Below are 106,358 nucleotides of genomic sequence, written 5' to 3'. Positions count from 1 at the left end.
TTACTCCTGGTTTTTGTTTGTTTGTTTTTCCCTCTCTGGTTGATTTTCATTAAGTCTTCCCTAATTAAAATGACCTCAACTATGTATCTGAGTGTGCTGTCTGACTTCTACCAGGATGCTCGCCAACGCCAGTTTTTCTCTCACCTTTGTGGCCACGGTGGCAATCTAACTAAAATATTCATTAACGGACTGTACAGCTAATGATAATGTATGTTACACTGACGGTGTCAGCAATACTTTGCCAAAGATTTGTGAGTGTGTGGAGGTGGAGAGATGGCTCTGTGGTTAAGAGCATATTCTGCATTCAGTTCCCAGTGGCCCTCAACTCTGAGAGAATCAACGCCCTCTTCTGGCTTATGCAGGAACTTCACACACACAATTAAAAAAAAAAACGGGAAATAAAAATTGCAATTGAGTGTCAAATTCCCAGTTCGGATTGCAGAGAATTCTGCTTGCCCAATGAATTTGAGAACTCAGTAATATATAAAAATGTGGCTCATCTGTTTGCGGAAGCTGCCAGCCACTCTTTAAAAATTGGGAGGCCTATGTTAATTATTATGAGAGTGGAAGCCACAAGAGTTTCGGTTTGCCTACCTCCAGTTCTTCTTTTTCGGGGAAGCTGTAGTTCCCACTCCTTTTTTTTTTTTTTTTTTCCATTTTTTATTAGGTATTTAGCTCATTTACATTTCCAATGCTATACCAAAAGTCCCCCTTACCCACCCAGTTCCCACTCCTGAGATGAGGAAGAAACAAAAGACCAAGTGCAAAGGAGAAAATCAGGACAAGAGAAAGGGTCTGGAGCCAGCTAGCTGCAGGAGTCCCCAGCCCCGGATTCGGCAGAGGAAGCAGAGAGGCTAGGTAGTGGTCTGGTTCTAGTGATCTGGTTCTGTCTGGGTCAGTGTGGGAGGCTGGTGTTGGGTTTGTCAGGGTGCCCTGGCCTGGTGTGGTGGGAGAGGATGGGGGGCTGCTCTCGGGAGGGAGAGGGAGAACAGGAAGGGACTAGAGGGCTTTAGGCTTCAGCTGTAGGCAGGTAGAGGTCTCTGCCAATCAAAGACCCAAGGAAAGCCACCCAGCTAGGCTGGTTGTCTAAAGGTCCTGGGAAGGTACAGCATGTGTGTGTGTGTGTGTGTGTGTGTGTGTGTGTGTGTGTGTGTGTGTGTGTGTGTATTCTTGAGGGCAAGACTGTGCCTTCAGCCCCAAACACACAATGAGACTGGCACATAGTGGCAACTGACTGCACTAACAGATCGAAGGCGTTTCGAACACTGTGGAATCTCAGTGGAGACGGGAAGGTGGCACTGACAGCTTAACAAACGTGGAAAGAGCAGAGGCAGGCAGAGTAGGTGGCAGGAGGCTGGCAACCGGGAAGACAGCAAGCTAGCCCCGTGGAAGTTCTTCAGCCACCCATGTCTGGGCTTTTAGTATTTCATGGTAAGACATAGTCAAAGTTCATTTACATGAAAAATGAGCTAGCTAAGTCCAGGGTAAAAATACCGGGGCTTATATGGGGCTGTCAGGCAACAATGTATGATGCTCTGCAGACAGGTGCTAATGGCTGTAAAGGCATTGGCAACTGTGGAATTCATTTTGGCAAACGAGCTTCTGTTCTTGCTCAGAGTCCCTGAGCTGTGAACGTGAGTCCTAGTTTGTTCTCTTTCCTTGGGATAAACAAAAGCAAGGGAAAGGTTTGCTGTGGCCCACGATTTGAGGGTGTATTTCACCATGATGGGATAGGGGGTGAGTGTGTCTCCGTGATGGGAAAGGGGGCAGCTGGCGAGTGTGTCTCCAGGTGGGAGAGGAGAGCCATAAGTACACAAGAGCTGATGTGGGCTTTGCTCTCTCCTTCTCCTCACCAAACCAAACCAAACCAAACCAAACCAAACCAAACCTAACCAAACGTTTATTGACTGCTGATTGCGTCTGTGTGAGTCTGTATGAGTGTGTATGTGTCTGCATGTTGTCTATGTGAGTCGCTGAGAATGAAAACTTTGGGTCTGCCATTTGTAGAGAATCTCCATATTTGGTGCCTCTGGGAGAGGTTCTATAGACCCAAGCTACTGATGCCTCTGGAATTTGGTCACAATGAGATGACGCACGTAAGACCCTTTTTGTATGTTTTAAATCATATTTGCCTTTGCCAGCTCCTGTTCCCTTTATTCCTATTTATTTATTGCTTTTTTGGAGACAGGGTTTTGCTCTGTACCTTAAGTTGGCCCTTATTTCACGTCCATAGCCCAGGCTAACCTTGAATTTACAACAATCTTCCTATCCCCACCTTGGGAATGCTGGGATTACAGGCATGCACCACCATGACTAGCTTCCACTTTAGTTTTGTTTGTTTGTTTTTGCCTTAAGACTGCTTGGTTTTGTTTTCAATTCCTTATTTATTCTTTGAGAGTTTCAGAAATTTATGTGTACTCGTGTATTATGTGTATTAATTTAAACAAACAACTCTAGAGAGAAGATTTGGCATGGAAGAGCACACACCTGCACACACACACAAACACACACAAACACACACACACACACACACACACACAGAGTCAAATGGAAAGCATTTGTTCTTTTTTGTTTGTTTTTAAACATTCATTTGTTTTTATTCATGTGTATGAGCGGTTTGCCTCAAGGTATATATGTGCATTCTATTCATGCTGGGACCCAGAGAGGCCAGAAGCCCTTGGAACTGAATTATGGGCTGCCCTGTGGGGCTGGGAACTGTGTCCTTGTCCTCTGGAAGAGCAACAACTGCTCTTAGTTGCTGAGGACTTTCTCGTCCCTGGCTTGACTTTCTGGTTGCAAAGACCTGAAGTCTCCCAGCTGTCTAGTTCCAAGGAGTCCACTGACCTCTTCAGGCACCAGGCTTGCATGTAGTGCACAGACAAGAATTCAGGTAGACACTTCCACACGTCAAAATAAAAAAGGAATAAACCCCCTAAAAAGAGAATTATCATTATTCATTTGTAAGAGTGAAGTTGTCTGTGTCCGTGCCCATGCCCATGTAGGCAACTGTAAATGAGTCTGGACAAATAAAATAGGGGCGGGGTGTGACCTGTTGAGAAGAAAAAATGGATTTAGTGGGAGTGGGAAGAGGTAGAGAGAGGATAATACAAGTGAAAATAAAATGCAGCACATACAGGAGAAATTGCCAAAGAATAATAAATAATAAGCAACACCGTCAACAAAAGATTGTCCTGATTATTCTGCTCCACAGATGAAGGAACTGGAGCGAAGAAAGATTTCCCAACATGTTCCAGGGCTCACTGTCAGCTTATGATGGAAATGGGTGAGGGCTGGCTCAATGGTTAAAGGAGCTTGCTGCCAAGCTTGACAACCCGAGTTTGATCCTCCAGCCCTATATGGTAGAAGGAGAGACCTGATCCCTACAAGTTGTCCTCCAATGTCCCCACAAGCACCTTGGCTTGTGTGTACACAACACAGTGGATACACAGATAATGTTGCAAATAGATAGTAACGGGTTTGAGTTCCATGACCCTGGAATCTACACCTTGGATGGTGACCTTGACTCTGAAGGAAAACAACACCAGTTGATTACTGGGTAGAGCTTGACCACAGGAAGTTAATCGCTGAGTCTGGAGGGATGTTGGGACACTGGGTTGCAAGAGGGGTCTTGCAGCAGACCCTCTGGGTCCCTGTGTCTGCGTGGAATGGGTCTCTCGGGCAGGTGGGCAAAGCGTCGGATGAATAGACAAACAGATGCACACAGGAGAGATTGTGTTGGATCTGAATGTATTGTCAGGTCGAGCATCAGACTTTTTTATATTACAGAGAATACCAGGGGTTGCAAGTCACATCAGGCAAGGTACATTGAAATTTACCAGATACAAGGGAATGACTGCGAAAGGAATTGCAGGAACCAAATAAATGTTTACAATAGAGATTAGCAGCCCTGCCTAGGTGACAGGCAAGAATTTCACACTTTAGTGTTAATAGCACCAGGGGTTTTTTACTCTTGGCAGGCCTCAAGAATAATGTAGTGTCACGGACCCCTAAATTCCTAGGCCTTGCTAATTCTTATCTTGTCTGGAGAATCTCCATTTGTCAGGAGAGTAAATCAACTTGCTATAGGTATGGAATGTAGCCTGTACTAAAGATTTCTATCTCAGTGAGATTCCCAGGCTCTTTCTGTGACCAGTTGAGCCACTGGCTCTGTCTTATTGTAATGCTTAATTAGTTACTGAATAGGTTAAACTTCCTTGCTGCTTTCTGGGATGTTGGAACACTGGGTTTAGCTATGTCAGAATTCAATCTTAAAAGGCACTTATAATAGGGTAATACTAACAGAGAGCACGTGGATCCATACACTAGACTAACGCGGGAATGGAATATTAATGTATTCTTGCGTGCACCCAACTGGCCACGAAGAACAACGCTGCCACAGGATCCTTCTGCACACGTTTATTCAGTCCCGTTTCTTCTTGTTTATATCTCCCTTTGTTTATATCTCCCTTGTTTATATCTCCCTTGTTTATATCTCCCTTGTTTATATCTCCCTTGTTTATATCTCCCTTGTTTATATCTCCCTTGAACTCTGGGTCTCTCACTCTTTTATACTCTCAGTTCCCATCCACGCACAGCAGGCCACGCCACCTCACCAGGCACGCAGCTTCAGCTAATCAGGGCAGCAGGGGCATATCTCCATCAAAATGGATTCACCAGTATCCTGGTACACCTGCGCAGCTCTCAAGATGTTTGTGGCTTATATGAGGAAGTCAGGTGCAAGTCATACGACTTAGCTGCAGTCCCTGGCGCCTTTGGGACTGCCGCCACACCCGCTCCTCACAATGTATGGGTTAGAGAGGTTAGAGAGAACGCCAGACTCCAGGAGGAGAGCTTCCTTGAAACTCTTTTTTCCTCATGAGCAGCTTTTAGGCATCCCTGCCTGACAGGCTGACTCCACCGGAGTGCCGTGGCAGAGTCCTGAGATCAACTGGGCAGAAACAATGGTTGAGAAAGACAAAGAGGACCCCCTCATCTCTGCTCTTTGAATGGGGGGCACTTATGATCCCAAAGTCAGTAGCCATAGCAGAGGGAAGCAGTGGGGATCAGGCAGGTGTACTAGACAGGAAAGGGAGCTGGAGAAACAAGGGCTGAAGCTATTGCACACAGCAACTGGCTTTCCTGAAGCGTCAGGCTGTGACAAACGTGCTTTTATTGAGTGCAGGCCCGTGCAATGGATCTGCTCCGTTCATTCTCTGAAGCGATTCTCACTCATCTTCCTTTTTTTTTTGTTAAAGTAGGAAGTAGCTCAGAGTGCAAAGGAAGCAGATAAGAAAAAACACATGGAGAGAACTTGAACAAGAAGGTGGTTGCCTGGGCTCTGTTACACACATCTGGATTCCAGCAGCGACCTGGAGTTTTCTGGAGACAGCACCCAGTGAGGCAGGAGGATGAGGCTATGTGCAGGTCTGCTCCTTCTCTGCTTCCAAGGTGAGTAGGGAGGTGGATCTGTAAACCTAATTTTGCAGGGGGGAGGGGGGTAGAGTCGGAGTCCTGGGTTCAAGCCAGAATCCAGATGTCAGAAGTGGGGGTGGGGCCTAGGGGCAGGGGGAACATACATGCATTCACCCATCTCTTTATCTATCAGTGTAGTCCAGCATCCATCTATGGGTCCTACAAACCATTACTAAGCACCAACTGCAACCCTGGACTGTTCTAAATGTTGTAACTATAAAGTAACTTCCCCCAGTCAAGGGGAATCCTATTTGAATGAGGGAGTCAAATGATTATGCTACAGGATAAGTCTTGTTACAATACAGACCGATCCTGTAGATATCAACTACAGCAGGGGCTCCTCGCTCTGCCCTCAGAGGGATGGAGGCTTCATCGAGTCTTCACAGAAGTCAGTCTTGAAGGATGGACCAGCCAGTGGAGCAGAAAAGCAATGATTTATGCTAAAGTGTAGATAGAGATCTTAAAGACCGTGGAGCGTGCAGAAGTCAGCAGTGACCTTGTTTTTGCTGAAGTTTAAAGAGGTTAGAAGTGTTTGTAAGGAATAAAGAGTAGCCAGTTGTGACAGTGGGTGCCTGTAACCACAGCATGCAGGAGGCTGAGGCAGGAGGTTGTAGGCTTGCCTCAGCTACATAGTGAGATCTTGCCAAAAAAAAAATCTGTAAAAGATACTTCGGCCAAGTATGGTCGTGCATGACTTTAATCCCAGTACTTGGGAGATAGATGCAGGTGGATCTCTGTGAGTTCGAGGCCAGCCTGGTCTATATAATGAGACCCCTGTCTCAAAAAAAAAAAAAAAAAAGGGAGAACACATTTTCTTTCCAGGAACTGTTTAGGATGAAAATTCGAGGGTATTTCTTTGCAGGTGACTTTTTATGTTTTTGTTGTTGTTGTTGTTGCTGTTGCTGTTGCTGTTGCTGTTGCTGTTGCTGTTGCTGCTGGACCCTCATAGAACATAAAAGCTACCCCATGTCTACCTGCATTTTTTTCTTCAGTGGTGGTTAGGGCTTAAAGGAAGAGGCCAGCTGAGTGACTCTGTCCACACGTAGTTTTCTTTTTCCTTTTTATGATGTAAGCGTGTGGTATGTGTGGTGGTGGGTGGTGATGTGAGGTCAGAGGCCAGTTTTGTAGAGTCAGCTCTCTTCTTCCACCTTTAGGGTGAGTCTAGGGACCTAACTATGACAACCGGGTTTGCGCAGCAAGCGCCCACTGAGCCATCTTGATGGCCCCCAAACAGCTTTCTTCTGAGTGAAGTGAGAGGAGCCTGGAGCATCTCCCAGCAGCCCCCTCAGCGCCTTCATGATCTAGGTCATCATAGGAAGCTGAAGGGCTCTCAGCAAAATAGCTAAATAGTTCCAAGCCAGCTTTGGCTACATGAGAGCCTGGCTCAAAACAACAAACAAACAAAAACAAGATAAAATCTAGATCTTTAGGCATTCATTGTATTATACTTAGAGGCTTGAGTTGCCTTGACTAAAGGTGATGATGAGGATGATGACGACGACGATGACCATGATGATGATGTAGTGATGGTGAAGACGATGGTGGTAGTAGCGATGGTAATGATGTTAGCGGTAAAGATGGTGAAGATGATGATGTGATGATTACAATGATGATGATAGAATCTTCAGGCAGTCTGGAGAGTAGGGTTAAAATGCTGTAATGACTGACATAGGTTCCAGACACAATGATGGTTGGACCTGCCTTGTCCCAGTTCACGGGAGTTGTCTATGGGCTTTTCCTCTTCTCTACAGTAAATGAGAGCTTCAGATCAGATATGATGAGAATATTGACACCCCAGTAATCAGCAAACACCATGAAGCAGGACCACTCCCAGCATACAACTACTTCTTCAAATCAGCTTGCTTACATCTGACTAAATTGCCCAAGTGCTGTAGTTCAGTGCAGTTCAGTGCAGTGAAACTCTAGAGGAAGACCTCTCTTTACACATCCTTCCGGAGTGGGCCTCCCCATCTTGACCTGTTCATCTTTATGCTAAGGACAGAGTGCTTGTGCCCCGATTTAAACTGTGATGTAATTTGTACTGACATACAGTGCACTTCTCCTTCTGTATCTCAGCCCTCTCTTCTTTCATAACATCCCCTCTGCCCACTGCATCTACCTAAGGTTCTAAACACAGTTTGGGAAAAGGCAGTCATCTTGTATTTATAGAGGAGACCCACAGTGGGTTCTATAGTGAGCTTGAGAGGGAGGAACGAGGAAGGGATAGGTGAGAAGGCAGAAGGGACAATCACAGAGCAAGCGAGGGAAAGGCAAAGGGAAGGAACTGCTTTCTGATATTAAATGAACAGAAATAGCCAGGCAGGGTGGCACACATAACTCCTAGCACTCAAAGGACTGAGGTAAGAGGACTGTGAGGTCAGCTTTGGCTTACCAGGGGGATCTTGTCTAAAGAAAAAGAAAAAGAAAAAGAAAAAGAAGGAGGAGGGGGAGGAGGAGGAGGAGGAGGAGGAGGAGGAGGAGGAGGAGGAGGAGGAGAAAAAAAAAAACAACAAACAAAATAAAATGAACAAAACTTGGGCCAGAGAGCTGGCTCGTGGGTGAAGTGCTTGCCGCTCAATCTTGGCAAGCTGAACCTCATCCCTAGAACCCACAACGTGAATGGAGAGAGCTGACTCCCTAAAGTTGTGCTCCAATCTCTACAAACACCATGCCCACCACCATCCAATAAACAAGAAACTTCAATGAGAAACTAGAATTTCTATTCATTACGAATTTTACAGCCCACACGGTTCATGCTTGTAAAGGGTCATTAGAATTTTATTTCATTGAAATGATGATTGCACACACTCATGAGGTACACTACGTTATTTTTGGTGGATATACACAACTTGCAGTGGTCAAATTAGTCCTGACATTCATTAAAACATGAGAGAATCTGAGGACGTTATATTGAATAAAATAACCTGCTGGGTGTGGTGTCTCACGCTGGTAACTTCATCCAGCTCCCACGAGACCAGACGGCCAGGGAAGAAGCTGTGGAGTTCAAGGCTGATTTGGCTACATTGTGAAACCTTGTCTCAAAACCAAAACCACAATAGGCATTTGTGTCATGGGTCTGGTGCTATGTAGGGAGAGGCAGGTTCCCTCCTGCAAATTCTGGAAGGTTCTTAGGTTTGATTAAATCAATGTCCACCACTGGCTTCAGGGTCCCCACTAGCTGCACAGAGGAGCTGAGGACACCACCATCTCTGGTTTCCTGGTAGTGGGGAGCCTGGAGAGGGAAGTAAATCCCAGTCTGGAGGCATGAATATTGTACAAAGTCTGGAATTGGAACTTGGGTGGAATTGTTAGACAGTCTGGTTCCACAGACTTCTGTAGTCAGTACTGCCCTGCCCTTAGCTGATTTGCTCTCTCACTCCCCATGAGGTGCACAGAGGGCTTGCTTCTACACTCTCCTGCAGAAGTCCCCCCTCCTTCTAGGATCTCTCTCTCCCACAGCAAGCTCAGTAGGGCTTGCTTCTGTGCTTTGCCTCTGCATTGCCCCTCAGAATCCCTGCTCCCCCTCCCCCTTGCAGCAAACTCAGGGGTTCATCCCACCTCCCTAGCTCCTCTGAGAGGACTCCTAGTGCCAGCCCGAGTAAGACAAATGAGAAAAACTCCTAAGCTTCGGTGGCACTGGGGCCAGCACTCTCCTAGATAACCAGGTGCAGCTGGTGCCTATCCTTGAAGAAAGGAAATTAGGGTCCATCCCATGTTAACACTCCAGAAGAGGGAGTCAGATCTTGTTGCGGATGGTTGTGAGCCACCATGTGGTTGCTGGGATTTGAACTCTGGACCTTCGGAAGAGCAGTCGGGTGCTCTTACCCACTGAGCCATCTCACCAGCCCCCCATCCCATGTTTAAATCATAGAAAACAGGTAATCAGAGGTCACAGACAGTTATGGCCAGCCATAAAACTAGTTCCTGATAGTCCCATAAAAGACACTCGTTAGTCCCCCTCCCAGCCTCACAGTTGTGCTCTACCAAATGGTATCGTGTCTGAATTATGACATACCTAACCCGCCTCCCCTCCCCTTCACCCTAAGCAGTCAAAGAATTTCTAACTGCTCTGTATATAAGTGTTAAAGCACCCAAGCCAAACCTATTTTGTAGGGGGTTTGCCATCCGAGTCAAGAGACTCTTGCAAATTGCAGCAGACTTCGCAGTTATTGATCTCTCCTGGGTTTCTCGAGGAGCTGGGGCATAACACCCACAAAAGATGCTGCTTAAGATTCACCTTTGCCCCATCATTTACTGTCCACCTTTCCAGTCGACATGACACCAAGCCCAACTAAAATACTCAGTCTAGAAAATGTGGTTTTCAAACAGCACAACGTCTTCCAAAGGTCACTCACATGGGGCCTTCTCTTTTAGAAATCATAATTTGAATAAAGTAATTTTAATGGAAAAATAATAAAAGAAGAAATGATTGAAGCACAGAGTGGTGAGGGCCATGGACTCTTAGCAGTGAGTGAAGCCTGCAGTAGCTGGTCTCATAGGTACTATTAATGCCATTTAAGCCCATGAACCATTTGTGACCTAGACAGAGAAGGCAGCATTGTCCCAGTTTTACAGACACACAGTAAGAGAGAGCTACAAGGAAGAACTGAAAATGAGACCACCATCCATCCATCTCTTCCACCTGGCAATGGAAGTGTCAAGGAACAAGTTAAGCTTGTTTGTTCAAGAAAGAGCTCAGGATGCTTGCGGCTGGTCTCAGCTGCTACAATGTATTCGTTTTCTTGATGCTGTAACAAAACACTCAGCAAAAAGCAACTTAAGGGAGGAAGGGTTTATTTGGACTTGCAGTTCAAGGGAATAGGTTTATGAAAACAATTAATAGTCCTAAAGATACCCCCCTCCTTTATTTCTATTGTTATATTTTTCTTTCTTTGTTTCTTCCTTTGTTTTCTTCTTTCTTCTTTCCTTTTTTTACATTCATTAATTTTTTTTTTTAAAGATTTATTTATTACATGTAAGTACACTGTAGCTGTCTTCAGACACACCAGAAGAGGGCGTCAGATCTCGTTACAGATGGTTGTGAGCCACCATGTGGTTGCTGGGATTTGAACTCTGGACCTTCGGAAGAGCAGTCGGGTGCTCTTACCCACTGAGCCATCTCACCAGCCCCATTAATTTTTTTCAAGACAGGGATTCTCTAAGAACCACTTTCTTTGGCAATGGCAGTAAAGGAATGAAGCCATGACCAAGGGCATGTATATCCAAGCCTAAAGTCTGGAGCTTTCCTTCTTTAACATTAACTATCTATATATGAAACGGATCTCAACTCTATGAGAGCAGCCTTTACAGCAAATACTTATAGTTCTCATCTGCTGGAGACAGGTTTTAATAAGATTCTAGAACAAGAGGGCTCCACTCCCTTCTCATGACCCCATAATTTCCCTTCCTTTCTATGTTGCCCACGTACCCCCTACAGCCTCTGTTCACCCCACTGCATTTTAGGGTGGCCCCTTTCTACTGCCAGGAATAAGTAACCTATCAGCCCGAGTCCTGTGTGTGGTGCTGGATACTGGTGTTCATGTTTCCACCCAGGTGTATGCAGTGTCCCTCCATCCTTCATATGGAGTCAAAAGCTGCTTGCCAAGTGCAGCCTCTCAGGACTAAAAAGATGACTCCGGTTAAGAGCACTTGTCACTCTCACAGAGGACCAAGATTTGTTTCCTAGAGCCCACATGGAGGATCACAGCTATCTGTAACTGTAAATACCAGGGGTCCTCTCTGACCTCTGTGGGTATGCATATGACATACATCAAATAATATGCAGAAGATTTTTAAAAAAATAGTCTTTTATGCAAGACACAATCTTGAAAACTATGTTTGCACAACATGAAGTAACTCATGGCGGGGCACACACAGCCTGGTCACAACATCTGCTATATAGCTCAGGTTGGCTCAAAACTCCCAATTAGATGAAGCTCACCTTAAACTCAAACTCAAAATTCTCCTCTCTTAGCCTCCCAAGTACTAGGAAGTCTCTGCTAAATGCAATTTAGAAGTTGAATTTTTAAAGAGCAAGTCTGACTTGCAGAAGATTCCCGGAAGCTGAGGTTTAGTGCAAAGGGAGTGATTTGTATACAACCTCCTAACCTTAAGCCAGCTGTGGCCATGTCTTCACTTAACCAAACTGTAAAGGCAGGGTCTATATGTAGTCAGTGAGTTGGTGCCTTGTCTCCACAGGGGACAGATTGCTACTTGTCTCTCTGTCACAGCCTCCAGTCCACTTGGCTTGCATCCCAAGTACAAATGTCTCTCCTGATACTCTCCCTGGGTCTCCACAGGCTTCAGGAAAACAGCTACTTCTCAGGCCCCCAAGAAGGAGGCCTATATTCTGGTTTATGTCTTCCAGGTTGTTTGTCTCTGACGGGCCCTGGCTCTGTGTCTGGCTACGTAGGAGGCTCTCTCCGTGTGCAGTGTCAATATAGTCCATCATATAAGGGCTATATGAAATACTGGTGCCGAGGACCGCATGACACGACATGTAAAACTATTGTAGAAACCGACGGAAGTGAGAAAGAAAAGAGGAGTGGCCCGGTGTCCATCAGAGACCATGCTTCGAACTCCACCATCACAGTGATCATGGAGGACCTCAGCGAAGACAATGCTGGGTCTTACTGGTGCAAGATTCAGACTTCCTTTATCTGGGATTCGTGGTCACGTGATCCATCGGTCAGTGTAAGGGTGAATGTTTTTCCAGGTAAGACTAAGGAGTATCTGCCTGCATTTGGGACATGTGTGGACATTTGTCTTGAAATGTGACTCTGAGTGTTGTGGTCATCTCAGCCAAGTTGGGGAAAAAAGTGTGTGATAGGCATGAAGAAAGATGGCTGACCTTTCAGCCATGGCTTGTGGGGAGAGGCGAGGTATAGGTCACAGTGATCACACAAATAGCCTGACATCTGCTGTCTCTAGGAGGAGCTGAGAAACAACCTACATCTCCTTCCCCACAAGTTAAAGTGATCTTCAATTGTTCTCATATGAAGGATGCTTGGCAACCCTACACGGCCTCTGGGAAGGTCCTTGGGCCATAGGCTGAGCTGTGTTCCTTCACACTCTCTTACAGGTTTCTCACCAGTCTGGGGTGGTGGTGAACCCCTGAGAGATCTCTCTACCCTCCCTCAGGCAGAGTCAGACAGGGCTGGGGAGAAAGTCTGACACTGCACAGATGGCCAGTCTTTGAGCAAGGAGCCTCCTGATTCAGCCTTTGAGAGCCCCACCCAGGATGTGGCTGAGATTTGGCTTACAGCACTTCTCAAAACCTCTACTGTGAATATATGATTTTGTGTGACATCAGATCCACACAGATACTCAGTACAGGCTGGGGAACCAAGTAGTGACCTGGTGTGTATCTTTGTCTCCAATAGCCACAACTCCTACACTCCCAGCCACAACTGCTATCCTCCCACTAGTGAATTCTGGGCAGAACCTGAGGATTAGTACTAATGTGATGTTCATCTTCCAACTGTGGTAAGGACCCAAGGCCTGGGGAGAGTCAGTAGCAGTAGGATTGTGGGAGTCAGCAGTGGTACCTCATATTGGGGAAACCTTATGATTGAGTGACATCCCCCCCCACCCCGATCTCAGTTTTCACATCCTGCAAGCCTCCCTGTGGATGCCAAGGATGGAGGAGGGGCTCAAGGAACACAGACTCGGGGTGGACTCTGTGTTTAACAGATTCACATCGCCTTCCCATTTCCCCATCTCTGTCCTTCCCCACCAGACTACAGACTTGGAGTCCTAGCTTTGTGTCTCTTTCAAAAGTCACTGTTGAGGGTCAGGGCGGTGGCTCAGTGAGTAAAGTTGCTTGCTACCAAGTCTAAGAACCTTAGTTCAATCTCTGAACCCCATAATAAATAAATAAATAAATAAATAAATAAATAAATAAATAAATAAATGGAAAGGTCACTGTTCAGCTGGGGTTCTTGCTCCAGGGAGCTGCTCATGAAGGAATACTTAATAGAATACTTAAAGGAATAGGCTCAGCTCCGGGCTGAAGTTTACATTTGTTCTTCCTTCTTAGAGATACTCAGAGAGGACCAGGATGTCTCTAGGCCCCGAGGAAAGGAAATTCAGAACTAGTTTCAGGAAGTCAACTAAAGGCTAGGGATGTATCTTAGTTACTAGGGTGCCTGGCTAACGTGCACAATGCCCAGAGTTTGATAGCCAGAAATGCATAGATTGGGTGCTGTGGTACACATCTGTAATTACCAGCACTACGGAATCAACAGTAAAATAAACAGAAGTTCAAATTCATAAGTACATCATAAAACCAGCTTGTGTTACGTGAACTCTGCCTCATCACCAAGAAAGTCATTTAATAATGGAGAGACAGTAGGTAGGTCTGGGCCATGCTTTTAAAAAAACATGCCTAGCTAGAACCCTTTCCTCTCTTCACCCATCACCTCTCCATAACAACAGACCGGGGAGCGGAGGGGGCACAAGGGAAGATCTCCTTGAGTCAGTCCCTCGTCTGATTCTGGATCATTTGGGTCTTGGAGGCAAGGCATTAGGAAATGTGGAAAGAGACAGGTTGGTTCTGGATCCTCTCCTTGAACTTATCTTCCATCTTCATTTGCCCGCAGGTCCCTGCTCAGCAGCATCCAGTTCCAGGTCCTGGTCTTCCTGAAGCTGCCTCTGTTTCTGAGCATGCTCTGTGCTATCTTCTGGGTGAACAGACTTTAGGGGGTTCCTGGGGGCAATGTAGAGTGACCCATCCAAGAACTATGAAGTGAAGCATCCCAGGAATGCCCTGGGAGGAACTCAGCCCTGCATGCAGACTGGACTTCATTGTTCTGTGTCTCAAAGGTGGGGAGGGGGTGGGGGCTGATTATCAGAGTCTTGGATTTCAGACTCCTGTGGTGTCCTCAGCATAACAGAGAGAACAAGACTGGGAGTAAAGGCACTGGGAGTTAATCCCAGCACTGGAGAGGAAGAACCTAGTAAGTCTCTGAGTTAAAGGCCAGCCTAGTCTATATACTGAGTTCCTGGACAGCCAGGGATAAATAATAGACTCTGTCTCAAAGACACCCACAAAAGCGGGAACAAGACTCTCCCGGGGCCCTCTGTTAGAGGTCTGCCTTTCCCTTCTCCAAATTTCCTGGATTCTGCTCTCATGTCAGCTCCAAAGGATAAGAATCTTCTAGAAGTTTCTTGAACAGAAGTCTAGCTCCTTGATCTTCTCAGTGCCATAAAAACATCCCAGGACATTGTCTCCGATGGCAACAATCATCTCCTTACTACAGAGACGAGTTTCCTGAGAAACATGTCCCTCACACACTTGGCTTGCAGGCTGTTGCCCCCTTTCTAGAACAATCCTAAAGGATTTGGCTTCTGGTAGAGCATTTCAACTGCCAACTCTCCCAAGCACACAGAGAGGTCAACTAGGAGTCTAGAGGTGTGGGCTCGCAGAATAAATGTTTAGGGTTGGGGAGAAAGGCACAGGGAGAGGGATTATCAGGTTCCTAGAGGTAGGTGAAATTACCAGGTGAGTGCTCAGCACCAAGGACAGAGCTCACAAGGCGCGGGAAGACTGCTAAGCTAAGCGTTCAGAACCACGGACAGAGACCTAAGAAGCTCTTAGACCACCAACTATGCCCGTTTCAGCAGCACAGCAGCCACTGCTGTTCTCAGCGTTTTTCACACGAATTCATTTACATGTGTGTTTAGCTATGCAGCTTTATCCTACACATGCATCCAGGTAACGACCATCACAGTCAAAACAGAGGATTGTTCCACCATCACAAGTCCTCCTTCATGCCAGTCTGCCTCATTACTGCCCACTAGAGAACACTGATCTCTGGCTGACTCTGGCTCTGTCACTTTGAGAATGTTCTAGAAAGAGAAGCATTTCAGTGGTATGTCAAGTACAAGGCCTCTGGGATCCACACAAGCAGATGTTCTTGGAAATCATCCATTCCTCTTTATTACTGAGCATTATTCATTGTATACATTCATTACAGTTTGTTTAACTCCTTATTCAGTTAACTATTTGGGTCATTTCCATTACAAATAAAACTATTATCCACATTTTGTCTGTTTTTTTTTATACGATTCTGCATTTTTATGTCTCCAGGGTGTATGCTTGCACAAAGATTAAGTTATATAGTAAGTATATGTTTAGTTTTCTAAGAAATAATCCAATTATTTCTGTTGTGGTGACGTCATATTTTTTCCATCAGCTAAGGATGGAAGAACTGGGTTTTTGTGGTTTTGTTTATTTGCTTGCTTTTTGAGTTTTTTTTTCTCCATTGTCATTATTTCTTTAAAGGAATTTAGATTTCTTTGAAAGAAATCTAAATTCAGAAGTGCTTTGTCTGCACCTGTGTCTGCACACCATATGTATGCATGCATGCCTGGTGCCTTGGAGGTCAGAAGAGAGCATTGGATTCCTGGAACTGGAGTTAGGGGTGGTCTTGAGCCTCCATGTGAGTGCTGGGAACTGAGTCTGGATCCTGTCTGAGAGCATCAAGCACTCTTCTCTATGGAGGCCTGTCTCATTCTGATAGGCACGTGGTCCTGAGTTTCCCAAGTGACTGATGAGATTGCAAATATTTCTGGTGTGTTTCACTTCTGCCCACACATCATCCTTGACGGCATATCTGTTTTGTGTCTTCTATTTATTTCTGAACTGAAGCCATTTTTGAAAATTTGTTACATTTTTTTAACTTAGTGTGTATACATGAACACACGTGTGCCACAGTGCAAGCATAGAGCTCAGAGGATAACTCGTGGGAGTTGGTTCTCTTCTTCTACCAAGTGGGTCCTGGGACTTGAACTCAGATCTTCAGAATTTGAGGCAGGTGCCTTTACCTGCTAAGCCATCCTGACACACTTCTGCTTCAGCTACCCTAGTTGTGTACTGCAGATATGCACTGCCATGCCTAGACTAAATAAATGAATGTTTCTTATGTCTTTCTTTTTAGAGTTCTCTGCATACTATACACAGAAGTCTTTGTCCATATCTTATCTAAATCTCTGGCTTGTGTTTTTATCCTCCTCATAAGATAGTTTACTGTGAACAAAATTAGTCTTTGTGTGTTTCTATGTGTATAGTGCACAGGTGTGTTTGTGTGCACATGTATGTGTGGGCACACTTGCCTGCCCATGCATGTGTGGAGGCCAGAGCTGACCTTGATTGTTTTCCTATATTACTTTGTAACTTATCCTCTCACAGAATCTGGAGCTTGCTGTCTGAGCTTGACTGCCTGGCCAGCAAGTGCCCAGAAATGCCCAGGAGTCCCCTGTCACACTCAGTGCAGAGATTACAGATGCATGTCACTGTACCCAGGTTTTATGTAAGTACTCGGGACCTGAACTCAGGTCCTCATGGTTAAAGGACAAGCGCTTTACCCATGAGCCATCTACCTGGTCAAAACGTTTTAAACTTTAATGGCACACAATTCATCAAATTTTCTTTTAAAGGTTATGATTTTGGTGCCACTTATAAGAAATTATGAGTTGCCTCATATTTGTTCCAACTTTTAAAAAGTTTTAGAGTATCTATCCTCTCCCCCCTCTCTCGTGTGTGTGTGTGTGTGTGTGTGTGTCTGTCTGTCTGTCTCTCTCTCTCTCTTTCTCTGTGTGTGTGTGTGTGTGTGTGTGAGAGAGAGAGAGAGAGAGAGAGAGAGAGAGAGAGAGAGAGAGAGAGAGCAAGAGAGCATACAGAGGCTACGGAGGGTGTGAGCCGCCCTGCTCCATGGCTCTCTGTTTTATTCCCTTGAGACATATTTTCTCCATGAACTGGAGCTCACTGCTTTTTGGCTTTTTTGGCTAGGCTGATAGCTAACATGCCTGAGTTTGGTAGTTGTTTAATTTAACATTTCAGCTCATGAATCATGATTTATTTGGGGTTTCTTGTTCGGCACAGGAGGAAGGACATTCTAGGCATTTAGTTTTCTAGCGTGTGGATATCTGATTGTTTCAACGGTGTGTGTTAAACTCACAATCTTCCACTTTTTTGTCAAACACAAGTCAAGCACATTTGAATGGGAGATGAATTACATTATCCAGAGCCCAGGGAGAAATGAAGCCACAAAAAGATGAGATCTGAACTAAAGACAGAGCCCTACAGTGAAACTTACACAGACAATTGCCCTTAAAAATACTATGAGCAAAACAGAATGCGCCTGACAGTTCATGAAGAATCTCGGGCAACAGTCTGCAACCCTGACTAGAGAATGGAAACTGCAGAGCTGTGGGAGTGTGCCTAGAGCCATATGGTGCTCCCAGCAGGCCTGGGGACTGACCTTCTAAGGTGCACAGATGGACCTGCAGGGATGAGGTGGGGACCAGTCAGCAGGGCAGATTCAGCTCTTTCCCTGGGTGGTGTCACATCTTCTAGTCTTGTTCTTATAATAATCAATGAGATAGGCTAAGACCCTTCTCTATGGCCCTTTATGTTCTGGCTGTAAAGTCTTTAAAATGTCCTTCCCCAAAGTCCGGGTGTTCTGGGATGGCTTCAGCCAGTAGATGGCAGTGTGGTTCTTGATTTTTTTTTTTTTTTTTTTCTTCAATAAGCATCTTACAGACCTCATCCTAGAGCTTATATATGTGGTTGGTTGTACCTCCTAATTCAAACTTCTCTGTGCACACCCTCAAAGTCATATCTACAGGTGAGTCTCCTGGGTGACTTCAGGTCCAGTCAAGTTGACAATGAAGATTAGAGATCATAAGCATTCCGTGTGTGTGTGCACGTGTGCACTTATGTATGCATGTGTGTGTATGTGTGTGTGTGCATTTATAAATTTCTTCCCATGAAATTTTGATACCAAAGATACAGCATACCTATATTTTTCTACACTTGCAAGCTTATGTTCTACAGCAAAACTCTGTCTTATAGAAACAGAAGCAGGGTTTGTGGATTCAGGTCAGTGGGTACAGTGCTTGCCCAGCACTCTTGAAACCACAATTTGAGTCTTCAGCCCCTCATAAAACCGAGCATGCTGGGGAATGCCTGTAGCCCCAGGACTTTGATGTTGGAAAAAGGAAAATGAGAAGTTCAAGGCCAGCTTGGGCTCCATGAGACGTCTCCTCAAGCCCACACTCTCTCTCTCTTTCTCTCAGCCAATGCCTGAGGCCCTAGTAGCCATTGTGGTAGATGCCCCTGGCCTGCTCTGAGGCCCATATCTAGATAAATCCCTGCTGCCCCAGGCTGAGCCTTCAGCAATGCCCTCTGCCAACCAGGGCTTAGCCTAGGCTACTGCCATGGGCTTAGCCTGTGCTGCCTTGTGCTCCCTTGTTACTGCAGCCAACCTGCCTTTGGTTGCTCTCCTCTGCTAGGATCCCCTGCAGCTCAGTTACCTCCCAGGTAAGGGGTTTGCTGTATCCCATCCTTTGTGTCTGTCTCTGCCGATCTGTGTGTCTGCATCTCTCCTCGTGATTCCCATCTGTCTTTCAAGTTTATGTCTCACTTTGCATTTTTCAGTAGAGGAAGTTCCCTGTTTACCCAGCTGTCCCTCACATGTCCTGACTTGGTCATCTCAAAGATTGGCATCATCTTTCTTCCTGTATGCAAAATTGAGAAGTTTTGTCAAGGAAGTTACTGAGAGAAGTGAATGAGAGAGACCTAAAAGAAACTCAAGCTGAGTTGCAAGTCCTCACAGGGTGCTGTCCTCTGTTGCCACCAAGGACAGGAGAGGAGACAAGACCATGTGGCAGTTCCCAGCTCTGCTCTTCCTTTTCCTCCCAGGTAAGTAGCAGGGGCTTTAGACACTTCCATGTCAGTGGTGAGGGCAACAGAGACCGTCTGCTCTGGCTTAGGGAAACCTGGCTGATCCATTCACCAGCTGCTTACCCCCAAAATAAAAGGCAAGGTTTTTTGACATCTGATGGATTCTGTGGGTATTGCAGAAAAACCAAAACCAAAATCAATTTAAAAATAAAACAAATAAAAGCCAAAAACAAACCTTCCAATGTGTTTCTCAACCCTAGCTGCTCCATGAAAGCTGATGAGTGAGTGGATGAACTAATTCTTACAAAATGTATTTTGGGTTTCATGTTTGGCACATGCAGCCTAGGATGCCCCTGAACTTGTGATCCTCCGGACTCCACCCTCTGAGTGCTGGGATTTCTAGCATGCAGCTCCATCTCCCATTCCATTGTGAGCTTTAGTTGACACAGTAATGAATACTTACAGGGGCTGGACGTGGTGGTGATTGCCTTTAATGCCTTTAATCTCCATGGGGTGTTTTGAAATAGTCAGTTGTCAGACATGTTTTTCATCCTTCTCATACAACACTAAAAGTTGTCATTCCCATCAAATGACAGACACCCCTGTGTCCCAACAGCTCTCCTCTATGCTACAAGCACTCTCCTGTCTTCCCTAATACCCTTCCCAGCCTGATAACCTCTCTTGTTTTCTACTCCTTTGAGGTTTACTTTTGTTCTTTTGAGAAGAAAAAGTGCCTCTGTGGTGTATGTATGTCTAAAGGGTTGTGTGTATGTCTCTCCGTGTGTGTGCACACACGTGCACGTGCTCTCAGGTGCACACATACATGTGGAGATTGACATTGGGTCGTTTTCTCTATCACTCTCCACCTTGTTTGTTCAGACATGGTCTCCCGCTGCTCCTGAGCTCACAGATTCAGCCCATCTGGCCTGTGACCTCCAGGATCCCCCTGTCATTGGGGTTACAGGCACCCCCACCTCACCTGGCTTTTCTTCCACCTGTTCTGGGGATCCAAACTCAGATTACACAGAAACGCTTTCCAGACAGGTCTGTCTCCCTGGCTCCCTAGCCACAGAGAGTAACTTTTTAGCTTTCACACATCAATAGGAATGTGTGGCAGCATCTTCCTGTATCTGATTTATTTCAGTTCCTCAAGTCTCTCCCGTGGGCTGCAAATGGCAGAACTCAATCCCTTCACGATGATTCTCCATTACATTCATGCACCACGATCTGCTATCTGTTCACTTGTATCTACGTGACTCTGTGCCATGGCTACTGTGAACACTGCCATAGTAAACACAAGGGGAGATGTCTCTTCCACATACTCGCTTCATGTCTCTAGGCTGCGTGTTTGCTTTCTGTTACTGTGATAAAGACATCGACCAACAAAAAAAAACCTTGGAGAGTAAAAGGCTTATTTGGCTTAAAGATCCAGATCACACTCCATCATGGAGGGAAGCCAGAGAGGGAGCCCAAGCAGGGCAGAAACCTGGAGTTAGGAACTGAAGCTGAGAGCATGGGAGAGTGTTGCTTGCTGGCTTACTGCTCATGGCTTATTCAGCATGTTCTCTTATATTGTGTTACCACCCACAGAGGACTGGACCTTCCTATGTCAAGAAAATGTCCCCCAGACTTGCCTAGACCTGATGCAGACGGTTTCTCAGTTGATGTTCTTTCTTTTTGTATGTTTCTGTATGGAGTTGGTGTCAGGTTTATAAAAACCCAACCAGTCCAGACTATGTCCCCTGTGGGACTGCTGAGTTATGTGACAGTCTTATGCTAGTTTTCTGAGAAACTCCACACCATTTCCCATAAAGTCTAATATCCAATCCAACACACAGTGTGTGCGACATCCTCTGTCCCACATACACCAACAATTGTTCTATTTTGTCTTTTTTGGTAATAACCATTCAAACTGAGGTATGATGCTATTAGTGATTCTGATTTGTATCAATCTCCCTACCAATTAGTGAAATTGAAAATTCATCTGTATATTTCTTTCTTATTTTTTTCTTTTGAGGCTTCAACATATAGGATAACGATGCTGATCTGCCTTGGGAAAAGGGAAGCCCTTCACTGGTTTTTATTCAGCTCATGAACTCTACTTGGCACAGTAGAGTTTCCCCCTTGGAGGAGGAGATCAGTGGTCCGTGTGTTTGTGTTTTCCAGGCTGCTGCACGGCTCAGGATCCAGTCACAGGTCCAGAGGAGGTGAGCGGTCAGGAGCAGGGCTCCTTGACAGTGCAGTGCAGATATGACTCAGGCTGGAAGGATTACAAGAAGTACTGGTGCCGAGGAGCTTATTGGAAATCATGTGAGATTCTCGTTGAAACCGATGCATCAGAGCAGTTGGTGAAGGAAAACCGTGTGTCCATCAGGGACGACCAGACAGACTTCATCTTCACAGTGACCATGGAAGACCTGAGGATGAGCGATGCTGACATTTACTGGTGTGGAATTACGAAAGCTGGAACTGATCCCATGTTTAAAGTTAACGTGAACATTGACCCAGGTAAGAAAAATTCCGAAAAATCCTGGTGAAGGATCAAGGATCCTTGTAAAAGTCTTACTAGAAAAAAAAAAAAGTCTACTGTATTTGTCCTGCCAAGAAAGAGGGTAAGGTGGGGGACCCTTGTCTCCTTGTATGCCTGTCTTAGATATTCTCAGTCCTACAGATCTGAGAATTGAACTCAGAATCTCACCTGTGCTAGCCAAGCGCTTTGCCACTGAGCTAAAGTCTCTTCCTGAGACCCCGCTGCCCCCTTTAACATAACATAAAGGAAGCTGCAGAACCTTTAATTCTGGGCAAGATTGAGTAACAAAGATGAGGTTTACATCTTGCTTTAAACAACTACAACAAAGAAAACAGACAAAATTGGAGCTGGAAAGACGGCTCAGAGATCAAGAGCTCTGGTTGCTGTTCCAGAGGACTTAATTTCCTTCCCAGCATCTACATGGTAGCTTGCAGTCATCTGTAATTCAGTTTCAATGGATCTGACAGCCTCTTCTGGCCTTCATGGGCACTGCAAGCACAGGATGCTCTTAGAAGATACAAGGCAGCACCCATATACATACATATACATGAATTAAAAAAAATAGACAAAATATACAAAATCGAAGTGTTTCTGCATATTGTGCATCAGAGAGTAATGAGACAGTACACTCTGAAGGAATCGAGTATTAAAGGGGAGCTGTTTCTTTTCTCTGCATATCATTTTTCTTTAAAAAGAATGAATCTTGTGCGCGCTCGACTGGCCAGGAAGAACGAAGCTGCAACAGGATCCTTCTGCACACGTTTATTGGGAGAGCTTGATTGTAGAGGCGAAAAGACCTCGAGCCCAGAACTGGTGCTGCTTTTATAGGCTTGGAGGGGCGTGTCTCACATCCGGATTGGTTATGCACTAAGCCTCATTTGCATGTTCCTCATCTGATTGGCTACTCTCTCTCAGTACCTTACAGAACCTCATTATCATACCTCATTTGCATGTCTCACATCTGATTGGTTATACTCTCAGTACCTTACAGAACCTCATTATCATACCTCATTTGCATGTCTCACATCTGATTGGTTATACTCTCAGTACCTTACAGAACCTCATTATCATGCCCAGGCCAGGCAGTGTCTTTGCAAAAAACTTTACTGCATATGTACAAATTGGTTGTTTGTCCAAACTTATGCGTGGTGGCCAGCAGTAGTCAGTGCCACTCTGCAACGGCACATGTGGCTTCCCACAAATGAAAGTGTTAGGCATGGTAGTACACACCTTTAATACCAGCACTAGGAAGGCAGATCTCTGAGTTTGAGGCCAGCCTGGTCCATGGAGTGAGTCCCAAATGATCTGGGGCTACACAGAGAAACCCTGTATCAAAGATTAATTAATTAATTAATTAATTAATTAATAAAGTAAGTTCTGGATGGTGCCTGGAAGTTGAGCTCCTAAATTCCTAGGGAAAGAACTTAAGGCCACAACCAGAGCTGGACTATTTATAGGAAGACTGAACCATGTTCTCTTGAATATTTTGCTCCAGAAATTTCAACTACAATCATGACGACGACAGCCACAGTTCTGCCATCCACAGTTCTGACATCCACAGTTCTGACATCCACAGTTCTGACACCCACAACACCAACCACGGAGAGCATTGGCACAGAGAACATTGGCCAGGTGACTCAGAACTCTCTCTTCATCTGGTAAGCAGAGCTGCACCCTGGCAGCTCATTCCCACTGGGCTGACCCTGGGACCTCTTCCCTGGAAGGGGCTCCAGATAGAACACAAAATGCCCAGGAATCCTGAGATTCAGGAAAACCAATCTAAGTGTATCCCAAGTGTTACTTAATATGGCTATATTCTTTTATCTGAATACCAAATTAGCCTGTCCATATGGTCATTTTATTTGCTAACCTCAGTCCCTGTCCTGTAGAAACACTAGGGCTGGCAGATTCTCCTGAAAGCCTGAGGTGGGCTCCCAGTCCTTTCACCTTTTAGTACACCAAGGCTCCCCTTCTAAGCCTCAGCTGCAGGAAGGTAAGGTCTTCAATGAGTGACAGGAGAGACTGAGCACAGCTTTTGTGTCTCCCCTGTGTGTGCCCCAGTGGGCAGGACAGAGGGCCACTGTTGGGTCTCCACTGAATAGAAGAGATCCCTCTCCCATCAGCTTCAGGTTTCAGCCTATAATTAAATCTCCTTGTTCCTATCCAACTATGCCAAGAACCAGTTAGGGGTGGGGAGTTTCCATAGTGCAGGGGAGGAGTGGGAAACTGAGGACTGTGGTGTGCCTGGATGATGCCTGTCATTCTCAAAGGTGTCCAGAGGATTTCCCAGCACTGTAGAGCTACCTTGGCCTAATTTCATCATGGCCTGTTGGGGCCAAGACTTCAGGTGAAGGACACAGATAAACCACAAGCTAAGTTAAGGCATAAGCCACCTCTCTATTTTTCCCTCAGAATTGTCCCTCAGGTCTCATCCAGTCCCCTGTTCTTTCTACTGTGTTCTTTCTGCTCCATGAATCTTAAGTAAGACAAACATGTTTCAAAGCCTCCCACCTCATAGGCTCTCTCATGGATTTTTTTTTTAAATTCTTTCTCTGCTAGGGCATTGGAAGTGTTTTTATTGCTTGTTTTGTAAGTGGATGAAAACTTAGTTATCAAGTAACAGAGGGTTCCAGGTTCCAGAAATGTAGAGTCCAGGAGAGTGTGAAACAGGGAGAGACCTCAGTCCTTGGAAACATTTTGGGACAATGGATGTCATGGTCTGCCAAGTGTCAGATCTCGTATCTTTCAGGAACATGTTGGGCTAGCTGTGACTCACAGAGTATCTGCAGTTGTAGATGCTTCCTTCCCATGAGCTGAGGATGGCCTCCTGTTGTGCCCAAGGATAGCCCAAGGAGGGAGATGGAGACCTGGGCAGGGAAGACAGGATGGCAGGGAGGTGGGGAATAGTGCTTAATACAGTCAGGTTCTCATGGTGCCTCAGGGTATAACAAAGGGACACAAAGAGCTGCAACAGCAGTGTCAATTCACTGACAGAGTATAGCAGCCATCACCCATTTCTAGATGGAGTGAGCCCCAAGCCTCCTAACACATAGGCGGGCACTGATGAGGTGGGCAGTGTCATTCTGGTGAAGAATGTAGCAGAAGCTAAGGTCAAAGACCAGGGAATAGTGATGCCTTCAGCCTGGCATGAATGGAAAGTAGATGAAGAGGATTTCTGGGAGTCTAGACAAACTAAGAGGATGGTGGTCAAAGGGAAAGGAGGGATATCAGGGAGAGCTTCCCCAGATGAGGGCTTATCCTGCAGGCAGTATGACCAGCCATGCACTTGCAGGGAGAAAGACCTAGTGGCATCCCAACCTTGACCTTATCTGGCCCTTGAAGGCTGGGATATGGGTACCAGGAAGGCTGAGCCCTCTATGCCAGGTGGTGGCTTATTCCTGCCTCCTTTTTTTCCTGCAGGTCCCTGTTGAGCAGCATCTCCTTCTTGCTGATGGTCTTTGTGGTGGTTCCCCTCCTCCTGAGCATGCTCAGTGCTGTTCTCTGGGTGAACAGGCCTCAGAGACACTATGGGGGAGGTGAAATTGGCCTGGTGGAAACCCATAGATCTGATGCCCTGGACGGAGAGAAACACTTCCCAGGAGATGAAAAATAATCTTTCTCCCTCTCCCTCTCCCTCTCCCTCTCCTTCTCTGTTTCTCTCCCTCCCTCTCTCTCTCTCCCTCTCTCCTTGTCGGATTAGATGTGTATGTAGAAGACATCTTCAGGTATCATTCCATTATTATTTGAGACAGGGTTTCTCACACCTTCACCTTGCCAAGTTGGTCAGGGAACTCCAGGGATCTACCTGCCTCCACCCCCCATCCTGCCATTGCAAGCACACACAACTGCACACACTTAAAAACAAGCAAGCAAGCAAACAAACAAACAAACACTGTAGCTTGTAGGGATTGAACTCATGTCCATTTACCTTGTAAGAAAGGCAAGCGCTTTACCAGCCAAGCCCTCTTCCTAGGTTGGAAAAGACTCATTCTATTAAGGAACAACTGGGCAGGAGCACCATGGCTCTGAAGTGCCATGGGCCCAGGCTCAGACTAATCCCACTCCTGTAGCACGGGCTGCTGAGTTCTGGAACCCATTCATGTCTGCCTCTCTCAGAACATCCCACAGTACCTACCTGGGCCTACCTTCCACTGATGGCATCCAGGGAAGTAGAAAAAGGCAAGAAGATATCATGTTTCTTCCTAGCTTCCCATTTCCTTAGAGGACACATGCCAGTACAATTCTGTGGGCCACCAAGCAGGTGACTGACCAAATAGGTGGGAAATGAGGCCTCACCAAATGGCAAAATAATTTGCCATTGTCTCACTGGATAGCTGTCCCTTACAGATGGGACACGCCCTACTTTCTTTTTTGTCAATGCAACCCAGTGACTAAGCCCACTGCAAGCAAAGATGGAGCAGTTGACCTAGGCTTTGTACCACCTGCTAGGGTCCCCAAGTAGTAGCTTAGTCTTGGTCCCTGAAGTCTAGATTCTCTGCCCAGTGAGACCAAATTGGGACCTATGCTGCAGGAAGCAGCTGCCCTCTCAGGAGTCAGGAACCCACATCACACCACGACCCCTCCAGGAACAGTCTCTGCACCGGGCCATTCCATTCTCTCCCTTTCACTCAGACACATCTATTGACTGTCTAAGTATTTAGACGCCCCCTCCACATGCATGCTCCAAAATAAGAAAGATCCGAACTAAATTCCACAGAGGAAGTCGAGGGCCTCAAAGGTAAACGCTCAGGGGGAAAACAGTTGTTCTCAGCCCACCGGCCACAGCCATGCTGAGTTCTGCACCATGACACAGTCTCTCCTCCAGTGGCTCTGACACCCACAGCCAACCTCACACCTAACAGGGGTGTACTCCCACTCTGTGTGAGAAGAGTCCCCAGGTTAGCATCTTCTCCTTGATGACGTGTGTTGGGCTCTAGTGAGTCTTCCTCTGTAGAGCATGGTTCTCATTTGCTTCAGGGGTGTAGCTGCCAGTCAGATGCCCATGTTCCTACCCATGCTCAGACAAACAATCCCAGTGAAGCTCAGTGGGACACACACACACACACACACACACACACACACACACACACACCATGTAATCAGGAGAGGGGCTCATTAGAGCCTGTAGGCCAGGCAGTGATGGAGATTGCCAACACTCAGGAGGCAGGTGGATTTCTGAGTTCAAGGCCAGCCTGGTTTACAGAGTGACTACACAGAGAAACCCTGTCTTGGGGGAAAAGAAGAAAAAGAAAGGAAGGAAATAAAAAGAAGCAAGCAAGGAAGGAGGAATTAGGGAAGGAGGAAGGAAGGCAGGAGGAAGAAAGGAAGGAAGGAAGGAAGGAAGGAAGAAGGAAGGAAGGAAGGAAGGAAGGAAGGAAGGAAGGAAGGAAGGAGGAAGAAAGGGAGGAAGGAAGGAAGGAAGGAAGGAAGGAAGGAAGGAAGGAAGGAAGGAAGGAAGGAAGAGACAGCCAGGGAGACAAGGGACGATAATAGCAATGAAAATGACCAAAATTCATTATATATACCTGTGATGCTATATACAAATTTTTAAATAATGAAATAAAAATTGAAAGAGGAACTTTTTTTCTCTGTGCAGCCTGACCTTCTTCTTTCTGGGATGTGTAATGGTGCACAAACACACACACACACACACACACACACACACACACACACACACACACACACGCACATGCACACCTATGATGGCATGGCACAGGTGTGAAAGAGAACAATTTTATAAAGTCAGTTGTCTCCTTCAACCCTTACTTGGGTTCCAGGGGTAGAAGGGGAGGGGTTAGGTTTCTGTCTACTCAAGGAGTCATCCCGCTGCTGACTTATTTTTCTAGATCCCCCCTCTACCTTTTGTTAATTTCCTCAGCTTCTTCCTAACTTTGACCCTTAAGATAAAGTGGGTCAGGTCTCAGAAAGATGCCAACTGAATAGTTGGTGCCAAGTGTGGGGAGGAGCAAAGGATGGAAGCCGAGATTCTGTAGGGGGAAGTGAGGGAGGGAAGCTGAGATTCTAGAGGAGGAAGGGAAGAGCAGAAGCAGAGATTCTGCAGCTGACCTGGACCTGAGCATCACTGGATGCCTGAGATGGTAGCCATGAGTCTCCCAGGGGGCCATGGGATAAGCTTTTTTTGTAATTAATTTTTGTATATTTGGGTGCTTTGCCTGCTTGTTTGACTGTGTGCTGTATGTGAGGCTGGTGCTCACAGAGGCCCAAAGAAGCCATAGAAAGGGAGATACAGATGCCTGTGAGCTACTCAATAAATGTTGGGAACTAAACCGGGTCCTAAGGAAAAGCATCAGTCTCCTAAACTGCTGCACCATCTCTCCAGTTCCTGGAGTGTTTCCCAAAAATATTCATCATCATCATCATCACCATCACCATCACCATCACCATCACCATCATCATCATCATCATGTTAAAGTTGTGTGTACCTGTATGTGGGTATGTGCATAAGAGTGCAAGTGTCCCTGTTGTCCAACAATGGGTGCCAATTCTAGGTTGCATGCCACCTGGGGTGGATGCTAAGAACTGACCTCAGGTCCTCTGCAAGGACAGAACCTGTAGTCTCCCCTCCCCCAGCCTGAAACCTGCTTGCTCAGGGGTGGAGCTTCCTGCTCATTCGTTCTGCCACGCTCACTGCTAGAACCTGCGGAGCCACACACGTGCACCTTTCTACTGGACCAGAGATTATTCGGCGGGAGTCGGGTCCCCTCCCCCTTCCTTTATAACTAGTGTAGCAACAATAAAATTTGAGCTTTGATCAGAATGAATTTGTCTTAGCTCCGTTTCTTCTTTCGCCCCGTCTAGATTCCTCTCTTACAGCTCTAGTGGCCTTCTCAGTCGAACCGTTCATGTTGCGAGCTGCTGGCGGCCGCAACAAGAACCTATTCTTTATATATATATATTTGCTTATTTCATGTGTATGTGTCTTATGTCTGCATGCATGTCTGTGTAGCATGTGCATGCCCAGTGCCCCACACTGGGTTATATACGGGGTTGGTTGTACCTCTTAATTCAAACTACTCTGTGCACACCCTCACAGTCATATCTACAGGCGAGTCTCCTGAGTGACTTCAGGTCCAGTCAAGTTGACAATGAAGATTAGAGATCATAAGCATTCCGTGTGTGTGTGTGTGTGTGTGTGTGTGTGTGTGTGTGCATTTATAAATTTCTTCCCATGAAATTTTGATACCAAAGATACAGCATACCTATATTTTTCTACACTTGCAAGCTTATGTTCTACAGCAAAACTCTGTCTTATAGAAACAGAAGCAGGGTTTGTGGATTCAGGTCAGTGGGTACAGTGCTTGCCCAGCACTCTTGAAACCACAATTTGAGTCTTCAGCCCCTCATAAAACCGAGCATGCTGGGGAATGCCTGTAACCCCAGGACTTTGATGTTGGAAAAAGGAAAATGAGAAGTTCAAGGCCAGCTTGGGCTCCATGAGACGTCTCCTCAAGCCCACACTCTCTCTCTCTCTCTTTCTCTCAGCCAATGCCTGAGGCCCTAGTAGCCATTGTGGTAGATGCCCCTGGCCTGCTCTGAGGCCCATATCTAGATAAATCCCTGCTGCCCCAGGCTGAGCCTTCAGCAATGCCCTCTGCCAACCAGGGCTTAGCCTAGGCTACTGCCATGGGCTTAGCCTGTGCTGCCTTGTGCTCCCTTGTTACTGCAGCCACCCTGCCTTTGGTTGCTCTCCTCTGCTAGGATCCCCTGCAGCTCAGTTACCTCCCAGGTAAGGGGTTTGCTGTATCCCATCCTTTGTGTCTATCTCTGCCGATCTGTGTGTCTGCATCTCTCCTCGTGATTCCCATCTGTCTTTCAAGTTTATGTCTCACGTTGCATTTTTCAGTAGAGGAAGTTCCCTGATTACCCAGCTGTCCTGCACGTGCCCTGACTTGGTCTTCTCAAAGATTGGCATCATCTTTCTTCCTGTATGCAAAATTGAGAAGATTTGTCAAGGAAGTTACTGAGAGAAGTGAACGAGAGAGACCTAAAGGAAACTCAAGCTGAGCTGCAAGTCCTCACAGGGTGCTGCCATCTGTCGCCACCAAGGACAGGAGAGGAGACAAGACCATGTGGCAGTTCCCTGCTCTGCTCATCCTCTTCCTCCCAGGTAAGTAGCAGGGGCTTTAGACACTTCCATGTCAGTGGTGAGGGCAACAGAGACCGTCTGCTCTGGCTTAGGGAAACCTGGCTGATCCATTCACCAGCTGCTTACCCCCAAAATAAAAGGCAAGGTTTTTTGACATCTGATGGATTCTGTGGGTATTGCAGAAAAAACACAGCCAAAATCAATTTAAAAATAAAACAAATAAAAGCCAAAAACAAACCTTATCATTTGTTTCTCAACCCTAGCTGCTCCATGAAGGCCGATGAGTGAGTGGATGAACTAATTCTCACAAAATGTATTTTGGGTTTCACGTTTGGCACATGCAGCCTAGGATGCCCCTGAACTTGTGATCCTCCGGACTCCACCCGCTGAGTGCTGGGGTTTCTAGATGCAGCTCCATCTCCCGTTCCATTGTGAGCTTTAGTTGACACAGTAATGAATACTTACAGGGGCTGAACGTGGTGGTGATTGCCTTTAATGCCTTTAATCTCCATGGGGAGTTTTGAAATAGTCAGTTGTCAGACATGTTTTTCATCCTTCTCATACAACACTAAAAGTTGTCATTCCCATCAAATGACATACACCCCTGTGTCCCAACAGCTCTCCTCTATGCTACAAGCACTCTCCTGTCTTCCCTAATACCCTTCCCAGCCTGATAACCTCTCTTGTTTTCTACTCCTTTGAGGTTTACTTTTGTTCTTTTGAGAAGAAAATGTGCCTCTGTGGTGTATGTATGTCTAAAGGGTTGTGTGTTTGTCTCTCCGTGTGTGTGCACGTGCTCTCAGGTGCACACATACATGTGGAGATTGACATTGGGTCGTTTTCTCTATCACTCTCCACCTTGTTTGTTCAGACATGGTCTCCCGCTGCTCCTGAGCTCATAGATTCAGTCTATCTGGCCTGTGATCTCCAGGATCCTCCTGTCTTTGGGGTTACAGGCACCCCCACCTCACCTGGCTTTTCTTCCATGTGTTCTGGGGATCCAAACTCAGATCTTCTTGATTATGCAGAAACACTTTCCAGACAGGTCTGGCTCCCTGGCTCCCTAGCCACAGAGAGTAACTTTTTAGCTTTCACACATCAATAGGAATGTGTGGCAGCATCTTCCTGTATCTGATTTATTTCAGTTCCTCCAGTCTCTCCCGTGGGCTGCAAATGGCGGAACTCGATCCCTTCAAAATGAAGCAATTACATTCCATTACATTCATGCACCACGATCCGCTATCCTTTCACCTGCATCTATGTGAGTCTGTGCCATGGCTACTGTGAACACTGCCATAGTAAACACAAGGGGAGATGTCTCTTCCACATATTCGCTTCATGTCTCTAGGCTGCGTGTTTGCTTTCTGTTACTGTGATAAAGACATCGACCAACAAAAAAAAACCTTGGAGAGTAAAAGGCTTATTTGGCTTAAAGATCCAGATCACACTCCATCATGGAGGGAAGCCAGAGAGGGAGCCCAAGCAGGGCAGAAACCTGGAGTTAGGAACTGAAGCTGAGAGCATGGGAGAGTGTTGCTTGCTGGCTTACTGCTCATGGCTTATTTAGCATGTTCTCTTATATTGTGTTACCACCCACAGAGGACTGGACCTTCCTATGTCAAGAAAATGTCCCCCAGACTTGCCTAGACCTGATGCAGACGGTTTCTCAGTTGATGTTCTTTCTTTTTGTATGTTTCTGTATGGAGTTGGTGTCAGGTTTATAAAAACCCAACCAGTCCAGACTATGTCCCCTGTGGGACTGCTGAGTTATGTGACAGTCTTATGCTAGTTTTCTGAGAAACTCCACACCATTTCCCATAAAGTCTAATATCCAATCCAACACACAGTGTGTGCGACATCCTCTGTCCCACATACACCAACAATTGTTCTATTTTGTCTTTTTTGGTAATAACCATTCAAACTGAGGTATGATGCTATTTGTGATTCTGATTTGTATCGAACTCCCTACCAATTAGTGAAATTGAAAATTCATCTGTATATTTCTTTCTTATTTTTTTCTTTTGAGGCTTCAACATATAGGATAACGATGCTGATCTGCCTTGGGAAAAGGGAAGCCCTTCACTGGTTTTTATTCAGCTCATGAACTCTACTTGGCACAGTAGAGTTTCCCCCTTGGAGGAGGAGATCAGTGGTCCGTGTGTTTGTGTTTTCCAGGCTGCTGCACGGCTCAGGATCCAGTCACAGGTCCAGAGGAGGTGAGCGGTCAGGAGCAGGGCTCCTTGACAGTGCAGTGCAGATATGACTCAGGCTGGAAGGATTACAAGAAGTACTGGTGCCGAGGAGCTTATTGGAAATCATGTGAGATTCTCGTTGAAACCGATGCATCAGAGCAGTTGGTGAAGGAAAACCGTGTGTCCATCAGGGACGACCAGACAGACTTCATCTTCACAGTGACCATGGAAGACCTGAGGATGAGCGATGCTGACATTTACTGGTGTGGAATTACGAAAGCTGGAACTGATCCCATGTTTAAAGTTAACGTGAACATTGACCCAGGTAAGAAAAATTCCGAAAAATCCTGGTGAAGGATCAAGGATCCTTGTAAAAGTCTTACTAGAAAAAAAAAAAGTCTACTGTATTTGTCCTGCCAAGAAAGAGGGTAAGGTGGGGGACCCTTGTCTCCTTGTATGCCTGTCTTAGATATTCTCAGTCCTACAGATCTGAGAATTGAACTCAGAATCTCACCTGTGCTAGCCAAGCGCTTTGCCACTGAGCTAAAGTCTCTTCCTGAGACCCCGCTGCCCCCTTTAACATAACATAAAGGAAGCTGCAGAACCTTTAATTCTGGGCAAGATTGAGTAACAAAGATGAGGTTTACATCTTGCTTTAAACAACTACAACAAAGAAAACAGACAAAATTGGAGCTGGAAAGACGGCTCAGAGATCAAGAGCTCTGGTTGCTGTTCCAGAGGACTTAATTTCCTTCCCAGCATCTACATGGTAGCTTGCAGTCATCTGTAATTCAGTTTCAATGGATCTGACAGCCTCTTCTGGCCTTCATGGGCACTGCAAGCACAGGATGCTCTTAGAAGATACAAGGCAGCACCCATATACATACATATACATGAATTAAAAAAAATAGACAAAATATACAAAATCGAAGTGTTTCTGCATATTGTGCATCAGAGAGTAATGAGACAGTACACTCTGAAGGAATCGAGTATTAAAGGGGAGCTGTTTCTTTTCTCTGCATATCATTTTTCTTTAAAAAGAATGAATCTTGTGCGCGCTCGACTGGCCAGGAAGAACGAAGCTGCAACAGGATCCTTCTGCACACGTTTATTGGGAGAGCTTGATTGTAGAGGCGAAAAGACCTCGAGCCCAGAACTGGTGCTGCTTTTATAGGCTTGGAGGGGCGTGTCTCACATCCGGATTGGTTATGCACTAAGCCTCATTTGCATGTTCCTCATCTGATTGGCTACTCTCTCTCAGTACCTTACAGAACCTCATTATCATACCTCATTTGCATGTCTCACATCTGATTGGTTATACTCTCAGTACCTTACAGAACCTCATTATCATACCTCATTTGCATGTCTCACATCTGATTGGTTATACTCTCAGTACCTTACAGAACCTCATTATCATGCCCAGGCCAGGCAGTGTCTTTGCAAAAAACTTTACTGCATATGTACAAATTGGTTGTTTGTCCAAACTTATGCGTGGTGGCCAGCAGTAGTCAGTGCCACTCTGCAACGGCACATGTGGCTTCCCACAAATGAAAGTGTTAGGCATGGTAGTACACACCTTTAATACCAGCACTAGGAAGGCAGATCTCTGAGTTTGAGGCCAGCCTGGTCCATGGAGTGAGTCCCAAATGATCTGGGGCTACACAGAGAAACCCTGTATCAAAGATTAATTAATTAATTAATTAATTAATTAATAAAGTAAGTTCTGGATGGTGCCTGGAAGTTGAGCTCCTAAATTCCTAGGGAAAGAACTTAAGGCCACAACCAGAGCTGGACTATTTATAGGAAGACTGAACCATGTTCTCTTGAATATTTTGCTCCAGAAATTTCAACTACAATCATGACGACGACAGCCACAGTTCTGCCATCCACAGTTCTGACATCCACAGTTCTGACATCCACAGTTCTGACACCCACAACACCAACCACGGAGAGCATTGGCACAGAGAACATTGGCCAGGTGACTCAGAACTCTCTCTTCATCTGGTAAGCAGAGCTGCACCCTGGCAGCTCATTCCCACTGGGCTGACCCTGGGACCTCTTCCCTGGAAGGGGCTCCAGATAGAACACAAAATGCCCAGGAATCCTGAGATTCAGGAAAACCAATCTAAGTGTATCCCAAGTGTTACTTAATATGGCTATATTCTTTTATCTGAATACCAAATTAGCCTGTCCATATGGTCATTTTATTTGCTAACCTCAGTCCCTGTCCTGTAGAAACACTAGGGCTGGCAGATTCTCCTGAAAGCCTGAGGTGGGCTCCCAGTCCTTTCACCTTTTAGTACACCAAGGCTCCCCTTCTAAGCCTCAGCTGCAGGAAGGTAAGGTCTTCAATGAGTGACAGGAGAGACTGAGCACAGCTTTTGTGTCTCCCCTGTGTGTGCCCCAGTGGGCAGGACAGAGGGCCACTGTTGGGTCTCCACTGAATAGAAGAGATCCCTCTCCCATCAGCTTCAGGTTTCAGCCTATAATTAAATCTCCTTGTTCCTATCCAACTATGCCAAGAACCAGTTAGGGGTGGGGAGTTTCCATAGTGCAGGGGAGGAGTGGGAAACTGAGGACTGTGGTGTGCCTGGATGATGCCTGTCATTCTCAAAGGTGTCCAGAGGATTTCCCAGCACTGTAGAGCTACCTTGGCCTAATTTCATCATGGCCTGTTGGGGCCAAGACTTCAGGTGAAGGACACAGATAAACCACAAGCTAAGTTAAGGCATAAGCCACCTCTCTATTTTTCCCTCAGAATTGTCCCTCAGGTCTCATCCAGTCCCCTGTTCTTTCTACTGTGTTCTTTCTGCTCCATGAATCTTAAGTAAGACAAACATGTTTCAAAGCCTCCCACCTCATAGGCTCTCTCATGGATTTTTTTTTTAAATTCTTTCTCTGCTAGGGCATTGGAAGTGTTTTTATTGCTTGTTTTGTAAGTGGATGAAAACTTAGTTATCAAGTAACAGAGGGTTCCAGGTTCCAGAAATGTAGAGTCCAGGAGAGTGTGAAACAGGGAGAGACCTCAGTCCTTGGAAACATTTTGGGACAATGGATGTCATGGTCTGCCAAGTGTCAGATCTCGTATCTTTCAGGAACATGTTGGGCTAGCTGTGACTCACAGAGTATCTGCAGTTGTAGATGCTTCCTTCCCATGAGCTGAGGATGGCCTCCTGTTGTGCCCAAGGATAGCCCAAGGAGGGAGATGGAGACCTGGGCAGGGAAGACAGGATGGCAGGGAGGTGGGGAATAGTGCTTAATACAGTCAGGTTCTCATGGTGCCTCAGGGTATAACAAAGGGACACAAAGAGCTGCAACAGCAGTGTCAATTCACTGACAGAGTATAGCAGCCATCACCCATTTCTAGATGGAGTGAGCCCCAAGCCTCCTAACACATAGGCGGGCACTGATGAGGTGGGCAGTGTCATTCTGGTGAAGAATGTAGCAGAAGCTAAGGTCAAAGACCAGGGAATAGTGATGCCTTCAGCCTGGCATGAATGGAAAGTAGATGAAGAGGATTTCTGGGAGTCTAGACAAACTAAGAGGATGGTGGTCAAAGGGAAAGGAGGGATATCAGGGAGAGCTTCCCCAGATGAGGGCTTATCCTGCAGGCAGTATGACCAGCCATGCACTTGCAGGGAGAAAGACCTAGTGGCATCCCAACCTTGACCTTATCTGGCCCTTGAAGGCTGGGATATGGGTACCAGGAAGGCTGAGCCCTCTATGCCAGGTGGTGGCTTATTCCTGCCTCCTTTTTTTCCTGCAGGTCCCTGTTGAGCAGCATCTCCTTCTTGCTGATGGTCTTTGTGGTGGTTCCCCTCCTCCTGAGCATGCTCAGTGCTGTTCTCTGGGTGAACAGGCCTCAGAGACACTATGGGGGAGGTGAAATTGGCCTGGTGGAAACCCATAGATCTGATGCCCTGGACGGAGAGAAACACTTCCCAGGAGATGAAAAATAATCTTTCTCCCTCTCCCTCTCCCTCTCCCTCTCCCTCTCCCTCTCCCTCTCCCTCTCCCTCTCTCTCTCCTTCCCTCCTCCTTCATCTCCCTCTCTCTCTCCTTCTCTGTTTCTCTCCCTCCCTCTCTCTCTCTCCCTCTCTCCTTGTCGGATTAGATGTGTATGTAGAAGACATCTTCAGGTATCATTCCATTATTATTTGAGACAGGGTTTCTCACACCTTCACCTTGCCAAGTTGGTCAGGGAACTCCAGGGATCTACCTGCCTCCACCCCCCATCCTGCCATTGCAAGCACACACAACTGCACACACTTAAAAACAAGCAAGCAAGCAAACAAACAAACAAACACTGTAGCTTGTAGGGATTGAACTCATGTCCATTTACCTTGTAAGAAAGGCAAGCGCTTTACCAGCCAAGCCCTCTTCCTAGGTTGGAAAAGACTCATTCTATTAAGGAACAACTGGGCAGGAGCACCATGGCTCTGAAGTGCCATGGGCCCAGGCTCAGACTAATCCCACTCCTGTAGCACGGGCTGCTGAGTTCTGGAACCCATTCATGTCTGCCTCTCTCAGAACATCCCACAGTACCTACCTGGGCCTACCTTCCACTGATGGCATCCAGGGAAGTAGAAAAAGGCAAGAAGATATCATGTTTCTTCCTAGCTTCCCATTTCCTTAGAGGACACATGCCAGTACAATTCTGTGGGCCACCAAGCAGGTGACTGACCAAATAGGTGGGAAATGAGGCCTCACCAAATGGCAAAATAATTTGCCATTGTCTCACTGGATAGCTGTCCCTTACAGATGGGACACGCCCTACTTTCTTTTTTGTCAATGCAACCCAGTGACTAAGCCCACTGCAAGCAAAGATGGAGCAGTTGACCTAGGCTTTGTACCACCTGCTAGGGTCCCCAAGTAGTAGCTTAGTCTTGGTCCCTGAAGTCTAGATTCTCTGCCCAGTGAGACCAAATTGGGACCTATGCTGCAGGAAGCAGCTGCCCTCTCAGGAGTCAGGAACCCACATCACACCACGACCCCTCCAGGAACAGTCTCTGCACCGGGCCATTCCATTCTCTCCCTTTCACTCAGACACATCTATTGACTGTCTAAGTATTTAGACGCCCCCTCCACATGCATGCTCCAAAATAAGAAAGATCCGAACTAAATTCCACAGAGGAAGTCGAGGGCCTCAAAGGTAAACGCTCAGGGGGAAAACAGTTGTTCTCAGCCCACCGGCCACAGCCATGCTGAGTTCTGCACCATGACACAGTCTCTCCTCCAGTGGGGCTCTGACACCCACAGCCAACCTCACACCTAACAGGGGTGTACTCCCACTCTGTGTGAGAAGAGTCCCCAGGTTAGCATCTTCTCCTTGATGACGTGTGTTGGGCTCTAGTGAGTCTGCCTCTGTAGAGCATGGTTCTCATTTGCTTCAGGGGTGTAGCTGCCAGTCAGATGCCCATGTTCCTACCCATGCTCAGACAAACAATCCCAGTGAAGCTCAGTGGGACACACACACACACACACACACACACACACACACACACACACACCATGTAATCAGGAGAGGGGCTCATTAGAGCCTGTAGGCCAGGCAGTGATGGAGATTGCCAACACTCAGGAGGCAGGTGGATTTCTGAGTTCAAGGCCAGCCTGGTTTACAGAGTGACTACACAGAGAAACCCTGTCTTGGGGGAAAAGAAGAAAAAGAAAGGAAGGAAATAAAAAGAAGCAAGCAAGGAAGGAGGAATTAGGGAAGGAGGAAGGAAGGCAGGAGGAAGAAAGGAAGGAAGGAAGGAAGGAAGGAAGAAGGAAGGAAGGAAGGAAGGAAGGAAGGAAGGAAGGAAGGAAGGAGGAAGAAAGGGAGGAAGGAAGGAAGGAAGGAAGGAAGGAAGGAAGGAAGGAAGGAAGGAAGGAAGAGACAGCCAGGGAGACAAGGGACGATAATAGCAATGAAAATGACCAAAATTCATTATATATACCTGTGATGCTATATACAAATTTTTAAATAATGAAATAAAAATTGAAAGAGGAACTTTTTTTCTCTGTGCAGCCTGACCTTCTTCTTTCTGGGATGTGTAATGGTGCACAAACACACACACACACACACACACACACACACACACACACACACACACACACACACACACACACACACACACACACACACACACACACACGCACATGCACACCTATGATGGCATGGCACAGGTGTGAAAGAGAACAATTTTATAAAGTCAGTTGTCTCCTTCAACCCTTACTTGGGTTCCAGGGGTAGAAGGGGAGGGGTTAGGTTTCTGTCTACTCAAGGAGTCATCCCGCTGCTGACTTATTTTTCTAGATCCCCCCTCTACCTTTTGTTAATTTCCTCAGCTTCTTCCTAACTTTGACCCTTAAGATAAAGTGGGTCAGGTCTCAGAAAGATGCCAACTGAATAGTTGGTGCCAAGTGTGGGGAGGAGCAAAGGATGGAAGCCGAGATTCTGTAGGGGGAAGTGAGGGAGGGAAGCTGAGATTCTAGAGGAGGAAGGGAAGAGCAGAAGCAGAGATTCTGCAGCTGACCTGGACCTGAGCATCACTGGATGCCTGAGATGGTAGCCATGAGTCTCCCAGGGGGCCATGGGATAAGCTTTTTTTGTAATTAATTTTTGTATATTTGGGTGCTTTGCCTGCTTGTTTGACTGTGTGCTGTATGTGAGGCTGGTGCTCACAGAGGCCCAAAGAAGCCATAGAAAGGGAGATACAGATGCCTGTGAGCTACTCAATAAATGTTGGGAACTAAACCGGGTCCTAAGGAAAAGCATCAGTCTCCTAAACTGCTGCACCATCTCTCCAGTTCCTGGAGTGTTTCCCAAAAATATTCATCATCATCATCATCACCATCACCATCACCATCACCATCACCATCACCATCATCATCATCATCATGTTAAAGTTGTGTGTACCTGTATGTGGGTATGTGCATAAGAGTGCAAGTGTCCCTGTTGTCCAACAATGGGTGCCAATTCTAGGTTGCATGCCACCTGGGGTGGATGCTAAGAACTGACCTCAGGTCCTCTGCAAGGACAGAACCTGTAGTCTCCCCTCCCCCAGCCTGAAACCTGCTTGCTCAGGGGTGGAGCTTCCTGCTCATTCGTTCTGCCACGCTCACTGCTAGAACCTGCGGAGCCACACACGTGCACCTTTCTACTGGACCAGAGATTATTCGGCGGGAGTCGGGTCCCCTCCCCCTTCCTTTATAACTAGTGTAGCAACAATAAAATTTGAGCTTTGATCAGAATGAATTTGTCTTAGCTCCGTTTCTTCTTTCGCCCCGTCTAGATTCCTCTCTTACAGCTCTAGTGGCCTTCTCAGTCGAACCGTTCATGTTGCGAGCTGCTGGCGGCCGCAACAAGAACCTATTCTTTATATATATATATTTGCTTATTTCATGTGTATGTGTCTTATGTCTGCATGCATGTCTGTGTAGCATGTGCATGCCCAGTGCCCCACACTGGGTTATATACGGGGTTGGTTGTACCTCTTAATTCAAACTACTCTGTGCACACCCTCACAGTCATATCTACAGGCGAGTCTCCTGAGTGACTTCAGGTCCAGTCAAGTTGACAATGAAGATTAGAGATCATAAGCATTCCGTGTGTGTGTGTGTGTGTGTGTGTGTGTGTGTGTGTGCATTTATAAATTTCTTCCCATGAAATTTTGATACCAAAGATACAGCATACCTATATTTTTCTACACTTGCAAGCTTATGTTCTACAGCAAAACTCTGTCTTATAGAAACAGAAGCAGGGTTTGTGGATTCAGGTCAGTGGGTACAGTGCTTGCCCAGCACTCTTGAAACCACAATTTGAGTCTTCAGCCCCTCATAAAACCGAGCATGCTGGGGAATGCCTGTAACCCCAGGACTTTGATGTTGGAAAAAGGAAAATGAGAAGTTCAAGGCCAGCTTGGGCTCCATGAGACGTCTCCTCAAGCCCACACTCTCTCTCTCTCTCTTTCTCTCAGCCAATGCCTGAGGCCCTAGTAGCCATTGTGGTAGATGCCCCTGGCCTGCTCTGAGGCCCATATCTAGATAAATCCCTGCTGCCCCAGGCTGAGCCTTCAGCAATGCCCTCTGCCAACCAGGGCTTAGCCTAGGCTACTGCCATGGGCTTAGCCTGTGCTGCCTTGTGCTCCCTTGTTACTGCAGCCACCCTGCCTTTGGTTGCTCTCCTCTGCTAGGATCCCCTGCAGCTCAGTTACCTCCCAGGTAAGGGGTTTGCTGTATCCCATCCTTTGTGTCTATCTCTGCCGATCTGTGTGTCTGCATCTCTCCTCGTGATTCCCATCTGTCTTTCAAGTTTATGTCTCACGTTGCATTTTTCAGTAGAGGAAGTTCCCTGATTACCCAGCTGTCCTGCACGTGCCCTGACTTGGTCTTCTCAAAGATTGGCATCATCTTTCTTCCTGTATGCAAAATTGAGAAGATTTGTCAAGGAAGTTACTGAGAGAAGTGAACGAGAGAGACCTAAAGGAAACTCAAGCTGAGCTGCAAGTCCTCACAGGGTGCTGCCATCTGTCGCCACCAAGGACAGGAGAGGAGACAAGACCATGTGGCAGTTCCCTGCTCTGCTCATCCTCTTCCTCCCAGGTAAGTAGCAGGGGCTTTAGACACTTCCATGTCAGTGGTGAGGGCAACAGAGACCGTCTGCTCTGGCTTAGGGAAACCTGGCTGATCCATTCACCAGCTGCTTACCCCCAAAATAAAAGGCAAGGTTTTTTGACATCTGATGGATTCTGTGGGTATTGCAGAAAAAACACAGCCAAAATCAATTTAAAAATAAAACAAATAAAAGCCAAAAACAAACCTTATCATTTGTTTCTCAACCCTAGCTGCTCCATGAAGGCCGATGAGTGAGTGGATGAACTAATTCTCACAAAATGTATTTTGGGTTTCACGTTTGGCACATGCAGCCTAGGATGCCCCTGAACTTGTGATCCTCCGGACTCCACCCGCTGAGTGCTGGGGTTTCTAGATGCAGCTCCATCTCCCGTTCCATTGTGAGCTTTAGTTGACACAGTAATGAATACTTACAGGGGCTGAACGTGGTGGTGATTGCCTTTAATGCCTTTAATCTCCATGGGGAGTTTTGAAATAGTCAGTTGTCAGACATGTTTTTCATCCTTCTCATACAACACTAAAAGTTGTCATTCCCATCAAATGACATACACCCCTGTGTCCCAACAGCTCTCCTCTATGCTACAAGCACTCTCCTGTCTTCCCTAATACCCTTCCCAGCCTGATAACCTCTCTTGTTTTCTACTCCTTTGAGGTTTACTTTTGTTCTTTTGAGAAGAAAATGTGCCTCTGTGGTGTATGTATGTCTAAAGGGTTGTGTGTTTGTCTCTCCGTGTGTGTGCACGTGCTCTCAGGTGCACACATACATGTGGAGATTGACATTGGGTCGTTTTCTCTATCACTCTCCACCTTGTTTGTTCAGACATGGTCTCCCGCTGCTCCTGAGCTCATAGATTCAGTCTATCTGGCCTGTGATCTCCAGGATCCTCCTGTCTTTGGGGTTACAGGCACCCCCACCTCACCTGGCTTTTCTTCCATGTGTTCTGGGGATCCAAACTCAGATCTTCTTGATTATGCAGAAACACTTTCCAGACAGGTCTGGCTCCCTGGCTCCCTAGCCACAGAGAGTAACTTTTTAGCTTTCACACATCAATAGGAATGTGTGGCAGCATCTTCCTGTATCTGATTTATTTCAGTTCCTCCAGTCTCTCCCGTGGGCTGCAAATGGCGGAACTCGATCCCTTCAAAATGAAGCAATTACATTCCATTACATTCATGCACCACGATCCGCTATCCTTTCACCTGCATCTATGTGAGTCTGTGCCATGGCTACTGTGAACACTGCCATAGTAAACACAAGGGGAGATGTCTCTTCCACATATTCGCTTCATGTCTCTAGGCTGCGTGTTTGCTTTCTGTTACTGTGATAAAGACATCGACCAACAAAAAAAAACCTTGGAGAGTAAAAGGCTTATTTGGCTTAAAGATCCAGATCACACTCCATCATGGAGGGAAGCCAGAGAGGGAGCCCAAGCAGGGCAGAAACCTGGAGTTAGGAACTGAAGCTGAGAGCATGGGAGAGTGTTGCTTGCTGGCTTACTGCTCATGGCTTATTTAGCATGTTCTCTTATATTGTGTTACCACCCACAGAGGACTGGACCTTCCTATGTCAAGAAAATGTCCCCCAGACTTGCCTAGACCTGATGCAGACGGTTTCTCAGTTGATGTTCTTTCTTTTTGTATGTTTCTGTATGGAGTTGGTGTCAGGTTTATAAAAACCCAACCAGTCCAGACTATGTCCCCTGTGGGACTGCTGAGTTATGTGACAGTCTTATGCTAGTTTTCTGAGAAACTCCACACCATTTCCCATAAAGTCTAATATCCAATCCAACACACAGTGTGTGCGACATCCTCTGTCCCACATACACCAACAATTGTTCTATTTTGTCTTTTTTGGTAATAACCATTCAAACTGAGGTATGATGCTATTTGTGATTCTGATTTGTATCAATCTCCCTACCAATTAGTGAAATTGAAAATTCATCTGTATATTTCTTTCTTATTTTTTTCTTTTGAGGCTTCAACATATAGGATAACGATGCTGATCTGCCTTGGGAAAAGGGAAGCCCTTCACTGGTTTTTATTCAGCTCATGAACTCTACTTGGCACAGTAGAGTTTCCCCCTTGGAGGAGGAGATCAGTGGTCCGTGTGTTTGTGTTTTCCAGGCTGCTGCACGGCTCAGGATCCAGTCACAGGTCCAGAGGAGGTGAGCGGTCAGGAGCAGGGCTCCTTGACAGTGCAGTGCAGATATGACTCAGGCTGGAAGGATTACAAGAAGTACTGGTGCCGAGGAGCTTATTGGAAATCATGTGAGATTCTCGTTGAAACCGATGCATCAGAGCAGTTGGTGAAGGAAAACCGTGTGTCCATCAGGGACGACCAGACAGACTTCATCTTCACAGTGACCATGGAAGACCTGAGGATGAGCGATGCTGACATTTACTGGTGTGGAATTACGAAAGCTGGAACTGATCCCATGTTTAAAGTTAACGTGAACATTGACCCAGGTAAGAAAAATTCCGAAAAATCCTGGTGAAGGATCAAGGATCCTTGTAAAAGTCTTACTAGAAAAAAAAAAAAGTCTACTGTATTTGTCCTGCCAAGAAAGAGGGTAAGGTGGGGGACCCTTGTCTCCTTGTATGCCTGTCTTAGATATTCTCAGTCCTACAGATCTGAGAATTGAACTCAGAATCTCACCTGTGCTAGCCAAGCGCTTTGCCACTGAGCTAAAGTCTCTTCCTGAGACCCCGCTGCCCCCTTTAACATAACATAAAGGAAGCTGCAGAACCTTTAATTCTGGGCAAGATTGAGTAACAAAGATGAGGTTTACATCTTGCTTTAAACAACTACAACAAAGAAAACAGACAAAATTGGAGCTGGAAAGACGGCTCAGAGATCAAGAGCTCTGGTTGCTGTTCCAGAGGACTTAATTTCCTTCCCAGCATCTACATGGTAGCTTGCAGTCATCTGTAATTCAGTTTCAATGGATCTGACAGCCTCTTCTGGCCTTCATGGGCACTGCAAGCACAGGATGCTCTTAGAAGATACAAGGCAGCACCCATATACATACATATACATGAATTAAAAAAAATAGACAAAATATACAAAATCGAAGTGTTTCTGCATATTGTGCATCAGAGAGTAATGAGACAGTACACTCTGAAGGAATCGAGTATTAAAGGGGAGCTGTTTCTTTTCTCTGCATATCATTTTTCTTTAAAAAGAATGAATCTTGTGCGCGCTCGACTGGCCAGGAAGAACGAAGCTGCAACAGGATCCTTCTGCACACGTTTATTGGGAGAGCTTGATTGTAGAGGCGAAAAGACCTCGAGCCCAGAACTGGTGCTGCTTTTATAGGCTTGGAGGGGCGTGTCTCACATCCGGATTGGTTATGCACTAAGCCTCATTTGCATGTTCCTCATCTGATTGGCTACTCTCTCTCAGTACCTTACAGAACCTCATTATCATACCTCATTTGCATGTCTCACATCTGATTGGTTATACTCTCAGTACCTTACAGAACCTCATTATCATACCTCATTTGCATGTCTCACATCTGATTGGTTATACTCTCAGTACCTTACAGAACCTCATTATCATGCCCAGGCCAGGCAGTGTCTTTGCAAAAAACTTTACTGCATATGTACAAATTGGTTGTTTGTCCAAACTTATGCGTGGTGGCCAGCAGTAGTCAGTGCCACTCTGCAACGGCACATGTGGCTTCCCACAAATGAAAGTGTTAGGCATGGTAGTACACACCTTTAATACCAGCACTAGGAAGGCAGATCTCTGAGTTTGAGGCCAGCCTGGTCCATGGAGTGAGTCCCAAATGATCTGGGGCTACACAGAGAAACCCTGTATCAAAGATTAATTAATTAATTAATTAATTAATTAATAAAGTAAGTTCTGGATGGTGCCTGGAAGTTGAGCTCCTAAATTCCTAGGGAAAGAACTTAAGGCCACAACCAGAGCTGGACTATTTATAGGAAGACTGAACCATGTTCTCTTGAATATTTTGCTCCAGAAATTTCAACTACAATCATGACGACGACAGCCACAGTTCTGCCATCCACAGTTCTGACATCCACGGTTCTGACATCCACAGTTCTGACACCCACAACACCAACCACGGAGAGCATTGGCACAGAGAACATTGGCCAGGTGACTCAGAACTCTCTCTTCATCTGGTAAGCAGAGCTGCACCCTGGCAGCTCATTCCCACTGGGCTGACCCTGGGACCTCTTCCCTGGAAGGGGCTCCAGATAGAACACAAAATGCCCAGGAATCCTGAGATTCAGGAAAACCAATCTAAGTGTATCCCAAGTGTTACTTAATATGGCTATATTCTTTTATCTGAATACCAAATTAGCCTGTCCATATGGTCATTTTATTTGCTAACCTCAGTCCCTGTCCTGTAGAAACACTAGGGCTGGCAGATTCTCCTGAAAGCCTGAGGTGGGCTCCCAGTCCTTTCACCTTTTAGTACACCAAGGCTCCCCTTCTAAGCCTCAGCTGCAGGAAGGTAAGGTCTTCAATGAGTGACAGGAGAGACTGAGCACAGCTTTTGTGTCTCCCCTGTGTGTGCCCCAGTGGGCAGGACAGAGGGCCACTGTTGGGTCTCCACTGAATAGAAGAGATCCCTCTCCCATCAGCTTTAGGTTTCAGCCTATAATTAAATCTCCTTGTTCCTATCCAACTATGCCAAGAACCAGTTAGGGGTGGGGAGTTTCCATAGTGCAGGGGAGGAGTGGGAAACTGAGGACTGTGGTGTGCCTGGATGATGCCTGTCATTCTCAAAGGTGTCCAGAGGATTTCCCAGCACTGTAGAGCTACCTTGGCCTAATTTCATCATGGCCTGTTGGGGCCAAGACTTCAGGTGAAGGACACAGATAAACCACAAGCTAAGTTAAGGCATAAGCCACCTCTCTATTTTTCCCTCAGAATTGTCCCTCAGGTCTCATCCAGTCCCCTGTTCTTTCTACTGTGTTCTTTCTGCTCCATGAATCTTAAGTAAGACAAACATGTTTCAAAGCCTCCCACCTCATAGGCTCTCTCATGGATTTTTTTTTTAAATTCTTTCTCTGCTAGGGCATTGGAAGTGTTTTTATTGCTTGTTTTGTAAGTGGATGAAAACTTAGTTATCAAGTAACAGAGGGTTCCAGGTTCCAGAAATGTAGAGTCCAGGAGAGTGTGAAACAGGGAGAGACCTCAGTCCTTGGAAACATTTTGGGACAATGGATGTCATGGTCTGCCAAGTGTCAGATCTCGTATCTTTCAGGAACATGTTGGGCTAGCTGTGACTCACAGAGTATCTGCAGTTGTAGATGCTTCCTTCCCATGAGCTGAGGATGGCCTCCTGTTGTGCCCAAGGATAGCCCAAGGAGGGAGATGGAGACCTGGGCAGGGAAGACAGGATGGCAGGGAGGTGGGGAATAGTGCTTAATACAGTCAGGTTCTCATGGTGCCTCAGGGTATAACAAAGGGACACAAAGAGCTGCAACAGCAGTGTCAATTCACTGACAGAGTATAGCAGCCATCACCCATTTCTAGATGGAGTGAGCCCCAAGCCTCCTAACACATAGGCGGGCACTGATGAGGTGGGCAGTGTCATTCTGGTGAAGAATGTAGCAGAAGCTAAGGTCAAAGACCAGGGAATAGTGATGCCTTCAGCCTGGCATGAATGGAAAGTAGATGAAGAGGATTTCTGGGAGTCTAGACAAACTAAGAGGATGGTGGTCAAAGGGAAAGGAGGGATATCAGGGAGAGCTTCCCCAGATGAGGGCTTATCCTGCAGGCAGTATGACCAGCCATGCACTTGCAGGGAGAAAGACCTAGTGGCATCCCAACCTTGACCTTATCTGGCCCTTGAAGGCTGGGATATGGGTACCAGGAAGGCTGAGCCCTCTATGCCAGGTGGTGGCTTATTCCTGCCTCCTTTTTTTCCTGCAGGTCCCTGTTGAGCAGCATCTCCTTCTTGCTGATGGTCTTTGTGGTGGTTCCCCTCCTCCTGAGCATGCTCAGTGCTGTTCTCTGGGTGAACAGGCCTCAGAGACACTATGGGGGAGGTGAAATTGGCCTGGTGGAAACCCATAGATCTGATGCCCTGGACGGAGAGAAACACTTCCCAGGAGATGAAAAATAATCTTTCTCCCTCTCCCTCTCCCTCTCCCTCTCCCTCTCCCTCCCTCTCTGTCTCCCTCCCCCTTCATCTCCCTCTCTCTCCCCCCTCTCCTTCTCTGTTTCTCTCCCTCCCTCTCTCTCTCTCCCTCTCTCCTTGTCGGATTAGATGTGTATGTAGAAGACATCTTCAGGTATCATTCCATTATTATTTGAGACAGGGTTTCTCACACCTTCACCTTGCCAAGTTGGTCAGGGAACTCCAGGGATCTACCTGCCTCCACCCCCCATCCTGCCATTGCAAGCACACACAACTGCACACACTTAAAAACAAGCAAGCAAGCAAACAAACAAACAAACACTGTAGCTTGTAGGGATTGAACTCATGTCCATTTACCTTGTAAGAAAGGCAAGCGCTTTACCAGCCAAGCCCTCTTCCTAGGTTGGAAAAGACTCATTCTATTAAGGAACAACTGGGCAGGAGCACCATGGCTCTGAAGTGCCATGGGCCCAGGCTCAGACTAATCCCACTCCTGTAGCACGGGCTGCTGAGTTCTGGAACCCATTCATGTCTGCCTCTCTCAGAACATCCCACAGTACCTACCTGGGCCTACCTTCCACTGATGGCATCCAGGGAAGTAGAAAAAGGCAAGAAGATATCATGTTTCTTCCTAGCTTCCCATTTCCTTAGAGGACACATGCCAGTACAATTCTGTGGGCCACCAAGCAGGTGACTGACCAAATAGGTGGGAAATGAGGCCTCACCAAATGGCAAAATAATTTGCCATTGTCTCACTGGATAGCTGTCCCTTACAGATGGGACACGCCCTACTTTCTTTTTTGTCAATGCAACCCAGTGACTAAGCCCACTGCAAGCAAAGATGGAGCAGTTGACCTAGGCTTTGTACCACCTGCTAGGGTCCCCAAGTAGTAGCTTAGTCTTGGTCCCTGAAGTCTAGATTCTCTGCCCAGTGAGACCAAATTGGGACCTATGCTGCAGGAAGCAGCTGCCCTCTCAGGAGTCAGGAACCCACATCACACCACGACCCCTCCAGGAACAGTCTCTGCACCGGGCCATTCCATTCTCTCCCTTTCACTCAGACACATCTATTGACTGTCTAAGTATTTAGACGCCCCCTCCACATGCATGCTCCAAAATAAGAAAGATCCGAACTAAATTCCACAGAGGAAGTCGAGGGCCTCAAAGGTAAACGCTCAGGGGGAAAACAGTTGTTCTCAGCCCACCGGCCACAGCCATGCTGAGTTCTGCACCATGACACAGTCTCTCCTCCAGTGGCTCTGACACCCACAGCCAACCTCACACCTAACAGGGGTGTACTCCCACTCTGTGTGAGAAGAGTCCCCAGGTTAGCATCTTCTCCTTGATGACGTGTGTTGGGCTCTAGTGAGTCTTCCTCTGTAGAGCATGGTTCTCATTTGCTTCAGGGGTGTAGCTGCCAGTCAGATGCCCATGTTCCTACCCATGCTCAGACAAACAATCCCAGTGAAGCTCAGTGGGACACACACACACACACACACACACACACACACACACACACACACACCATGTAATCAGGAGAGGGGCTCATTAGAGCCTGTAGGCCAGGCAGTGATGGAGATTGCCAACACTCAGGAGGCAGGTGGATTTCTGAGTTCAAGGCCAGCCTGGTTTACAGAGTGACTACACAGAGAAACCCTGTCTTGGGGGAAAAGAAGAAAAAGAAAGGAAGGAAATAAAAAGAAGCAAGCAAGGAAGGAGGAATTAGGGAAGGAGGAAGGAAGGCAGGAGGAAGAAAGGAAGGAAGGAAGGAAGGAAGGAAGAAGGAAGGAAGGAAGGAAGGAAGGAAGGAAGGAAGGAAGGAAGGAGGAAGAAAGGGAGGAAGGAAGGAAGGAAGGAAGGAAGGAAGGAAGGAAGGAAGGAAGGAAGGAAGGAAGAGACAGCCAGGGAGACAAGGGACGATAATAGCAATGAAAATGACCAAAATTCATTATATATACCTGTGATGCTATATACAAATTTTTAAATAATGAAATAAAAATTGAAAGAGGAACTTTTTTTCTCTGTGCAGCCTGACCTTCTTCTTTCTGGGATGTGTAATGGTGCACAAACACACACACACACACACACACACACACACACACACACACACACACACACGCACATGCACACCTATGATGGCATGGCACAGGTGTGAAAGAGAACAATTTTATAAAGTCAGTTGTCTCCTTCAACCCTTACTTGGGTTCCAGGGGTAGAAGGGGAGGGGTTAGGTTTCTGTCTACTCAAGGAGTCATCCCGCTGCTGACTTATTTTTCTAGATCCCCCCTCTACCTTTTGTTAATTTCCTCAGCTTCTTCCTAACTTTGACCCTTAAGATAAAGTGGGTCAGGTCTCAGAAAGATGCCAACTGAATAGTTGGTGCCAAGTGTGGGGAGGAGCAAAGGATGGAAGCCGAGATTCTGTAGGGGGAAGTGAGGGAGGGAAGCTGAGATTCTAGAGGAGGAAGGGAAGAGCAGAAGCAGAGATTCTGCAGCTGACCTGGACCTGAGCATCACTGGATGCCTGAGATGGTAGCCATGAGTCTCCCAGGGGGCCATGGGATAAGCTTTTTTTGTAATTAATTTTTGTATATTTGGGTGCTTTGCCTGCTTGTTTGACTGTGTGCTGTATGTGAGGCTGGTGCTCACAGAGGCCCAAAGAAGCCATAGAAAGGGAGATACAGATGCCTGTGAGCTACTCAATAAATGTTGGGAACTAAACCGGGTCCTAAGGAAAAGCATCAGTCTCCTAAACTGCTGCACCATCTCTCCAGTTCCTGGAGTGTTTCCCAAAAATATTCATCATCATCATCATCACCATCACCATCACCATCACCATCACCACCATCATCATCATCATGTTAAAGTTGTGTGTACCTGTATGTGGGTATGTGCATAAGAGTGCAAGTGTCCCTGTTGTCCAACAATGGGTGCCAATTCTAGGTTGCATGCCACCTGGGGTGGATGCTAAGAACTGACCTCAGGTCCTCTGCAAGGACAGAACCTGTAGTCTCCCCTCCCCCAGCCTGAAACCTGCTTGCTCAGGGGTGGAGCTTCCTGCTCATTCGTTCTGCCACGCTCACTGCTAGAACCTGCGGAGCCACACACGTGCACCTTTCTACTGGACCAGAGATTATTCGGCGGGAGTCGGGTCCCCTCCCCCTTCCTTTATAACTAGTGTAGCAACAATAAAATTTGAGCTTTGATCAGAATGAATTTGTCTTAGCTCCGTTTCTTCTTTCGCCCCGTCTAGATTCCTCTCTTACAGCTCTAGTGGCCTTCTCAGTCGAACCGTTCATGTTGCGAGCTGCTGGCGGCCGCAACAAGAACCTATTCTTTATATATATATATTTGCTTATTTCATGTGTATGTGTCTTATGTCTGCATGCATGTCTGTGTAGCATGTGCATGCCCAGTGCCCCACACTGGGTTATATACGGGGTTGGTTGTACCTCTTAATTCAAACTACTCTGTGCACACCCTCACAGTCATATCTACAGGCGAGTCTCCTGAGTGACTTCAGGTCCAGTCAAGTTGACAATGAAGATTAGAGATCATAAGCATTCCGTGTGTGTGTGTGTGTGTGTGTGTGTGTGTGTGTGCATTTATAAATTTCTTCCCATGAAATTTTGATACCAAAGATACAGCATACCTATATTTTTCTACACTTGCAAGCTTATGTTCTACAGCAAAACTCTGTCTTATAGAAACAGAAGCAGGGTTTGTGGATTCAGGTCAGTGGGTACAGTGCTTGCCCAGCACTCTTGAAACCACAATTTGAGTCTTCAGCCCCTCATAAAACCGAGCATGCTGGGGAATGCCTGTAACCCCAGGACTTTGATGTTGGAAAAAGGAAAATGAGAAGTTCAAGGCCAGCTTGGGCTCCATGAGACGTCTCCTCAAGCCCACACTCTCTCTCTCTCTCTTTCTCTCAGCCAATGCCTGAGGCCCTAGTAGCCATTGTGGTAGATGCCCCTGGCCTGCTCTGAGGCCCATATCTAGATAAATCCCTGCTGCCCCAGGCTGAGCCTTCAGCAATGCCCTCTGCCAACCAGGGCTTAGCCTAGGCTACTGCCATGGGCTTAGCCTGTGCTGCCTTGTGCTCCCTTGTTACTGCAGCCACCCTGCCTTTGGTTGCTCTCCTCTGCTAGGATCCCCTGCAGCTCAGTTACCTCCCAGGTAAGGGGTTTGCTGTATCCCATCCTTTGTGTCTATCTCTGCCGATCTGTGTGTCTGCATCTCTCCTCGTGATTCCCATCTGTCTTTCAAGTTTATGTCTCACGTTGCATTTTTCAGTAGAGGAAGTTCCCTGATTACCCAGCTGTCCTGCACGTGCCCTGACTTGGTCTTCTCAAAGATTGGCATCATCTTTCTTCCTGTATGCAAAATTGAGAAGATTTGTCAAGGAAGTTACTGAGAGAAGTGAACGAGAGAGACCTAAAGGAAACTCAAGCTGAGCTGCAAGTCCTCACAGGGTGCTGCCATCTGTCGCCACCAAGGACAGGAGAGGAGACAAGACCATGTGGCAGTTCCCTGCTCTGCTCATCCTCTTCCTCCCAGGTAAGTAGCAGGGGCTTTAGACACTTCCATGTCAGTGGTGAGGGCAACAGAGACCGTCTGCTCTGGCTTAGGGAAACCTGGCTGATCCATTCACCAGCTGCTTACCCCCAAAATAAAAGGCAAGGTTTTTTGACATCTGATGGATTCTGTGGGTATTGCAGAAAAAACACAGCCAAAATCAATTTAAAAATAAAACAAATAAAAGCCAAAAACAAACCTTATCATTTGTTTCTCAACCCTAGCTGCTCCATGAAGGCCGATGAGTGAGTGGATGAACTAATTCTCACAAAATGTATTTTGGGTTTCACGTTTGGCACATGCAGCCTAGGATGCCCCTGAACTTGTGATCCTCCGGACTCCACCCGCTGAGTGCTGGGGTTTCTAGATGCAGCTCCATCTCCCGTTCCATTGTGAGCTTTAGTTGACACAGTAATGAATACTTACAGGGGCTGAACGTGGTGGTGATTGCCTTTAATGCCTTTAATCTCCATGGGGAGTTTTGAAATAGTCAGTTGTCAGACATGTTTTTCATCCTTCTCATACAACACTAAAAGTTGTCATTCCCATCAAATGACATACACCCCTGTGTCCCAACAGCTCTCCTCTATGCTACAAGCACTCTCCTGTCTTCCCTAATACCCTTCCCAGCCTGATAACCTCTCTTGTTTTCTACTCCTTTGAGGTTTACTTTTGTTCTTTTGAGAAGAAAATGTGCCTCTGTGGTGTATGTATGTCTAAAGGGTTGTGTGTTTGTCTCTCCGTGTGTGTGCACGTGCTCTCAGGTGCACACATACATGTGGAGATTGACATTGGGTCGTTTTCTCTATCACTCTCCACCTTGTTTGTTCAGACATGGTCTCCCGCTGCTCCTGAGCTCATAGATTCAGTCTATCTGGCCTGTGATCTCCAGGATCCTCCTGTCTTTGGGGTTACAGGCACCCCCACCTCACCTGGCTTTTCTTCCATGTGTTCTGGGGATCCAAACTCAGATCTTCTTGATTATGCAGAAACACTTTCCAGACAGGTCTGGCTCCCTGGCTCCCTAGCCACAGAGAGTAACTTTTTAGCTTTCACACATCAATAGGAATGTGTGGCAGCATCTTCCTGTATCTGATTTATTTCAGTTCCTCCAGTCTCTCCCGTGGGCTGCAAATGGCGGAACTCGATCCCTTCAAAATGAAGCAATTACATTCCATTACATTCATGCACCACGATCCGCTATCCTTTCACCTGCATCTATGTGAGTCTGTGCCATGGCTACTGTGAACACTGCCATAGTAAACACAAGGGGAGATGTCTCTTCCACATATTCGCTTCATGTCTCTAGGCTGCGTGTTTGCTTTCTGTTACTGTGATAAAGACATCGACCAACAAAAAAAAACCTTGGAGAGTAAAAGGCTTATTTGGCTTAAAGATCCAGATCACACTCCATCATGGAGGGAAGCCAGAGAGGGAGCCCAAGCAGGGCAGAAACCTGGAGTTAGGAACTGAAGCTGAGAGCATGGGAGAGTGTTGCTTGCTGGCTTACTGCTCATGGCTTATTTAGCATGTTCTCTTATATTGTGTTACCACCCACAGAGGACTGGACCTTCCTATGTCAAGAAAATGTCCCCCAGACTTGCCTAGACCTGATGCAGACGGTTTCTCAGTTGATGTTCTTTCTTTTTGTATGCTTCTGTATGGAGTTGGTGTCAGGTTTATAAAAACCCAACCAGTCCAGACTATGTCCCCTGTGGGACTGCTGAGTTATGTGACAGTCTTATGCTAGTTTTCTGAGAAACTCCACACCATTTCCCATAAAGTCTAATATCCAATCCAACACACAGTGTGTGCGACATCCTCTGTCCCACATAAACCAACAATTGTTCTATTTTGTCTTTTTTGGTAATAACCATTCAAACTGAGGTATGATGCTATTTATGATTCTGATTTGTATCGATCTCCCTGCCAATTAGTGAAATTGAAAATTCATCTGTATATCTCTTTCTTATTTTTTTCTTTTGAGGCTTCAACATATAGGATAATAATGCTGATCTGCCTTGGGAAAAGGGAAGCCCTTCACTGGTTTTTATTCAGCTCATGAACTCTACTTGGCACAGTAGAGTTTCCCCCTTGGAGGAGGAGATCAGTGGTCCGTGTGTTTGTGTTTTCCAGGCTGCTGCACGGCTCAGGATCCAGTCACAGGTCCAGAGGAGGTGAGCGGTCAGGAGCAGGGCTCCTTGACAGTGCAGTGTAGATATGACTCAGGCTGGAAGGATTACAAGAAGTACTGGTGCCGAGGAGCTTATTGGAAATCATGTGAGATTCTCGTTGAAACCGATGCATCAGAGCAGTTGGTGAAGGAAAACCGTGTGTCCATCAGGGACGACCAGACAGACTTCATCTTCACAGTGACCATGGAAGACCTGAGGATGAGCGATGCTGACATTTACTGGTGTGGAATTACAAAATCTGGATATGATCCCATGTTTAAAGTTAATGTGAACATTGACCCAGGTAAGAAAAAAATTCCAGAAAATCCTGGTGAAGTATCAAGGGTCCTTGTAAAAGTCTTACTAGAAAAAAAAAAAAGTCTACTGTATTTGTCCTGCCAAGAAAGAGGGTAAGGTGGGGGACCCTTGTCTCCTTGTATGCCTGTCTTAGATATTCTCAGTCCTACAGATCTGAGAATTGAACTCAGAATCTCACCTGTGCTAGCCAAGCACTTTGCCACTGAGCTAACGTCTCTTCCTGAGACCCCGCTGCCCCCTATAACATAACATAAAGGAAGCTGCAGAACCTTTAATTCTGGGCAAGATTGAGTAACAAGGATGAGGTTTACATCTTGCTTTAAACAACTACAACAAAGAAAACAGACAAAATTGGAGCTGGAGAGACGGCTCAGAGATCAAGAGCTCTGGTTGCTGTTCCAGAGGACTTAATTTCCTTCCCAGCATCTACATGGTAGCTTGCAGTCATCTGTAATTCGGTTTCAATGGATCTGACAGCCTCTTCTGGCCTTCATGGGCACTGCAAGCACAGGGTGCTCTTAGAAGATACAAGGCAGCACCCATACATATACAAATACACGAATTAAAAAAATAAAAAAAAATAGACAAAATATACAAAATCGAAGTGTTTCTGCATATTGCGCATCAGAGAATAATGAGACAGCACACTCTGAAGGAATCAAGTATTAAAGGGAAGCTGTTTCTTTTCTCTGCACATCATTTTTCTTAAAAAGAATGAAAGTGTTAGGCATGGTAGTGCACACCTTTAATACCAGCACTAGGAAGGTAGATCTCTGAGTTTGAGGCCAGCCTGGTCCATGGAGTGAGTCCCAAATGATCTGGGGCTACACAGATAAACCCTGTATCAAAGATTAATTAATTAATTAATTAATTAACTAATAAAGTAAGTTCCTGATGGTGCCTGGAAATCGAGCTCCTTAATTCCTAGGGAAAGAACTTTAGGCCATACCCAGAGCCAAACTATTTATAGGAAGACTGAACCATGTTCTCTTGAATATTTTGCTCCAGAAATTTCAACTACAATAATGACGACGACCGCCACAGTTCTGCCATCCACAGTTGTGCCATCCACAGTTCTGCCATGCACAGTTGTGCCATCCACAGTTCTGACATCCACAGTTCTGACATCCACAGTTCTGCCATCCACAGTTCTGACATCCACAGTTCTGCCATCCACAGTTCTGACATCCACAGTTCTGCCATCCACAGTTCGGACATCCACAGTTCTGCCATCCACAGTTCTGCCATCCACAGTTCGGACATCCACAGTTCGGACATCCACAACACCAACCATGGAGAGCATTGGCACAGAGAACATTGGCCAGGTGACTCAGAACACTCTCTTCATCTGGTAAGCAGAGCTGCACCCTGGGAGCTCCTTCCCACTGGGCTGACCCTGCGACCTCTTCCCTGGGAGGGGCTCCAGATAGAACACAAAATGCCCAGGAATCCTGGGATTCAGGAAAACCAATCTAAGTGTATCCCAAGTGTTACTTAACATGGCTATATTCTTTTACCTGAATACCAAATTAGCCTGTCCATATGGTCATTTTATTTGCTAACCTCAGTCCCTGTCCTGTAGAAACACTAGGGCTGGCAGATTCTCCTGAAAGCCTGAGGTGGGCTCCCAGTCCTTTCACATTTTAGTACACCAAGGCTCCCCTTCTAAGCCTCAGCTGCAGGAAGGTAAAGTCCTCACCTGAGTGACAGGAGAGACTGAGCACAGCTTTTGTGTCTCCACTGTGTGTGCCCCAGTGGGCAGGACAGAGGGCCACAGTTGGGTCTCCACTGAAAAGAAGAGATCTCTCTCCCATCAGCTTCAGGTTTCAGCCTATAATTAAATCTCCTTGTTCCTATCCAACTATGCCAAGAGACAATGTGGGGTGGGGGTGGGGAGTTTCAATAGTGCCGGGGAGGAGTGGGAAACTGAGGACTGTGGTGTGCCTGGATGATGCCTGTCATTCTCAAAGGTGTCCAGAGGATTTCCCAGCACTGTAGAGCTACCTTGGCCTAATTTCATCATGGCCTGTTGGGGTCAAGACTTCAGGTCAAGGACACAGATAAACCACAAGCTAAGTTAAGGCATAAGCCACCTCTCTATTTCTCCCTCAGAATTGTTCTTCGGGTCTCTTCCAGTCCTCTGTTCTTTCTACTGTGTTCTTTCTGCTCCATGAATCTTAAGTAAGACAAACATGTTTCAAAGCCTCCCACCTCATAGGCTTTCTCATGGATTTTTTTTTTTAAATTCTTTCTCTGCTAGGGCATTGGAAGTGTTTTTATTGCTTGTTTTGTAAGTGGATGAAAACTTAGTTATCAAGTGACAGAGGGTTCCAGGTTCCAGAAATGTAGAGTCCAGGAGAGTGTGAAACAGGGAGAGACCTCAGTCCTTGGAAACATTTTGGGACACTGGATGTCATGGTCTGCCAAGTGTCAGATCTCGTATCTTTCAGGAACATGCTGGGCTAGCTGTGACTCACAGACTATCTGCAGTTGTAGATGTTTCCTTCCCATGAGCTGAGGATGGCCTCCTGTTGTGCCCAAGGAGAAGCCAAGGATGGCCCAAGGAGTGAGATGGAGACCTGGGCAGGGAAGACAGGATGACAGGGAGGTGGGGAATGGTGCTTAATACAGTCAGGTCCTCATGGTGCCTCAGGGTATAATAAAGGGACACAAAGAGCTGCAACAGCAGTGTCCATTCACTGACAGAGTATAGCAGCCATCACCCATTTCTAGATGGAGTGAGCCCCAAGCCTCCTAACACACGGGAGGGTACAGATGAGGTGGGCGGTGTCATTCTGGTGAAGAATGTAGCAGAAGCCAAGGTCAAAGACCGGCTAGCAGTGATGCCTTCAGCCTGGCAGGAATGGAAAGTAGATGAAGAGGATTTCTGGGAGTCTAGACAAACTAAGAGGATGGTGGTCAAAGGGAAAGGAGTGATATTGGGGGGAGCTTATCCTGCAGGCAGCATGACCAGCCATGCACTTGCATGGAGACAGACCTAATGGAATCCCAGCCTTGACCTTATCTGGCCCTTGAAGGCTGGGATATGGGTACCAGGAAGGCTGAGCCCTCTATGCCAGGTGGTGGCTTACTCCTGCCTCCTTTGTTTCCTGCCGGTCCCTGTTGAGCAGCATCTCCTTCTTGCTGATGGTCTTTGTGGTGGTTCCCCTCCTCCTGAGCAGGCTCTGTGCTGTACACTGGGTGAACAGGCCTCAGAGACATTATGGGGAAGTTGAAATTGGCCTGGTGGAAACCCATAGATCTGATGCCCAGGATGAAGAGAAACACTTCCCAGGAGATGAAAAATAATCTCTCTCCCTCTCCCTCCCCTCTCTCCCTATCCCTCTCCTTCCCCCCTCTCCCTCTCCCTCTCCCTCCCCCTTCTTCTCCCTCTCTCTCCCCCCTCTTTCTCCCTCTCCCTCTCCCTCTCCCTCTCCCTCTCTGTCTCCCTCCCCCTTCATCTCCCTCTCTCTCCCCCCTCTGTCTCTGCCTCTGTTTCTCTCTCTCTGTCTCCCTCTCTCTGTGTACACCTTGTCGGGATAGATGTGTATGTAGAAGACATCTTCAGGTATCATTCCATTATTATTTGAGACAAGGTTTCTCACTGACCTTCACCTTTGCCAAGTTGGTCAGGGAACTCCAGGGATCTACCTGCCTCCACCCCCCATCCTGCCATTACAAGCACACACAACTGCACTCACTTAAAAACAAACAAACAAACAAACACTGTAGCTTGTAGGGATTGAACTCATGTCCATTTTCCTTGTAAGAAAGGCAAGCTCTTTACCAGCCAAGCCCTCTTCCTAGGCTGGCAAAGACTCATTCTATTAAGGAACAACTGGGCAGGAGCACCATGGCTCTGAAGTGCCATGGGCCCAGGCTCAGACTAATCCCACTCCTGTAGCATGGGCTGCTGAGTTCTGGAATCCATTCATGTCCGCCTCTCTCAGAACATCCCACAGTACCTACTTGGGCCTACCTTCCACTGATGGCATCCAGGGAAGTAGAAAAAGGCAAAAAAATATCATGTTTCTTCCTAGCTTCCCATTTCCTTAGAGGACACATGCCAATACAATTCTGTGGGCCACCAAGCAGGTGACTGACCAAATAGGTGGGAAATGAGGCCTCACCAAATGGCAAAATAATTTGCCATTGTCTCACTGGATATCTGTCCCTTACAGATGGGACACACCCTACTTTCTTTTTTGTCAATGCAACTCAGTGACTAAGCCCACTGCAAGCAAAGATGGAGCAGTTGACCTAGGCTTTGTACCACCTGCTCAGGTCCCCAAGTAGTAGCTTAGTCTTGGTCCCTGAAGTCTAGATTCTCTGCCCAGTGAGACCAAATTGGGACCTATGCTGCAGGAAGCAGCTGCCCTCTCAGAAGTCAGGAACCCACATCACACCACGACCCCTCCAGGAACAGTCTCTGCACCGGGCCATTCCATTCTCTCCCTTTCACTCAGACACATCTATTGACTGTCTAAGTATTTAGACGCCCCCTCCACATGCATGCTCCAAAATAAGAAAGATCCGAACTAAATTCCACAGAGGAAGTCGAGGGGCTCAAAGGTAAACGCTCAGGGGGAAAACAGTTGTTCTCAGCCCACCGGCCACAGCCATGCTGAGTTCTGCACCATGACACAGTCTCTCCTCCAGTGGGGCTCTGACACCCACAGCCAACCTCACACCTAACAGGGGTGTACTCCCACTCTGTGTGAGAAGAGTCCCCAGGTTAGCATCTTCTCCTTGATGACGTGTGTTGGGCTCTAGTGAGTCTGCCTCTGTAGAGCATGGTTCTCATTTGCTTCAGGGGTGTAGCTGCCAGTCAGATGCCCATGTTCCTACCCATGCTCAGACAAACAATCCCAGTGAAGCTCAGTGGGGGACACACACACACACACACACACACACACACCATGTAATCAGGAGAGGGGCTCATTAGAGCCTGTAGGCCAGGCAGTGATGGAGATTGCCAACACTCAGGAGGCAGGTGGATTTCTGAGTTCAAGGCCAGCCTGGTTTACAGAGTGACTACATAGAGAAACCCTGTCTTGGGGGAAAAGAAGAAAAAGAAAGGAAGGAAATAAAAAGAAGCAAGCAAGCAAGGAAGGAGGAAGGAAGGAAGGAAGGAAGGAAGGAAGGAAGAGACAGCAAGGGAGACAAGGGACAATAATAGCAATGAAAATGACCAAAATTCATTATATATACCTGTGATGCTATATACAAATTTTTAAATAATGAAATAAAAATTGAAAGGGGAGAGCGTTTTCTCTCTGTGCAGCCTGACCTTCTTCTTTCTGGGATGTGTAATGGTGCACACACACACACTCACACATGCACACGCACACACACACGCACACCTACAGATGGCATGGCACAGGTGTGAAAGTCAGGGAACAATTTTATAAAGTCAGTTGTCTCCTTCAACCCTTACTTGGGTTCCAGGGGTAGAAGGGGAGGGGTTAGGTTTCTGTCTACTCAAGGAGTCATCCCGCTGCTGACTTATTTTTCTAGATTCCCCCTCTACCTTTTGTTAATTTCCTCAGCTTCTTCCTAATTTTGACCCTTAAGATAAAGTGGGTCAGGTCTCAGAAAGATGCCAACTGAATAGTTGGTGCCAAGTGTGGGGAGGAGCAAAGGATGGAAGCCGAGATTCTGTAGGGGGAAGTGAGGGAGGGAAGCTGAGATTCTAGAGGAGGAAGGGAAGAGTAGAAGCAGAGATTCTGCAGCTGACCTGGACCTGAGCATCACTGGATGCCTGAGATGGTAGCCATGAGAGTCCCAGGGGACCATGGGATAAGCTTTTTTTGTAATTAATTTTTGTATATTTGGGTGCTTTGCCTGCTTGTTTGACTGTGTGCTGTATGTGAGGCTGGTGCTCACAGAGGCCCAAAGAAGCCATAGAAAGGGAGATACAGATGCTTGTGAGCTGCTCAATAAATGTTGGGACCAAAACGGGTCCTAAGGAAAAGCATCAGGGTCCTAACTGCTGCACCATCTCTCCAGTTCCTGGAGTGTTTCCCAAAAATATTCATCATCATCACCATCACCATCACCATCACCATCATCATCATCATGTTAAAGTTGTGTGTACCTGTATGTGGGTATGTGCATAAGAGTGCAAGTGTCCCTGTTGTGCAACAATGGGTGCCAATTCTAGGTTGCATGCCACCTGGGGTGGATGCTAAGAACTGACCTCAGGTCCTCTGCAAGGACAGAACCTATTCTTTTTATCTATAATATTTTTTTGCTTATTTCATGTGTATATGTCTTGTGTCTGCATGCATGTCTGTGTAGCATGTACATGCCTAGTGCCCCACAGAGAGAAGAAGAAGGCATTGGTTTCCCTGGCAGTTGAGCTAAGACAGCTGTGAGAACCAATGTAGGTACAGGAAATTGAACCCAGGCCCTCTGGAAGAACAACCACTGAACAACAGAGACGGTTCTCATGCCCCTGGAATGGTTTTTGATGGAGCAGATATTCTCCATCATATATCCAAATTGGTCACAGGAGTTGGTAGTGAAAGAGGCATGGACCAGATTAACCATTCTTTCCAACCCCATTCAGAAGTATATGAAATCTCTACATAATTCAACAAATATTCATTAAGAGCCTACTGAGTGCCAAGCCCTGGTATAAACATAGGGTAGAATGTCTGCCCTAATGAAGCTTATGTTCTGTCACAAGGACATAAAATACTAGCGAATTGCAATAAGGTCAATGGAGGAGCCAAATCAGGGACGAGTGATGTAGGGTGATCCTGGAAGTCATCTCTGGGGACATTGCTTTTCGTTTGGGACCTTCGGGGGAAAAGCAGGTGCCGTAGAATAGCCTGTGAAGAACCTCCTTAACACCTATGAAACGAGGCAGGCAGTGGAGGTGCACACCTTCAATCCTAGCACTCAGGAGGCAGAGGCAGGTGGATCTCTGAGTCTGAGGTCAGCCTGGTCTACAGAGCAAGTTTCAGTCTAGGCAGAGGTGCAGGGTAAGACTTCAGTTGTCAGTCTGCATTTCTGCCTTGCTGATAGTGTTGTAGGAACACTATCCAATGTGTCATGCAGGGGAGGCAAAACATTGGGGAGTTAGGCTGTCTTTCTTCCTTGCTGTTGGGGTGCAGGGCCACGAACACGCCACTCAGGGAAGACTAAACACAGTCTAGGCCAGGAGACGGACCCTGTGTTTCTCTGGGTGAAAAAGGACAGAGGCTCGGAGGGATGCTGTGTTTCTCAAACTCCTGTGCACCCAGACACCACTGGGAACCAAAGGAGTTGAGAACATATCCTCTTGTGTGTCCAGATGCTACTAGGGACCAAAAGGATTTGGGGATGTGAGTCCGTGGTCCCCACGCTGAGCCTGGGACATGGGGAGTTGGGATCCTGCTTAGCTCTGGGTGAGTGTTATTAGTATCAGGGGCTTCTACCAGAGACTGTGACTTGGCCCTTTACGATGAAGGCCTCACCCCTCAGCTGTCTTTGATGAAGGAGATGGTCTTTGCTTATCCAAACTGTTTTATTCATGGTAGATGTGAATACATGTGTCTTACTCAGGGTGAACCGGAGATTAAATACCTTTTGCAGGAAGGGATGCCCAGGAAGGGAAGCTCATTGGCTAGACACTCTGGGCCTATCTACATTCCTCATTATCATGGAGACCTCTAGGTTTTGTTTGGTTTGGTTTGGTGTTCAGAGACAGGGTTTCTCTGTGTAGCCCTGGCTGTCCTGGAACTCACTCTGTAGACTAGGCTGGCCTCAAACTCAGAAATCTGCCTGCCACTGCCTTCCAAGTGCTGGGATTCAAGGTGTGTTCCACCACTGACTGGCGACCTCTAGATTTTTATGCTATGTGACTGGTTGTTACATTCGGTTGTGGGGTGTCGGGGTCACATGATCCAGGACAGGAAACTGGTCAGGAGCTGGTTGGAACTCCTGCTGTTCCCAATTATGAGATTTATCAGGGATTTGAACTGCTACAACCTTACCAGTTCTTCTTTCTGGTGGCACTGTCCACTGCCCCACACTGTCTCTAAACACTAAAACCAAAATTAAATTTTAAAAGGACTATATAATGAGAAATTAGTGCTTGCATTTTTGAGGCTAAACAAGGTTAGCAGTAAAGAGGATCCTGGGGGAGGGACCAAGATGCAGGCTGAAGCTGGATCGTGAGGTAAAGTCTGAGTCGTTCACAGATAGGGAGAAGCCAAGGGGTGAGATAAGCTGGTCTGTCTGGCCCATTCACCAGTCCATCAGTCTGTCCTAGTCTGCTGTTTTTTGATGCTGTGGTAAAACACTGACCAAAGCCACCTTGCTGGGAGGAAAGGTCTTGTTTGGCTGGCGCTTCCAGGGCACAGTCCAGTTTGCAGAAGTGTGTAGGAGCTCAGCAGAAAGCTGGAGGCAGGAACTGAAGCAGAGGCCATGGAGGGCGCTGCTCACTGGCTTGCTCAGCCTGCCTTCTTATGCAACAGAGAACCACAAGGCCAGGGATGGCATCTCATCCATCTATCAATTAACAATCAAGAAAATATCCTCACCACTGTGCCCACCATGTCCAACTGATGGGGAAGATGTTCAGTAAAACTTCTTTCTCCCAGCATTCTCTACTTTGTACCAAGTTGGCAAAACGTACCAGTACACACCAACCTATCTGTTAACCTGTCAGGACACTGATGCTCTGTTCCTCTGTTTATTATTTTTCTTTTCCTCTGTTTCTTTGTTTGTTTTTATAGGGTTTTGTCGTTGTTTGTTTTGTTTTGTTTTCAAGACAGAGAGTCTTTGTGTATCCTTGGCCATCCTGGAACTCACTCCATAGACCAGGCTGGATTCAAACCCACAAAGATCCACCTGCCCCTGCTTCCTCAGTGTAGGGATTAAAAGCATGCACCAGCTTTCCTCCTGTTTTTCCAGAGACCGTGTATCAGTTATATTTCTCATCACTGTGATAAGTAATGAGACAAAGGCAGCTTAAGAGGGAAAGGTTTATCTAGGCTCACAGTTTCAAGGCATTTAACCCACCATGGTGGAAAGGCGCGGTGGTGGGAGTGAGGTGGCTGCTTACATTGTGTCCACAAGTAGAAAGCAGAACGGGATGAACACTGGTGTTGAGTTCCTCCCTCCCTTCCCTCTGTTTATCCAGTCTGCCATCCAGCCCAGAGGAGGCCTCTGCCACCACCACTACCACCTCTCCCTGAGAGGGACCTGCCTCCCTCCTGCTCCTTGGAGAGGCCCTGATAGCAGCAGAAGACCCTGAGGACATACAAGGAGGTGCCACAGGTCCGGAGAAGCCCTACGAGGCACCTCCCACATGTGTCTGTACTGGTGGAGTTGCAGTGATCAGCACTTGGTGTGTCTACAAACTTCCTCTTCTGACATCTGAAGGTTCTTCCTCTTTGGGCTTCTTGCTTCTCACTGCAGGGTAGAGCTAGGCAAGAGGCATGAGCAGACCATTGTCTTCTCGGTTTCCTCTTTCCCCACAGCAATTGCATGTGTTTCTGTGGCTCTGTTTGTTTCTGTGGCCTGACATGTGTGGGTGAGTGTGAATCGGCCCCACTCATGGGGAAAGCGCTTGCAGTCCACTACCTACCTCTCTCTGACTCTTGCAGTAATGACCATCTTACATGTGCAGGCGAAGTCAGCTCTTGGGAGCTCACAGGAGAGCAAGACAGCAGAAGCCTGGAATCACAGCTTTGTACAGTATGGACCTCAGCAGACTTTTGCTGGACACAAAAGTAAGTTGCTAATTTTCCTGTCTCTGAAGCACGCTTTCAAATATATAGTCCTAGTTACTACAGCTATCATGAGCAAGGCACTAAGACCACCCAAAATGTGAGCCCTGCTTGAAGAGAACCTTGGGTTAGTGGACACACACACACTGCTTCCAGCTTTGTTCTGCTGCTCACTCTGAGAGGAGGGGAAACATTGAAACAAACTCCTTCCCAGAGCATCAGGATAGACACCTGCTTTGTCCATTTCCAAGTCCTGATTTCCAGTGTGTCCTTCCAGGCAGCTGTAACCTCAGTCAGTCTCCAGGGCACCATGTTGAATTTGCCAGAACCAAAGCCTCTGAGAGTCTCACCAAGCATTAGATGGCTGTAGGCATAGACGTGCTGGTTCTGAATATCCCACCCACTTACTGTATTAGGACACATTGAGAGCTCATTGGATACTGTGGTGGTTTGATAAGAATGACCTCCCACCCCTACACCCCCCAACCCTGCTCATTTATTCGAATGCTTCGTCACCAGGGAGTGGACAGGGTTTGAAGGAGGAGGAGGTGTGGCTTTTGGGGAAGAAGTGCATTACTCTGGGTGGGCTTAGAGGTTTAAAAAGCTCACACGCATCTCTCATCTGTCATCTTTCTTCTCTCCCTTCTTTCTCACCTCTCTCTGCCTTTCTCTCTCTACCTGAAAATCAGCATGTCACTCTCTGCTATGTCTCCAGCTCCAGACCTGCCATGTTTGCCACCATGCTGACCATGATAACAATGGACTCAGCCTCTGAGACTGCTACACCAGCCCTGGCTAAATGCTTTCTCTTATACTAGCTGCTGTGGTCATGGTGTCTCCTCGCAGCAAGAGAACAGTGAGTAGACACAGATAGCAAGCATGACCATGTCTTAGAGTCCCATAATGAATGCACAAAGCACTTTCTGAGCTCTTGTTGATCTGATATTCTGTAGAGCATAAAGAAACAGTGGACATGGAAAAATGCAGGCAGATACCCTGATGGTCAGTCAGTGAGAGCCAAGAAAATGATACAGTGAGAGAACATCTGTATTCTGTGTTAGTAGGGAGAACATCTGCATTCTGTGTCAATGGGGATTGGAGTGAGTGACATAAGACTGGATACCCAGAGGAGAGTCTAAACCCAGGGAATCTTAAGGGCAAAAGGTCTCCCCCAAATGTCACCACAGCCTGCAGATATTGCTGTAGATCAGAGGGGTGTAGGTACCTCTATGGTCAGGCAGGTCACCAGGCTCTTGGATTCCGTCTTTTCCATCTTCTCCAACATGAAAGGGAAGGGGATGGCCAGCACTGGGAAACTGAGTCATCAGAAAGGAGTGATCTGAGGTCATTCTTTCATTCTACCACACAACACCTACTCGAAATCATGCCCATGTCTAGGTATGGGGCCCAGAGACTCAAGAAGACAGAGCTGCCATGCATGATGGCTCCCATCTAGGCCTGGCACTCAAGGGATGGGAGATTTCTCTGAGTTCAAGGTTAGCTTCAGCTAAATACTGCATTCAAGCCCAGGTTGGGCTGCAGTGTGAGATACTGTCTCAAATAATCAGGGCTGTGGATGCATCTTAGTCAGCAGAGAGCTTGTCTGGCATGCGTAGAGCCCTGGGTTCAGCATGGATGGGCTGTGGTGACAAACACCTTACACTGCTGGACTCAGGAGATGGAGGTAGGAGAATCAGTTCAAGGTCCTCCTTGGCTACATAGAGGCCATCCTGGGCTAGATATGCTGCCACAGACAAACAGCACCCCAAACAGAATAAGACGGAAGAAAAGAAAGCTGTGACCTACAGCTCTGTACTCTTTTGGAGGATACAGCACTCAGATAAACTCTCATTAAGGGATAGGGTCACAGCATGACCTTGATCAGTAGTGTAAACCTGGAAACAGTTCTAGGGACGCCATGGACAAATAGTGCCCTATAATCTGCATTTTGAAGGAGATGGTTCCTCTGTGGTCACAGAGCTAGAGCAACAGAAGGGAAGCTTTTCAATCCACTCAGGAAGTGTGTGTCGCAGAGGGTGGACAACCTGACCGGAAATGGAAATGCCCCTCCAGGGCTCTGGCAGGAGCAGGGAAGCCCTCGGGTAAGGGCTAGGTGACAGATGGCACCCTCAATCCACAGCAGTGGTTGTCCCCACTTATTCTGTGTGGTAGGAACCAAAGCCTCTAAGGCCTGGAGTATTAACAGAGCCCTTCCTGCTACTGTTCATCTGGAGCCTCACGTAAGAGCACGAGACCAGGAAGCAGAGGACAGAAAGGAGAACTAGGCAAGAGAACATTCTACTGTCTAGACTGAGACAGATCCTTCTCCACTCTTGGCCCTGATGTGGGCACAGGTGACAGCGGAGCTGAAGAAATGATTCCCAGAGTAATAAGATTGTGGCTGCCTTCAGCTCTGTTCCTCTCTCAGGTCCCAGGTGAGCATGAGCAGATGTGTAGGGTGTAAGCTTTGAAAGGAGAACTCCTGCTGTAAGTCTGACAGGAGGGGAGAGGGATGGGGAGGGGGAGAGGGAGAAGGGGGGGAAGGGGAGGGGGAGAGAGTGAGGGAGAGGCCAGCACAGGCAGAAGGGTCTAGAGAGAATCAGGAGGGTAGGGCTGGGGTTGGGTGGGGCCCAGGACCATCAGCATCTGCTCCCCAGGTACTGCCAGGTTTCTGTGCACAATACAGTCATGTCTACCACACCTGAGGCAGATTCAGGACAACTGGGAGGGTCACCTGTGACAGTCAGTGCCATAATCACATAATCTCTATTTATTTTATAATCTCTCTATGACCTCAGTCCTGACTCCTGCTCTGACAAAGCCTGTCTCCTTTCTCACTCTTTCCTAGAGACCAGAGGGTTTTTAAGAACTGACCAAAGGGAGGACTTACTCCCATCCAGCTGTCAGGGTGCAGAATTGAAGTTACTCTTTTCCAGGCTGTGTCCCACTGCATGGCCCCAGCACTATCACAGGCGCTGTTGGGGAATCGCTCAGTGTGTCATGTCAATACGAGGAGAAATTCAAGACTAAGGACAAATTCTGGTGCAGAGGGTCACTGAAGGTACTCTGTAAAGATATTGTCAAGACCAGCAGCTCAGAAGAAGTTAGGAATGGCCGAGTGACCATCAGGGACCATCCAGACAACCTCACCTTCACAGTGACCTATGAGAGCCTCACCCTGGAGGATGCAGACACCTACATGTGTGCGGTGGATATATCACTTTTTGATGGCTCCTTGGGGTTCGATAAGTACTTCAAGATTGAGTTGTCTGTGGTTCCAAGTGAGGACCCAGGTAAGTCCCCATAATGAGCATTGTAGCATCAAGACAGCTGAAAGTGGCAGGAATTTCTGGAGGAGGAATTCAGCTCAGAGCCTGGGAGTACATTATGTGTGATGAGGGGCAGATAGGGACAGAGCAACAGCCAGGGAGGCATCCTGGAGTAACTGCTTCTTGTAAGGGGGAAGGTGCTGGTCTGTCAGGGGACATGGGGAAGAGAGAGCAGAGTGTGGCCAGGGGACAGAGATCTGTATCCTGTGGGAGTGAACCATGGAAACCAGAGTTCATGGGTGTTCTGGGTGCTGAGCAGAGGTCAATAGGGGACAGATGGTGACAGTGCTTTGTTCAAAGAGAGCTTTCACTGGTGACATGCCAGCTTTGCAGTTAGCTGTCTCTGGCAGCCTATGACTGAGGCTGAAGGGGAGCAGACCTGGTGTGTGGTTTTGCCTCAGGAGGGTTGGGGTGGCAGCTCTGTCGTGTGTGCAAATGATCAGCTGATTTAGGAGGATCCCCCGACCTGATCCTTCCTTTGGTGCAAAATCAGCTCAAAACCAACCCATTGGCTGCTGATCAGGGTGGTGTATGCCTGAGATCTTAGCACTCAGGAGGTGGAGGCAGGAAGATCACAAGTTCAGGACAACCAGGGCTATAAACTCCCTATCAAGACCCTGTCTCAAAAAGTAAAAGAAAGAAAAGGAAGGAATGAAGGGAAGGAGGAAGGAAGGGGGAGGGGAGGGAGAAAGGGAGAGAAAAAAGAGGGAGGGAGGGAAGGAGGGAAGGAGGGAAGGGGGGAAGGAGGGAGGAAGACAAGAAGAAAAGGAAAAGGAGGAAAAAGGGGAAGGAGTAAAGTAGGAAGGGAGGGAAGGAGGGAGGGAGGAAGGAAGAGAAGGAGGAACAACAACAACAAAAAAAAAACCAGAGTGCACTCTCCCAGGTCTCTGGCCCTGACTCCATTCTCCATACATGAATGGTACCCCAGCTCATCATCTCCCCTCTCTCAAATGTGGCTCTGACCTGGGACAGAGTGCACACTTCCCTTCTGGGTACCAGCTTCATCACACAATTTGGAGCCTAGGGGCTTTTAGCATGGTGCTTTTCAGTGCCCTGAGGAACCCACTCACCTCCTCCAAGCTCCTCTGTGTCCCCTTTCCCAGGAACCATTTACTGCTGGAAGAAACTCAGAGAATCCCTCCAAGGTTCCCCTTCTGTGAACAGATGGTCAAGCAGGATGGAAGATAGGCTTTCAGTGTCTTTGCTCCCAAATATTCTCCATGTCTGCAGTTTTTTCTCCCCAAATGGAGCCTCCTCCATTCTTAGAAGCCAATCCAGTATATCTCTTTAAGGGATGGGTTGGTGAAGGGAGCTGAAGGAAGAGGCCAAACCTCACTCTTAAGTCCAATTTCTTCTTCTTCTCCTTCTCCTTCTCCTTCTCCTTCTCCTTCTCCTTCTCCTTCTCCTTCTCCTTCTCCTTCTCCTTCTCCTTCTCCTTCTCCTTCTCCTTCTCCTTCTCCTTCTCCTTCTCCTTCTCCTTCTCCTCCTCCTCCTCCTCCTCCTCCTCCTCCTCCTCCTCCTCCTCCTCTTTTTCCTCCTCCTCCTCCTCTTCTTCCTCTTCCTCTTCTTCAACACCATCACCATCATTTGAGAGAGAATATCGTGTAGCTCAGGTTAACCATCTCTCTGTGTACTTAGGATTCACCTTGGAATGCCTGATCCTCCTGTCTCTGCCTCGCCAGCACTGAGATTGCATGTATTTATATGTTTCCCTGCAACCTCCTCTGTGGGTTCGTACTGAAGAGTGAGAACTACAAACCCACTGACATCACTGCTCTGCAGTAGAGGCCACTCTCCACAGGCCCTGCCACATTTGCCTTTCTAGAACTTTCTTTCTGCTCATTCCTCAGAGAAGATGTCCCAGTGGAAATTCTGGCTGACACTGGGAATGAGTGTGCCAGGCAGACATGGAGTCCCACTATCCTGTTTGTCCCCAGAAGGATGGCAGACAAGGAGGCAAGAGATATGGCAGAGGCTGGATAGGACCTGGCACTCACTAAGATCTTGTCACAGACACCTACAATCTCCTCTCTAAGAAGACTTCCAACATGTTTGCAAGTGCCACTGCTCACCATGATATGGGCTAGGAAGAAAATCCCTGACCAGGCCTTAGTGTGGCCATGTGGCTTATAGGCTGTCAGACAGCTGTCCTCATGCCCCTAGGGACCTGAGTGAAGCAGAGTGATAGAGGCTTCAGTGGGTAGCAGACAATGTGGAGGTTGCAGAAACTGTCTTGTGTTTCTATCCTTTGTTCCAGTCACAGGTTCGAGCCTTGAGAGTGGTAGAGATATCCTGGAATCCCCCACATCCTCAGTTGGGCACACTCATCCCAGTGTGACCACAGATGACACAATTCCTGCTCCCTGCCCTCAGCCTCGGTGAGGAACCAACATCCCTGAGACCTTTGGGCTGGGAAGGAGGGGTCATAGTGAGAGAGCAGAGGCAGAAGGGTTTGTATCTCTCTCCTGTACACCCCTCCTGCATTTCCCAATCATAGGCTGACCTGGGAGGGGTTTGTGAGAGCCAGTTTCTGATCTACAGATAGGGATACAGCAATGCCACTCAGATACAGACCCGCTGGGCTGGAGATAGCTTACTGCCCAGGAGATGCTACCCAAACACATTCAGATTCTGGAGAAATGGCTCTATGGAGATGGGTCTGCTGTTGAAGTACATCTGAGTTTGAGTCACATCATCTACACGAAAAGTCAGCATGGCAGCACCTACTTGAAATACCAGAGCTGCTGAGGTAGAGACAGGAGGATGCCTGTGACTCACTGACTAGCCAGCCTACTTGGTAAGCCGCAGGCTAGTGAGAGATTGTGTTACAAACAACATAGATGAGATAGATGGGCCAGGTGTGGTGGCTCACACCTTGAATCTCAGCTCTTGGGAGGCAGAGGCAGACCAAGCTCTAGGAGTTTAGGACCATCCTGGTCTACATAGTGAGTTCCATTCTAGTCACAGCTACATAGTGAGATCTATATCAGAACAAACAAAGTGGTGACCCTTGAGGAATGACCAAGGTTATCCTCTGATCTCCACATTCATGCACATGCATGTGCACCTGCATACACACACACATGAGCACACACACAATTAACTATGTAAAATAATTAAGCCACTGGGTGTGATGGCACAAGCCAGATGAATCTCTATGAGTTCAAGGCCCTGTTGGTTTGCATAATGAGTTCCAGGACAGCTAGGGCTACATAATATTAATAAATAAATAAATAAATAAATAAATAAATAATGCCACCCTGGAGAAAGTTGGAGGGGTCTAGTAGGAAGAGAATTGGGTGTGGGTTGGGGAGGCTGTTCCTACCTGGTTAGAGGGTATAGGGGGAGAAGCCCGTGGGCTTGGTCAGGCCTTACAGGTTAAGGCTACCTCTTGGGCTCTGTATTAATCACACTGGTCATTCAGGCAGTCCTTGTCCTTGTCCTTGTCCTTGCATATATCTCTGTGGACACAGACCTGGATACGGGACAGTCACATAGCACAGGGCATTATTGTCACCTTCTGGGAAGTGAGCTTATTGTGACTCTGTCCCTTACAGGTCTCTTCGGAGCAGCCTCTACTTCTGGGTCCTGGTGTCTCTGAAGTTGTTCCTGTTCCTGAGCATGCTTGGTGCTGTCCTCTGGGTGAACAGGCCTCAGAGGTGCTCTGGGGGAAGCAGCTCTCGGCCCTGTTATGAGAACCAGTGAAGTCTGTTGACATCAAGGCCCTGTCCCTAAACACAGCTCCTCTGGTGGCTGAGGACAGCCAGTAAATACATATTTCTTGAGAATGCTCTGAGACTTTTAGAAGATTCTCTGTGGTGTATCAAACACATAAATGAATTTACCAAATAAATACCTATATATTTAAATGACTTCAGTCTAGATAGATGGCTCAAAGGTTAAGAGTACTGGCTACTCTTTTAGAGGTCCTGAGTTAGATTCCCAGTAACCACAAGGTGACTCACAACCATCTGTAAAGAGCTCTGATGCCCTCTTCTGGCATGCAGGTGTCCATTCAGATGGAACAGCCATATACATAATTAGCTAACTGATTTTGCTGACTTGGTCTTGTGTGGTAACCACAGCTGCCGTGAGCTCATGATTGAGAGACAAGGCCACACACAGAACACAGCATTCAGGGCACTTTCCTCCTCTAACTCTGGCTCTGGAATTCTTTCTTCTCCCTCCCTGCCTTAGAGTGGGATGAGGGTGTTATATAGGGCTGAGAACTGGATGGTCACTTACACCACAGCAGAAGGAAGTATTTCCAACCGAGGGCAGTGCCAATTAAAGGTATAGAGGTAAATATTGAGAAGGCAATTTGACAGCTTGTACAGTAAATATGTAGCCCTTCCATGAGAAATACTCATGACACTGTGACCTCCAGATTCAGTCACAGAAGGTGGGCTATACTGGTGATCTCTCTGTCTGATGGCACATCCCTGCTTCCCAGTCACCTTGGTGACAACCTGAACCTAGCATTTCATACCCACTAAGTTTAAGTCTTTGCCACATGTATGCTCATGGGCTGGCCAAGGGTGTATTGCTTAGCTTTCCTGTGTCTGATTGTTATATAAACAGAGTTATACTTTTTTTTTCTAAATAGGGTCTTACTGTGGAAGCCTGGTCCAGAATTCACTATATAGACCAGATTGGATTTGAACTTATAGAAATTCATCTCCACCACCATACCAGCACCAGTGTTACTTTTTTCCAACACTGTTCTAGAGTAACCCCAAAGCCTGGCACATAGAACAAGCATTCTGCCACACAGGTGCACCCCACTGTACCCTCCTATCTACCTGCCTTCCAGTCTGCCTATCTGTTTCTTCCTTTTCTCCCTTCCTTCCTTCCTTCCTTCCTTCCTTCCTTCCTTCCTTCCTTCCTTCCTTCCTCCCTTCCTTCCTTTCTTCCTTTTTCTTTAGTTAACAGTGTCTCACTATATAGCCCAGGCTAGTTTCCAACCCCAATCCTCCTGCCTCTGCCTCCCCGGTTCTGGGAATATAGGCATGTTCTACCATGCCCAGTAACACGCTTCATTTCTAAGCCTCATGACTTCATCATATAACATTGTGTCTCTGAGATTCACACAACTGATATGTTGATGTTCTAACCTGCATCCTGCTATGCCGCAGACCCTCTGGATCCCTTTGTCTGCGTGGAAAGGGTCTCTGGGGCAGGTGGGCAAAACGTTGGATGGAATGACAGATGCACACAGGAGAGGTTGTGTAGAATCTGAATGTAATTTGTCAAATCGAGCATCAAACTTTTTATACAGAAGAAAATAGGGAAGTTGGGTGACACACCAGCAAGGTACAAAGAGGTTACTGGATTCTTACACAAAACAGAGGAATACAAACACAGAAGGTCTAACAGGAAGCACCTGGGATAGAATTCACTGTTAACAACTGGGATCAAAAAGAGCTCCACCTAAGATTCACTTAATCTCAGAAGTCAGGGTCAAGGGCTTCATGCCCTTACCATAGTTCCTATTTTAGTCTATTGTATAGTCCACCTTCCCCCTAGGCCATTGTAATTATGTGTGTATGGGTGTAACTCAGCTATCTATAGTTCTAAGTATCTACTCTGGTTCCTCCTTAGGTCTCAAACTTCCTTCTTCCTAGATGATGGTAAATTCCTGTGTAGGGCAGTGACTTAGCTTTTATTCAAAGTGATAATGTAATACCAGAGGCAATTCTGAATGTCACTGAATAGGCAACATTCTTACTGAATTCCAAGCCCATGGTCCGCTCAAGGACTTTCTAGGACTTTGGAACACTGGTGAAGGCTTAGCTATGTCAGAATTCAATCTTAAAAGGCACTTATAATAAAATAATACTAAAAGAGAGCACGTAGGTCCATACACCAGACTAACGCGGGAATGGAATATGAGTGTATGGGTTAGAGAGAACGCCAGACTCCAGGAGGTGAGTTTCCATGAAACTCTCTGCCTTGTGACTGCCTTCCAGGCCTCTCAGCCTGTCAAGCTGACTCAACCGGAGTGCGTGGCACTGCTGTGCTGCCCTCTGGTTGGCTATGTAAGTGCCCTGGGACATCGGTTTTTTTTCTTCTGCGGTTAAACACTTTAGAGCCTATTTTCCCTTCTCTTCTCCCTCCATCCCTCTTTCTCCTCTTCCACCCTCCCCACCCTGCTTTTGTGATAAAATAAAACACAGGCTGGGATTACACATATCACCAAGGCCTGCTTTTTATGTGAGTTCAGATGATCTGCCTCAGACCCTCAAGCTTGTACAGCAAGCCCTCTTGACTGAACTACTTCCACCGCCTTATATATATAATCAGATAGATACAAATAGTTATAGCCATAGATACAGATAGAGACAGACGTATAGATAGAGACATACAGAAGGAGATATATCTTTTGATAAATGGCTTTTAATTGTACTGTAGCAAATTAGTCAACATTTCTCTTGTGACTTATGCCTTTGGCTTTCAATTAAGAAATTATTATACCAAGACAAGCACATGCTTGCAATCCCAGCATACGAGAGGTAGAGGCAGGAGAATCTGGTGTTTCATCCTCAGCTACATAGTAAATTCCAGGTCATCTTAGACTACATTCGACTCTGCCTCAAATATCAGGTAGGAGCTGGAGAGCAGGCTCAGCAGTTACAAGCTGCTCATCCAGGTTTGCACCACACAGCAGCTCACAGTGGTCTCTGACTCCATTTCTAGGGGATCCAACTTCCTCCTCTGCTCTTCTGAGCACTGCCAGGTGCAATAGCATGCATGGAGACACAAACACTCAGGCACATGAATATAAACAGATATTTTCAAAGAAAATAAGCAACCTAAGATGAAGAGGAAGAGGGGACTAGTAATAACAGCAGGAATAAGAGAAATGAGACCCTAAACATTAAATTGTTTTCCTCTCTTGTAAACATTTTTGTTCTCAACTCCTCACATTTTATTTTTAATGATAATTGAGTATAGTTGTGACGTGTGTGTGTGTGTGTGTGTGTGTGTGTGTGTGTGTGTGTGTGTGTATGCATGCCACAGTCCATGCAGACCTTCGTGGAATCCGTTCTCCCCTTCCACCTTCACGTGAGTTCTGAGCACTGAATTCAGGCCACCCATCCTGTGGAGCATAATCAACCACTGAGCCAGTATGGTTCACACTGGTGCCCTGCAGTCTTCTAGCTAGAGCTGTACTCTCAGGTCTTGGTGCACGGCTCTCTTCTTAGGTATCAGTAAGTGTCCATCAGCACAGGCCAGGTCCTCTGCTGCTCACAGCTTGGAATGAGCCAATTAAGTTCCTAAAAGGAAAATCAAGTATGGGCTGGAGAGAGGATGGTTCAATGGAGAGCAGTGGCTGATCAGACAGAGACGCTGAGTTCAGATCTCAGCACCCACCCCAGGTGTCTAACAACCCTGCTCAAGGGATCAACGCCCCTTCAGCCTCTGTAAGTACTGCATTTAAATGGTGCACAGACAGACAGACAGACAGACAATACACTCACACATGAAAAATAAAATTAAACTTTTAATAAAAGAAAGAGAAGTTCTCTGAAAAGTGCACGCTGGGGCTTTGAGTTGAGCACATGTGTCAGTCGGGTTTCTGTGGCTGTGAGGAGACACCACGACCAAAATCAGCTCTGGGAGGAAAAGGTTTATGTTGTTGTTCCATCCACATCTCAGCTCAGCATCCAAAGCAGTCAATACTGGAAGTCAGACAGGGCAGGGACCCGGAGCTGATGCAGAGGTCATGGAGGGCTGTCGCTTACTCTTCTGCTGTTCTGGCTTGATTAGGCTGTTTTCGTATACAACCCAGGAGCACCAGCTCAGACCTGAAATGGGCTGGTCCCTCCCCCAAAAATCACTAACTAAGAAAACACCCTTTGCTTTTCTATCTGATGGAGGAGTTTTAGTTGTTTGTTTGTTGTAGGTTTTTTTTTTTTTTTAAGAGTCTCTCCATGTAGTCCTGGTAGCTGTCCTAGAACTCACAGAGATCCACCTGCCTCTGCCTCCTTAGTGCTGACATCAAAGGTCTGTACCACTCTGTACCACATGGAGATGTTTCTCAACTGAGGTTTCCTTCCCTCAGATGACTCTAGCTTTGGCCAACTGGGCATAAAACCCAGGCAGCAGAGAGCATCAAATGTATTGTTAGGATGACGTTTGAGTTAGGGTTTTACTGCTGTGAACAGACACCATAGCCAAGGCAACTCTTACAAGGATAACATTTCACTGGGGCTGGCTTACAGGTTTAGAGGTTCAATCCATTACCATCAAGGTGGGAGCATGGCAGCATCCAGGCAGGCATGGTGCAGGAGGAGCTGAGGGTTCATCATCTTCATCTGAAGGCTGCTAGCAGAATACTGTCTTCTAAAGCTAAAATGAGTGTCATGTTTCCCACACCCACAGTGACACACCTACTCCAACAGGGCCACACCTTCTTATAGTGCACTGTTTGGTCCAAGCTTATACAAACCATCACAGATAACTTCCTTATCTATGAACATGAACTATAACCCCAATTATTTGGAAACTGTGAAAATATCTTGTAAGGTTTGGTGAGATGGGTCAGCTTTGCTTTGAAGCATGGTCTCCTGAGGTCAGTGTCCAGGACTTACGGTGGAAGCAGAGAACCAACTCCCAGAAGTTGTCCTCTGACTCCCGTGTGCAAGCTGTACTCCACCCCACACTCACAAACACATCACACAGCACACATGGTCCCAAGAAATAAAACTTAAAGCAAACAATAAAATGTTCCTTAATAAATTATTTCCTTTTTAGAGCCTGTTCTTGTGTTTCTTAAATTTGTTTTTGAATGAATTATATTTTTATTTTGAGATCTTTAAAAGATTTGTTTTATTATAATTGTGTGAGTGTGTGTGTGTGACACAGAAACACATGCACTTGTATGTGAAGTGCCCCTGGGTAACAGAATAGGGCGATGGATCATCCAGAGCTCAAGTCACAGGTGGTTGTGAGCCATCACTCGTGGGTTTGGAACCACACTTGGGTCCTCTGACAGAGCAGTATGCACTCTGTCACTGAGCTGTCTCTCCAGTCCCTGACTTTATGTTTAATTATCTATATGTGTGTATGACTGTGTGTGTGTATACGCACGTGGATGCAGTTGTCTGTGATGATCAGAGGTGGCTCTTACCCATAAGCCACCTCTCTAACTCCTAATATTTATTTCATTATGTGTTTCAGCCTAATACAGAATGAATACATCTGGAGATGTGGCTCAATGGTAGCATGCTTGTCTACAGTGCATTAAACCCTGGTTTTGATCTCAGTCCACACAAAAAAGGAAAATATTATTAAATGACGTTTTGTGTTGGTAGCTGAGGTGGGGTGTGTGTGTGTTTGTGACGGATTGTGTGTGTTAGGTAATGTATGTGTGTATTTTTGTGGTGCATGTGTGTATGTGAGGGTGAGGTGGGTTATATGTGTGTGTATATATGCATGTGTGAGGTAGGTTGTGTGTGTGGTGGGTTATGTGTGTGTATGTGTATTTGTGTGTATATGTGTGTGGTGTGTATTTGTATGGTGTGTGTGGTGTGTGAGTGTATATGGTATATGTGTGTTTGTGCTGTTTGTGTGCATATGTGTGTGATCTGTGTGTATGTATGTGTGCTGGATTATGTATATGTGGTATATGTGTGTGGTCTGTGTATATATCTGTGTTGTGTATATGTGGTATGTGTGTGCATGGGCATGTGTTCATGTGTGTATGTGCATCTGTGTGTGCATTAGTGTGTACATTCATGTGTGTGTAGATTCTCCTGTGTGAATGTGTGTGTGTATGTGCATATGTATGTGTTTGTAAAATTCCTCCCATAATAATTTGATACCAGGGATACATGTACCTATATCTACATATCTACACTTGAAATTGGTCCTCTGGATTTAAACCAACTGCAGATTCCCACAATATGGGAGGCTTACTGGAGGAAGAGAGCTTGAAGCCAGCTTGGGCTGCACAGCAAAACTCTGTCTTACAGAAACAGAACCAGGGCTTGTGGATTCAGGGCAGTGGGTAGAGTGCATTCGTGAAACCTTGGTTTCAGGCTTCAGAGTCTCATAAAAGAGCATGGTGGGGAATGTCCGTAACGCTAGCACTTTAATGTTGGAAAAAGGAAAATGAGAAGCTCAAGGCCAGCTTTGGCTCCATGAGACTTTCCTTAAAACCCACAGTCTCCCTTGTTCTTTGAGTCAATGCCTGTGTCAATAGTAGCCATTGTGGCAGATGCCCCTGGCCACAGAAATCCGTGCTGAGACGTCCATAGCTAGATGAATTCCTGCTGCCCCAGGCTGAGCCTTCAGAAATGCCCTCTGCCACCCAGGGCTTAGCCTAGGCTACTGCCACGGGCTTAGCCTGGGCTGCCTTGTACACTCTTGCTACTACAGCCACTATGCCTTTGGTTGTTCTCCTCTCCCATGATCCCCTGCAACTCAGTTACTTCCTAGGTGAGGGCTTTGCTGTATCCCATCCTTTGTGTCTGTCTCTGCTGATCTGTGTGTCTGCATCTCTCCTCCTGATTCCCATCTGTCTTTCAAGTTCATGTGTCCCATTGCATCTACTCATTAGAGGAAGTTCCCTGTTCACCCGGCTGTCACTCTTTTCCAGTGACTTGGTTGTCTCAAAGATTGACATCATCTTCTTCCTGTATGCAAAATTGAGAAATTTTGTCAAGGAAGTTACTGAGAGAAGTGAACAAGAGAGACCTAAAGGCAACTCAAGCTGAGCTGCGAGTCCTCACAGGGTCCTGACATCTGTCGTCAACAAGGACATGAGAGGAGACGACCATGTGGCAGTTCTCTGCTCTACTCCTATTCTTCCTCCCAGGTAAGTAGCAAGGGCTTTAGACACTTCCATGTCAGTGGTGAGGGCGACCAAGACGGTCTGTTCTGTGTTAGAGAAACCTGGCTGATCTATTCACCAGCTGCTTACCCCTAAAAGAAAAGGCAAGTTTTTTGACATCTTGTGGATTCTATGTGTACTGCAGAAAAACAAATTTCAAAATAAAAAATAAAAATAAAAGCCAAAAACAAACCTTCCAACCCTAGCTGCTCCACGAAAGCCGATGAGTGAGTGGATGAACTAATTCTCACAAAATGTATTTTGGGTTTCATGTTTGGCACATGCAGCCTAGGATGCCCCTGAACTTGTGATCCTCCGGACTCCACCCTCTGAGTGCTGGGGTTTCTAGATGCAGCTCCATCTCCCGTTCTGCTGTGAGCTTTAGTTGACACAGTAATGAATACTTACAGGGGCTGGGTGTGGTGGTGATTACCTTTAATGCCAGCACTCAGAAAGCAGAGGTGGGTGGACCTCTGTTGGTTCAAGGCCAGCCTGGCCCACATTTTGAGAAAACCTGATGGAGTACAATGTGGCTTTTTCACAAGTTTGTACAAGATGTAGTGATCAGATCAGGGTAGCTGGGCTTTCATCAGTCATTTGTCATTTCTTTGTAATCTTGTGTATGAGGTATTTTGAAATATTCTGTTGTCAGACATATTTTCATCTCTCTCATACAACACTAAAAGTTGTCATTCTCATCAAATAATAGATACCCCTGTGTCCTACAAACTCTATCTCTAATTGCAAGCACTCTCCTGTCTTCCCTAATACCCTTCCCAGGCTGATAACCTCTTTTCTATTTTCTACTCCTTTGAGGTTAACTTTTGTTCTTTTGAGAAAAAATGTGTCTCTGTGATATATGTGTGAAAATGTTTGTGTGTATGTCTCTCTGTGTGTGTACACACATGTGCATGTGCTCTCAGGTGCACACATGGGTGCACACATACATGTGGAGATTGACACTGGATCCCTTTCTCTAACACTCTCCACCTTGTTTATTCAGACATGGTCTCCCGCTGCTCCTGAGCTCACAGATTCAGTCTATCTGGCCTGTGATCTCCAGGATCCTCCTGTCTTTCGGGTTACAGACACCCCCACCTCACCTGGCTTTCTACCAGGCAGACCCATAGTCTGCAAAGATTCCCACACTGCAGGCTGTCTCTCCATGCTGTTGGTTGTGTCCTTTAAGTTTAAAATAATTACATTCAGCAATTTTTTGTTTTCTAACTTGTGGCATTAGGAAATGTTTTGTTGTTGAAGCCAATACCCTGAAGAACTTTCTTTATACTTTTTCTTCCTCCCTCCCTCCCTCCCTCCCTCCCTCCCTCCCTCCCTCCCTCCCTCCTTCCTTTTTTTCTTCCGTTATGTCTTTCCTAAGAGTTAATAGCTGTATCTAGACACAACAGAAGAGGGCATCAGATCCCCTTACAGATGGTTGAGAGTCGCCATGTGGGTAGTGGGAAGTGAATTCAGGACCTCTGGAAGAGCAGCCTGTGGTCCTAACCACTGAGCCATCTCTCCAGAGCCTGCTTTATCATTAAGCAGGTATTTGGAATTTGTTGCTTGTGCATGCTGTGTAAGCCCCTCACCAACAGTGCTGCGTCCTCAGACCTACCCAGGAGCTCTGGGACTCAGATTCCACGGATCTGAAGGACAGCACAGGGTCTGCGTGCTGTGAGCTCTGCACCACATGGAGGTCAGATTGCTTGGTGTCATTTTGGTCAGCCTCCAGGACATCTATCCCAGAGACTGCTGGAATGACCAATAGTGGTTTCTGTGTGGCCATAGGATGTGTCTTCTACAAATGACCCTCCTGAGGGCATTGGGTCTGGAAATGAAGCTATCAGTGGACATGGTCTTCTGACACTTCCCCTATTCCAGACATTGGTCATTGTCACCATTGAATCTTGTGAGAGCTATAACTGGGTTCTTCAGCCCTTTTGTCTTAGTCTTTTTTTCTTTTGTTAGTTTTATTTTCTTTTGAGGCTTTAACCAATAGGATAAAAATGCTGATCTGCCTTGGGAAAAGGGAAGCCTTTTTCTGGTTGTTATTCAGCTCATGAACTCTACTTGGCTCAGTAGGAGATCAGTGGTCTGTTTGTGTTTTCCAGGCTGCTGCACGGCTCAGGATTCAGTCACAGGTCCAGAGGAGGTGAGCGGTCAGGAGCAGGGCTCCTTGACAGTGCAGTGCAGATATTCCTCATACTGGAAGGGTTACAAGAAGTACTGGTGCCGAGGAGTTCCTCAGAGATCATGTGATATTCTTGTTGAAACCGATAAATCAGAGCAGCTGGTGAAGAAGAACCGTGTGTCCATCAGGGACAACCAGAGAGACTTCATCTTCACAGTGACCATGGAGGATCTGAGGATGAGCGATGCTGGCATTTACTGGTGTGGAATTACGAAAGGTGGACCTGATCCCATGTTTAAAGTTAATGTGAACATTGACCAAGGTAAGAAAAAATTCCAGAAAATCCTGGTTGGGGTTCAGCAGGATCAGCAACCCTTGTAAAAAAAAAAAAAAAAAAAGTCTTACTAGAAAAAATAAACTGAGTCTACTCTACTTGTTCTGTTTTTTCCAAGAAAGAGAGTGAGGTGGGGAACCCTTGTCTCCTTGTATGCCTGTCTTAGATATTCTCAGTCCTACAGATCTGTGAATTGAACTCAGAATCTCACCTGTGCTAGCCAAGCGCTTTGCCACTGAGCTAACGTCTCTTCCTGAGACCCCGCTGCCCCCTATAACATAACATAAAGGAAGCTGCAGAACCTTTAATTCTGGGCAAGATTGAGTAACAAGGATGAGGTTTATGTCTTGCTTTAAACAACTACAACAAAGAAAATAGACAAAATTGGAGCTGGAGAGACGGCTCAGAGATCAAGAGCTCTGGTTGATGATCCAGAGGACTGGATTTCCTTCTCAGCATCTACATGGTAGCTTGCAGTCATCTGTAATTCATTTTCAATGGATCTGACAGCCTCTTCTGGCTTCAATGGGCACTGCAAGTGCATGGTGCACACAGATACAAGAGAACACCCACACACATATACAAAAAATTTTTCTAAAAAATGAAATAAGCAAAATATGCAAAACTGAAGTGTTTCTGCATATGGTACACCAGGCAGTAATGGGTGTGCTCTGAAGGACGTGAGTTTTAAAGAGAAGCTGTTTCTTTTCTCCATAAAATCATCTTTCCTTAGAGAAGAATGAAAGTGTTAGGCCTGGTGGCGCACACCTTTAATCCCAGCACTAGGGAGGTAGAGGTAGACAGATCTCTGAGTTTGAGGCCAGTCTGTTCTACAGAGTGAGTAGTGTATGATTTGGGGTTACACAGAGAAACCCTGTCTCCAAAAACAAACAAATAAGAAACAAGCATACAAATAAATAAAATATAAACAAACAAACAAATAAAGTCAGTAAGTCCCGGATGGTGGCTGGAAATTGAGCCCCTGAACTCATAGTGGAAAGAACTTAACACCATTCGCAGAACTGGATTATCCACAGGAGGACTAAACCATGATCTCTTCTATCTCCAGCCCCAAAAAGTTCAATGATGACCACCACAGCCACAGTTCTGAAATCCATACAACCAAGCGCTGAGAACACTGGCAAGGAACAAGTGACTCAGAGCAAAGAAGTGACTCAGAGCAGGCCCCACACCAGGTAAGCAGAGCTGCACCCTGGCAGCTCCTTCCCACTGGGCTGACCCTGTGGTCTCTCCCGGGGTGGGGTGGGGGCTCCTGATAGAACATAAATGCCCAGGAATCCTGGGATTCAAGAAAACCAATTATTTCTTGACAAGTATATTACAAGCATTATTTAACATGGCTATATTCTTTTATCTGAATACCAAATTAGCCTGTCCATATGGTCATTTTATTTGCTAACCTCAGTCCCTGTCCTGTAGAAACACTAGGGCTGGCAGATTCTCCTGAAAGCCTGAGGTGGGCTCCCAGTCCTTTCACCTTTTAGTACACCAAGGCTCCCCTTCTAAGCCTCAGCTGCAGGAAGGTAAAGTCCTCACCTGAGTGACAGGAGAGACTGAGCACAGCTTTTGTGTCTCCCCTGTGTGTGCCCCAGTGGGCAGGACAGAGGGCCACAGTTGGGTCTCCACTGAATAGAAGAGATCTCTCTCCCATCAGCTTCAGGTTTCAGCCTATAATTAAATCTCCTTGTTCCTATCCATCTCTGCCAAAACACAATGTGGGGTGGGGGTGGGGTCTCCACAGTGCAGAGGAGGAGTGGGAAATTGGAGACTGTGGTGTGCCTGGATGATGCCTGTCACTCTTGAAGGTGTCCAGAGGATTTTCCAGCACTGTAGAGCTACCTTGGCCTAATTTCATCATGGCCTGTTGGGGTCAAGTCTCCAGGTCAAGGACACAGATAAACCACAAGCTAAGTTAAGGCATAAGCCACCTCTCTATTTCTCCCTCAGAATTGTCCCTCAGGTCTCATCCAGTCCCCTGTCCTTTCTACTGTGTTCTTTCTGCTCCCTGAATATCAAGTTATACAAACATGTCTCAAAGCCTCCCACCTCATAGGCTCTCTCATGGATTTTTTTTTTTTAATTCTTTCTCTGCTAGGGCATTGGAAGTGTTTTTATTGCTTGTTTGTAAGTGGATAAAAACTTAGTTATCAAGTGACAGAGGTTCCAGGTTCCAGAAATGTAGAGTCCAGGAGAGTGTGAAACACGGAGAGACCTCAGTCCTTGGAGACATTTCAGGACACTGGATGGTCTGCCAAGATTCACTCTCGCGTCTCCAGGAACATGTTGGGCTAGCTGTGACTCACAGAGTATCTGCAGTTGTAGATGCTTCCTTCCCATCAGCTGAGGATGGCCTCTTGTTTTACCAAAGGAGAAGCCAAGGATGGCCCAGGGAGGGAGATGGAGACCTGGGCAGGGAATAGAGCATGGCAGAGAGGTGGGGAATGGTGCTTTATACCCTCAGGTCCTCATGGTGCCTCAGGGTATAACAAAGGAACACAAAGAGCTGCAACAGCAGTGTCAATCCACTGACAGAGTACAGCAGCCATCTGACTGCGGGCCACCAGCCAGTTGATTGACCAAATATCTCGGTGATGTTGCCTCACCAAGTAGCATAAAGTTTGCCACTGTCACACTGGATATTTCTGTTTGGAGTGAGCCCCAAGGCTCCTAACACATGGACACTGATGAGGTAGGAGGTGTCATCCTGGTGAAGAATGTAGCAGAGGCCAAGGACAAAGGTCAGGGAGCACTGACACCTTCAGTCTGGATTAAGGATATCAGGTAAAGCTTTCCAGGGTGAGAGAGCTTATCCTGCAGGCAGCATGACCAGCCATGCACTTGTAGGGAGGCAGACCTAATAGCATCTCAGGCTTGACTTTATCTGGCCTTGAAGGCAAGGATATGGGCACCAGGAAGGCTGAGCCCTCTATGCCATGTGGTTGCTTACTCCCTGCCTTCTTTGTTTCCTGCAGGTCCCTGCTGAGCAGCATCTACTTCCTGCTGATGGTCTTTGTGGAGTTACCCCTGCTCCTGAGCATGCTCAGTGCTGTCCTCTGGGTGACCAGGCCTCAGAGATGCTTTGGGAGAGGTGAAAATGACCTGGTGAAGACCCATAGTCCTGTTGCCTAGGATAGAGAGAAACAGTTCCCAAGAAATGGAAAATAATCTCTGTCTCTCTGTTGTCTCTGTCTCTGTCTCTGGGGTGTATGTATGTGTGTGCATGCACCTTGCCGGGGCAGATGTGTATGTGGGAGACATCTACTGGAATCATTCCCTTAGTATCTGAGACAGGGTTTCTAATTGACCAGCACCTTTGTGTGGTAGGTCAGACAGCTGGCCAGGGAACTCCAGGGATCTCCCTGCCTCTACCATCCATCCTGAGATTGCAAGCATACACGAGTGCCCTAGCTTAAAAACAAACAAACAAACAAACACCTTAGGTTGTAGGGATTGAACTCATGTCCTTGTACCTGCAAGGAAGGTAGGCGATTTACCTGCTGAGCCATCTCCCCAATCTGGAGAAGACTCAATCTAGTAAAGAACAACTCATCAGCAGTACCATGGCTCTGATGTGCTGCACAACCAGACTCAGACTAATCCCACTCCTATAGCAGGGACAGCTGAGTTCTGGAACCCATTCATGTGCCCCTCTCTCAGGACATCCTGCAATACCTATCTGGGGCTATCTTCCACTGATGACTTCCAAAGAAGAAAATACAAGAAAACATCACATTTCTTCTTAGTGTACTAGTTCCTTAGAGGACACATGCCAATATAAGACTGCGGGCCACCAGCCAGTTGATTGACCAAATATCTCGGTGATGTGGCCTCACCAAGTAGCATAAAGTTTGCCACTGTCACACTAGCTATCTGTCCCTTATTGGCAGGACACACCCTGCTTTCTTTTTTCTCAACACAGCCCAGTGACTAAGCCCATTGCAAACCCAGATGGAGTAGTTGACCTAAGCTTTGTACCACCTGCTCAGGTCTTCAAGTAGTAGTTAAGCCTTGGTCCCTGAAATCTAGATTGCTCAGTGAGACCAAATGGGGAGGTCAACTGCAGGAATCAGCTGATCTCACAGGAGTCACGAACCCACATCACCCCCAAACCCTTCCAGGAATGGTCTCTTCACCAGGCCCTTCCACTCTCTCCCTTTTACTCAGACAAATCTATTGAATGTCTAAGTAGTTATCACTCTCCACATACATGCTCCAAAATAAGACAGACCCAATTAAAGTCCATAGAGAAGGCCAATGGGATCAAAGGTAAATACTCAGGGGAAATGAGTAGTCTCAGCCCACCAGTCTCAGACATCCTGAGTTCTGCACCATGACACAGTCTTCTTCTTGAGTGGGGCTCTGACACCCACAGCCAAATTCACAACTAACATGGGTGTTCTCCAACTTTGTGGAAGAAGAGTCCCCAGGTTAGCATCTTCTCAGTGATGACATGTGTTGGACTCTAGTGAGCTTGCCTCTTGTTAAGAGGATGGTTTTCATTTGCTTCAGGGGTATACCTGCCAGTCAGTCAGCCACATTCCCACTCATGCTCAGACCAACAATCATGGTTAAACTCTGTGGGACACACACACACACACACACACACACACACACACACACACACGACATATAATCAGGAGAGGGACTCATTAGAGCCTGTAGGTCAGGCAGTGGTAGCACATGCCTTTAATCTCAACACTCAGGAGGCAGAGGCAGGTGGATTTCTGAGTTCTAGGTCAGTCTGCTTTACAGAGTGAGTTCTAGGACTACACAGAGAAATCCAAAAAAACAAGGCTACACAGAGAAACCATGTCCTGGGGTAAAAAAGAAAAAGAAAAGAAGGAAATAAAAAGAAGCAAGAAGGATAGAAGAAAAGAAGTCAGGACAAGAAGGGATACAGGGGATTATAATATCAGTGAAAATGTCTAAAATTCATTATATATTCCTGTGAAGTTATATATGAATTTTTAAATAATAAAGTAAAAATTTAAAGAGGGAAGCATTTTTTCTCTGTGTGGTCCATCCTCTTTCATTCCGGGGCTTGTTCTGTCAGCACAGCACACACACACACACACACACACACACACACACACACACACACACACACACACGTTATATTTACTCTCCCTTCTGCAAGCAGCCCTGGGTGTAGCCCTGCCTTTTCTGCTTTAAGTAGATTCCTTGCCTACACAGCTTCTCTTTTTCTCATTACTCATCTCACCGCCTTGTTGGCAACCTTCATCATGGCGTGGCTTTGCTATTCTTAGCTGGCCAGTGGGCACTGCATTCTTCCACCCCTTATCATGCCATTGTCCCAGGCTGGAGCCCTTGAAAATCTGTCCTGGCAATAGAGATTCCCAGAACTGCCTGTCATTTCCTTATGGTATGAAGATAGGTCTTTTTCTATATCTTCTGAGATGAACATCCCTGAGCTAAATTGTAAGACAGACACACTCCTATCTCCATCAGACACACCTGCTCTCACACCAAACAGATCATGAAGAAAAGAACACAGTTTAGGAATCCTTCTCCTTGGCCCCCAACATCAGGGACAACTAGAAGCAAGTTGTCCCATGCTACATAGAGAATAGTAGGCAAAGTCTTTGAGACCAAGTCTAGCATGGCCCTTCTGTCTCAAATCTGTACAAGCTTGGTTCTGTCCTCTACACAGCTGATTGATGGGTCTGCTCTGTCATCGTCTATTCTGTGATGACAGCATCCAAAGCTCCAACATAACAATTTAGCACAGACACCATAATATGCACAAATTCTCTTATCATCATTTGCACTCAAAAAATCTTGGTAAGGACCCCGCAAAAGCCAACCCCACCATCATTCCAGACACTTGAGATTTCCTGTGAGACAAGTCCTGGTCAGCACCCCCAACCCATCCTGGGTATGTTTCTTCTCCCTGCAATCTAGAATAGACTTTCTCTGACCCCCACCTAAGCATTTTACTTTCATATATCCAAGGCCATGGTCCCACTGACCTGGGAGGCAGAAAAGAAGATTTTGTGGTAGCCACCAGATCTAATTGCATGGCTCCTGCATCTACAAAGAGCAGTATCCCCAGACTCAGCAAAGATAGTCTGCATCCTACCTGATGGTCCTCAGAGTCTTGTCCTCAAAAAAAGTTACCTGACTGTGTGTGTCTCTGTGTGTGTGTGTTTGTGTGTGCACGTGAGTGTGTGTTATGGTGTGCACACATACTTACAAATGTGCGTGTGCACATGCTTTGGCACAGGTATGGAAATCAGAGAACAATTTTATAAAGTCAGTTGTCTCCTTCAACTATTACTTGGGTTCCAGGACTAGACAGGGAAATGTTAGGCTTCTGTCTACTCAAGGAGTCATTCTGCAAACGACTTATCATTGTAGGTCCTCCCTCTGCATTTTGTTAAGTTCTTCAGCTTCTTCCCAATTTTGAGCCTAAGATAAAGTGGGCCATAGCTCAGAAAGATGCCAACTGAACAGGTGGTGCCAAGTGTTCGGGGTAAAAGGCTAGAATCCGAAATTCTGGAGAGGAAGGGAGAAAGGAAGCTGAGATCCTAGAGGAGGAAGAGAAGAATAGAAGCAGAGATTCTACAGCTGACCTGGGCCTGAGTGTCCCGGTCTCCGAAGTCTCCGAAGTGACACGAATGCCACAGACACCAAGTCGGGTTCACGCAAAAACTTTACTTCGGGCTTTTTCTTTTACAGCTCCCTTCCCCAGCAGCTTCTTCTTAGGTCAAGGGCTAAACTACTTCTATCCTACTTCTACTCTTTCTACTTCTACTCACGGCATGGGCTAAAACTCTACACTACTCTATTTCTGGCTTCTACCTAGGGCTAGGGCTAAAAAACCTCTCACCTCGCTACTCGAGACTCCTCTCTCTCTAGCTCCACCCCACCTCATCCAATCAGATTTCACACACTCTCCAGGCATGAGCTTAGGTCGTTCACAGATTGGCTGACAGATCTGGATCACGAGGAACTGTCCAGCCTGGCAGGCAGCCCACACATGCAGCCTCACTGTGCATGCTAGGGCAAGGCAGTAAACAAGTGGGTTTCACTTGGTCTGTGGCTTCACCCTCTTCCCACATCTCCCCCTTTTTGTTTTATTAACAGCTCTGGGTTCAGCATTTGTCTTAGGTTGCCCCCATCTGTGCCACATCCTTACCCGTCATGGAAGTGACAAACTCATTTTTGCCATCCTGTCTTAGGTTGGTATGCTCACGTGAGGTTCTTACCCGTCATTGATTACTGATCTAGCATGTTGAGCCAACATTGGGGGGATGTTCCTGCTTCCAAGGCTGCCATAGCCTACACTAAGGCTCATTTATCAGCCCTGTGCCGTCTTCGCATACGTGCCATCCACCAAAGCATTCCTCCACACACAACAGTCAGCAGGAGCGCTCAAAAGGCCATCCCTCCCCAATTTTTTAAGAGTCCCACAGTTCCCTGGATGATCTCCAGCCATTGCTTTGCAGTTGCAATCTCCACATGGGTGTTGTTCACGGCAACAATTGATGCTCGCAATTGCTTCATCTTTGTGTCAAGATCATGACTCCAATTTCCTAGCAGCATCACACCAATTGCACATGACAGTTTCGCAGCTCTGGAAAAATTTTGATACTGAACAGAGGTTACACACACTCCTGACATATGAGTCAAGCTCTGGCTAAGGGTGTTAATTGGTGAGGAGATTGTAAATCGGAATCTCCTTTTAAAATATCAAATGACGGGCTTAACTCTGCATTGGGAAGATTACAATAGGGCCGAATCCAAATGATATCTCCTAACAATTTCTGAAAATCATTTAAGGAATGCATTTTATCCACCCTTAGTTCCAGCTTTAGTGGCTCGACAACAGCATCTCTCAATTTAGTACCTAAATAGTGTTTTACTTCTGTCTTTTGAACCTTTTCTGGGGCTATCTATCTATTGCCCGAGCTTTTGTCCCCACCGGCAAGAACACACTCAGGACAACCGAAATCTTCTGTGGCAAAGCTTTATTGCTTACTTCTCAGGAAGACCCTGACCCCAGAAGATGGAGTCGCTTATATAGCCCTCAGCCATGGCATTTCAGCACCTGATATGGCGTGTCAGCTCCTGATTTGTTGCTCGCCCATCACCCTACTATTATGCCCCGAGAATGGGCAGTGACTAGGAGAGAGTACACTCTCGCGCCTGTGTACAAGGCTTGTTTATTAGTTAGGTACAGCGGAGGCCAGCGCCATCTTATAATGGCGATTGCTCACGGCACGCACAGCTCTCCACAGCAATTGCTCACGGCACAGCTCTCCACATCTCCCCCTTTTTACTTTATTAAAATTTGAGGGTGGACTAGGTCTGTGTAATCATGTCCATCTGTTGTGGCTCCTGTCTTAGGTCGTTCCTCCAATGTCACAGCCTTTCCTGTCATAGGGTAACCCTATCACCACCGGGCCCCGTGTCTTAGGTTGATCTGTGCATGAGGAAAGTTGCCCGTCCCTGGATACCACAGTGCTATGTGACAGTAACTACAAATGACCTAGGGCGAACTCTACAAAAGAGGCCAGCCACCAATGTCAACTAATTCTTGAGCATAGATAGCCAGATTTCGGGGGAGGCCCCTTGCTCAATGGCAGCAAGTGCTTGAGCTATCACAACCTTGTCACGTGTTTGTTGGGTTCTGAGCTTGCAAACCAACCAGAGCATGAACACAAGTCCACAGCAGGTGGCAACACCAAATAAACCTACCCATTCCTTAAAATAAGAAAATGCAGATGAAATCCAGGAGGAGAGGCCCTCTGTCAATGACAGGTCCACTCGAGTTGAGTTGATCTTTAAAACTTCCACCCTCAGGGTCTCAAGAGTCTCATCGAATCCCTCGGACCAATTTCCTGCAAGATACAAGGAAAGCTGTCTAGACAGATTAGCTGCATGAGTAAAATTTTCATATTGGACACTGGTAATACACAGAGCTTCCAGTTTTCTTTCACAACCCAACTGGGCCATCAGGTATAAGACACTTATCTGTTCCTCTACCAGATCAAGGCGCTGATTCAAAATCATCAGCCCTCCCTTCAGCTGGGCACTAGCACCTGCCTCATTACTTAGAAGCCATTGGTAATATGGTCAAATATTTTCTTTTTCTGTAGCATCTCCTTTATCATTCATTACAGCAAAATCCAATGGAGGTGACAAAACCCTTTGCTATTTCTTTCCAAGGAAAAATTTTTTTTGATTGACAAGGTGAAAAATCTATAGGAAATGCAAGGTCTGGATGACACCAAGGCATGCTGCATATAGCAGTAGCATTGTCAACAGGCCATCATGATCTTTTGGGAATAGTCACATTTCCCTTTATCATGATCGTGGTGATGTTTATAGGTGAAGTTACATTATTTCCAACATCACCTGATCCTGATTGTGCTCCTTGAGCAACTTGCGTTAAAGCATTAAATAACACTCCAGAGCTCACTTTATTTTGGCTAATGAAATCTGTCCAATTAGAGATACTCTTTTTCTTTAAAAATATTCAGTTGTCAAAAACAAAGGCAAGGTAGAAGAATTGGAATATACTGGTAAAGGTACCTGCTATGATCTTATTATGGCCCACAAAAGTATACTTATCCCTGTCTCAATCACCAGGAGTAAGAATAACAGGATCATCTTGGGATTCATCTTGATCTTTCATGGTCCTTGTCAATCATGTCAGAACCCAAAGTGGATTTTTTTTTCTCACCCTGTGGAAAAAATACAAATAGCTCCCTGGGATCTGATTAAGATAGGATCCGGGCCATACCATTTATCATCAAGGACATTCTTCCACTTGACCATTTCATTGAGCTGTTGAGGCCATTGTCCGTACCTTTCAGCTGGTGATCTCCCAGCATTATCCAGTTTTAAGAAATTAAGAGTAAATATTATAAGGGATAGAGCCATCTTTGACGTCATAGCCTCTATCCCCCCTTTTTGTTTTTGTTTTTTAAAGAAGTTTTAATTCTCCTAGTTACCTAATGACCGGTTTGAGATAGAGGCCTTCATATACATTCTGTGTCCCCCCCAGGACATAGCCTGTGGGAGTCGGTTGCCTTGATGCCAGGTGTAGGTCATGAATGTTCTTGACTAACAAGAACAGAGCATTTGTATCTAGGGTGGCTTTTCAGCCCAGTCATATATACTATTTAGATTTACAAAATAAACAGCTAGGACTTATCTGTTTAGTCTTTCTTGCTAGTGGTTAAATTCAGCTTAGGAATTTTTCCCTTGAATAGGAGCCAGGTAATGATGTATGTGCTCTAATATGTTGAATATAAAAAGGGTGCTCACGCATCAAAATACATCAATATTCTGCAGTAACCAAATTAATGGCTGTTTGGAACAAGGAACAGACACTTATACATGTAAGCAAACTCTGTACACTATAACTTTATATAAAGTAGGCAAGTCAAATCACAATGTCTTGATAAATTTCACAGCCTAATTGACCTTTTATAAACTTTGAATTTAAATTTTATTTAGAACAACATCTGGCTAGGTCTATAATAAGGCTCTAAGAAGTGCCACACAAGCCGAGCTGAGGCTGCTCCCCTCCGAGCTCAGCCTCAACCCAAATGCAAACTTTTCTCAATCTGAACACACTGCTAGAGTCTTGGCCCAAAGATTATCTCTATGTTGAAGTATCCTTAAAGACCTGTTTTCTTGTGTTTGTTCATGTTGTTTAGAAAGACTCCAACCTTGAGTTCCCAATTTTAAGCTAACTTTCTGTTACAAGCAAAAGGCTGTCTGCCCCTTTAAGAGCTCCATTTGTAATCGGCCCTCAGCAGGGCTTTTTCAGCTGTACTTGGCTCCCAGCCACAGTGCAGCTAACTTGTCAATTTTTGCTGTGCAGACTGAGACTGATTTTTATACTTTTCAACATGAAACACAGAACAACAATCATTCAAACAACAAAACAAAAACAAACATGAATTGACAGACATATGGACTATTTGTTTTGGTGCACCAAAAAATGACAATAGACAGACAGGGAATAGAACTTGGTGTCTCAAAGGGACACAGATATCCTAACCAGAGCTAAGAATATCTCCATAGGAGCCAGAGAGGAAATAGGACATCTCCCATTTTCCTTCTGTTCCCAGGAGAGCTCTGAAATAGCTTATTTTCATTTTTTCTCTTTTTTGCTAAAAGATCCCAAACAGGGGATAACTGCTTTTCTAAAACTTATTTTCTCTCTCTCATGTTCAGACTCTACTTCCTTATCTCCTTCTTCTGGGAATACTGCCAGAGAATGGAGAGGAGGCACAGTGGCCCTGAGAGCTATCTTTAAGCCTTTAATGAAGGCTGCCTCTTTAGTCAAAGTCCTCAAGAGGAGGGTAAATTGACTTAATTTATATTATCCTTTGTGTCTTTATAACTTATATTATCTTTTGTATCTTTATATTTTATATTATCCTTTGTATCTTTATATTTTATATTGTCCTTTGTTTTTCTCTTTTCTCCTTTTCTAAACTCACCCAGGGCATTTTTTCCCTAATTTCTCTTTTCCTCGGGCTCAAGGTCCGTGGAAAGGCCTTTATTCTTCAGTGCACCTTGTTTCGTTTCAACTCTTACTCTCTCTCCCTGCTCTGCCTCTGATAGACTGTCTTGAATTTCGTCCAAAACTTTCTGCTCTGCTTCTACCATTTGCTGACAATCCTCGTCTGTTAAGCATGATCTCACCAATTTCCACTATGGCATGGTCCCTGCTTTAAGTTTGCCGTTCTGCTGTTCCCTAACTAGATCTCCTTTCAGTTTGTCCCAAGAGGCGACATATCAATTGAACGGAACTAAAGTCTGTGACAGTGGACATAGCTGCTGGACCATTCCATCTTATGTGTAAAGAAATCTGGAATTATGTGATTATAATTTTCTTAGCATTTTCTTTGTAAAAAAATCTAAAATATGAACTAGTTGGTGTATAGTAAAAAGTAAAGAAATTCTGAGAGGAGTTTTATTTTTGGATAGTACATATATACATATGCAGTGTGTGTGCCAGTGGTGTTAACAAAACTAATAGTGGAATTTGATCCTTAACAATGCCATTATTTAAGTTGAAGTGTTTATTAGCTCACCAAAATTGAACGTACTGTTAAAGGAAACTGGCTTCTGATGCATGAACATTTGTATGTACACTGAAAGTAGTCCCTAATAAAAGATAAACCAAGCATAGACAGTATGTACCCCTGAGAAGTGTTGATGACTTATGAGGCAGGTTATACCATGGTGCCACACAGTCTATCTCCCTGACAAATCCCTCTATAGTCTTAGTGGCGATTTTCAGGCCACACTGCTTCAGGACCGACCGCAACACCACTACTACAGAATGGGAGATTCCCATACTGCCACTGTCCAGTCCTGACCGCGACTGAAACTGGTTGCTGTCCAGGTGCTGTCCAGGCCTGACCACTACTGAAACTGGTCGCTGTCCAGGCACTGTTCAGGCCTGACCGTGACTGGGAACCAGTCAGCAGTTCCAGCGGTGGAAGCAAAATGAAACCGAAAGGAAAAGTGCAATCACCGTGCAAACAATCAAAAGGGCGTCTAATTCTGGAGAAATTTCAAGACTGTGCGTACCTTGCAGAGCCTTACGTGTCCCGCAGTTCTGGTTCTGCCCTGCTAACAAGGGATCTCCCTTGCGCGGGTGTGATGGTAGTTCCCGGGTTCCTAGGCGCCACTTATCCCGAGCTTTTGTCTCCGCCGGCAAGAACACACTCAGGACAACCGGAATCTTCTGCGGCAAAGCTTTATTGCTCACTTCTCAGGAAGACCCCGACCCCAGAAAATGGAGTCACTTATATAGCCTCAGCCATGGTGTTTCAACACCTGATATGGCGTGTCAGCTCCTGATTTGTTGCTTGCCCATCACCCCACTATTACGCCCTGAGAATGGGCAGTGACTAGGAGTGAATTCACTCTCACACCTGCGTACAAGGCTTGTTTATTAGTTAGGCACAGCGGAGGCCAGTGCCATCTTATAATGGCGATTGCTCGTGGCATGCACGGCTCTCCACAGCTATCACCAAATTCCACTTCTCCAAGAGGTATTTAGTTAGGGTCCCAAATACCTCTTCCACTTCCACATAGAGGATCCACAAATCAAAATATCATCCATACTACTCTTTCCCCTTTTGTCTCCCTCATCTTTATAGAGGGCTGATGGTTCGGGCGGCCTACCGCACCTCAACCTCCAGTGGAACATCCGATGACAGCTGTCGCTATCAGTCCTGTTGCTGTCACTAGCAGACCCTTCAGAGCTAGATTCCTTCTTCTCTTTCTTAGCTTTGGTTTGTTGTCTAAGCAGTTTAGGCTTTCGGCAGCTAGCCTGAGAAGCAATCTCCTTATTGTACTTTCCACTGGCGTCCCTCAAGCATGCTCCGACCAAGATCCAGATGACTAACATTTTTACTTTCATTTTAGTCGCAATTGAACCCATGTTGCTGAAATTCCCTTTGTCTCTATTCCTGAGAACCTTAATGCTTCGTCCCTTTTTCTCGGGAACCTTACCTTTGTCTCTATACCTGAGAATGTTAATAGTCCCTAATCTGGGAACCTAATAGTCTCTAACCGAGAACTTTAATGCTCTGTCCCTTTTTTCCCGGGAAACTTACAGGCCTGTGCTTTCTTCAAATACCATTGCTTACCAAAAATTTCCTTACAGCTGTTTACTAAAAGTTCCTACCGCTGTTTACTAAGGTTTCCTTACCTCTGTTTACCAAAATTTCCCTACCGCTGTTTACCAAAATTTCCCTACCACTGTTTACCAAAATTTTCCTACCACTGTTTACCAAATATTTTCCTATCGCTGTTTACCAAAAAATTTCCTACCGCTGTTTACTAGAATTTTTTCTACTTACCTTTGCTGACCAACACGATCCCCAATCCCCGAACGGGCCACCATTTGTCCCAGTCTCCGCAGTCTCCGACGCGACACAAATGACACAGACACCAAGTCAGGTTCACGCAGCAACTTTACTTCGGGCTTTTTCTTTTACAGCTCCCTTCCCCAGCAGCTTCTTCTTAGGGAAAGGGCTAAACTACTCCTATTCTACTTCTTCTCTCTCTACTTCTACTCATGTCATGGGCTAAAACTCTCCACTACTCTACTTCTGGCTTCTACCTAGGTCAAGGGCTAAAATAACCTCACTACTCTACTTCTGGCTTCTACCTAGGGCTAGGGCTAAAAAACCTCTCACCTCGCTACTCAAGACTCCTCTCTCTCTAGCTCCACCCCACCTCATCCAATCAGAATTCACACATGCTCCAGGCACGAGCTTAGGTTCACAAATTGGCTGACAGATCTGGATCACGAGGAACTGTCCAGCCTGGCAGGCAGCCAACGCATGCAGCCTCACTGCACGTATTCGGGCAAGGCAATAAACAAGTGGGTTTCACAGGACCTGCGGCCGCACCTGCTTCCCAGAAGCATCTCCGGACACCGAAGACTGCAGCCATGAGACTCCCAGGGGACCATGGGATGAGCTGGTTTTTGTAATTAAAATGTTTTAGTTTTCATATTTGGGTGCTTAGCCTGCCTGTTTCCTGTGCCCTGTATGTGAGGCTGGTGCTCACAGAGGCCCTAAGAATCCATTGAAAGGGAGGTATAGATGCTTGTGAGCTGCTCTATAAATGTTGGGAATCAAACCTAGTCTTAAGGAAGAGCATCATGGTCCTTAACTGCTGCACCATCTCTCCAGTTCCTGGAGTGTTTTCCAAAAAGATTTATTGTTGTTGTTGTCGTTGTCATCATCATCATCATATTTTAAAGTTATGTGTACCTGTATGTGGGTATATGCATGAGAGTGCAGGTGTCCATGTTGTGCAACAATGGATGCCAATTCTAGGTTGGAAACCACCTGGGGTGGATGATAAGAACTGACCTCAGGTCCTCTGCAAGGACGGAACCTATTCTTTTTATCTATACTTTTTTTACTTATTTCATGTCTATATTTCTTGTGTCTGCATGCATGTCTGTGTAGCATGTGCATGCCTAGTGCCCCACAGAGAGAAGGAATCAGCTTCCCTGGCACTGGAGCTAAGACAGCTGTGAGACCCAGTGTAGGTGCAGGGAATTGAACCCAGGTCCTCTGGAAGAACAACCACTGAACAACAGAGACAGCTCTCGTGCCCCTAGAATGGTTTTCGATGGAGCAGATATTCTCCATCAAATATCCAAGTTGGCCTCATAAGTTGATAATGAAAGAGGCATGATGAAAAGATTAGTCATTTTCTCCAACCCCACTCAGAATTATGTGAAATCTCTACATAATTCAACAAATATCCATTAAGAGCCTACTGAGTGCCAAGCCCTAGTATAAACATAGGGTAGAATGTGTGCCCTAATGAAGCTTATGTTCTGTCACAAGGACATTAAATACTAATGAATTGCAATAAGATCAATGGAGGAGCCAAATCAGGAAAAGAGTGATGTAGGGTGATCTTAAAAGTCATATCTAAGGACATGGCCTCTCATTTGGGATGTTCAGGGGGCAAAGTGCTGTAGAGTTTCTGGGGAAGAATCTCTTTAAAAACCAGGAAATGAGGCAGGCAGTGGAGGTGCACATCTTTAACCCCAGCACTCAGGAGGCAGAGGCAGGTGGATCTCTATGAATAGTCTGAGTCAGCCTGGTCTCCAGAGCAAGTTTCAGGATAGCCAGAGCTACATAATAAGACCTCTGCTGAGAGTTTGCATTTCTGCCTCACTGCAGGGGTGTGGGAACACACCGATAAGCCACAAAAGGGTGGTGAAACACCACACTTTAGGCTGCATTTCTTCCTTGTTGATGAGGTGCGGGGCCTCACACTGCTCAGGGAAGACTAACCACAGTCTACGATAGGGGACACAACCCATGTTTCTTTGGATGAGAAAAGGCAGAGGCTGGGACAGATGCTGTGGTTCTCAAACTCCTGTGCACCCAGATGCCAATAGGAACCAGGAGGGGTTGAGAACATGGGCTCCCATTCTCCTGTGTACCCAGATGCCACTGGCGACCAAAAGGACTTGGGAATGGGAGTCCATGGGTGCCGTGCTGAGCCTGGGATATGGGGGGCTGGGATCCTGCTTAGCTCTGAGTGAGTGTCAGGAGTATGGAGAGGCTTCTACAAGAGACTGTGGTGTGGCCCTGGAAGATGAAAGCCTCTCCCCTCAGCAGCTTTTGATGAAGGAGTTGGTCTTTGCTTATCCAAACAGTTTTAGTCATGGCAGAAGTGGATGCATATGTCTATCTCACAGTGAACCAGAGATTAAATACCTTTTGCAGGAAGGGATGCCCAGGAAGGGAAGCTCATTGACTAAACACTCTGGGCCTATCTACATTCCTCATTATCATGGAGACCTCTAGGTTTTCATTCTACATGACTGGATGTCAAGGTCCTTTTAGTGGGGTGTCATGGTCTCCTGCTCCAGGACAGGAAACTGCTCTGAAGCTAGTTCGAACTCCTGCCATTCTCAACTGTGGGATTTATCAGGGTTTTGAATTGCTACAACCTTACCAGTTCTTCTGTCTGGTGGCACCATGCACTGCCTCACACTCTGTCTTGGAAAACTAAAACCAAAACAAAATTCAAAAAAGACCACACAATTAGAAGTTAGTGCTTGCATTTTTGAGGCTAAACAAAGTTAGCAGTAAAGAGGATCCTGGGGGAGGAACCAAGATGCAGGCTGAAGCTGGATCCTGAGGTAGAGTCTGAGTCCTTCACAAATAGGGAGAAGCCAACCGTGTTTTAATCAAGGGGTGAGATGAGCTGGTCCGTCTGGCCCATTCACCAGTCCATCAGTCTGTCCTAGTCTGTTCTTTGATGCTGTGATAAAACACTGACCAAAACCACCTTGCTGGGAGGAAAGGTCTTCCTTGACTGGCGCTTCCAGGGCACTGTCCAGTTTGCAGGAAGTGTGCAGGAGCTCAGCAGGAAGCTGGAGGCCTGAACTGAAGCAGAGGCCATGGAGGGCGCTGCTCACTGGCTTGCTCAGCCTGCCTTCTTAGACAACCCAGGACCACAAGCCCAGGGATGGCATCTCATCTATCCATCAATTAACAATCAAGAAAATATCCTTATGACCGTGTTCACCATGTCTATCTGGTTAGAGTAAATTCTCAGTAAAAATTGCTTCTTCCAGGGTTCTCTAGTTTGTATCAAGTTGACGTAAATTACCAGTACACACCAACCTATCTTTTACCCTGTCAGGACAATGATACCCTGTTCCTCTGTTTATAATTTTTCTTTTTCTCTATTTCTTTTTTTAAATTTGGTTTTGTGGGATTTTGCTGTTATTTATAGTGTTTTTTTTTTTCAAGACAGGGTTTCTTTGTGTACCTTGGCCTTCCTGGAACTTGCTGTGTAGATCAGACTGGCATCAAACTCACAGAGATCCACCTGCCTCTGCCTCCTCAGTTTTGAGATTAAAAACACGCATCAACTTTCCTTCCTTTTTCCAGAGACCAGGTGTCAGCTGTTTTTTTTTCTTCTCATCACTGTGATAAATAATGAGACAAAGGCAGCTTAAGGAGGGAAACGTTTATCTTGGACCAAGGTTTGAAGGCATTTAGCCAACCATGGTGGAAAGGCAGGGAGGTGGGATGTGAGGTGGCTGCTCACATTGTTTCCACAAGTAAAAAGCAGGATGAACACTGGTCTTACGTTCCTCCCTCCTTTACCTCTGTTTATCCAGTCTGCCATTGAGCCCAGAGGAGGTGTCGGCTGTGGGAAGCCGTTGCAGAGAAGCAGTTACAGAGTGGCAGTTACAGAGTGACAGTTACAGAGTGGCAGTTACAGAGTGGCAGTTGCAGAGTGGCAGTTGGCTACTGCTGGCCACCACACATACATAGGCAGTAAAGGTTCTTTTGCCAAGATGAGAGAGAAGTTAACCAATCAGATGTAGGCATGCAAATGAGGTGATTAGCGTAACCCAAGCACAATCAATCCAGGTGTGAGTCACGCCTCTCCTAGGCCTATATAAGCAGCACCAGTTCTGGGCTTGGGGTCTCTTCGCCTCTGCAATCAAGCTCTCCCAATAAACGTGTGCGGAAGGATCCTGTTACAGCGTCGTTCTTCCTGGCCAGTCGAGCGTGCGCAAGAGTCGGCTCCTGGCATCTCCTCCTCTCCCTGAGAGGGACCTTCCTCCCTCCTGCTATTTGGAGAGGCTCTGATCACAGCAGAAGATCCTGAGGAGACACAAGGAGGTGCCACAGGTCCGGAAAAGCCCTACTAGGCACCTCCCAGGCATGTCTTTACTTGTGGAGTTGCAGTGATCAGCACTTGGTGTGTCTACAAACTTCCTCTTCTGGCATCTGAAGGTTCTTCCTCTTCGGGCTTCTTGCTTCTCACTGCAGGGTAGAGCTAGGCAAGAGGCATGAGCAGACCATTGTCTTCTCAGTTTCCTCTTTCCCCACAGCAACTGCATGTGTTTCTGTGGCTCTGTTTGTTTCTGTGGCCTGATGTGTGTGGGTGAGTGTGAATCGGCCCCACTCATGGGAAAAGCGCTTGCCGTCCACTTCCTACCTCTCTCTGACTCTTGCAGTAATGACCATCTTAGATGTGGAGGCAAAGTCAGTTCTTGGGAGTTCACAGAACAGGAAGACAGCAGAAACTTGGAGCCCTGACTTTGTAGAATCTGGACCTCACCAGACTTTTGCTGGACACAAAAATAAGTTGCTAATTTTTCCAATCTCTGAAGGTCAAATGAATAGTCTCATTTACTATAGCTATTGTGAGAAGGCACTAATACCACACAAAATGTGAGCCCTGCTATAAGAGAACCTTGGTTAGTGGACACTCTCTCTGCTTCCAGCTTTGTCCCCTGCTCACTCTGGGAAGAGCAGAACAGTTGCACCAAACTCCTTCCCAGAGCATCAGGATAAACACCTGCTTTGCCCAGTTCCAAATTCTGATTTCCTGTGTCGCCTTCCAGGCAGCCGTAATCTCAACAAAGAGATGGGACAGCTCTCTAGCTTGGTTTGTGCCTCTTCATATTCCAAACTGAGCAGAAGCCAGCAGCCAGAAGCTCAGGGTCATTTTACACTACTAGCCTGTACTAGACCCTCATGGCCTCCTTCTTTGTCTTCTCTCAGACACTCTGTGCTCCTCAACACCCTCATTCTCAAAACTGAAGAATGCAGAAGGGCCTAGCATGGAGATCCTGAACTTGGGAGGGAAACACAGGAAGATCTCCCCAAATTTGAGACTGGAGAGGTTACCCATTGTGGTTCAGGTCAGCCAAGGATACATAGCTAGTCGAAAGAAGACTAGGAAGAAGATGATAAAGAGGAGAGGAAGAGGAAGAGGAAGAGGAAGAGGAAGATGGGGAAGAGGCAAAATAATTTTTCTTTCTGCCATTTTCCTTCTTTGTTTCTCAAATCGCTAAGGCCCCATCCTTCCTGTCAAGACCAGCTCTTTTACACAGATTTCCTTATTTGTTTCTTTCTAAAAGCTGACTTTCCTGTTTCTGTTGTTTATACAAAAGATTCCTCCTCAGAGCTGTACTTCCTACTCTGTATTAATCTTAGACACTTCATGGGAAAATGACGTAGTAGTGGTGAAGTTTTCTAGAGAGCAGATAATTCTCTGTATGTGTAAACATGTGTGAGAGAGTATGTATGTTTGTGCATTTGTGTATATGTCTGTGAGTGTGTGAGTGTTTGACTGAGTGTGTGTATGTGATTATGTATGAGTGTGTGTTTGAGTGTGTGTGAGTGTATATGTGTGTGAGTGTGTGAATGAGTCTATATGTGTGTGAGTGTGTGAATGAGTCTATTTGTGAGTACATATAAGTAAGTGTGTGTATTTAAATGTTAGTTTTGGTATGTGTGAGTGTGAGAGAATGTACGAGTTTGTGAGTCTGTATATGTGTGTAAGTATATATGTATGTTTGTGTATTTGTGAACAAGTGTGCATATGAGTGTGAGTGTATGAATATGTGTGTGAATGAGTATGTATGTAAGTGTGTGAGAGTATGTATGTGTGTAAATATTTATGAATGTGAGTGTGAGTGTGTGTATGTTCGGGTCTGTGTATATGTTTGTGTATGAGTGAGTGTGTGTGTGTGTGCACATGTGAGTGTGTGAGTATATGTGTGAGTGTGTAAGTGTGTGAGAGAGTTTGTTTGTGTGTATATTTGAGTGTGTGAGTATGTGTGCATGTGAGTGTATGTGAGTGTGGAAGTGTGTGTGTGTATGATTGGTTCTGTGTATGTGTAAGTATGCGTGAGTGAGTGTGTGTATGAGTGTGTCTGTGCATGTGTGAGTGTTTGTGCATGTGAGTTCATGAATGCATGTGTGAGTGTGTATGTGAATGTGAGAGTATGTCTGAGTGTGTGTGTATGTGAATGTGTAAGAGTGTGAGTGTGTGCGTATGTGTGGGTCTGTATATGTGTGTGTAAGTATGTGTGAGTGTGTGTATTGGTAAGTATGTGATTTGTGAGTGTGTATTGTGAATGAGTTAGTGTGTGTGTGCATGTGTGTGTATGTGTGAGTGTAAGTATATGAGTGTAAGTGTTCATATAGGGTGGAGTACATACACACATGAGATGCATATGCACGTGAGTGGGGCACATGAGCACTTGAGGTTGGAGAACCTCAAGTTGAGTTGCTCCTCAGGCACCATCCACTTAGGGTCATCATGGCTGACTTGTCCTAGTCGGCTGGCTAGTGGGCCCCAGGAATACACCTGTCTCTGCCTCCTCAGCCATGGGATTCCAGCATGTGCACCAGGCCTTGACTCTTTTTAACTGTGTACTCTGGGGATTGAACTCAGTTCCTCCTACTTACAAGGATTTTACCTACTGATCTGTCTTCACTGCCCCAGAAATTAATTATTGTAAAACAAACAAATCAACTAAATATGGAAGTACGTGTATCTAACTCTCCTAATTCAGGAGGTTGAGACAGGAGGCTGGCTGCAAGTTCAAGGCCAACCTGACCTCCACAGAGTGTTTCAAGTCTAGCAGAGTTACATAGGGAAAACCTGTCTGAGAGCCAAAAATGATAATAATAGTCATATGTAGCGTCATTTACCTATAACCCTAGCACTTGGGAGGCTGCGATAGGAGGATCAAAGGTTGGAAACAAGCATGGGAACAGAGACAGTATCAAATTTTTAATTAATTTAATTAAAAACAAACAAAAATCAAATACCTGTGACAAAAACCCAAGTTATTTATTTTTTTAGAATGGTGTCAGGTAGTATAAAGAAATAAGAGAAATATCTATGATGTTGGTGACTGTGCCTGAACTAACTCATACAGTGTCCCATCAACCACACATAGACTCTGTCATACCCTCACCACTGTCCCTCGTACTCCTGTGGGCCAAAGCTCCAGGATAGGTCTGGTAGACATGCTTTCTACAGAAGCCAGTTTGATGGTCATGCTGTTTGCTGCCCAAAGCAAATGGCCCCGGCACATTTCCATAAATAGACCTGAGTTCAGTCTGACCTTCCTGCTGTTTCAGGAATCCCAAGGTTGCTCTCAGATTCACTGAACCACCATAGCTGTGGTTTACTGCAGAAAACGAAGTTCTTTCCACACACACACACACACACACACACACACACTCCCCACGCCCCTTGATGATGTGAGTTTATGTGACACGTGTCCCCCTGCCCCTCCCACTGAGGCTGTAAGAGCCATCATGTGGTTTCCTGTGACCTACAGTGGACAGGAGGCATCTTCAGCCTGGTCAACTGGTTGGTGTGTGCTGACTCATTCTTCCTGAGAGCAGGAAATAAACTTGGGTGCTTGTGGCAGTCTGTAGTTGGGGCTTTGCTTTGGCAGCAACTGTGGTAAAATACTGATGAATCCTAGCCTGTGTCCACAGGCAGTTACAGATGGGTGTGTGTGTGTGTGTGTGTGTGTGTGTGTGTGTGTGTGTGTGGGCAGCATCAGCACCTGTGCCTCCCCACCTTCCCACTCCTCTCTGCCTTCCAGAGAGGCATGTGGAGCAACCCTAATTCCAGTCCTGCACTCTATCAGGAGAGAGAGGCTCCCAGAGGCAGGGCCATACTCCCAGAACTCACTTGAAGCAGGCTGGTCTATCATTGACTTACAGCTACACAGAAAAGGCATGGCTGACTAAGGCACTTGTATCATTGCAACTGTAACCTCTTCAGGATCAAAGGGAGTCATTGGCATGTGTGTACTATAAAATATACACATGAACATACTTCACATATGCTAAACATGTCACACACATGTATGCACCACTTGCAGCATACATGTAACACATATAAGTAGTACATAGTGTACACACCACAAAAGATACATATATACTATACACTCATATGTATATACACCATACCTCATACATCTATGCGCAGGACACATGCCACACATGCTACAGACATGATGCATATATACAGTATACATCAGATGTAACTATGAACTCCACACTTTGCACAGCCGTACATACCCCACGCATACCTTATCAATGGTTATGCATCTGGGACAGAGCCAGGGTGCCACGGACTGGACTCAGTCGGTCTTTCCACGCATTGGGAACCAGGATACCGGCAGAGGTGAGCAAGGAGTTGGCAGATGACAAAACAGACATGGACACCAGAGAAAGTGCTGCATCTGAATGTAATTTCTCAAAGCGAGCACCAGATTTATAATACAGAAGGAAAACAAAGAAGGTAGGTGACACATCAGCCAAGGTACATTGACATTATTTGACAAAAACAAAAAATGCATACAAAAAGACTGGCAGGATCCAGGCAATGTTTACAATTGAGATAAGATGAGCCCTATCAAAAGTCAGCTATTCACAGGAGCCACGAAAAGGGTCTGATGAAATGCTAGTTGTATTGGCTAGTTTTGTGTCAAGTTGACACAGCTGGAGTTATCACAGAGAAAGGAGCTTCAGTTGAGGAAATGCCTCCATGAGATACAACTGTCAGGCATTTTCTCAATTAGTGATCAAGGGGGAAAGGCCCCTTGTGGGTGGGACCATGTCTGGGCTGGTAGTCTTGGTTATAAGAGAGCAGGCTGAGCAAGCCAGGGGAGGCAAGCTAGTAAGGAACATCCCTCCATGGCCTCTGCATCAGCTCCTGCTTCCTGACCTGCTTGAGTTCCAGTCCTGCATCCTTTGGTGATGAACAGCAGTATGGAAATGTAAGCTGAATAAACCCTTTCCTCCCCAACTTGCTTCTTGATCATGATGTTTGTGCAGGAATAGAAAACCTGACTAAGACACTAGTCTATTGTTAAACCCACCAGAAGGGGTCCCTTAGTAAATACCTACTTATGCTATTCCTGTGGGCCTAGTGAAAACCATGCACCAGGGGAGTTCCATACTACCAACCCTTCAATGAATAATATTACAGTTCCTCCTAAGACCACAACCCACCTTCTTTCTACTATTATGTAATGTGGGCTGCCATTCATGTCTGTAATGAACAGTCTAAGTATACTTTGCTAAGCTTTCCCTGAGATTTCTAGCTCCTATCCAGTAAAATATTGCAAGAAGCATGCAAGACCCTCCACACTATTGCAGGGACAAATTTGGAGCATTCGTGCTATGGGAATGCCATGGTTCCAGGAGGCTAAGTTTCTGTGAAACACTTTTGCCTCAGGACTGTGTCTAAGCTTTTGGGCCTGCCACGCAGTCTTCACTGGAGTGGGTGTGGCATTTCCCCCCTTTAAATTTTTTAGAAGAAGTTCCAGAATGCCCCACCTTGGTCTCAGAAGAACTCTAAAAATGAGTGGAAACACAACAATTACTAATAAAATAATACCAATAATAAAAGCAAGCAAGATAGCAAGATTATATACTAAACTCAATCTAAGGAATTCAATGCATTGGGGCTTATACATGGCCATAAGAGGGTCACAGGAAATGGCCCAGGTCATACAGGACTTTCTGTTATAACCATGTGTTTATAAATCTCTTTGTGACTCTTATCTATGTTCCTTGTCTGCCCAAGGCTTATCTAACCAATACAGCCCCTTGCAGAGCGACTGAACATCAGCCTGAGGTTCACTTGTCAACTCAGCTACGGACCATCACCAACACTCAGCCCCTTGTCTGCACTGAAATGTTCAGCCCAGAGGGAATGTGGCATTGTGTTGTTTGGGTACAATGATTTACCACTTGGAGGTTCTGTGACTCTACCTGGAATGTGACTCTCCATTACTATGTCCCTCGCGTCTGGATCAGAGTGTTTGGCATGATCTCATTGCTGAGTTAGTTAAGAGTTGTGTGCTGTGTTATGAGTCAAGTCCTGTGCTGAGGAAATAGCAGAGGTCAGAGGTCATCAAAGGAACAGTCCTGAGTGTGACCCCACATTCTCTGGTCTCCATTATCCACAGCTCAGGACAGGAGGTGAAGTGCTCCTGTGCCCCTTGGTTCAGAGCAGTATTGAGAATTCCCTTTCTCAGGCACAGATACCCTAGTGCTCGGGCTGCCTCCTCTGGGGAAGCATGGAGACATTTGGGTGAGTTCTGACCGATGCTCCTTCCTCGTAGGGCCCTGACACACTCTTCCCAGGCCCATGACATTTTGACCTGGTTCAAATGTGAAAACAATTTCACGTCCAGAAAAATGCATTAGGTCCTTTTGTCCAGCCTTGCTCTTCCTAGAGCTAGATCTCACCTGCTTGTGCAAAGGGGGCCTCCAGCCTAATGCCCATCTGCTTCAGCTGCCAGGGCACCACGATGAATTTGCCAGCATCAGAGCCTCTAAAAATCCCACCACTTAGCAGATACCTGTAGACATAGGCATGCTGATTCTGAATCTACCACCCACTTATGCTATTAGGACACACTGGAGCTTATTGGATATTGTGGTGGTTCAAATAAGAATGACCCCACAAACTGCCACAACCACCCCTAACCCCTGCTCATATTTTCAAAAGCTTTGCTATCAGAGAGGGGAACTGCTTGATAGGTTTTGAAGGATGAGGAGGTGTGGCCTTTGTGGAGGAAGTGTATTACTGGAGGTGGGCTTAGAGGTTTCAAAAAGCTCACCCAATTGATCATTGATCAATTCTCTCTCTTCACTGATCATTCTCTCCGTCTGACTCTCTCAGTCTCTCTCTCTCTCTCTCTCTCTCTCTCTCTCTCTCTCTCTCTCTCTCTCTCTCTCCTCCCGCTCATCTGTCATCTCTCCTCTCTTTCTCACCTCTCTCTGCCTTTCTTTGTCTGCCTGAAAATCAGGATGTCACTCTGCTGTCTCCAGGACCATACCTGCCATGTTTGCCACCATGCTGACCATGATAACAATGAACCAAGCCTCTGAAAGTGCAAGCCAGCCCTGGTTAAATGTTTTCTCTTATACTAGCTGCTGTAGTCATGGTGTCTCCTCACAGCAATAGAACAGTGATAAGGTACAGATAGCAAGCAGTGACCATGCCTTAGAGTCCTTCAGTGAATACAATAAGTGGTTTCTGAGCTCTTGTTGATTTGATATTCTGTAGAGCAAAAAGAAACAGTGGACATAGAAAAATGCAGGCAGATACCCTGATGGTCAATCAGTGAGAGGCAAGAAAATGATACAGTGAGAGAACATCTGCATTCTGTGTTAGTAGGGAGAACATCTGCATTCTGTGTCAATGGGGATTGGAAGTGAGTGGAATAAGGATTGTTCTCAGGAATGAACCCAGGAGAGTCCAAACCCAGCAAACCATAAGTGTAAAGGTCCCCTCAAAATGTCACCACAGCCTGCAGATATGGCTGTAGATCAGAGGGGTGTAGGTACCTCTATGGCCAGGTGGCTCACCAGGCTCTCAGACTCCCCCTTTTCCCTTCTTCCCCAACATGAAAGGGAAGTGGATGGCCAACATTGGGAAACTGAGTCATCAGAAAGGAGAGATCTGAGGTCATTCTTTCATTCTACCACACAGCACCTACCTCAAATTATGCCCATGTCTAGGTATGGGGCCAGGAGACTCAAGAAGGCAGAGCTGCCATGCATGGGGGCTCCCATCAAGGCCTGGCACTCAAGGGATGGGAGATTTCTGAGTTCAAGGTTAGCTTCAGCTAAATACTGCATTCGAGCCCAGGTGGGGCTGCAGTGTGAGATACTGTCTCAAATAATCAGGGCTGTGGATGCATCTTAGTCGGCAGAGAGCTTGTCTGGCATGCGTAGAGCCCTGGGTTCAATCCTGAGCACAGCATGGATGGGCTGTGGTGACAAACACCTTAAACTGCTGGACTCAGGAGCTGGAGGTAGGAGGATCAGTTCAAGGTCCTCCTTACCTAC

General features: G+C 46.3%; 7 protein-coding genes across 16 annotated transcripts; all 7 read left to right on the top strand.

Annotated features, from left to right (window-relative positions):
* Positions 1 to 756: 756 nt before the first annotated feature.
* Cd300e (CD300E molecule) lies at positions 757 to 15,516 on the top strand. 3 transcript variants are annotated; one of them, XM_006533073.1, is made up of 5 exons: positions 757 to 858; positions 5,259 to 5,448; positions 11,840 to 12,187; positions 12,855 to 12,957; positions 14,073 to 15,516. In XM_006533073.1, exons 2-5 carry the CDS (start codon positions 5,409 to 5,411, stop codon positions 14,170 to 14,172), a joined length of 591 nt encoding a protein of 196 aa, XP_006533136.1. In that variant the 5' UTR covers positions 757 to 858; positions 5,259 to 5,408; the 3' UTR covers positions 14,173 to 15,516. The 3 variants fall into 3 exon arrangements, with proteins under 3 accessions (XP_006533136.1, XP_006533137.1, NP_742047.1); XM_006533074.1 differs by having other exon boundaries at positions 5,256 to 5,448; NM_172050.3 differs by lacking the exon at positions 757 to 858 and having other exon boundaries at positions 5,394 to 5,448.
* Positions 15,517 to 19,013: 3,497 nt separating this feature from the next.
* On the top strand, positions 19,014 to 25,329 carry Cd300ld3 (CD300 molecule like family member D3). 2 transcript variants are annotated; one of them, XM_006533653.3, is made up of 4 exons: positions 19,014 to 19,177; positions 21,326 to 21,667; positions 23,185 to 23,321; positions 25,110 to 25,314. In XM_006533653.3, the coding sequence occupies exons 1-4, from the start codon at positions 19,138 to 19,140 to the stop codon at positions 25,227 to 25,229; spliced, it is 639 nt and encodes a 212-aa protein (XP_006533716.1). In that variant the 5' UTR covers positions 19,014 to 19,137; the 3' UTR covers positions 25,230 to 25,314. The 2 variants fall into 2 exon arrangements, with proteins under 2 accessions (XP_006533716.1, NP_954671.1); NM_199201.2 differs by having other exon boundaries at positions 19,103 to 19,177; positions 23,185 to 23,347; positions 25,110 to 25,329.
* A 4,323-nt stretch (positions 25,330 to 29,652) lies between these two features.
* Positions 29,653 to 35,986, top strand: Cd300ld5 (CD300 molecule like family member D5). 2 transcript variants are annotated; one of them, XM_006531880.4, is made up of 4 exons: positions 29,653 to 29,817; positions 31,972 to 32,313; positions 33,830 to 33,966; positions 35,755 to 35,974. In XM_006531880.4, the coding sequence occupies exons 1-4, from the start codon at positions 29,778 to 29,780 to the stop codon at positions 35,872 to 35,874; spliced, it is 639 nt and encodes a 212-aa protein (XP_006531943.1). In that variant the 5' UTR covers positions 29,653 to 29,777; the 3' UTR covers positions 35,875 to 35,974. The 2 variants fall into 2 exon arrangements, with proteins under 2 accessions (XP_006531943.1, NP_001095127.1); NM_001101657.2 differs by having other exon boundaries at positions 29,743 to 29,817; positions 33,830 to 33,992; positions 35,755 to 35,986.
* A 4,376-nt stretch (positions 35,987 to 40,362) lies between these two features.
* Positions 40,363 to 63,482, top strand: Cd300ld4 (CD300 molecule like family member D4). 5 transcript variants are annotated; one of them, XM_017314198.2, is made up of 6 exons: positions 40,363 to 40,574; positions 42,729 to 43,070; positions 44,588 to 44,645; positions 54,901 to 55,114; positions 62,923 to 63,059; positions 63,412 to 63,482. In XM_017314198.2, the coding sequence occupies exons 1-5, from the start codon at positions 40,535 to 40,537 to the stop codon at positions 63,034 to 63,036; spliced, it is 768 nt and encodes a 255-aa protein (XP_017169687.1). In that variant the 5' UTR covers positions 40,363 to 40,534; the 3' UTR covers positions 63,037 to 63,059; positions 63,412 to 63,482. The 5 variants fall into 5 exon arrangements, with proteins under 5 accessions (XP_017169687.1, XP_017169686.1, XP_017169688.1 ...); XM_017314197.2 differs by lacking the exon at positions 63,412 to 63,482 and having other exon boundaries at positions 62,923 to 63,129; XM_017314199.2 differs by lacking the exon at positions 63,412 to 63,482 and having other exon boundaries at positions 40,367 to 40,574; positions 54,901 to 55,140; positions 62,923 to 63,129.
* Positions 50,598 to 57,113, top strand: Cd300ld2 (CD300 molecule like family member D2). The gene is made up of 5 exons (XM_030246471.1): positions 50,598 to 51,279; positions 53,434 to 53,775; positions 54,798 to 54,862; positions 55,252 to 55,265; positions 56,870 to 57,113. The coding sequence occupies exons 1-5, from the start codon at positions 51,240 to 51,242 to the stop codon at positions 57,096 to 57,098; spliced, it is 690 nt and encodes a 229-aa protein (XP_030102331.1). The 5' UTR covers positions 50,598 to 51,239; the 3' UTR covers positions 57,099 to 57,113.
* Cd300c2 (CD300C molecule 2) lies at positions 63,172 to 70,712 on the top strand. Of its 2 annotated transcripts, XM_030245551.1 has the most exons (5): positions 63,172 to 63,315; positions 63,389 to 63,514; positions 66,448 to 66,804; positions 69,098 to 69,218; positions 70,398 to 70,712. In XM_030245551.1, the coding sequence occupies exons 1-5, from the start codon at positions 63,270 to 63,272 to the stop codon at positions 70,543 to 70,545; spliced, it is 798 nt and encodes a 265-aa protein (XP_030101411.1). In that variant the 5' UTR covers positions 63,172 to 63,269; the 3' UTR covers positions 70,546 to 70,712. The 2 variants fall into 2 exon arrangements, with proteins under 2 accessions (XP_030101411.1, NP_598919.1); NM_134158.1 differs by lacking the exons at positions 63,172 to 63,315; positions 63,389 to 63,514 and adding an exon at positions 65,553 to 65,946 and having other exon boundaries at positions 70,398 to 70,664.
* Positions 70,713 to 77,546: 6,834 nt separating this feature from the next.
* Positions 77,547 to 84,990, top strand: Cd300ld (CD300 molecule like family member d). Its single transcript, NM_145437.2, has 4 exons — positions 77,547 to 77,662; positions 79,789 to 80,130; positions 81,212 to 81,338; positions 83,136 to 84,990. Exons 1-4 carry the CDS (start codon positions 77,623 to 77,625, stop codon positions 83,290 to 83,292), a joined length of 666 nt encoding a protein of 221 aa, NP_663412.1. The 5' UTR covers positions 77,547 to 77,622; the 3' UTR covers positions 83,293 to 84,990.
* Positions 84,991 to 106,358: the final 21,368 nt, after the last annotated feature.

Source organism: Mus musculus, chromosome 11 (genome assembly GCF_000001635.26).
Source record: "Mus musculus strain C57BL/6J chromosome 11, GRCm38.p6 C57BL/6J".
NCBI classification, from domain to species: domain Eukaryota; kingdom Metazoa; phylum Chordata; class Mammalia; order Rodentia; family Muridae; genus Mus; species Mus musculus.
The sequence above is the reverse complement of the archived record's forward strand: the minus strand, read 5'-3'. Positions and strand labels throughout refer to the sequence as shown.

Coding starts and splice junctions, on each gene's coding strand:
- Cd300e (XM_006533073.1), top strand. CDS start 5,409: ATGAGGCTATGTGCAGGTCTGCTCCTTCTCTGCTTCCAAG. Junction 5,449..11,839: donor GCTCCTTCTCTGCTTCCAAG/GTGAGTAGGGAG, acceptor TATGTCTTCCAG/GTTGTTTGTCTCTGACGGGC. Junction 12,188..12,854: donor AAGGGTGAATGTTTTTCCAG/GTAAGACTAAGG, acceptor TGTCTCCAATAG/CCACAACTCCTACACTCCCA.
- Cd300ld3 (NM_199201.2), top strand. CDS start 19,138: ATGTGGCAGTTCCCAGCTCTGCTCTTCCTTTTCCTCCCAG. Junction 19,178..21,325: donor GCTCTTCCTTTTCCTCCCAG/GTAAGTAGCAGG, acceptor TGTGTTTTCCAG/GCTGCTGCACGGCTCAGGAT. Junction 23,348..25,109: donor CAGAACTCTCTCTTCATCTG/GTAAGCAGAGCT, acceptor TTTTTCCTGCAG/GTCCCTGTTGAGCAGCATCT.
- Cd300ld5 (NM_001101657.2), top strand. CDS start 29,778: ATGTGGCAGTTCCCTGCTCTGCTCATCCTCTTCCTCCCAG. Junction 29,818..31,971: donor GCTCATCCTCTTCCTCCCAG/GTAAGTAGCAGG, acceptor TGTGTTTTCCAG/GCTGCTGCACGGCTCAGGAT. Junction 32,314..33,829: donor TAACGTGAACATTGACCCAG/GTAAGAAAAATT, acceptor ATTTTGCTCCAG/AAATTTCAACTACAATCATG.
- Cd300ld4 (XM_017314198.2), top strand. CDS start 40,535: ATGTGGCAGTTCCCTGCTCTGCTCATCCTCTTCCTCCCAG. Junction 40,575..42,728: donor GCTCATCCTCTTCCTCCCAG/GTAAGTAGCAGG, acceptor TGTGTTTTCCAG/GCTGCTGCACGGCTCAGGAT. Junction 43,071..44,587: donor TAACGTGAACATTGACCCAG/GTAAGAAAAATT, acceptor ATTTTGCTCCAG/AAATTTCAACTACAATCATG.
- Cd300ld2 (XM_030246471.1), top strand. CDS start 51,240: ATGTGGCAGTTCCCTGCTCTGCTCATCCTCTTCCTCCCAG. Junction 51,280..53,433: donor GCTCATCCTCTTCCTCCCAG/GTAAGTAGCAGG, acceptor TGTGTTTTCCAG/GCTGCTGCACGGCTCAGGAT. Junction 53,776..54,797: donor TAATGTGAACATTGACCCAG/GTAAGAAAAAAA, acceptor ATTTTGCTCCAG/AAATTTCAACTACAATAATG.
- Cd300c2 (XM_030245551.1), top strand. CDS start 63,270: ATGTGTTTCTGTGGCTCTGTTTGTTTCTGTGGCCTGACATGTGTGG. Junction 63,316..63,388: donor CTGTGGCCTGACATGTGTGG/GTGAGTGTGAAT, acceptor TGACTCTTGCAG/TAATGACCATCTTACATGTG. Junction 69,219..70,397: donor GCTCCCTGCCCTCAGCCTCG/GTGAGGAACCAA, acceptor TGTCCCTTACAG/GTCTCTTCGGAGCAGCCTCT.
- Cd300ld (NM_145437.2), top strand. CDS start 77,623: ATGTGGCAGTTCTCTGCTCTACTCCTATTCTTCCTCCCAG. Junction 77,663..79,788: donor ACTCCTATTCTTCCTCCCAG/GTAAGTAGCAAG, acceptor TGTGTTTTCCAG/GCTGCTGCACGGCTCAGGAT. Junction 80,131..81,211: donor TAATGTGAACATTGACCAAG/GTAAGAAAAAAT, acceptor TTCTATCTCCAG/CCCCAAAAAGTTCAATGATG.